This window comes from Malus sylvestris, chromosome 9 (assembly GCF_916048215.2).
Source record: "Malus sylvestris chromosome 9, drMalSylv7.2, whole genome shotgun sequence".
NCBI classification, from domain to species: Eukaryota; Viridiplantae; Streptophyta; class Magnoliopsida; order Rosales; family Rosaceae; genus Malus; species Malus sylvestris.
Window position 1 is genome coordinate 1,626,340 of NC_062268.1, and position 120,939 is coordinate 1,747,278.

At 38.7% G+C, this 120,939-nt stretch overlaps 17 protein-coding genes and 1 pseudogene across 28 annotated transcripts; 10 read left to right on the forward strand and 8 right to left on the reverse strand.

Annotated features, from left to right (window-relative positions):
• Positions 1 to 2,219: 2,219 nt before the first annotated feature.
• On the reverse strand, positions 2,220 to 3,186 carry LOC126583495 (cyclin-dependent protein kinase inhibitor SMR6-like). Its single transcript, XM_050247863.1, has one exon. It carries the CDS (start codon positions 2,833 to 2,835, stop codon positions 2,503 to 2,505), a length of 333 nt encoding a protein of 110 aa, XP_050103820.1. The 5' UTR covers positions 2,836 to 3,186; the 3' UTR covers positions 2,220 to 2,502.
• A 5,252-nt stretch (positions 3,187 to 8,438) lies between these two features.
• Positions 8,439 to 20,526, forward strand: LOC126583494 (uncharacterized). 2 transcript variants are annotated; one of them, XM_050247861.1, is made up of 18 exons: positions 8,439 to 8,629; positions 9,431 to 10,693; positions 10,784 to 10,912; positions 11,005 to 11,160; positions 11,243 to 12,676; positions 12,899 to 13,027; positions 13,128 to 13,292; positions 13,381 to 14,370; positions 14,494 to 14,754; positions 14,844 to 15,287; positions 15,369 to 15,497; positions 15,589 to 15,744; positions 15,833 to 16,351; positions 16,455 to 16,748; positions 16,828 to 19,041; positions 19,137 to 19,283; positions 19,374 to 19,607; positions 19,805 to 20,526. In XM_050247861.1, the coding sequence occupies exons 1-18, from the start codon at positions 8,588 to 8,590 to the stop codon at positions 20,237 to 20,239; spliced, it is 9,141 nt and encodes a 3,046-aa protein (XP_050103818.1). In that variant the 5' UTR covers positions 8,439 to 8,587; the 3' UTR covers positions 20,240 to 20,526. The 2 variants fall into 2 exon arrangements, with proteins under 2 accessions (XP_050103818.1, XP_050103819.1); XM_050247862.1 differs by having other exon boundaries at positions 11,065 to 11,160.
• Positions 20,527 to 24,272: 3,746 nt separating this feature from the next.
• Positions 24,273 to 46,299, reverse strand: LOC126583498 (pescadillo homolog). 2 transcript variants are annotated; one of them, XM_050247868.1, is made up of 13 exons: positions 46,213 to 46,299; positions 27,795 to 27,880; positions 27,391 to 27,639; positions 27,170 to 27,292; positions 26,964 to 27,048; positions 26,762 to 26,872; positions 26,551 to 26,644; positions 26,137 to 26,423; positions 25,768 to 25,875; positions 25,475 to 25,596; positions 24,993 to 25,206; positions 24,688 to 24,897; positions 24,273 to 24,575 (listed from the first exon to the last, which is right to left on the reverse strand). In XM_050247868.1, exons 1-13 carry the CDS (start codon positions 46,261 to 46,263, stop codon positions 24,498 to 24,500), a joined length of 1,818 nt encoding a protein of 605 aa, XP_050103825.1. In that variant the 5' UTR covers positions 46,264 to 46,299; the 3' UTR covers positions 24,273 to 24,497. The 2 variants fall into 2 exon arrangements, with proteins under 2 accessions (XP_050103825.1, XP_050103824.1); XM_050247867.1 differs by lacking the exon at positions 46,213 to 46,299 and adding an exon at positions 28,011 to 28,158.
• LOC126634554 (altered inheritance of mitochondria protein 32-like) lies at positions 32,709 to 36,844 on the forward strand. The gene is made up of 6 exons (XM_050305073.1): positions 32,709 to 32,850; positions 33,455 to 33,517; positions 34,988 to 35,143; positions 35,265 to 35,337; positions 35,970 to 36,443; positions 36,823 to 36,844. The coding sequence occupies exons 1-5, from the start codon at positions 32,709 to 32,711 to the stop codon at positions 36,274 to 36,276; spliced, it is 741 nt and encodes a 246-aa protein (XP_050161030.1). The 3' UTR covers positions 36,277 to 36,443; positions 36,823 to 36,844.
• LOC126583497 (disease resistance protein Roq1-like) lies at positions 38,366 to 45,738 on the forward strand. 2 transcript variants are annotated; one of them, XM_050247865.1, is made up of 9 exons: positions 38,366 to 38,988; positions 39,951 to 41,055; positions 41,348 to 41,620; positions 41,729 to 42,295; positions 42,378 to 43,025; positions 43,161 to 43,246; positions 44,617 to 44,922; positions 45,006 to 45,111; positions 45,432 to 45,738. In XM_050247865.1, exons 1-9 carry the CDS (start codon positions 38,465 to 38,467, stop codon positions 45,600 to 45,602), a joined length of 3,786 nt encoding a protein of 1,261 aa, XP_050103822.1. In that variant the 5' UTR covers positions 38,366 to 38,464; the 3' UTR covers positions 45,603 to 45,738. The 2 variants fall into 2 exon arrangements, with proteins under 2 accessions (XP_050103822.1, XP_050103823.1); XM_050247866.1 differs by lacking the exons at positions 45,006 to 45,111; positions 45,432 to 45,738 and having other exon boundaries at positions 38,370 to 38,988; positions 44,592 to 44,687.
• Positions 46,300 to 48,213: 1,914 nt separating the features above from the next.
• LOC126583500 (uncharacterized) lies at positions 48,214 to 52,491 on the forward strand. The gene is made up of 17 exons (XM_050247871.1): positions 48,214 to 48,529; positions 48,623 to 48,726; positions 48,828 to 48,936; positions 49,037 to 49,101; positions 49,474 to 49,512; positions 49,774 to 49,870; positions 49,988 to 50,084; positions 50,172 to 50,235; positions 50,305 to 50,381; positions 50,477 to 50,555; positions 50,818 to 50,897; positions 51,124 to 51,208; positions 51,295 to 51,363; positions 51,439 to 51,506; positions 51,595 to 51,643; positions 51,741 to 52,223; positions 52,318 to 52,491. Exons 1-16 carry the CDS (start codon positions 48,463 to 48,465, stop codon positions 52,128 to 52,130), a joined length of 1,539 nt encoding a protein of 512 aa, XP_050103828.1. The 5' UTR covers positions 48,214 to 48,462; the 3' UTR covers positions 52,131 to 52,223; positions 52,318 to 52,491.
• Positions 52,492 to 53,165: 674 nt separating this feature from the next.
• LOC126583499 (mitogen-activated protein kinase kinase 3) lies at positions 53,166 to 56,104 on the reverse strand. Its single transcript, XM_050247870.1, has 9 exons — positions 55,839 to 56,104; positions 55,484 to 55,732; positions 55,044 to 55,262; positions 54,807 to 54,944; positions 54,531 to 54,698; positions 54,317 to 54,430; positions 54,127 to 54,234; positions 53,781 to 53,872; positions 53,166 to 53,681 (listed from the first exon to the last, which is right to left on the reverse strand). Exons 1-9 carry the CDS (start codon positions 55,947 to 55,949, stop codon positions 53,321 to 53,323), a joined length of 1,560 nt encoding a protein of 519 aa, XP_050103827.1. The 5' UTR covers positions 55,950 to 56,104; the 3' UTR covers positions 53,166 to 53,320.
• Positions 56,105 to 57,552: 1,448 nt separating this feature from the next.
• Positions 57,553 to 58,401, forward strand: LOC126583502 (oleosin Ara h 10.0102-like). The gene has a single exon (XM_050247873.1). It carries the CDS (start codon positions 57,633 to 57,635, stop codon positions 58,164 to 58,166), a length of 534 nt encoding a protein of 177 aa, XP_050103830.1. The 5' UTR covers positions 57,553 to 57,632; the 3' UTR covers positions 58,167 to 58,401.
• A 666-nt stretch (positions 58,402 to 59,067) lies between these two features.
• On the reverse strand, positions 59,068 to 62,737 carry LOC126583501 (protein ANTHESIS POMOTING FACTOR 1). The gene is made up of 10 exons (XM_050247872.1): positions 62,579 to 62,737; positions 62,214 to 62,314; positions 61,334 to 61,443; positions 61,180 to 61,246; positions 60,842 to 60,941; positions 60,621 to 60,737; positions 60,399 to 60,536; positions 60,227 to 60,308; positions 60,097 to 60,146; positions 59,068 to 59,400 (listed from the first exon to the last, which is right to left on the reverse strand). The coding sequence occupies exons 1-10, from the start codon at positions 62,651 to 62,653 to the stop codon at positions 59,224 to 59,226; spliced, it is 1,017 nt and encodes a 338-aa protein (XP_050103829.1). The 5' UTR covers positions 62,654 to 62,737; the 3' UTR covers positions 59,068 to 59,223.
• A 142-nt stretch (positions 62,738 to 62,879) lies between these two features.
• Positions 62,880 to 73,099, forward strand: LOC126583496 (protein RST1). Its single transcript, XM_050247864.1, has 25 exons — positions 62,880 to 63,312; positions 63,575 to 63,856; positions 63,985 to 64,068; positions 64,222 to 64,498; positions 64,848 to 65,098; positions 65,311 to 65,488; positions 65,691 to 65,878; positions 66,000 to 66,100; positions 66,185 to 66,260; positions 66,339 to 66,470; positions 66,551 to 66,632; positions 66,849 to 66,921; positions 67,237 to 67,405; positions 67,590 to 67,720; positions 67,820 to 67,911; positions 68,259 to 68,350; positions 68,436 to 68,651; positions 68,751 to 68,828; positions 68,935 to 69,117; positions 69,317 to 70,213; positions 70,310 to 70,606; positions 70,751 to 71,407; positions 71,723 to 71,873; positions 72,011 to 72,129; positions 72,289 to 73,099. The coding sequence occupies exons 1-25, from the start codon at positions 62,920 to 62,922 to the stop codon at positions 72,652 to 72,654; spliced, it is 5,565 nt and encodes a 1,854-aa protein (XP_050103821.1). The 5' UTR covers positions 62,880 to 62,919; the 3' UTR covers positions 72,655 to 73,099.
• Positions 73,100 to 73,890: 791 nt separating this feature from the next.
• LOC126583504 (pentatricopeptide repeat-containing protein At5g40400) lies at positions 73,891 to 76,376 on the forward strand. The gene is made up of 2 exons (XM_050247878.1): positions 73,891 to 75,872; positions 75,988 to 76,376. Exon 1 carries the CDS (start codon positions 73,950 to 73,952, stop codon positions 75,867 to 75,869), a length of 1,920 nt encoding a protein of 639 aa, XP_050103835.1. The 5' UTR covers positions 73,891 to 73,949; the 3' UTR covers positions 75,870 to 75,872; positions 75,988 to 76,376.
• LOC126583503 (zinc finger CCCH domain-containing protein 41) lies at positions 76,264 to 82,099 on the reverse strand. Of its 3 annotated transcripts, none has more exons than XM_050247875.1 (5): positions 81,789 to 82,099; positions 80,313 to 81,190; positions 78,507 to 79,715; positions 77,867 to 78,214; positions 76,264 to 77,109 (listed from the first exon to the last, which is right to left on the reverse strand). In XM_050247875.1, exons 2-5 carry the CDS (start codon positions 81,114 to 81,116, stop codon positions 76,642 to 76,644), a joined length of 2,829 nt encoding a protein of 942 aa, XP_050103832.1. In that variant the 5' UTR covers positions 81,117 to 81,190; positions 81,789 to 82,099; the 3' UTR covers positions 76,264 to 76,641. The 3 variants fall into 3 exon arrangements, with proteins under 3 accessions (XP_050103832.1, XP_050103833.1, XP_050103831.1); XM_050247876.1 differs by having other exon boundaries at positions 80,313 to 81,199; XM_050247874.1 differs by having other exon boundaries at positions 80,313 to 81,166; positions 81,789 to 82,098.
• Positions 82,100 to 82,654: 555 nt separating this feature from the next.
• Positions 82,655 to 85,918, reverse strand: LOC126583505 (uncharacterized). Its single transcript, XM_050247879.1, has 3 exons — positions 85,435 to 85,918; positions 84,523 to 84,792; positions 82,655 to 84,042 (listed from the first exon to the last, which is right to left on the reverse strand). Exons 1-3 carry the CDS (start codon positions 85,795 to 85,797, stop codon positions 82,927 to 82,929), a joined length of 1,749 nt encoding a protein of 582 aa, XP_050103836.1. The 5' UTR covers positions 85,798 to 85,918; the 3' UTR covers positions 82,655 to 82,926.
• A 1,455-nt stretch (positions 85,919 to 87,373) lies between these two features.
• LOC126582502 (uncharacterized) lies at positions 87,374 to 88,369 on the forward strand (annotated as a pseudogene).
• Positions 87,523 to 98,975, reverse strand: LOC126583506 (glycosyltransferase BC10-like). 2 transcript variants are annotated; one of them, XR_007609761.1, is made up of 12 exons: positions 98,338 to 98,975; positions 98,112 to 98,225; positions 97,463 to 97,563; positions 97,260 to 97,331; positions 96,840 to 96,921; positions 96,617 to 96,697; positions 96,449 to 96,487; positions 96,265 to 96,330; positions 96,009 to 96,158; positions 89,218 to 89,346; positions 88,847 to 89,132; positions 87,523 to 87,619 (listed from the first exon to the last, which is right to left on the reverse strand). XR_007609761.1 is itself a non-coding variant. In XM_050247880.1 (11 exons), exons 1-11 carry the CDS (start codon positions 98,575 to 98,577, stop codon positions 95,317 to 95,319), a joined length of 1,107 nt encoding a protein of 368 aa, XP_050103837.1. In that variant the 5' UTR covers positions 98,578 to 98,969; the 3' UTR covers positions 94,978 to 95,316. The 2 variants fall into 2 exon arrangements, 1 of the variants encoding a protein (XP_050103837.1); XM_050247880.1 differs by lacking the exons at positions 87,523 to 87,619; positions 88,847 to 89,132; positions 89,218 to 89,346 and adding exons at positions 94,978 to 95,349; positions 95,435 to 95,563 and having other exon boundaries at positions 98,338 to 98,969.
• A 1,400-nt stretch (positions 98,976 to 100,375) lies between these two features.
• Positions 100,376 to 102,175, forward strand: LOC126583508 (sirohydrochlorin ferrochelatase, chloroplastic-like). Its single transcript, XM_050247882.1, has 6 exons — positions 100,376 to 100,523; positions 100,617 to 100,834; positions 100,954 to 101,015; positions 101,139 to 101,249; positions 101,359 to 101,451; positions 101,705 to 102,175. Exons 1-6 carry the CDS (start codon positions 100,477 to 100,479, stop codon positions 101,804 to 101,806), a joined length of 633 nt encoding a protein of 210 aa, XP_050103839.1. The 5' UTR covers positions 100,376 to 100,476; the 3' UTR covers positions 101,807 to 102,175.
• A 59-nt stretch (positions 102,176 to 102,234) lies between these two features.
• Positions 102,235 to 105,171, reverse strand: LOC126583507 (high affinity nitrate transporter 2.7-like). The gene is made up of 2 exons (XM_050247881.1): positions 103,736 to 105,171; positions 102,235 to 102,574 (listed from the first exon to the last, which is right to left on the reverse strand). Exons 1-2 carry the CDS (start codon positions 104,887 to 104,889, stop codon positions 102,334 to 102,336), a joined length of 1,395 nt encoding a protein of 464 aa, XP_050103838.1. The 5' UTR covers positions 104,890 to 105,171; the 3' UTR covers positions 102,235 to 102,333.
• Positions 105,172 to 108,441: 3,270 nt separating this feature from the next.
• LOC126583509 (DExH-box ATP-dependent RNA helicase DExH17) lies at positions 108,442 to 117,056 on the forward strand. 6 transcript variants are annotated; one of them, XM_050247884.1, is made up of 28 exons: positions 108,442 to 108,719; positions 109,368 to 109,450; positions 109,662 to 109,845; positions 110,283 to 110,444; positions 110,794 to 111,031; positions 111,174 to 111,210; positions 111,306 to 111,352; positions 111,614 to 111,651; positions 111,801 to 111,822; positions 111,952 to 112,164; positions 112,261 to 112,417; positions 112,507 to 112,558; positions 112,671 to 112,742; positions 112,900 to 112,949; positions 113,060 to 113,177; positions 113,266 to 113,329; positions 113,442 to 113,525; positions 113,619 to 113,744; positions 113,834 to 114,030; positions 114,140 to 114,328; positions 114,420 to 114,671; positions 114,750 to 114,799; positions 114,957 to 114,974; positions 115,134 to 115,216; positions 115,337 to 115,523; positions 115,640 to 115,677; positions 115,774 to 116,124; positions 116,233 to 117,056. In XM_050247884.1, the coding sequence occupies exons 2-28, from the start codon at positions 109,383 to 109,385 to the stop codon at positions 116,730 to 116,732; spliced, it is 3,597 nt and encodes a 1,198-aa protein (XP_050103841.1). In that variant the 5' UTR covers positions 108,442 to 108,719; positions 109,368 to 109,382; the 3' UTR covers positions 116,733 to 117,056. The 6 variants fall into 6 exon arrangements, with proteins under 6 accessions (XP_050103841.1, XP_050103840.1, XP_050103843.1 ...); XM_050247883.1 differs by having other exon boundaries at positions 108,443 to 108,719; positions 116,230 to 117,056; XM_050247886.1 differs by lacking the exon at positions 110,283 to 110,444 and having other exon boundaries at positions 108,443 to 108,719; positions 116,230 to 117,056.
• Positions 117,057 to 120,939: the final 3,883 nt, after the last annotated feature.

Here is a 120,939-nt window from a genome sequence, read left to right on the forward strand (position 1 = left end):
TTATATTTAAAATATATATAATTTCATAAACTATAAAGTAGAATGATATATATATACACACACACACATAAGCATATAATGTGTGTTCATTTAAGTATACAACAAGTTCCTAGTAATTTATTGTAAAAAATAAAATGTAAAATGAAAGTTATTTATTTTATGTCTAAGTGAGTCGCAACTTATGAGGGTTTGAGCATGCTAGATGGGCGCCTCAACAGATCTAGACACCATTTCTTAATTTTCAAACGTTTAGGCATTAATCGGAACAATGACCAGCCGCCTAGCGCCTAGGCGGAGACTTTTAGAACAGTGAATCAAAGTATTGCATCTTTGTAATATCCAATAAACAATACAAACCAAAAAAGAAAAAAGAAAAGCAGAAAGTCAAAATTAACCATCTGACTTCTCATTAGAAAAAAACCCTAATAAACAATCAATTTCATGTGACATCCAAGTCTAACCACACCACTAAGATGTCTATCCAATCCGAAAAATGTCGCCAATCAAAACAAAAATTGGACCTTAATTTTGAATAGAGATCCTCCCCGGATTTCTACTGCCGAAGTCCAAGACTAGAAGATTCAGACCACTTATTTTAAATATTGCGGCACTCATTAGTCTATTTCACTGGTCTACCTCACACAAAATAAGGATTTGAATCTATCTCTTTCTTCAACAGCTTTGATTTCCTAATCCTTAAACTCCAGACACAGATATTCCAAAGGATCTCAATTCCTTATTTTTAACTAAAACTTGTTGTACACTTTCTTTAAAGGCCAACAAAAAACCTAAAGCATTCTAATCCCTAGAACCCTTTGTTTAATCTTGCTTAATCGCCTTTTTAAACAAATCCCTTGATCATGCAAAGCATATCCTCCCTACTCCATAAAAAATGGGTTGTTTGGGTGCAAGATAAACATGCCCTAACCTTATCCAAAAAGAGTACACCAAATCGACAACTTGTCTTTGTCATCAAGTGCCGAAAACGTTTAACTTGAAGCTCTACCAAACATGGCCTTCCAGCCCCACATAGGATTCTAATCTATCACCTTATATTGTATTGTGCTTTGTCTTTTAACAGTGAAAGAAGCCTTACATGGAGCTAGGGTTTCCAGGTGAGGTGGGGACATCTGATTGGCAGATTAAAAGCAGAGCATGGAATTAAAAAGGCACTTGAAGTTGAAAATCAAAGCATCCGTGCAGCAGCTGCAGCATCTCAGCCATGAAAAAGATTTACTTTTACATGCTTTGGGTCATTAGGGTTTTCAGCCAATTTTTCTTTCGACAAGAAGTTCATTGTTTATTATTGTCCTACCGTATATATCAACAATGTTTAGCATACAATATGTTAATAGCAAAACGTATCGATGTATTATTGATAATCAGTCATTTTTATAAAGAACAGACATCGTACACTGATATAGCTACTCAATCAGCTAGACATACAAGTGTATGGTAGGAATTATGACCCTCAACGCATACAGTACATGTGTGTTTGTGCACTAAAAAGAGGAAGGTATTGGAGGCACAGGCTTAGCTAGCTTCCCAGCCATCTCTCAGTTTAGCTCAAAATATCTCTGCTCAAATGCCAATCATTCATTTGTTTCTGGGGGTAGAGAGAGAGAGGCACTCTGGCAGCCGTTTATTTCAGCTTCACTAATTCAGCATCCATGTAAACCAGTAAGAGAGCTCACTTCTGGTTGTTGCAGGCTGCCAGGTCCCATGTTTAGCAATCTCAAAAACTACGGTAGCATTTCTGTTTGTGATCCATTTTTTAAATTTTCGCATTTTAGGTTTTTCAAATAAGAAATTATATTCACACATTCCAAATTACTTCTCTCACACTTTTTTAATCTTTTAACACTTGATAGAAAAATATTAAAAAATTAAAAGAGTGTGGAGGAAGTAATTTGAGTGTGTGAATATAATCTCACTTTTCAAATAAGAAACTGTTATTATTAGCACTTTAAAAATCTCATTCTACATTCCTTACAAGTATATATTTTTTCTAATTATAGAAAATTTGAAGTGCGAAATAAGATTTTTTAAATGCTAATAATACGTCCCTTTAAATATTCAACATTAATGAGTTTTATGATAATCCATAGTAATCAGAGTACGCGTTATTACCAATACTGCAGTTTTCAACCGAAATTAATCAGTATAGTTTGACGTACCAAATGAATTAACGAATCATAATAATATATGAAGTTATGAACTAGAACAAAAAAATTATAAATTAAAACTTGTCAAAATATCTGAAGTTATGCACTCAGCTTCTCTCTGGGAATAAAAACTTGACCTAAAAACTAAACTGGAAAATAACCATTACATAAAAAATTTCATCTTTGTACAACACAAGCGCTTTTGCTCTGCTGAGCGACGTCAGGATTTAGAGAAACAGACCAACGACCTACTATTCACTAAGACAAATAAATAAAAGTAAAACCACAACAAAAACTCCTAATCTCTGCTCTAATTCTTTGCTCTTGGCAGCCTAACTCAGTTTGCTTTCTCAACATGGAGCTTGAACACCGTTTCCAAATCCGGCGGAGTAAAAAACTCCTTCACGCCATTGAAGTTGCATCTGGAAGGAGGCCGGCTCTTCCTCGGCGCCGGCGGGCACGAAAAAATCTCTGGTATTCTTGTTTCTTTCGTTGTTGGGGTTGTCGAATACGCCTCCTCTTCTTCTCCGTCGTCGCTCTCTTTCCCCCTCGCCGGTTTCGTGTTCACTGGCTTCAAGCAAGTCCGGACTGAGATTCCGGCGATTACCCACTTCTTCCCTTCGGATTCCATGCCTCCTTCCGCGACCTGGGACTTCTTCGAAAAACCCATGTCTCAGTTTCTGAAGCTGTTTTCCTCGCGGAAATCCAGCCAAAACAGAGCAAGAACAGAGCAAAAAAGGTGGGATTTTGATGCGAGAATCAGAACAAATCAAGGAAAAAAAAGATGGGTTTTGATCTGGGAATCGGAACAAACCAACAGAACCAGCTGAGAGAATCGGAGGGAGAAAGATTGGAAGAAAGAGTGAGAGAAAAGGGTCTTTGCTTCTTCTTCTTTGAGGAAGCTAAAGATTTTTAAGGCGGCTGGAGAGAGAGAAAAAGGAGGGAAATTGGACGGTTTGATTGAAATCAAAAGTTTCTAGAGAGAGAAAATTAATTAGAAAGAAAGAGCCTTTGTGCTGAGGAATAAAGATGTATATATATATATAGATACATGTATCTGTATTGGCAAAAGTTAAATCAAGGCTAATCAGTGTGGGTATTGAAAGAGAGAGCTGCCCGGGATTTCGCGGGCAGCCCCAAACCGAGTGAAATGGATTTTGGCGCCCAAAGTTTTGAGGTTGGGTTAGCAACGGCTCTTTTTCCCGCTTTGGGTTGAACTGTGAGATTACGGTTTTGCCCTTGTTAAGAATTATTACTTTCTGGGGACTGGTGCTGGCCTGTCAGTGCACAATCACCGGCATATGGAACGTCGCCGTTTTAAGGTTAAATCAAAGGTGTACTATTGTCTGGTTCTGACCAACCTTAACCTGGGCCTGGGCCAAAATTAGCAGGCTTCAGACTTTAGTTCAGCCTTTTGGTTGAATTGCCTGGTAAGGTCCAAAAAGGGAAAACCTTCATGTTGGCCGGGTGCGCCAATAGTATCTCAAGTTAATTCTGTACAATTATTTATATAATTGATTTGAGATAATGTCAACTAGTACAACTGCATGGAGTCTTTTTCTCATAACGGACCACTTTACAAATTTTAAAGAAAAATTAAATAGTCAAAACTCAAAAGGCTGAGTAAGTAGTGTTTTCAATGGCGAATGATTGTCGAGTGTGATTCATCTGTTTTTTTGCTTCAAATGGGAGTTATGAATCAAGAAAAGAAAAAGAATGCATGTGTACGGATCAGCTTGGCCTCTTTATTGACATAATTCTTGATTTTACAAGTATTTGATTACGTATTTTAAGACGCACTTTTTCGATTCTACACATATTAGTAAATGTTTATGAATTAGAATAATTCAAATGCCTATAATTTAGTAAATACATGGAAACGAGAATTTGAATAAGTTCAATTTCCTCTTTATCTACAACATGTCATAATAGCTTTTTCAACATTGTGTCGGTGTGGAGTTTGATTCACTTCACGACTACACTATAAATTTAATCTGGTTGAAATTCTTTACTTCCATTATGAAATTAGCAAATAACTTGATTTTTTTTTAAATAAATAAATAAAACAACTGATAATGAGCCACGATTATCCATCTCTTATTACTATCAATATTTTTAGAAAATTAGCAAACAATTATGCATGCTGATTGCAGTTGGATGGATACGCCAAACTACATTCACATGATTTACTCGCATAGGGGAGAAATCAGGGGCGAGATTTTTTTCGATGTCAGATGTGGGGCCCTCCATGGGCGGCTAGCCACCTCAGCCACCCAAGGGCAGTTTAAAATCAAGCTGGCATGGTACAACGTAAGCACAGCCTCAGTCTTCAACTACGAGTCCTTTGGATCCTATGGTGGTCAAATCACGTGCGTCTTGCGTAGTGGGCCCACATAACCTCTGGCCAATCGGATATCGTACAAGGCAGTGTCGGTTGGCCCATCGCTGCGCTTGATCTCATCTTTTAGCGGTACAGCATTTTGTTTTTCTTTGGACGGTGCTGATCCACATCACTGATCGTCAGCTCAAAGCCGTAGAGAGAATGGTAGCCGTCGGATATGGGCCAGCATTATCTTGGTGACATGTGACGTGACATTAATTCTTCTTGAGTTTAGTTGGACTGGACGGTATATCCTAAATATGGCGACATTGACCGTGGTTTGACCTCCTTATTTGAACAATGTCTAGGTCCAAGGGTTTTCATTTTTATGGCGATTTTGGTAACATTCAATGCGAGAATATAACATTTCTCTCGTTACATAACACATAATGTGTAATTCGATTTGAATTATTGTTATAAATGCATGAACTATTGCTCGTAGCATGTAATATAGAACAATGTATAATACGCAACCATAACCTTCAGAAGTAACAAGCTCATTGTTTTCACTTTGAGTAGAGAAATAAAAACTACAGTTGGATGTGAAATGCATACAATATACTGTACGTAAAATCTCTTACTTCCAACTATTTCAGCCAACATGTAATGTTTTTGTTTTGTAATATGAATTTTTTTATTTCATTTAAACATTTTCAAAGCATTTTAAAGCAGGACGTATAAGCATGCTGCCTACCATAAGCAAGGCCGGAAGTTTCTTCCGAAAGAAGTGGTCAAATTGTAAAATAATAACATTATTTTTTCTTGACATATAAATATATACATATATATATATATATTTATATTCATTTTGTGGAATATATGCCTAGCAATTTCTTATACGTCCCATTAAACCGACATGAAATAATATGAAAATAACAAGTTTTGGGTTAACTATGTTAACGAGTTGGGTCGTTACCCAACAATATATCGTTTGTCAAATCTAGATATTAAATATGACATTTTTTTGCATGATTCATTAACCCAACATGAAACGACACATCACGATAATGAATTGATTCAATCACTTGTTAGAACCTATTAAAATAAGTTTAAAATGATATGTCCATTAAAATAATAAGTATGATACAAAAACGACATGACACGACAAACACAACCTGTTTATCAAGTCTAATCAAACAAGTACAGCCAAGTTGCTATTTCCTTTTGCTTATCCACATAGGGGCGGCGAACGAAAGCAATCAAGCTTTTATTTGGTCGGTTTTGATGGAGATCGTTGTCTTGTAATTTTATGATAATTTTCTCATATCGAAACACAAAGTTAGGTATACTATCTGACTTCTTGAGCAATTTTAATTTGACACAATTATTCTACCTATTTGGACACAATAATTCTACCTATTTGGATTTTGGACGGTGTACATGGTCATCAGTACAGATCATCTAGCTGGATGATGCGCCAACTTGGCATGCCAAGAATAAAAAAATCCACATCAGCCTGGTACTCTTTCGGTTTAGAACAAGGATCCTCTCCGGATACTCTTTGTAGAGATCCAGAGGATCAATCAATCTTGTCCGTTCATCATACATCGTGTGGTCAGTTTTCGTTAGGTACTATTTATATTCATTTTTTAAATTTAAAATTTAAAATGATTTATAACCACACGATGTACGATGAATTGACAAGATTGATTGTTCCAACGGATCTCCACAAAGAGGATCCCTGTTCTTCAGTTTATGATCCAAAAGGGCAAAACTTGTATTAGAACAATCAGACCACGTCATTTACGAGTCATCTATCGTAAAAGTATGATGCTTTTTATATTTTGATATTACTTGATTTTACCATTAAAACTAAGAATTGGTACAGTCAGACAGCTTTATTGAAGTTTTACTCTTATACTTATTATGGTAATTCTGAAAAATTCCTAGAGATAAGATGCATGATGCAAGTATTGCTAACGATTTGCTTTCATTTGTTGGTAGAGAATAAACGGAAAAGACATGAGGACAACCGAGGAGCGTTGGATGAAGAAGGATGGGAGAAATGTAAAATAAGAAATATACGTGGCGAATGACATACAAAGTGAAAACTAAACTCAAATTGAAATAGGTTTCTTTGTTTCTTTTTGAAGTTTTTGTTTTCGTTACATTTGCTTAATTTTTAATCAACCATCCATTTCAATTTCAATCTGTAAACTTTCTCCTGATTCACTAATAACTTTAGTAAGTGATAAGTAAAAGATTTAACAAAAGGAAAAAATAATTGAGGGAACAAATGATATAACTGAATAATTTTGTCCTAATAACACCAACCTCCCTCAATATAATTAACAACAAAACTAGTATTCCAATCGGATGTTGAGATTCAATGAGAAGGTTTCTTGGAATTCAGATCATCTCCGCATCTCACAGTTCAGAGCCAACAAACTGAGAAATTTGGACCGTTCAAGAGAGGGGGAGAGAGTTCCAAATTCGTAAGGTTGGTCTGTAAAATTAACTAATGAGGATCGTAGAATTTAAAATGAATTGTTCAAATCTCCAAGTCTATGAGCCATAGAGGGCCTCCAGGCTTGCCAACGTGGACCTTCATATGATATTTCTTTCATAAATTTTCAGATAAGTGTTTAAGTTTAAATATCATAATCACGATCGTTATCTTGGAGAGAATATAGTCCTTGGACTCATTATAAAAGCAGCCAACCATAAGCACTTGCTGGAAAACTGCTTTTTTATATTTTCTTTCACTAAAATAACTCAGTTTAAGACGATTTGGTAACTTCATACGTAATCTTCCATGTTGATGTGTGCAAGTTCCACTGCAAAAACTTTCGAAGGCTGTCAGCAGCTAAACCATCACAGTGATCAGGTTAGACGTTCAATCTCTACTCTGTTAGAAAAAAGTCGTCCGTTCAAAATTCAAATATCATGAACGAGACACAATTAGACATGAATGTAATTTAAAACTGGCAGCTCAAGTAATTTTGAAATCAATGATCAACAATAGTAATAATACTAAGTGACTGAGAACGTCAAGAGTTGTCTCGCATCAAATAAGGATGAGGAGTTAGGGTACTTCTTATTTTGAATCGAAATCTCAACTTCCTTTGTGATGTAAAGCTCTACACATGTTTCAAGTCACCTAATATGCATTTTCACATATTTAGCTTGAGTGTCTCCACAAATAAAAGGCATGTAGAAATATCGAACTTCAACTTCCTTCAGCAACAGGAACTATAAATATTCACCTTAAAAAAGATTTTCTGCAAAATCAAATTGTATTACGCAGATTGGGGAGCTGTAAAGTGGTAAACCCGTGGTCAGACAAAAAGGAAACTGTCAAGAAGTCTGGCTGCTTCCATCTGTTGGTGGATTAAAATATCCTAATCAATCTTATTATAAAAAATAAAAAAAACGAATCTCAAGCCAACAAGACTCTTTATAGTCGGACTTAAAAGCGGTTGTTTTTGAACTCGCGACTTTTCAGTATTAAAGAAACAACTTTTTCGTTGCCCTAAAACTCACCATTGTAATCAATCTTATTAGCCTTAGAATTTATTGATCCTAATAAATTTCCACAGCTTCTATAAAATCTGCATTAGTGTTACAAGGCCATGCGGGAGATCGATCAATCAGTAGCAATAGGACCATTGCTTTAGTGGCCAACTCACACCAATAAAACACATTCATAATATAACGGGTACTTTAACGGAAAGCTCATAATACTGTTTACTTTACCGAAAAATCATATTTTTACACTAAAAAATCAATCATGGTACTATTCACTTTTCCCTTTATTTTGTCCTTATTATTACAACTCAAAGTTTTCAATCCATTTTCATTAATTTTCCTTAATATATATATATGTATATGTATATAAAGTTGTAATTCTGTCACTTCTTTGGCTGCTTTTTTCCTATATACCAACCAATCAATTGAATAGTACAGATATCTAATTATCAAACTTTCAACTTTAAATCCCACACGACGGATTCAACTTAAAGCTGCAAACCTTTAAGCTGGCTTTTGAAGTTCTGATCAGAACAAAGTTTCTTCATGCGACTCAGAATCCAGAAGAATACCGATGGCAGCGGAAGCTGATGTTCCGGAATCCATATCCGTCACTGTACAGTTTCTTCATCACTCTCAGTCAATTAACATACTGTGTTTTTTTCTTCCTGTAATATTATGATCGATCTTTGTATGTGGGATAATTATATCTTATACGATGGTTTTTCGTAGTTTAATCAGGTAATCAAAAGATTGATCCGTGTTATCTTACGGTGGTGCGTAAATATTATGTAGTCAAGATCCTGTGTTACTTGTTTCAGCAGTTTGTTTTTTGAGCAAGAAATCCAGATAGAAACGTAGATAAAAAACAAAGACCACCCCAAGCCAACAAGACTCCCCGCTTTGCGATGGTCAGAGAGAAACGTTTAAATCCAGATAGAAAGTAGATAAGTGAAAAATTTCAACGTAAACTAGTATGGTTATGCTTAAACTTGTTTATTTCTTAATTAAGATTAGTGTTATATAGTCATTATATGTTTGCTCTGGTTTTTGTTTATTGCTTAAACTTGTAAACTTGTACGGTTACAATTTAGAATATGTTATTATATGTTTGCTCTGGTTTTTGTTGTTTTTGATGTTTGAAGCAGTTTTTCTTTATCCATGGGCAATGAGTTCCGAACTTGGGAGTATCCGTATTTATAGAAGCTTTAATTTTCGTGTTTAACGTGACATTCTGCGCAAATAGTTTCGAATTCCATGCTTAGATTGATATTCTTCGTTGTACGACTGTTAAATTTTCTCCTTTCGCTAAGCAGCGAATGATCTCTTGCAACATCTTCTTCGTAAAATAAACACAAAAAGTATAGGAGTTAATGAAAAATTAACAATAAAAATTAACAATTCCTTCGTAATGCAGACAGAAGCGGGAGACGGATATGTGTCAACGGGGAAGTTTGACATAACTGTCGACCAATGTTCCCCATTACAGTTGAAAAAATCCGAAGGCCAGGAGGATCAACATCCTGAACCGGCGAAATGCTTTGTAGAGGGTGAAACTGCACACGTTGAAAGCAAGAACGGTGTCTCAGAGTGCGGAAATCCTTTAGAACCACTCTTAGATCCAAAGGTTGACAAACAAGAGATCTGCGTAGCGGAGAGGCCTCAAGGTGATGAATCAAATCAAGTAGAAACAGGGATTCCAGATAGGGAAAATGGAGAAAAAGGAAGTGAAGAGAAGGAAGCCGTGGAGGCAACGGAGAAAAAGTCTGAACATGTTGAGAGTAATGGCATTGTAAATGCTGAAGCAGCGGAAGCATCGAGAAGTAAGACAAACCTTGATGAACACGTTCAAGTAATCTCGGATCAACAGGATTCCGGCACGGGGAAGTCCTTTGCCATGGTGTATGAAGAAAAGGGTCCTGAAGTAACCTCGGAAACTAAAGAAAGCGCTGAGGACAAGCTCGAAAGTGCATCCGTGTTAGATGACCACGAAGAAAAAGCCGGACTTGGAAAGGAAATCCAAGAGAAGAACATCCCAGATACTCCATTACCCACAAAAACAGAAGATATCATTGAGGAGAGTCCAAAAGAAGTTAAGAACCAATACGAAACCTTTGAGGAAACTCCCGAAGCTAGTGGCACTGCAAGTGAAGCAGTTAAGGAGGATGAAAATGCAGAATGCCAGGTTGAAAGTCCATGCATGAAACGCGAGGAAGGTACACTGAAAAAAGGTGAGACACTGGATACAGGAGAGGCTTCAGTGGTGGAGGAGGAAGTTCTTAATGTTTCAACTGTGAAATGTGACGAAGGTGTTCAGGGAGATGGTACCAACCCAACTAAGGATGACAAAGATGTAGACACATTTACCGCCAAAGTGGTTGAAGATGATGACTATACTAGTGCAGTCACCATTACAGTAATGAGCGCAAAAGTAACACCAAATGATGAAGAAAGTTCACCACAGACCTTGCAGAAATGTGATTCAGGAGAGGAGCTTCAACATTTGCGGGATGTGATGCCTGAGGAAACTAAGACAGAAACATCCCGGGAAAATGCAGAAGAAATTACCTGCACGAAAGAGGAAACAACAACTCAGAACACGCAAGAATACTTGGACGAAGAAAAGAAAGAAGCAACTGAAAACACAAACAATTTAGAAGATGACAATGCAAGGGACGAGGTAAGATTGGAGTTAACGGTTTTTATGAGTTTTAATTTCTGGTTTATGATCTATCATCCCAGTTTATGATGGGTTTCATCGCTAATGCAGGTGCTTGATACTGCCGGTGCAGAACAAGAAACTGGAGAACACGTGGTTAGGGAAATTCATACGCTCACAGAACCACCTCAAGATTTCGTTGATAAAGAAACAAATGAAGAAACCTCCACGGAATATCAGGTTTACTTGAACACAAATATAAACCCTACCGAAAGTGCTATCTTATTTCTTCATCTCCAAGTATATGACCTTTCGTTTTTTCAAAATTTTAGGCATGTACCGAGGCAGCTGATTTGAGTATAAATACAGCGGAAAAGAACTTACAGGAACAGGCCATTCCGGAACTCTCTTCTCCGTTGGTAGTAGAAGAAACAGCCAAGGGAATCCCAAAGGATGAAGAAACCGATGTTTTGATTCTAAAAGAAGAGGTTAGCATGATATCAGAATTTTCGATTGTTACATTGTAGTATTCTATTACAAATTCCAATCAACAATTGGTATCCTCTGCAGAAAAAGGAAGAAGATGCAGAATGTAACGAGCCCGCGGAGGTAAAGAGTATGACACGTGAAGCACTACCTGAAACCACAGAGGACATAACAGAGCCAAACAAGGACCTCAATGCTCCAATTTCAGAAGAAAGCAACAAAACATTTGTTGAAAATATTTCCTCTCTCGCTGAGGTATCTGAGACGGAGACTGAGAAAAATATTCAGGAGAAAGATGGCCTCGCGGTTAGCAATTTTGACTCCGTGTCAGGTGAAGTGAGTCATGTAACAGGTTTGAAGGAAGGTGATACAGAAAATGAGGAACAGAAAGAAAACATTGATACTGCTCCGGAAGAGAAGGCTCAAGCAACCATCTTAAAAGATGAAACGGCCTCGAAAGTTGAAGATATTGGTGTACAAGCAGAGGAAAATTGTGAATCAAAAGAGAAGTTGGAGGAGCATATTCCAACAGCAGCAGATGAGGGTGAAACATTCTTGAAGGAAACCGAGGCAGAAAAGGAGCAGATAAAATATAGTGATATTGCTGCTGAAGAGAAGGAAGCAAACATCTTGACAGATGAGACACCCTTGGAAGAAACCGACGTGCAAGCAGAGAAAAATGTCAAACCAATAGAGAACTTGGAGGAGCAGATCCCAATACAAGCAGATGAAGGCGAAACAATCCTGAAGGAAGCCGAAGCAGAAAGCAAGGATGAGAAAAAAAATACTGATGGTTCTCATGAAGATGTTGATGGACAAGGGGAGAAAGTTGTCAATTCTGAGGAGAACCTGGACAAGCAGATTCCAACAGGCGACTGTGAAACAAGCTTGAACGAAGCCGAAGCTGAAAAGGAGGAGCAGGGCAAAAGTACGGATATTGTTCCGGAAGAGAAGGGTCCGGAAACCATCTTAACAGATGCAACATCCTTGGACGTCGAAGATGTTGAGGTAAAAGCAAAGGACTATGCTGAATCAAAAGAGAACGTGGAGGAGCAGATTCCAATAGCAGCAGATGAAGAAAAACTTATTTATATTTCTCTTGAAGATATTGATGTACAAGCAGAGGAAAATTTCATTACACAAATGAATTTGGAGTACCCGATTCTAACAACCTCAGATGAACAAGAAACAGGCTCGGAAGAAACCAAAGCAGAAATTACGGCGCAGGTGAAAAGTATTGATATTGTTCCTGAAGAGAAGGCTCTAGAAACCATCTCAACAGCTGAGACACCCTTGGTCGTCGAAGATTTAGGTGTAAAATCAGAGGAAAGTTTCAAATCAAAAGAGAATGTGGAGGAGCAGATTCCAACAGCAGCAGATGAAGGTGAAAAATTCTTGAAGGAAGCCGAAGCAGAAAACAAGGAGCAGATCGACGAGGAAAATTTAAATTCACAACAATCCTCAGACAAAGAAAAAGAAGAAGTGACTGAAATTACACACACAAAAGAAGATGACACTGTAAGGGAGAAGCTAAGATCGGAATAAACTTTTTTATGAGTTTTTCATTCTGGCTTATCATCTGACAAGTTCTCCCTACACGGTTTTGTTATTGGTCGAGATGCAGGATTCATAACGTATCACTGATAGATATGAACATGCGAAAAAATGATGTTTTATTTTAAATGGCTCAAACGGTCTAATTTCTCCTTATATATCATGACGGTTTCATCTTTACTGTAGGTGCTTGAGACTACCAGTACGGAGCAAGAAACTGGAGAACATGTGGTGTACGAAATTCATACTGTCGCAAAACCCCCTCAAGATTCCATTGATAAAGAAACAAATGAAGAGAACTCCGCGGAACATCAGGTTTACCTGGACACAAACATAAAGCCTACAAAAGTGGTGTCCTTTTTTCTTCATCTCCAAGTACATAACCTTTGTGTTTTTCTTTTCCTTCCAATGTTAGGCATGTACTGAGGCGGCTGATTTGAGTACAACTGCAGAGGAAAAGAACTTAGAGGAACATGCCATTCAGGAACTCTCTTCTCCGCTGGTAGTAGAAGAAGCAACTAACGAAATCCCGAAGGAAGAAGAAACCTACACCACGCTTACCACGCTTCTAGAAGAAGAGGTAATCTAGCATACGATATCAAAATTTTAGATTAGTGCATCGTAGTATTATCTTGAAAATTCAAATTTACAATTCATATTGACAACAGGAAAAGGAAGGGCATGCAACATGTAATGAGGCCACTGAGGAATATGCGGCTGGGATTGAGAAAAACATTCAGGAGAAAGATGGCACCACACCTAGCAATTCTGAATCTGTGTCTGGAGAACTGATTCATGTAACAATTTTGAAGGAATCTGAAACAAAGATCGAAATGCAGGACAAAGACATGGATACTGTTCCTGAAGAGAGGGGTCAAGCAACTATCTTAGCAAATGAAACGGCCTTGGAAGTTGAAGATATTGATGTACAATTAAAGAAAAATTTTGAGTCAAAAGAGAACTTGGAGGAACAATTTCCTATAGCTGCAGATGAAGGTGAAATATTCTTGAAAGAAGCCGAAGCAGAAAACAAGGAGCAGATAAAAAATGCTGATATTGCTCATGAAGATGTTGATGTACAAGCGGAGAAAACTGTCAATTCAGAAGAGGACATAGATAAGCAGATTCCACCAATAGCAGATGAAGGCAAAACAAGCTTGAAAGAAGCTGAAGCAGAAATTAAGGAGCAGGTCGCATATGCTGATATTGTTCCTGAAGATAAGGGTCTAGCAGCCATCTTAACAGATGAGACACCCTTGGAAGCAGAAGATACTGGTGTGCAAGCGGAGGAAAGTTTCGAATCAAAAGAGAAGTTCAAGGAGAAAAATCCAATCCCAACTGATGAAGATGAAACATTCTTGAAGGAAGCCGAAGCAGAAAACAAGGAGCAGATAAAATATAGTGATATTGCTCCTGAAGACAAGGGTCTAGCAACCATCTTAACAGGAGAGGCAAATTCCGACACAAAAGGGTTCTCAGACGAGCAGATTCCAACAGCAGCGGATGAAGGTGAAAGGAAGATAGCACATGGAAATGTAGTTTTGAATGACACACCTGGAGTGCAAATTCTTGAAGAAGCAGAACCGGAAGTGGGAGTCAAAGAGGAGAGCTTCAAGTCAGAAGATCAACCTGAAAAGACTAACACGATAGTTGAAGAGGTACACAATAGAAAATGTGAATGAATGTATCCATCTGATACGAACACACAGAATTATAAACAAACACTAAATAACATATTTCTATATCTCTCCTTAATCTTTACGAAAATTCAATGTCTACAGGCCTTTGATGAGCCAAAGATCACAGGCCGAGATTTCAACAAAGAAGAAATCGTAGAAGGTAATGTCGCATGTTTTGCACAAGAATCAATTGAAGAGGATACAGTTAACAAATATCAAGAAAACGAAAATGAGAAGAAAAAATTAAAGGAAGAGGGAAGCTGTATAGAGAGCTTAAAAGAAGGCAATGGTGAGTACATTCGAGAAGATGAAAGTGAAACGTTCAAAGATGACGAAAAGGATGCAGTGAAGTCCGGAGGAGAGGTCAGCTTATAAGGCACACTTTGTCTCTACAGGAATTTTCTTTTTGTATGTGTATGTCTATATATAAAATATAAGTTGTATTTGTGCAGATTCTTAAACAGACACAAACTGATGGAGTAGATGAGAACATCACATGTGAGACAACTACGATTGCTGAAAGGTCTGAAGAAATTGTTAGTACTTCACCGGTGAAATATGAAGAAGGTGAGCAGGGAGAAAGTAGCAGTCCGGCTTCAAAGGAGGAGAGTAGCAAGGCGGACACATTTTCTATCAAAGTGGCTGAAGAGGGCAATGGCGATAATGGTGCAGTCACAATCACAGAAACAAGTGCAAACGTAAATGGTGAAGAAGGTTTACCACAGGCCGTGCAGGAATATGAACCAGTAGAGGGGCATGAAAAATTGCTGGATGAGATGCCTGAAGAAAGTAAGACAGAATCATCAAGCAAAAAGGCCGAAGTAGTTACTTGCACAAAAGAGGAAGAGACAACACCCATGAATGATACAAAAGAAATTGAAACTGAAGTAGAGGAGGTAAGATTAGCATAAACAAGTTACGACCTTTTATTTTTGGAACTTATGTCATAGTTTATAATCCTTTCATCTCTGATATAGGTGTTTGAGATTGCAAGTATGGAACAAGAAACAGGAGAACACGCAACGCGGGAAATTCATACAGTTGAGGACAACTCTCAAGAGTTCCATGATAAAGAAACAACTGTAGAAAATTTGAACGAACATCAGGTTCACTTGAACACGAAAAAGAAAAGTGTACTGAAATACATGATCACTATTTTAGTATTCTCCAATTGTGATACTCTTTTTTTCCATTTAGGTGTCATCTGAAGCAGCAGATTCGAGCACAGATTTTGTTGGAAATAACTCAGATGAACAGGCCAGTAGAGAACTCTCTTCTTCGCTGGTAGGAGACGATACAAGTAACGAAAGCTCAAAGCAAGAAGAAAACTATATTTCGAGTCTGAAAGAAGAGGTCAGTTTGCATACAATATAGAAATCAGTTTATTAGATTGTTCGATTATATCATAACTTTATGATTGTCGATTTACACATTATACTAGGAAAATGAAGTGAATGTGGAATGTAAAAAGCCGGTTGAGGGAGCAAATACGACACACGAAACAAAATTTGAAACATTAGAGGACAGTATAGAGCCAAAGGAGGACCTGTATGCTCATATTTCAGAGGAAGAAACCCACACAGAAGAAAGCAGTAAAGTAGTTAATTCGCTGCAGTCTGAGGTTTCTGAGAAAGATGTCTGTACAGATTTGGAGGGAGCTGAAGCAGAAACCAAAGAGCAGGTCAAGGATATTGAAATTGATCATGAAGAGAAGGGTCTAACAACCATCTTAACAGATGGAGCCGCCTTGGAAAATGTTAACTCAAAAGTGTTTCCAGAGAACCAGATTCCAAGAGTAGCAGATGAAGGCGAATGCAACACTGAGCTGGCGGGAGATAAGGCCACGGAGGAAAGCCTTCAAGTGCGACGCCTTGAGGAAGCAGAACCAAAATTGAGAGTTGAAGATGAGAGTCGCGACTCAGAAGACCATCCCGAGAATAAGAACATGATAGTCGAAGAGGTATGTAATATACAATATGATGACCAAAAGAATGTGACGACCATGCACACTTATATAGAAACGCTAAATTTGTATTCTCTAACTTTTCCTTTTCTTTGTGAAGCCTCAACTGCTAGAGCAGGTCCTGGATGAGCCAAATAGCGCTGACGGAGATTTCAGTGAAGGACAAACCACAGAAGGCAATGCCGCAATTTGTGCACCAGAAATAATTCAAGAAGAAACTGCTAAGAACTCACAAGACAGTGACAAAGAGACAGAAAATTTACAGAAAGAGGGCAGTGGTATCGAGAGCGTAAAAGCATACAATACTACTGACTTGTCACGAGAGTTTACTCCGGAAGATGGAAGCAAAAAGTTCGATGATAACAAACAGGATACAGTGAAGTTCGAAGGAGAGGTCAGCTTATATAGCTTAATTTGTCTCTAGGGAGATTATTGTTTGTCTATTTTGAATATAAACTTATGTTTTTGTACAGATACTTAAAGAGCCAGAGATTGATGGAGTAGGTGAGAGCACCACATATGAAACAAATCAGATCGTTGAAACATCTGAAGAAATTTTGGATGCTTCACCAGTGAAGTATGAAGAAGGTCAGCCAGGAGAAGGTAGCAGTCAAGATTCAGCAAAAGCTTCAAAGGAGGAGGATGTTAGTGAAGTCGATGACAGTAATGGTGCAGTCACAGTTACTGAGTCAAGTGCAGTAATAACATCAAAAGAAGAAGAAGATTCAGCAGAGGCGTCAGAGAAATATGAACCGGAAGAAGAGAAGGTACCGGTCAAAATTAGTGATGTAGCAGATGCGAAAGAGGTTTGCGACTTGGAAGATAAAGCTTCTTTTTCCGAAAAGACAACAGAAGAGACAAGCTTGCAGAAGGAAGGGCATTCAGGGGTTTCTGAATTGGCTCCGGAAAAGCTAGATGTTGATGCTACTGAAGAAGAATTCAAAGAAAGTTCTGAAATAGTTCCTGAATCTGATTCTCGAAGCATTGATGTAGCTTCGAAGGATGAGATCGTTACTAGTCAGACACTCGACAAAGGGATATTACAAGAGCAAGTTGAAATACCATCTTGTACATTGCTTACCGAGGAAAAGGAGATCGAAGCTTCTCAACATGAGCATGAAACTCCAACCAAAGACAAGAATATAGAAGAAGAGGCCGAAAAGGAAGTGCCAGCTGATGGAAACGTGGGAGATTTATTTGCTGGGAGGTCAGAAGACAAGACACCTTTGCAAAAGGAAGAGTCTGAAGAGCTCAAAGCTTCTGAGTTGGCTCTGGAAAAGCTGGTTGCAGATGATACAGAAAAAGAAATCAAAGAAACTTTTAAGACAATCTCTATATCTGATTCTCAAAGCACTGATGCAGTTTCGAAAGATGAAATTGTTGCTGATCAAACACACCTTGAGGCATCTTATGCTTTGCTTCCCAAGGAAGAGGAGCTCAGAACTTATCAAGACGATCGTGAAACTACAACCCAAGACAAAAGTATAGAGGAGGAGTATGCCAAGGAAACAGAAGTGCCAGCTGATGAAAATGGCAGAGATTTAGTTGCTGCAACGTTGGCAGAAGAGACACTGTTGCAAAAGGAAGAGCCCAGGGAGCTCAAAGTTACTGAATTGGCCCCAAAAAATCTGAATGCTGGTGAAACGGAAGAAATCAAAGAACCTTTTGAAAAGGTGTCCAAATCTGATTCTCAAAGCGCTGAAGTTGTTTCGGGAGATGAGACGACTGCTTATCAGACACTCAATGAAGGTATATCAAACGAGGAGCTTCAATTACCATCTTCTACGTTGCTGGCCGAGGAAAAGGAGATGAAAATTTCTCAATGTGTGCATGAAACTACAACCCAAGACAAGAATAAAGAAGATGAGAGCACAGAGACAAATGAAGTTCCAGATGGAAACACTAGAGGTATATTTGTTGCTGCAACTTCTGAAGAAGAGACACGTTTGCAAATGGAAGAGCCTAGAGAGTTTAAAGCTTGTGAGTTGGCTCCGGAAAAGCTAGATGCTGGTGAAACTGAAGAAGAAATCAAAGAAACTTTGGAAACAATCTCTAAATCTGATTCTCAAAGCATTGATAAAGTTTCCAAAGATAATATTGTTGCTGATCAAACTCTTGTTGAGGCATCTTACACTTCACTTCCCGAGGAAAAGGAGTACAAGGCAGGTGAAAGTGAAGTGCCAGCTGCTGAAAATGGGGGAGATTTAATTTCTGCAAGATCAATCGAAGAGACAATCTTGAAAAAGGAAGAGCCCGGGGAGCTCAAAGTTTCTGAATTGGCTCCGGAAGAGCTGAATGCTGGCGAAACTGAAGAAGAAATCAAGAAAACTCTTGAAGCAGTATCTGAACCTGATTCTTCAAGCACTGACATGGTTTCGAGGGATGAGGCCATTTCTGATCAGACACTCCATGAAGGAATATCAACAGAGAAACTTCAAATACCATCTTCTATATTGCTTCCCGAAGAAAAGGAGATCAAAGCTTCTGAAGAGCATAGAACTACATTCTGTGACAAGAATATAGAAGAAAACGCGAGCAATTTGCAAATGCAAGTTGATGAGAAAGTAAAAGCTACAAGCATGGAGGAAGAGACAAGCTTGTTAAAGGAAGAGCCGAGGCAACTCAAAGCTTCTGATTTTGAGCTTCAACTTAAAGCAGAAGTACCAGGGAAAAGTTCAAATGAAGAGGTAATATATACATATGGACTCATTCATCGTGCATTTATTTTCCTGCAGTTATCTATATGTTAAAGCAAAAGTATTAACTAGGGGTAAATTAACAGATCAAGGAGGATGAGAAACTTCCAGAAGAGTCGGAGCCATATTCTGTCAGAGAAGAGAGCCATGATGAAAACCAAGCAAAAGCTGAAAAACAAGGAGAGCAGATTGATGAAACATCTATGATCAAAACAAATGAACATCAGAACGAGGTCAGTGAATAGAAAACAAACGTTCCTAATCATCGTTCTAACATAAATTCTCATTACTTATAATTTTGAATTTTTAATCCTATAATCCAGTTGTCTGAGGTAGATGAAAAGGGAATTGCTAGTTACAAGTATGAAAGACAGCTTACATTTGAAGGCCTTAGTATCAAGGAGAATGACCCACGCTTTATCGAGGATAAGACAACACATGACGGCTTTCCAGAAGAAGAGAAGAGAGTTGAGGAGGCAGATTTTGAATTTGGTCTTAAAAATCAGGGAGATGAAATAAACTCTAAGAGCAGCATAACATCAACCCAAATGGAAAAGGTCAGATTGCATGAGACCCTCACTTCTTTCTTGCCACTCAAGCTATTTATTGCACACAAAAATTCTGCTTAGTTATCTACAAGAAATAAACATTCCTTTATCTTTCTAACAGAAATTTCAATCTTCTTCCTTTAAGAATTTTATATTGTTGACGGAAAAAATAGATTTAGAAGCTTAACCATTCATCTCACAAGCAGGATTCAAGCACTGAGGTCAGCTGTAAGGCTCCTATTGTTGAAACTTCACAAGGGATTGAATCAAATGAATGTGGAAAAGTAATATCGACTGAATCAGGGACAGTTTCGTTACCTAACCTTGTGCCCGAATCAACAAAAGAAACAGCAACAGCTTGCAAAGAACTGAAAACAGAGGAAGACGAAGAAGAAGAGCACGAAAATTCTGGACAAGTGAAAACGGATGAAGATAAAGGAGAAAACGATCACAAAAACCGAGAGGCGGGATATGAGTCCCCCATCATGGTAGAAGCCTCAAGAGATGCTGATGTCAATGTGAAGGTCGTTTCACATAAGAAATCTAATAACATTCTTTCGGGTATCAAGCATTCGATGTCCAAGGTGAAGAAAGCCATCATTGGTAAGTCTTCTCATCCAAAGACGCATTCAGAAAAATGAATGAAAAAAAAAATGCAAGAATCCAGATGGGTTCCAGCAGTTGAAGAATTGGGTACTTTAATGAATTTTGTGGGTGTGCTTCCAAGTTCCGATTGTTTTCGACAATATTGAAGAGATTTGAGTGTGATGTGTGTGATTGTGCAGCTTGAGTTAATATTCGTTGATGTGTGAAGAGTGAGCTAAATGATTGCAGGACTGTAAATTTGTAATTTGTGTACAGTAAAGGTCAATTGTATATGTTTCTCACTTCGATTTTTTGATTGAAAAGTGAGATTTTTGAATATTTAGTCACAATTTTCATGTACCAAGCTAGCTCTATTTCGAGTGGCAATAATATTTGCTGGTGGAGTCGCAAGTATTAGGGTTTGGAAACGTGATCCTCTCTTGCATTGAGGACACAGAGTCCCAGTAACGTTATCCGTCCAGTAGATGCGATCAACCAAATTTTTTTTTCAAGTTGCCAACCAATTTTAGTATTACACTTGGTGTACCGGGTAGTGTTCCGGCACAATGAGTGTACCGGGTAGTGTTCCGGCACAATGAAAAATCTATCCTTCAGCATGCCATATTCATGGCTACCAGTAGACAATAAGATGGCATGAGCAAAGACGAACTCAACGAACTCTTTAACAATGATCCAGAAATAATGCATTAAGATCTTGAGAATATTAATGTAGTATTCAATATAATCTAGTGAATGAAATAAACGAGTGAAAATATTCAAGTATTTAAACCACAAAAATTCATGAAGATCCAAAAGCTTGTGAAATGATGATAATGGATTAGGCTAGTCTAGCAACGCACAAGGCTTGGTCGTCGAACTACAATAGTAGAAACCTTACCCTCTTTACCCACACAAAGCGGAAAGCATGAACCAGGACTCATGATTAGCCATCAACTACAAGTCGGCTACTTCTTTCCGGCTCCTACTTAATCAAGTTGCTGAAAATTTGGTGTGAACCATACAGTTTTAGAGTGGAATAGACCAGCACGAGGTTCCTCACCGGGAACAGTACGCTTGATGCTGTTGTTCGCCAAGGAAAAGATCCCAAAATCGCGCCCAGTAGATGGTGATGCTAGACAGGGATTATCAAAAGCAAAATAGATGCAGTTTTCTTCAAATTCTGTCTTGTAATGGGGACTGGTAAGGCTACTAGCAGAGATTACTTTGTTGCTTGCCTCGCTCATAAACAATATCCGATCACCAAGGTCGTCAACCTTTTTCCACCGAGAACCACTGTTGTTACACTCGAGCTTGAACACCCGAAATCCTAGAGTTTGAGGTGGAATGACGTAATTACAACCTAGGCAAGACGAAGGAATTATTGGTTCTTTTTCAAAAGCAAAACTAACATTATGGAAAATCATAAACAAATCCTTTGACGTCGTATCTTTTGCTAAGTAAACCTTTTCACATTCGTGATAGTGCACGACTCCAGCCATGGTATTTGTAGAGTTCAAGGAAGGAAATGGAGTGGGATGAAGCATAACCAACATTTTAGGCGGTCTCCTGTAAATACTACCGCAAGGACCGGCATTGGCATGATCGTCAACATGTAATGTTTCGAGGTCATAAACGATTAACTCCGATGAATTCCGAGTTGAAGCAAACAATCTCCCATCAATTATTTCTATATCCTGAATCCTTAAACCTCTAGCGTCCGGCATCGGATCAATGCGTGTCCAGAATTTATCAGTAGGTCTACAAAAGGCCAAATAACGACCTGCTGCGGAAAGGCCAGCGACAAAACACGATGGGTTTAGCTGACGATGATGACCTGGGGACGATGTCGTTATTGGCACTGATGAGGCCACTACTTTTTTGAAGAAGAAAGGTCTGCTGCTGTAACTATATCGAACCGTAGATTGTGATGGGAGCATGACTCGGGCACCCGACACTGGATTCAAGAAGAAGTTGACAGTCGCGTATGGATACTTGAGGTTGTAATCTAGCAAGTGCAAGCCAAATGACCAAGGATACAAAAAACCCTCGGGACGCCAAAACTCGCTGTCGATCATGATCAACCACCCATCAACTGAACCAACACAATCCCTCCTGCTTATATAGTCATTAGGGTTGATAGATGAAGACCTGTAAGTTTTTTGGTCTCCAAGACTCAGAAAGCGGTGTTCTTTCAGGGAAAAAGGGTGAGAACGGAGCATGAGCCACGGAAGTTGAGGGCAACCCTTAGGTTTCGTGGCACTAACGGCCGCTCGCCAAGAACGGCATACCGCACCGCACCGTAGATGGTCCGATACGCATAACCTCCGTAGAATCAGCTGCATGATTTCTACGGGCAGTTCACTGGACCACCTACTGGTACGAATATTTATCAGTGGGAACGCTGTTTTTACTCTGACCTTTGCACTTGCTAGCCTGTGGAAAACAAAATGGAGAGGGAGGGAAAACAGCTTTATTGATAGGCGGTAGTAAGTGAATGTGACCTGAAAAATTGCAAAAACAACTTGAGTCAGCTTCTGCCTTGTCTCCGGAGAAACTTTTCTGATCGGCATCCTTGCGGCGGTCGACGGAGGATTTCGTACGAATGTCGACTTGGATTTTCAGTTGAATTTGAATTGAGAATATTTGTACAAATTAATGATCGATGGAACCTCTTCCCATATATATATAGGTAACTGAGGAAGAAATTCTCCAAATTTGTATTCGGTATCCTAAACCTAATAGAACTACAGTTTTGTATCCGGTAACCGTAACCTAAACCTAATGAAACTAGAAACACACGTAAGATGGAGAGAATTAATTAATTACAGATAATGCTAGGGACAACAAATTTTAAACTAAATTTTGTAAACAAAATGATGTTGTTATTGATAATTGGATTATTAACGTATTTATTTCTTATTGTTAACATATTATTAGATTTAAAAATTAAAAAGAAAAACTAATAAAAAAATTTCCAAACTTTAAAATATAACTAAAAATAATCTATAATGATAAGGAATAAAAGTACAAAAGATTTTTTGTGATTTGAAAAATACAATGAAGAGTTTTGGCAATGGATGTTTTGAATGAGGTTACTGTAATTTCGTGTTTGTTAGTTACAAGGATTAGTTTTAGTAGGATTAGGAGGGACTTGCCTCGACTAAATTCCTTGCTAGAGGTTCCTAGCGAGACCCTCCGAAAAGCAGCGGACTGCTAAGCAGGACATTGCTCGCATCCTCGTCTCGACTGCGTCCTCGTCCTTGCGCTATCATATCATCGTAATCTTAAACATAACATGGTATATCTGCTATTCTAATAAAATATGTCATATTCACTCCGAAACACATCTTCCACTTGCATTGCTTTGTTTTTGTTCTTAATAAACTTCCTTGTAAATATTTGATAACATACTGACATCAGAGAGCAACCCAACCGTTGACAAAGCAAAATGTTCACTCCTATACAGCTATCTTGGATGTGCAGTCATGCAGCAGATCAAGAATGCCAAAGCAACAGCAATGACGACAGTCCACGCTGCGAATGCAGTAAGCACCTGCAAGTTCGGGGGGGCGGCGGCGGCGGCGGCCAAGATCGTTACTACTAGCGTTTCTTGGGTTGGGGGCGTTGACGCAATCTTCCGCACGTGGGGTCCAGTTGTCTGGCCATGAGAAGAGGAGGATGAGAGTTCTTGTTTGGGCGTACATGTTTCTTGGTGAAAGAATTATCGAGAGATACTTTGACAGCGATCGCGAAGAAATGAAGTTAATTTCATTTGGGGGTGCGGTTTATATAGTTAACGGCAGTATTTGCCCCTAAAGAAGTACGGCCCTTACGCCGTCATCGTCATCCCAGGGGATGAGGACCACCGTTAGGATGTTGCCACGTTGCCTAACTAACATTTCCCAATAAAAAAAAAAAGTGAAAAATGGTTCTTCACTCCCCTACCAACTCTACTCAAATACTGAGATAATTCGACTCAAGAGAGCAATATTTGGCTTGTTAAATTATATCTTAACGGTACCAATCCTTGGTAAGAAAATTCACTAAAAAAAAAGACGGCATAAATAAATTTGTGAAAACTTGCGTAAATTAGCAATAATTATAAATTGTTTGTATTGATAATATGCTCGGACAACAGCTTAAAAGTTCGAAGTTCAAACATAACTAAAGATTACAGAAGTCACTCGGTCAATAACAAAAGCAAACACAAAAATTTCCACGGCGGCATCAACACTCTCCAGACTTTTGAGCTCCGAAAACAGCATGCCAATAACAACACCGTATGACGCAGTTTTCTTGACTGCCTTAGCCCGCTTATTTGTTAGATTCTTTAAGTTTTCTCTTCCGTTCCCTGATGACATCAACGTGGTCCTTCTTTCGCTTTTTGCCTTTCTGTATGAACAAAACATCCAAGAATCCTTGTGTTGGAAATAAGGCACAACAAGCAATTTCTGAAGTTTTCGGAAAATACATCAAAATAGCAGGACATTATCAAGAAACTTACCTCCATAGCTTCAAGAACACCCCTCTTCTTACGGGACATTAACATTTTAGACATATTGTCACGATCAGTATCAGGATCAAACTCTTCCATATCCTCGGTGGTTTTCTTGGCAGAGTTCTGATTATCTACATTCGAGGTAGATGATGAATGTTGGATGCCCTGAAGCTCCATATTCAATTCGTCGTGATACTGCTTTTCAAGAGCCATCATCTGTATCGCATCAGAATTCAGTTAGCATCAATCAAAACCAATCAATAAAGTCTCTATGCACGTCACAAAATCAATTAGAAGAAAAATCATGATACCTTCTTCTTTCTCTCTGCAGCTTCTTTTGCTTTTGCTCGGTCAATAACACCTTCAGACAGTAAATTCTGAGGATCTTCCAAATCTTCTTGTCCCACACCTGGCAGGGGGAGGACTTCACCAGCAGACTTCCATTTTTTTATGGTCTCAGCATAATCCGGAACATAACCTTCTGCCTCGTTGTCAACAAATGGTGACAAGTGTGGTGGAGGATCCCTGTTAAAGAGCACCCAAATTAACAATCTTACAATCAGAAACTTTTACTATCAAATTATAAAAAGAAAGGGTAAGTAAAGGTCCACCCATCCAAATAACCTAGGTGTGCACATACAAACATATTAGCGGATGCAGTAGAACATACTAAATGAAATTATCACTATTCATTTCACCAAGGTCCAAGGCAGAGAGTTAACAACTAAACAAAACAGTAAAAAACACGGACTGATACACAAGGAAAACAAAGAAATATGTCTCCTAATATTACCTGCCCGCCAAATAACCCCCAGTTGGCAAAATGATCCGAGCATTCATACAGTCATAAACCCATTGTGGTTGAACATATTCCCTCGCAAGGGTCTGACGACCATGCATTGGCCTATCAACAATCTAAAAAATAAACAAAGTGTTGTCAGCCTTATGATCAGTTCTTTTCGGTTTTTATTTTATTTTAATTAATTAATTAACTAATTAATTAATTTTTTCTGTGAGGGGAGAGAGAAAGAAACCAGATCAGCCAATTCAGCCATAAAAAAATTAAATAAAACAGTAATAGCTTACCTGATGGGTAATGCTGTCATCAGCTTCCTCAAATGGAGCCCCATCACCTTCCCAGGAAACAGTGCCACCAAAAGCAGGAATGACAAAAAGCAACGACTCTCTGTAAACCTGAATTTAGAAAAAATATTAACATATCAAACCCAAACACAATTCTATTGCTATCAACTAGAGGAAACAAAGTTGACGAATATTCCAATATTAATCATGAAGTGAGTTTGCCCATTGGTTTTTTTAAAGATAATTGCCTTTTAATATTCTCTTCTATCAAAGCACCCTTAAAAGGCCTCACCCATCAGACCTATTTGTTGGTAGGAAAATAACTTTTTGCAAAAATATCTGCTACGTTGCAATTCAAATTTTAAGACTCACCTCACGGTTCAAGAAAAATTTCATACCCTTGAAGAGTTGCTTACACTCCTTTGTATCATTATCCTCTTCATCCTCGCCAGAAACATCTTTAACAAGGTGCATCAATGCACCTGGTTCATTCGAAGGCAGTTGATGCTGAAGTTGAGCAAGTCTTAGTTCAGACTCTTCAAGTGAAGTCTCAATCTTCTTGTTCTCACCATTCCCAGATCCAGACAAACTAGAAGCTTGAGAATCCAACACTGCGGACCGAGAATTTGCATCAAGGTATCGTGCTAGTGCATAAAGTTCTGAAAAGTTGAGGAAATCCATTAACAGACACGCACAAATGTACAATCACAACTCAACAGCATTAAAACTCTAAATGACAAGGTAGGACCTTGTACAATATCATAAGTAACTAGTAAAAATTTTTACCTGCTGCTAAAGCTTCCAATCGAGAATCAAGAATCGGTGGGTACTTCACATCTATGGAACGATATAAATGACAATTCACAAATGCAAGAAGAGCCTGCACCATACAAAGCGTAAGAGTTTATTTAAGTACTTGGTTCGTTGGAATTAACCACAATTTTACAGCACAGAGGTTGATAACGGAAAAATAGAAATACAAAGTACAAAATATAACCTCGTAAAATTCCAAAAAGTTTAGCATGATATTGAAGTCAATATCATCAGTCAAAACTTGCTGCAAAGGGTGAGGGGTCAACCATGTGACTTTTTGCCCCTTAACCTCGGCCTGCATGGACAAACAACGGAAGAATTCATACCCAAATAACACAAAATGCACAGTGGAGATTTGATAAGCAGTGTACAGTACATAACCAAACCTGATAATATATGCCTTTAACAGATACAAAGACTTTACGCAATTTATGAGTCCGAGATATGTAAGCTTGCCATTCATGACTCAACCTGGAACGAAAGCAACACCAATATTAAGGGAAGATTCCACAAAACGATTAACTCCTAGAAGTAACTAAGCATCATTTCATACTTCATAACTCCTTTTATTTAGAAAAATTCAAATATCTACCTTCGACAGTTATGAATGCGTTTGACATCAATTCTATCCTCAATAGCAGGTAATGCCGCAAAGAGGTGAACCATTGTGAGGCAGTCGTCTATATCTCTGAGTGCGTCAACGAATTTTGGATACCTGCAGTTCCAAACATACCAAACAACAACTGTCAGAGGCTCTACATACAATAACAGACACACAACGAACTTTTTAACAGTAAGAAAAACCCAACAAACCTCTGCAAAATAATTCTATCTAATTTGTAAGTGGGTCTTCTCTCTTTCAGGAGAGCAGCCCGTTCCTTGTTCTTCTTCGCATCGGCTTTCTTTACTTTTCTTTCGTATGCTCTTATCTCTCTCAACCGCTCAAGTAGCGGTTCATGCTGAATGAAAGAAACATCCTTCAAATGATAATAGGTATGGTGATTTCCTTTCACCTTTTTCTTCGGCTCCCGAGGGAACACGCCCTTTAGAATACACAATTTCCTATAATTTCCAACAGCATGAACATGTATTAAGCAATCATACAATAATTCAACCGATAAATCCGAATAATGCATAAACCCTAAACCCTAGATTAACAGAAATTACATAAATTATGTGAAAATACAGAAATTACAACTTGAATACCAGAGACAGACCTGAAGAGGGGAAGACTGACTTGAAGCTGTTTGACGGCTTGTGACCTGGTGACGTACCTCGCGGCATTTCCTTCCTTCTTCTTTCCCTGCAAATTCGAGGGAAAATCAGCTGGAAGTGTGAGAAAATGGTGAAATTAAATATTGGAAATTGTTCTTTTAATACTGATATGTACATAGGTGAGCTTATCGGAGACGGAGAGGTGAATTAGAACTTACCGCAGGCCTGTAATGCTTATGCTTCACCGGGGCGGCGGGGTGCTTCACCATGGCGGCGGGGGTGGAGAGAGAGATAGAGCACGCGCGGAGGCTGAACAGACTGTAAACGTAGAGGTTTAGGTTAGGGCTTAAGCGAAACAGATTTCGAGTTTGTTCATACGGGTCGGTTTTAAATGCGGGTTTGGGCTAGCTCGGGTCATGTAAGAAATGCTTAATCTATAGTTTTGGGCTTATTTCTAAATAGGTGCACATTTAATGGGTCCATACGAAAAGAGTTTTGCTCTTCGGACATTTTCTTTTCAAAATCGATAACAAATATGACACGTAAATAATATACTTTAATTTTTTTTCTTTGCAAATTATACTTTGAAAATTTGAATATTCTTCTAACATCGTCAATTTAAATAAATTTTATATGAACAAATGAATGATTTTTGCTTATTGTTATTTTGCAAATTTAAAGTCCATTTACTAAAGAGGAAAAATAATCGAAAGCAAAATAGCCTTAAAAAGAAAGAGAAAATTTTAGCAATGATCCCTAAATTTTAGGTCAATTAGAGTTTTGGTCCTTGAATTAGAAGTTTGTATGTATAGATTCTTAACTTGTTATAATGTGAAGGGTCCTTTTGACTAACTTACAAAATTTTAATTTAAGGATCAAATATCTAATTAAGGACTATATTTTAGGAGCAAATATTCACGAATTTTTAGTATAAGGATCAAAACTTCAATTGTGTCACATCCCGGCCCGGCCCCGGCCCTCATCACATCCCGGGCTCGACTCCACCGTAGCACGATTTTTAGTATAAAATTTGAAACCGTTTGATAATTATTTCATTTTTTGTTTGCATTTTTTTGAAATTAAAAATTTGTTTGGTAATTGAAAATTGTAGGCTAAACATTTTTTATTTTTTAGTACATTGATATTTTTACACTAAGGTGAGAGAAAGTTTGGTTTAGTCACATAATGGGTAACTTAATTTGGTATTGAATTCGTCATTCAAGATATTTGAATCTAAGATCTTTCACATCTAAGTGACGAGGAATACTCTCAGATCGTAGAACTAAAAGGCTTTAAAACCTTAAGAAAGTCAAAAACTAAGAATAGTTACAAATTAAGCACGGTTGGTTGTATGGATCTTAAAATGCTAGTACGGTTTTTCCTGGAATCTCTTTTCTCTATTCCTTTTACTCAGCCTTTCATAATATCATCTTTTCATTGGCGTATCTGTAATTCAAATGTCCCAAAAACATGCTAACCAAACCAAGGGATTCTACCCCGGCACCAGGGCGATGGGACCTGGCGAGGTGGTGGTGGGTGGTGTGTTACTGGAGTGTGGTGGGTGGTTGACGGCAGTGGTAGGGTGTTGGGTTGGTGGCATAGGGGAAGACCAAAATATGTTGTTCGATATAAGTTACAAATAACAGGGATAACTGTGAATATTATGGACAATTGACTACAAGTTAAATGATACATAGCAAGTCTGCTCACGAGAGCTTTTGGCCGTAAATCGAATTTATCTTCGACATCACATCACACACTGATAACTTGTTCCGACAGTAAAACCGGATCATCCACTTTTTACTGCTTAATGTAAAGTTCTTGTTCAGCTATGGAGTAGCAACCAATTATGTTGCTCGGCTCCATGATGAACTGCTCCTGAATAGGGATGGGTAAATACCCATTGGTTATGAGTAACCGCGGTTACCCGTCCATTTAAATTAAACGGTTACGGTTATGGGTAACCGTTTAGATAAATAAACGGTTATGGTTATAACCGTTTACCCGCGAAATTTAAATGGGCGGTTATAGGTATAACCGTTTACCCGCGAAATTTAAATAGACGGTTATGAGTATTAATCACGGTTATAAACGGGTAACCGTTTACCCATTTATTTTATATATGTAAAACTAACACAAACCATGTTTTCGATCCAATAATACTTAGCACCCAATAAATTAGCAAGGAATTCATCCGTCCTTCTCTCAATAACACTACTACAGGAAGGATGATTTTCATCATCAAGGAATTGGCCAAATTAATTTAAATTCCTTGAGGGTAACCGTGAAATTGACATAAATGCTTTGACAGAAATGTCTTCTAAACAATTTTTGTAATTCAATAATACTTAGCAAATATTATATTTACCTTCATTGGTAACAGTTAAACATATCGTCCGTAAACTATTATTTCAATTATTGGAATGGAATAAGGACTTAAAAAATTAAAATATGGAAATGTATGATGAATGTACCTATAACGGTGTTTAATTGTCAAAAAAAAATTATGACAATTTTTTTTAAATTTTCAAGTTGTTAAAAAACATGTAGACGGGTAAAAAAGGGTAATGTTAAAAAAAAAAGATAAAGGGTTAAAAATGATAAATGGGTAAATGGGTATTAAATGGTTACGGTTAAATGGGTATGCGGTTATGGGTATGGTTAACCGTTTATAAACAGTTATGGGTATGAGTATAACCGTTTAAGCAATTACCCAACGGATAAACGGTTATGTGGGTATGAGCATAAACGATTATGAGTAAATTAACCGCGGTTACCCGCCCACGTAACCATTGCTCATCCCTACTCCTGAAACGTACCCATTCGCTTACTTGAAATATCAATGGGAAGATCTTTGATGCTTGGCAAGCCCTCTACTTGTACACCATCTCCACAGATAAGGAACTGATTCCCAACAATGAATCATCCCGACACCCTAATGGCTACTCCATCCTGACCGTGAGCGCGACACTGAAGCTTTTCTACAACGTGCACAAGTCTTTCTGGAGGCCAGTCACCAGCTAGTGTACTCCGGATACTTGATAGAGTTGCAAAGATATCATTTGGGCCGACATGTTGCTTTCCTGAGAAACTAAAAAAGATAATAGAACTCAACGACTCATAGTGAATCCAAAGAGTTCAACATCCATATCAATTAGATGCTGGAAATTCTCGTAGAACTGTTCACTACCTGAATACTGAATCTTCGTTGTATAACGTCCTTGTATGTTGCCATTGCTCATCAGGTCCATCAAAGAGTAGGTAGAAATGTATCGTAAGCACCTGGTAAAAAAACATAATAAGATGAATAGCAGTAGATCACAAGCATGATTAGTGGTAGGTTCCAAGCCATTACAAATTCTAAACTGACTTTGCATATAAATTAAATACCGCGAGGACCAAAAAAAAAAAGAAATGAATAACGTGAACTGTCACATATTTGACTCAAAAATTAGAGATTAGATTTTGACTTAGCATTTTTAAGCGGTTTTTATATACTTCTGTTGGTCTAACTGTCACATCCCGGTCCGGGATCCATCATGTTCCAGGCTCACTCCACCATCGTAGCACGATATTGTCCTCTTTAGGCCCCTACTACGCCCTCACGGTTTTGTTTCTAGGAACTCACACGAGAACTTCCCAGTAGGTCACCCATCATGAGGGTACTCTCGTGCGCTACTCGCTTAACTTCGAAAAATTGATGTTACCCGAAGCCAGTGAGCTCCCAAAAGATCTTGTGCTAGGTAGGAAGGTAGGGATCACTGTCTTAGTCGATGTGGGATGTTTCACTAACGATAATGCAAGTGTCAAGTACTCACATCTGCCAAGTCCTTCATCCTTTCTGTTGGATCAAATACGCTTCGGACAAATGCTGCTAAGTCAACTTGGGAATCCTCGTACTTTGTGATGAAGGGGTGTGAAAGTAGCTGCAGGAGGAGAATACTAGTTAAACAATGTTGATGTCAAGTTACCATCTCCCAGATTGAAATATGTAGTTAATATGATCACCTGCTCTGCTGTTGGCCAAGCATCTGGATCCTTTTGCAAGCAGGCTTCAATAAACGAGCAGAACTCTGGTGAAAATTTGTGTTTTGAAGGTGTAGGTGATGGATCATCCAAGATCTGCCATAGATCTCAGAACTTTAGTTGCAAAACAACGGTGAATGTAGGCAATGGAAGGCAAAATACTTACTACTAATCAACAACATAAACCCAATTTCTACTGTAAAAAACAAAACATAAACAGAATTTATCCGAAACGCTGCTGGCGCCGCTGCCGATTGCCCCAAACACCCTCATCTCCCGCGAGGAGCACCGGTAGGTCTTCTCGGCGCTGTCGTCCACCGCCAAGGTAGCTTCACCACAAAACCCAGAATCAAATTTCCACAATTTCCAGAAACCCAAAATTCAAAATTCAAACTTCGATTATTCGGATTGCAGAAAAAGTGTAACACCCACCTCCGTTTATAAAGATATATTTGTATAATTATCTCCTAAACAATTTGAATCTAGCAATTTGGTCCTTTTTGATTCCCAATCAGAAATTAAAGCATTGGATTCCTTTTCTTTTTCAAGCTGCCACGTGGCACCACCCCCTTCACTACTCTCACTTCTCTCTGTCTCCCCCCCCCCCGGTGTGAACCCCTTCCTTCTTCTTCTTTTTTTCTGTCTGTCCCGTCTCTCTCCCTCTCGGATCTCTCTCATTTCTCTCCCTCTCTTCAGATAAATCACGCACGCACGCAGAGACATGCATGCTCGGAGAAGCCATCACCATCATCAATCTCGTCATGCTCTCTCTCTCCCTCTTTCCCGTGCTGCGAACCCATAAAACCCGGAAAGGAACTCCATCGAATTTTTCTATTTTCCCGATGAGGTAAGCCTCAAATCCCTCTCTTTTGTCCTAGAATCTTGTGAGAATGGGTTCTAATTGTGTTTTATTTCGTGATTTAGAGGTTGTTAGGACGAAATCGAACTCGGGTGTAGGCACACCCATTTCCGGCGAACCGTGGGTGTCGGGGAGATTCCGGCCATCTCCGGCCGTTCCAAGGCGAAAGGAAGGTATAGAAATACTCCCCTCGTCTTGCTCTTCGTTTTGGTACCTAGATCGAGGTCTAGGGTTGTGTTTGGTAGTCGGCCGGAGCTGTTGAAGCTTCTGTGTTCGTTCCCGGCGAGGCCAGGCCGTGCAGGCCGGTTCCAAGTCAAGCGGGCCTTAGACCCGTGTGGTGAGGCTAGCCCAAAACCCTAACCCATTTCCTTTTTAAGTTTAGTTTTAATTGTTTTATGACCAAAGGCCTTGGGCCATTTTCTATTTAGGGCATTAGGCCCGTGTGTGTGTAGAACCAGACAGATTAGGCCTTAGGGCCAATCTGAGTTGGGCTTTCAGCCCTTTCCCAAAACCCATTAACCTTAGTTTAAGCCCAAAACCCTTAAGGCCTTTCAACCCAACCCAATCCAAGCCCAAGTCTGACTTTGACCTTTGACCAGTTGACTTTGACTATTGACTCGGTCAACTATCAAAGTTGACTTTGACTAGTCAACGGTCAACGTTGACTTTTTGAGTTGACTTTTCGGGGTTTCGTCGAAGACCTGTTTTTGAAGTCCGTTTTCCCAAATTCAATCGTTTGAATATAGTTTGAGTAAAGGTACTCCTTTATGTGAATAGGTGCAATTATTAACAGTGATTCTGCTATACCTTTTTGGTACAGCTTTGCAGCATCGGTGTATGGTGAGTGGACCCCTTCAAAAGCATGTTTTAATAATAGAAATGCATACATGAAAAACATGATTTAATACTTATGTATTATGAAGTACTTTATGAGATAATACACTTACTGATGCTAGATTGAATTATTACTATTTTTCCTATAACCCATGTTCTTATAGAATATCTGATGGATGACGATATGATATTTAGAACATGTTTAGAACACCTCTTTATAGTATAGATGATGGATGACTTTATATTATGAAGTTGTTTTTCAATATATATATATATGTTCAATGGTTTTGTACTTACCTAGTGGTCATTTCCGCTACGGGGCGTAGTGATAGATTATGGTCCGTCCCGGGCGACGGTTTGGTGTTGGCATAGGGTCTGGAGTGTGTTTCCTCTGGCTATTCAGCACAGGGACAGGGAGCCAGCATGGGGCCTGAAGTGTATTTTCCTCTGATTGTCTGCTCAGAGACTGGGAGCCAGCATGGGTCCTGGGGTTATCGGACAAATCACTAGTGTTTATTACTTATACAAGTTATGAATTTGAGATACTGCACATCATGCTAGGTTTCGGAAAACCTATGTTTTTCATTATATATGTGTTTTCATAAATCTGGGGGTTAGTATGTTGATAACTGTTTTATTATATTTATATCAATTGGTACACTCACCCTTGTTTTGCACCCCTTTCAGAACCTACGAACGAGGTTTACGATTTAAGCTACGAGGCTTTCCCCTACCAGTGATCCAGTGTTATATTTCCTCTGCTTCGACATCTATTGTAATATAGCATTTCTCTATCTTAAATTCTGTTTGTACTCTGTAATAGACGTATGCTCTGAACTTATGTGTATGACCATGATTCTATTAATTAGCAGTCGAACTTCAGTATTTTATTGCTAGTTCCTTCTGCCTGTTTTAGCTTATTTATGAGCTTTTACTTAAAATTAAATGGCTTTCGTCACCCTTCGGGTGTCGGCCAACATGTGACCATCCCGATGTCCCGAGGACATCGAGATCGGGGCGTGTCAAAAAGGCCAAAAGTGCTTACAATGTAGGAATCGCAAGGGTCAAGCTCCAAGGAAGGGCTCTGGGGGAGAAGCCCTTTTCGGCATCGAACAAAGGAGTGAGCTTTTTTCTAAGTTCTTCTAATTCAGCCATTTGGGGATGATGGGTTGATCAAATTTTGGTACGATTTGATTTGTACTTTGGTGATTTGAATTTATGTACGTTGATGTTCGGGTCGTTCATATTCGTCCTTTGAATTGAAAGGGAAACCTCTACTTGGATTCCAACGCCGAAAGGAAACCTTTACTTGGATTCTAACGCCATTAGGTTCCTTTTAAAACATTGTTTTGTTTTGTTAAAAGAAAACTAATAAAAAAGTTTTGAAAACTTTGAGTTTTAACGATAATAACAAAATAAATGGTACTAGAATTGACTTTTTAGTGTAAAAATATGGTTTTTCGTTAAAATGAACAGTATCGGAAGCTTTTCTCTACTACAAGACCCCCGAGGCCTCGCCATCACGCGTCAAAGGCTCTGAGTCCGATCCACTCCCTAAGTTCTTCGCTTCCGCTCTCAAAGCTCACAAGAATGACATCGCCGTTAAGGTCCATTTTGTAGCTCAATTCGTCGGTGTTTTTTATCGCTTTTTCTTACTGTTTCTTATTCCCTCAAGCTACTGAGTTCTGGTGTTGAGCTGAGTTGACTCTGTTACTCACTTTGTTTCTTGGTTTTTGATATGTGTTCCTGACAGTAATTGAAGGACGAGAAGGAACTGAGTTTTCCGACAGCGATGTGTTGATTTTCCCACAAATGATCAAATACAGGTAAATCCATGTTGATTTCTTGAGGTTTTTGTTCCATAGTTGCTTAATTTTAACTGAAATTTATAGGATTTAGATAATTAACCAGTGAGTGGTGTTTTGATTCTTCATATTTGCTTTATTTGACTTGGAGATTTCGATGATTGCTAACTAGAGATAGAGTTTATGATTTTCCCATTTCAATTTACGAAGTCTTGAATTGAGCTAATTTAGTGTGTTATGGACTAGTTTTGGTGTTGATACCTTGGAATTTTCCTTGTTTACTCTGAGATTGTGTGCCAATAACACGGTCTTGTTTCCAACCATTTATATTATTACACTTGGTATACCTGGTCATGGCATATAGAAAAATTTCTTGTGATTTTCATGGAAATTGATTGGATGCAAGTTACGACCGTATATAGTGTTTTATTTCTGTTTTGACTTCTCTTTTGATTACGAGATTGTGCTGAATTTACTGAACTAAATAGATAATTCGATATGTGTTAGCTTCTGAAATTAGTTTTAGAAATTGAATTTAATGGCTCAGTTTATGACTAATTCCTTGCCTTACAAGGAATTAAAGAGTATTAGATTATTGTTTCCTGTAAATTCCTTTTTGTGATTCTGAGGTGGTTGTTGCTTGTTGATCAAAGGGGCCTGAAAAAGTCGGATGTGGACAGCTTTGTTGATGATGTCCTTGTGAACGACAAACCATGGGCTTCCGGAGTGCAAGAGACGTTGACTGGCTCCCATGTATTTGTATGTGCACATGGTAGTCGAGATAAAAGATGTGGATTTTGTGGACCTGTTCTCATCGATAAGTTCAAAGAGGAGGCTGAGCTGCGAGGATTGACAAATAAGGTATTTGTTATTGCTTGCTTTCACGTTGGAGGCCACAAGTATACTGGAAACTTGATTGTCTACAGCCCAGGTTCAGATGGAAGCATAACAGGCCATTAGTAATATCCGCATCATAACAATTTAAAATTTATCGAATTGGGATAGATGAAGGAATTTGAATATTATGGTATTAATAATTGCTGGTATGGCTACGTCACTCCTGAGGATGTGCCGGAATTGCTTGATCATCATATAAGGAAGGGATGGATCATAGAAAGACTTTGGAGGTTTGTATGTTTTCGGTTTTGCCTACTGTCTTTTGATGAACTGTCTGTTGTCATATTTTCCTATTGTTGATTACTTATAGTGTCGTATGATAGATTATTGATATGGAGTTACATTAACATTGAGGAACCAAATCAAACAACTCGTGTGAACCAAATCAAACAACTCGTGTGAACCAAATCAAACAACATTTTTACTTTATTTTATAGATAAACCAAACCAGAGGTGGTTTTGGGGAAGGGGGGACGGGGTCAAGTAGGCACTGTTGTCAAATTGTTTATTAAGCTTGATCATACCTGTTCTTACTCGATTGCTATTGATGAAACATAGAGTTAAATCTTTAAATGGCTGAACACGAAATTCAATTTCATTCCTTTACAGGGGCCAAATGAGAGCATCTTCGGATGAAGCTGAAAAAATTAATGACCAAAAGCTTCCAAATGGAGAAAGTAAGAAAATTGAGGAGAGGCCCCAAGAAAATGGTAATCAGATTCAGAATAATGAGAACTTTTCAGGCTATTGCCAGGGTGCTAATAGTAATAGATTTACATGCTGCAAAGAAGTAAGTTTATAGTAGAACGATGGAAGCAAGGAAAAGAAGGTGAAAGAAACCAGAGAGTCGTGTGCCAGGAAGGATGCCTTAGGGAAGTTGTCAAGCTTGATCAGGAGCTGGGAGCAAAGCGATGTTCTCGCAGCTACTACCGTGGTTGGAGTAGTGGCAACAGTGGATGTGGCCTATTTTCTTCTCTCTTTTTTTCTTTGTAGAAAGGGGTTATAACGTCAATCAAATAAGCTCCTATATGAAAGGAGAATATGATAACTACACTATACGTTATTTTTCGGAGGGTTCCCGAAGCTAATCCATATATAGTTACAAAGTATTCACTGTTCTTTTATGTTGTTGATTGCTTACACAACTGAAATTTGTTGTTCCAATACAATGTTGAATGGTTTTATCTTGATAGTGGGATTTGTTGTGAGACTGCTTGCCAAATGTTGGTGTGGTATTTTCTAAGCTTTTGTGATTATTTTCGATTTGCCTATTGGACTTTTAATTCAAGTGTCGATTTTGTTAACATTTATGTGAAATAAGTCTAAATTTTGAAAGAGACTAAACGGCATTGTTGTCCTTCTCGTTTGTTCAATAAACGAGATAAACGGCTGTTCCAACATCTTAATCTGCTTGGCAAAGCTTAGAGTTTGGTCGAGATCATCGTCCACCGCTGATCTTTGTAAGCTTCTCCTCCACCAGTCTCAATTTCGTTGTACTCACACCGTCAACTTTTTCTCCTTCTTCCTGCATAATTGGAACAGTCTCAATGCCACTGCACCCACCCCATCAACTTATTCCTTGACTGCTTGTTTCTCGAACCATAATTGGAACAGTCTCTAAAAAACAGCTGCTATCGTAAGCTCGATCATCTCCTTGCTTTCGTAGCTAAATTGATCCTTATTTTGGGCAAGTAAATTGCTTATTTTACAACATTGATCCTTTTGACGTAAGTTACGAATGTTTCATTCTAACTAAATTTAGTTAACTACTGTTCACAAAATAAAGATAGTTAGCCAGTTGGAGTTTAATTTTCTGCGTCTTTTGTTAAGATGGGTTGTTGGAGATGAGGTCTCTTCCCATTTATACTCTCTAGACTGACCCCAACAGTTGGAACCTGCTTTGCACCGAAGATTCTTACAACGCTGTCGTGACGTCTACCAGCAGCCGCAGTTGAACCTACCTGCGCACCAACCTTATAAAATACAATAAGGTCGTCACCTGGTCAAAGTTGGGCTGCAGATTTCTCAAAAACTACCCGCGCACCAACCTTAAAATACAGTTTTTATTAAAATTTGATGGTAACATTTATACATATCAAACTGTGGGAGGAATAGCACTCACGCGTTATCGACACGGCAGTGACATCATTGACCCATGCAAAAAAATTTAAAGGGCCGCCTACACTGGGGAATCTTGGGAAAGAGTTGACTTTGGTTATTTGAAAGCCAGGCTGCACTTCTACAGGCTGCAATGGATACCAGCAGCTCCGCCCATGGAGCCTGCGTTGCCGCCTCTTCGTCTTCCTCGCAGAGCTCAAACCGCTGGAAGTACGAGGTGTTCCTGAGCTTTAGAGGCGACGACACCCGTAACACCTTCACAGACCACCTCTTCATTGCGTTACGCAATGCCGGAATTAACACGTTTATAGACAACCAGCTCAGAAGGGGAGAAAACATACAGAGTGAACTTGACCAAGAAATCGAAGGGTCGAGAATCGCCATCATCGTCTTCTCCAAGAGGTACGCGGAGTCTCGATGGTGCCTGAGGGAGCTGTCGAAGATCATGAGGTGCCGAGAAGATCAAGAGGGGAAAATAGTCTATCCAGTATTCTACGACGTTGACCCTTCTGAAGTCAGGAAACAGAACGATAGTTTTCGGGAAGCATTTCAGAAGCATGAAACGGATGAAGATCCAAATGAGGTCAAGGAGTGGAGAGAGGATCTTAAGGCTTCTGCAGATTTGGGGGGCCGGAATCTCAAAACCACGGCCGACGGGTACACTTTTTTGTTTACTTCAAATTTCATATCACCATATTTCACTAATCAACCAAAATTAAGATATTATAATTAAGGCATTGAATCTGATTTTATATGTGATGAGAAAAATTGGATCGTTGATCTCTGAACTATGATAGAACTGTAATTTTGGTCCCTACATAAAAATTTAATACAATTGGTATATGAATTTTATAAAAGGTAGAGCATTTGCATAAGAATTTATGTCAAAATTAAGAAAGTGAAACGCAGGGTACGTGCGTTGTGTTTATGGGTGTTTGACGGACAAATGCTCCACACTTTATCAAATTGAAAAACCAATTGTAACGGATTCTTAATTATATTACGGCTTTTTAGTCAAAAATAGTTCTAAAATTTGCATAACACATAACTTTGGTCTCTGAGATTTAAAATCAATAGAAGTGGTCCCTGAGATTGTCTATCATCCATTATTTTAGTTATTCTGTTAAAAAACTTTGTTGTGAGGGTATAACACATAACTTTGGTCCCTGAGATTTGCATAACACATAATTTTGGTCCCTAAGATTTGCATAACACATAACTTTGGTCCTTGAGATTGTCCACCATCCATCATTTTGGTACTTCCATTAAAAAGCTCAGTAACCACTTAACGAAGTTTTTTAATGGAATGACCAAAATAATGGATTGCGGACAATCTCAATGACCACTTCTATTGATTTTAAATCTCAGAGACCAAAGTTATGTGTAAAATCTCGGAGACCATTTTGGCTAAAAAGCCTTATATTACTGAAAGCTACAATTGCATAATAGTCCAATCACCAATGATTTAACGTATTCACATTATAATCAAAGATTAGATACATGGTTGAATTGTGCTCAATTAATCTAGTTTATTCAAATATGTTTCAATATGTAAATATTTAGTCATTATGAATAAGGCATTTAGTATGGCTCTCGTAATTTGGAATTTCTACTTGTAGGCGTGAAGGAGTGTTTATCGAGAAAATTGTTGGGGACATCAAGGGATTAATGAAAACCACAAACTTAAAAGAAGCTAAGCACTCAGTTGGAATGTCTTTTCGCGTGCAAGAATTTAGTACTAAATACTTAGACGTTGGAGGTTCACCTGATGTTCAAATAATTGGAATTTGGGGTATGGGCGGTATAGGTAAAACAACGCTTGCCAGAGCCGTTTGTAGCAATTATCACCAAAGTTTTAGTCGTCAATGTTATCTTGAAGAGGTGAGGAGTAAGAAGAAAAAGATGGTTAGTTTACAAGAACAACTTCTTCGAGATATTTTAAAACAACCTGACATTAAGGTAAGCAGTGTTGCCGAAGGGACCAAGGAGATAGAGAAAAGACTTGGAAGCATGAAGGTACTCATCGTAGTTGATGACATAGATGATGCGGACCAGTTAGATGAATTGGCAATAGAACACAAATCGTTTGGTTCAGGGAGTAGGATTATTATAACAACAAGAGATGAACAAGTGTTGAATATAAAGAAGGTGGATAAAAGATATAAGGCACAAGAAATGACTACCGAAGAAGCTTTTGAGCTCTTTAGTTGGCATGCCTTTGAAAATCCTAGTCCCAACGAAGAATATATTGAATTGGCAAGAGATATTGTTGATTATTGTGGAGGATTGCCCTTAGCTTTGAAAGTTGTTGGTCGTTTGTTGGTTGAGAAAAAGAGTAAAACCATATGGGAAAGTACATTGGATAAATTGAGAAATATTCCAGATGGAAAAATTTATGAAACGTTGAAATTAAGTTACGATGGGCTACGTGATGATCATGTGAAGGGTCTGTTCCTTGACATATCTAATTTCTTTATTGGAATGAATAAAAGTACTGTCACGACAATATTGGATGGTTGTAGTCATTTTTCTGTAGAAGCAGAAATTACCACGCTCTGTGATCGATGTCTCTTATATATTGATGAAGATGAAGGATTGTGGATGCATGATTTGATTCGAGATATGGGAAGAGAAATTGTGCGGGCAGAATCTCCTGTGGAATTGGGAAAACGTAGTCGATTGTGGCATAGTGAAGATGCAAAAAGCGTGCTCAGGAACGAATTGGTAAGTATTTTTGCAATAAAAAATATTATGTTAAATACATGTAAAGAAAGAGAAGTATATACGCATATCCGCATATATATAATGTATGTCGTACATAGTATATTTGAAGAAAAAGAAGAAAGAAAAGGCTTTCATCCACTGTAAAGTGAAAGAGAAAATACATAATTATGTTGTATGCCCTACCTCTCTAGTAGTTCATTCATCCAACTCACGGCTCTGCTTTGTGTGAATATTATCCTTTTCTTGTTTTTTTATTTTTTTTTTTATTTTTATTTTTTTTTATCTCTAACAGGGAACAAAAGCAGTTGAAGGACTAAGCTTATTTTCTGATGACGCGCAAAGCTTCAGTACAGAAGCGTTTAAGAAGATGTGGCGTTTGAAATTTCTCGGGTTGGAAAATGTTACGCTGACTGGAAGCTACAAACATCTTTCCAAGGAGTTAAGATTTTTGGTTTGGTATGGATTTCCTCTTGAAGCCATACCAGCAGATTTTGATCAACGAAACCTAGTTTATTTAGCCCTGTTGTACAGCAAGATCATACGAGTTTGGGAGGATTCGGACCTGGTACGATATAATTATCAATGTCCTTGTAAATATCAGCATCAGTCATTGTCATGCATTCTCTCTTTTATTTATTTGGATTTTTATTATTGTTCTCTTTTTGACTAACAGTTGCCTAAGAAGTTGAAGTATCTCTTTCTTATGCACTGCCATAACCTGACTGAATTACCAGACTTTTCAAAACTCCCACATCTCGAGACGTTGGTCCTCAATGGCTGTAAGGGTTTGTGCGGGGGTTATCATTTTTTAGCACAACTGAAGATGATTAAGGAAATTAATCTCTTGGACTGCAATATAACAGATGGTGCCGTTCTCGAAATAATTGGGAGTCTATCTTCTTTAACATATTTAAATCTAGGTGGGAATGGTTTTGATAGGCTACCCATTCTCAGTGGCCTTTCTCAGCTTCGGCAATTATATCTAAATCATTGCACAAGCCTTCAGGCAATCCCAGATTTGCCGAACAGTTTGGTTATACTGGAAGCGAATTACTGCACAAACCTTCGGGAAATAATGTCCGACTTTTCAGAGATGTCGAAAATGAGGGTATTGGAACTGAAAGACTGCCGCAAACTCAAAGATATTCCAAACTTGGAGAACTCATTGGACCACATGTATTCAATTCATATGGAAGGGTGTGCCAGTCTCACTGATACTTTTAAGGAGAACCTCCGAACGGTATGGCTCTCTCTCTCTCTCTCTCTCTCTCTCTTTGCTTTTTGTATTGTTGCTTATACTGACTTTGCACCCCATGTTGTAGAAAAATGCATTTGGTGGAATTTTTCTCTCCGGAAATGATATTCCTAACTGGTTAGCCTATGTCGAGGGAGAGGATAAAACTGTCATATTTGAAGTGCCGCCAAGTATTGATTATATAGGAGGGTTGGCTTTGGGCATCGTTTATTCTTCAGACAACTCTGACTCTACTGGGTCTCTATGCGTTGATGTTGTTAATTGTACCCAGCGAACTAATTTTCGCATCTGGCCGATGAAGGCCACCGTAACTGCTTCCCATGAATATTATCTTTGGTTGGGAAATCTTTCAAACAAGAAGCTCAATCTGAAAGGCGGCGACACGGTTCATGTAACAGCAAAATTTTATGGACCAGATAATATAATTAAGGTGAACAAAACAGGAGTGGATATTGTGAAATGGGATTTGTATGATGATGGTACTGATTGGGAAACCTATGAGACTATGGCATATGAGTCTGACGAAGACACTACTATGTCATCTGAGTCTGATGAAGACGTTGCTGACCATATATCATTAGGCTATCGCCACGTTTTCCTCTGCTACAAGACCCCTGGGGCCTGGCCGTGGCGCATCAAAGGTTTTGAGTATGATCCACTCCCTAAGTTCTTCGCCTCTGCTCTCAAAGCTCGCAAGAACCACATCACCGTTAAGGTTCGTTTTCCAGCTCAATTTGTCGGCATTTCTGATTGCTTTTTTCTTACCGTTTCTTAATTTCCTGGAGCTATTGAGTTTTGGTGTTGAGCTAAGTTGACTCCGTTACTCACTTTGTTTCTTGGTTTTTGATAGACGTTGCTGACAGTAATTGAAGGACGCAAAGAAAATGAGTTTTCCGACGGCGATGTGTTGATTCTCCCACAAATGATCAAATACAAGTAAATTCACGTTGATTTCTTGAGGTTTTTGTTCTATAGGTGCTTTAATTTTAATCCAAATTTATAGGATTTAGATAATTAACCAGTGAGTGGTTAATTTTGATCTGAATCATAACGATGAATTGAAACCACAGTTGAGTATTTCTTTACAATACAACAGTAATAAGAATAAGGTTATTAAGCAAGCTTGAGAGGTAAGTAAGCTTGAGAGGTAAGCAAGAGAACAACAATGTCACACTGGAATAATCTGAAGCAATAACTTATACCTATTCAAGATGGCACATAAAAGCTTAACTTGGTGGATGAAAAAAAGTTCAAATGGTGGTTTGATTATGGAATACTGAGAGTGTTGTCTTACCTATAGCTACATTGAAGAATGCCATGTAAAATTGCTTACGACGGAGAGACTAAAACATGAGCCGACCCATGTTCCCACCCAGACGTTAACAATTCTCTGTTCACTCGAAACATACTGATGTAAGAATACTCCAATTGAGACAAAATCTAGAGCTGTTATTGGCATTTAGAAAACTAAGTATGTAAAATAGTTTACGATCACTGACCTCTTGGAATCAAACGATATTCGGATGCAGTGATCTGTGGTTCATGATTTCCCTTTGAACATGTTCATCTATCTGCATCACCAAAAAAATATATATATATTTTTTTTTAAATACAAAGTTTAAAGGATGAGAAATGCCCTTCCCATCAACCCACCCCCACCCCCCTCTCTCTAGTTCCTACCCTTCCCATCAACCCTCTGTCAACCCCCAACCCTTCCCATCTCACTGTGCAAACCGTAAACTCGATGTCACACTCTGCCTCTCTACACAATCTCCTTGACGAGATCGAAAGCAACCTAACGCCCCCCTTCCGCCCACCGAATTGCAGAACACAAATGCCCCAAATGGTGGCCGTTGGATTAGTACTAAAGGGGGCAAAAGAGTCATTTGATCTTTCGGTGAAACCCACTCCAAAACGAGCGAGAACTGCACCCTGGGCATAAATGCAGCAGCCCAACCCAGCTGTTAAGCACGGCCCACATTAGTGCACACAATGGCAAACCATAATAAATTCATAGTCGAGGGCCCATTCCATAACCAACATGAGCAGTGCAATTTATTTTGCTGGTTTAAACTGAAGTGATTTATGTTTCCACTTCTTTTTTTATTACGAGATTGTGTTGAATGTACTGAACTAAATAGATAATTAGATATGTGTTATCTTCTTAAATTAGTTCTAGAAATTGAATTTAATGACTCAGTTTACGACTAATTCATTGCCTTACAAGGAATTAAAGAGTGTTAAGTTATTGTTTCCTGTAAATTCCTTTTTGTGATTCTAGGGTTGTTTTTGTTTCTTGATCAAAGGGGCTTGAAAAAGTCGAATGTGGGCAGCTTTGTTGATGATGTCCTTGTGAATGACAAACCATGGGCTTCCGGAGTGCAAGAGGTGTTGACTAGCCCCCATGTATATGTATGCGCACATATGAGTCGAGAGGAATGGAATTGTGATATTGCACGTGTTCTCATTAATAAGTTTAAAGAGGAAGTTGACCTGCGAGGATTGATGAATCAGGTATTTGTTACTGCTGGCTTTCACATTAGAGGCTACAAGTATGCTGGAACACTCACGATCTACAGCCCAAGTTCAAATGGAAGCATGACATGCCATTGGTAATATCAGTATCATAACAATTTAAAATTTATCATATTTGGATCGATGAAGGAGTTTGAATATTATGTATTATTAATTACAGGTATCACTCCGTCTTTCCTGATAGTGTGCCGAAATTGCTTGATTGGCATATTGGGAGGAGAGAGATTATAGAACGATATTGGAGAGATTATAGAACGACATCGAAGGTTTGTACGTTTTTGGTTTTGCCTACTATCTTTGGATTGGACGAGGCTTGTGTTGTCATAGTTTTCAATTGCTGATTTTGTCTAGTCTTGTATGATAGATTAATTGATATAGAGTTACATTAACATGGAGGAACTTTCGTGGAGAAAGCGCAAAAGAATTGGATATAACTGCATTACCCTGTATATGTTTATGATTTGTAATGTTATTGTGATTTGTTTATTAAGCTTGATCATACCTGTTGTTACTCAATTGCTATTGATGAAACTTAGAGTTGAATCTTTATGTAGTTGAACTCGAAATTCAATTTCATTCCTTACAGGGGTCAAATCAGAGATTCAGAGCATATTTTGACGAAGGTGAAGAAATTTATGACTGGGAGCTTCCAAATGGAGAAGAAAATAAGAAAATGGCAATCAAATTGAGAATAAAGAGAACTTTTCAGGCTGTTGCCTATTGCTTTAATAGAAGGTCATGCAGAAAAGTACCCTAATCCATGTGTCGAAGCCCTATTTTCTTTTTCATTTTTTTCTTTGTAGAAAGATGTTATGACGTCAATTAAATAATCCGCCGAACCATGCTCTTATGCGAAGGGAAGACGCCATTATATTGAAAGATGTTATGACGTGAATCCCTTAAACAAACCTCTGCAAAATAATTCTATCTAATTTGTACTTCTCTCTTTCAGGAGAGCAGCCCGTCCCTTGTTCTTCTTCGCATCGGCTTCCTTAACACAATTTCCTATAATTTCCAACAGCATGAACATGTGTAAAGCAATCATACAATAATAAATCCGAATAATGCATAAACCCTAAACCCTAGATTAACATAAATTACATAAATCACGTGAAAATACAGAAATTGCAACTTGAATACCAGAGACAGACCTGAAGAGGGGAAGACTGACTTGAAGCTGTTTGACGGCTTGTGACCTGGTGACGTACCTCGCGGCATTTCCTTCCTTCTTCTTTCCCTGCAAATTCGAGGGACGATCAGCTGGAAGTGTGAGAAAATGGTGAAATTAAATATTGGAAATTGTTCTTTTAATACTGTTATATACATAGGTGAGCTTATCGGAGACGGAGAGGTGAATTAGAACTTACCGCAGGCCTGTAATGCTTATGCTTCACCGGGGCGGCGGGGTGCTTCACCATGGCGGCGGCGGTGGAGAGAGAGAGCGCGCGCGGAGGGTGAAGAGACTGTAAACGTAGAGGTTTAGGTTAGGGCTTAAGCGAAACAGATTTCGAGTTTGTTCATACGGGTCGGTTTTAAATGCGGGTTTGGGCTAGCTCGGGTCATGTAAGAAATCCTTAATCTATAGTTTTGGGCTTATTTCTAAATAGGTGCACATTTAATGGGTCCATACGAAAAGAGTTTTGCTCTTCGGAAATTTTCTTTTCAAAATTGATAACAAATATGACACGTAAATAATATACTTTGATTTTTTTTCTTCGCAAATTATACTTTTCAAAATTGAATATTCTTCTAACATCGTCAATTTAAATAAATTTTATATGAACAAATGAATGATTTTTGCTTATTGTTATTTTGTGAATTTAAAGTCCATTTACTAAAGAGGAAAAATAATAGAAAGCAAAATAGTCTTAAAAAGAGAGAGAAAATTTTAGCAATTATCCTTAAATTTTAGGTAAATTAGAGTTTTGGTCCTTGAATTAGAAGTTTGTACTTATAGGGGGGTTTGTTACACCTCCTTAGGAGGGTCTGGCTTGGACTAGCTTAAATAAGACTATAATCCTATGTTTGGTAAGGTTCTGGACTAAAATAAGTGAGACTCGCCTCGACTACGAGGCACTCCGCTCTTCGCTAAACCTCATTAGCGAGTCCCCTGCTTTCGCTTGGTATTAAGCGGGACTACGGAAACGAGGCAGATATCCAGTTCCAGTTCACGGGCTCTGGTTCTTTTTCTGCATCTCTGTCGTGGCCAAGGCGTCGGTGGTGCTTGGAATCGAGAAGTTGGGCTTTTGAAAATTGGAGGAGTTCTCAGGAGGGTTGGGTCTTTGGAATTGAGAGGGCTGAGATTTTTTTTATTTGATTTGGGGATTTTGAAAATCGAAGGGTTGAGACCTCCAAACCACAAACTCACCCCATCTTCCAGATATGCTCACGGATTTCAAGTGCAAAGGAGAGGGATGGAAGATTTGGATGTTGATTGTGAAAAGCTTCTAGTATGCAAACCAGATCTTGATTGTATAAAGGCTCTGCATTTTGACAGCGAGGTAATTTGGATTCCAATACCCCAATACAAATTCTCTTAATCGATGAAGAAAATTAAGAGATTGATGCAGGATTTGACAAAGAGAAAATGATGGGGAAGAGATAAACGATGAAGGATATAGGAAGGAAAGGAAAGAAAATGTTCTTGGTTCCATTCATCTCCAGACTTCACCCCTTTTATTATTAATTTTTGTTTAATTTTCAAGTGAATTAAAAATGGCCAAAAACTTATAGCATGTGATTTAGTCCGACACTGCACTAAACGCTTCACTAAGTTAGTCCAGCTTAGTCTAGTCTAAGCCAGTCCAGCTTAGTCTCTGAAACTAGTCAAGTCCGAAATCCTTAACTTGTTATAATGTGAAGGGTCCTTTTGACTAACTCACAAAATTTTAATTTAAGGATCAAAGCTCTAGTTAAGGACTATATTTTAGGAGCGAATATTCACGAATTTTTAGTATAAGGACCAAAACTTCAATTGTGTCACATTCTGGTCTGGACCCCTACCACATCCTGGGTTTAACTACACTGTAGCACGATATTGTCCGTTTTGGACCCCGACCACGCCCTTACGGTTTTGTTTTTGAGAACTCACACTAAAACTTCCTAGTGGATCACCCATCATGGGATTGCTCTTGTGCGAACTCGCTTAACTTCGAAGTTCGGATGGAACCTGAAGCCAGTGAGCTCCTAAAATGTCTCATGCTAGGTAAAGATGAGAGTATATATATAAAGCTTACATAATTCACTCTCTTTGACGATGTGGAATATAACAAATTGAGTTAAAATTTAAAAGATGTTGCTCCAATTATCTAAAAAATGAAAAATAAAAGGTAAAACAAGGGTGGGGGAATTGGAAAGGAAGAGAAAATAGAAGGGGAAAACCGGCAAACGTCAGCCCCGCTTCGGCGCCAGCTGATATTCGCCAAACTTTCAGCAATTAAACATCAAATTCATTTCCCGCCAAACTTCACTCGCGCCAACTCCCTAAAAATACATGAACAAAAAGAAGATGAAGAAGAAGAAAACCCTTTATTCTCCGCCAAACATCCCTCCTCCGCAGCTCCGCCGTCTGCTGCTTTTCACGATTCTTCAATCCAATTTACGGTCTTAGGGTTTCGATGGAGATCTCAAAGCCCCAATCGTTCTTCCAAGACATCAGAGCTCGAGAGCTTCAAGGATTCAGAGGTTCTCTCTCTCTCTCTCTTCCTAAATCTACACTTATTAGCAATCAATTTGATAGCGCATCTCATGGTAACTAAACGCTGCGTTTTTTCCCAGCTCGGAAGCGGCCGTGCATCAATGCCCTGGCATCAGATTACTACGAAGTCGGCGCCATCGCTGCAGAGCACAACGGCCCTCCGATGGCGATCTCGTTTGGCAAGGTAAACAAATATGTTCCTCTTCGCCTTTTTGAATCGTGAATTAAATTTTTGGAACTAATCAAAATCGTGTTTTTCATTATATCATTTTAATTTCGGTGCAGACTTGGAAAAGCTCGCACATAGTCGCCATGTCCGACGAGGATGGGTACTTGAGTCTGTTCGATACACGTCGCAAGTTCTCCGCATCTGCATCTCACCAAGAAAACGCAGGTTGATTACTTGGAGATGGAATCGATAGATATAAATTGTTGATTGCTATGGTTTGTGTTGTATGGTGAGTAAATTGATTGTTTGGGTTTATTGTTTTCAGATAAAACGAGGGTTTGCGATTGGGTTGCGCATCAAAACACTGTGTTCGATATCTGTTGGATTAAGGTATAATCCGTAAATTTTCTCTCTAATTTTGAATTATTATCTCAATAATCTTCAATTGTAATAGATATTTGTGTATGCTACACACAATAGTTATCGAATGGCGGAATGGGGAAGCCTGAAATTCTTGAGGAGTAGAATTTTACATGTCAACTATTAGAAATTGGGAAGTGATATTACTGTTAATTTGTTGCCGGAAAAAAATGACGTTGCTGTTAATCTGTAACTAGCTATCAAAAGGGCAAATCCTTTTTTTAATTATTTTCGGTGTTAATTTAGTAGATGGGTTAAAAAATCGGAGAACAAAATTTAAGATTGCAAAGTTTTCATCTTTTTAGTGCTAATGTGTTTTTTGCAATATAAATGTTTATGCAGGATGACACTCAAATTATGACAGCTTCTGGCGATCAGACTGTAAGTGATTAAGTTCTAGTCCAGCTTGCTTACTTGACGATTTTACAATCATAGCAAACTTTCATTTCGGAAAGGGAATTGGATTGAACTTTTTAGGATTAAACTCTTACTGCAATGTGCTACATAACTCAGATAAATAAAGTTATGAAAGTTGATATAACTTGTAAGGAAAGTTGCATTTAAGTAGTTCTCGTTTCATATCACAGCTACTTTAGTTTCTTAAAGATTGTGTTTTCCTTGGCCCTTTCTATTTTCTCCCAGATCAAGGTATGGGATATTCAGGAAAAGAAATGTACTGCATTACTGATGGGGCACACAGGAAGTGTGAAATCTCTATGTCCTCATCCAACTAATCCCGGTAGGTTTATATTTTTATCTGAATTTGGGTTTTGGTACGTTTATTTGCTTGTGATATATTTGTGTTATGACTAATGGGAAATACAACTAATTTGAACTATTGCTTCTCATCGGACAGAGATTATTGTCTCTGGTTCGAGAGATGGCTCCTTTGCTCTTTGGGATATGAGATGTAATTCAAACTCTACAAATATGCAGGGGGAGCTTTCTATACGGTAAACAACTTCTTGTAAAGTATATTTTCATTGTCGAGATAAGTTTGATTTTATTTTCTAATTCTAACCTTTAATAATTTCTTGCAGCTCAGCTGCCGTGGTTACAGGGGCTCATATTTTTCCACGGGCAAAACGTGTAAGGCGCAGAAAGGTACGTTTCTGATAATGGTTCTTCTTATAAATTATTATGTACTCTTCATTCAGACTTCAGCTTTTACAGGCTGTTTCCATGAGCATCACATCAGTTCTTTATCTTAAGGATGAGGTCTCCATTGCTACTGCCGGAGCTGTGGACAGGTATATAGGGACATTGAAATGATACAGCATAATGGAACGCCAAATTTCCTTGTCAAATGCATATCATACTAATGTAATCCTATGGTTCGTTTCAGCATTGTCAAGTTTTGGGATACCAGAAGTTTGAAAAATGCTGTCACACATACATGCCCTCAACCGGAGTCAACTGAGAAGGTATGTCTGGCACTCTCTGACGGTACTAATTTTCTACTGGTTAAGTGTCTTATGTAAATTAATCTGTGAAGAATGCATATATTTTTTCTGTCCACCTTGATGATATCAGGATCATTTCTGGTTTATGGTTTCTTATTATAATGATTGAAAACCCGAAACAAAATTAAAACAGCCAAAGGCTCATGACAGTTTAGCAGAAAGCATGCAACAAGTGGTTGGATTATTTGATGGTCTTGATAGCTAGCAATTCTCTTATTTTCAGGAAAGACGATTACATGGTATAACTAGCTTATCCCAAGATCTAAATGGAGTGTTTCTTTCAGCTTCATGCATGGATAACAGGTACCTTTTTCTCTATTAGCACATCTTTATCTATGGTAAACTGAACTGGCTACTCGAAAGAATATTATCTGAAATTTGATGCCTTGAAATTCAGCACATATCCCTGTACCATACAACCATCACCTTAGTTGTTCCTAAACTAATATTTCTTTCAAGTCTTGTAAAAACTATCAATTTTTCAACCTTTTTCAACCTATAACACTCTTCTTTTCCTATGTTTTGTCAGCATTTATTTGTATAATGTACTTCAGCTACAAAAGGGTGCTATGCAAACGTTCACTGGATGCCAGATTGAAACTTTTTTTGTTAAGGTAAACATTGCTGTTGATAAGTGCACTAGTCCAGTTTGTGCGATTTCCCACCTACTTACACTTTTGTTTCAAACATGTAATCGCAGTCAGTTATTAGTCCTGATGCTGCTCACATACTCAGTGGCTCTAGCGATGGAAATGCCTATATTTGGCAGGTAAGGTATCGTTTTTAAAGCGCTACTTGATACTGCTCTTGGATCGAGAATGACTTTATCAGTAATGTCAACCAGGTAAACAAGCCTCAGGAAGACCCCATTATATTGAAAAGCCACGACAGGGAAGTTACTGCAGTGGATTGGTATGTATCCTATTCTATTCCTACCCTAATGCTGCTGGTTTTCAATATTTCTTGACAAATGATTGAACCATTTTTCAACTTCGAATAGGTCCCAGTTTGAGGTCGGGAAGATTGCAACTTCGTCAGATGATTTTACGGTATGCTAGATTGTACATTCATCAATTTTCACAAGTACATGTTATTTTCTAAAACATATTAAATTCGACCCTTCACTCGTATTTTTCATCTTGACAGGTTCGCATTTGGAACTCTCAGAATAGTTGCTCCCCAAGCACAAGCTCACCATCTACCATTCGAAGGAGAGTCATGGCAATCCCAAGTGCAGAGTGTAGAAAGCTTCTGATGAGTGAATCAACAAAGCATACCTCAAAGGATTCCGGAAATCTGTGTCCGTCAGATCAAGGATTAGATAAAACTAACTCACTCAACCCGATTAGTATGCCTAAAATGAGTACTCCCCCGTCTCAGAAGAAACAATCTACGTCGGATCCTGACTTTAGCAAAACCTTGGAGAAGACCCCCGAAGCTGCATTGGACAGCCCGTCTTCTGTTCTGCACGCTCCCTCCTCTCTAAAAAGGAAAACAATTCGTGATTACTTTGGAGTACCTCCCTTGAACTTGTAGGTCTTGGGTTTATTGTACAAAGTGCTGACATTGCCTCTGAGTCTACTGCTTCAGAACTGGATCGATCAACCCCATTTTCGGATCATTTCAATCGTAAGTACAAAAATTTCGATGACGCTTTGTTTCCTCGAAATCTCATTCTTTGTTTCAAAGTTTAATTTTTTTTTTCTGGATTGATTTTGTGCAGGTTTCAATGTTGTATGTAAAGCGTATACAGAAGGATCTTTTTGATGAAAATCGCTCTGGTCGCATTGTATTTTTGTGCCACAAGCAACTGGGCGTGATTCAAAATACAGTTTTAGACGCTTACTGAGCAAATCTGATGAGTTCTTTTTCATTACAATCTAATCCTGATTAAGGAGAGGCGATTTGAATTTAGTTAAAGTAAATTAACGGGAAATATAAACGCACGATTTTTTCCCGGGAGGAATCCCTTCGTTTCGATGTTTTTGGATGGGTAGCGCCCCTTAAGCAAATTACAAAATAAAATTTGGAAATTGTTTGATAATTATTTCATTTTTTGTTTGCATTTTTCCGAAATTAAAAATTTGTTTGGAAACTGAAAATTGAAGGCCAATTATTATTATTATTATTATTTTGTATATCGATATTTTTACGATAAGGTGAGAGAAAGTTCGGCTTAGTATGAGTAACTTAATTTGGTATTGAATTTGTCATTCAGGAGATTTGAATCTAAGATCTCTTACTTTGAGTGAAGAAGGTTTTTCTTGGAATCTCTTTTCTCTATTCCTTTTACTCAGCCTTCATAATATCATCTTTTCATCGGCGTATCAGCCTTCATAATATCATCTTTTCATCGGCGTATCTGTAGGTCATTAATTCAAATGTCCCAAAAACATGCTAACCAAACCAAGGGATTCTACCCCGGCACCAGGGCGATGGGACCTGGCGAGGTGGTGGTGGGTGGTGTGTTACTGGAGTGGTGGGTGGTTGACGGCAGTGGTAGGGTGATGGATTGGTGGCATAGGGGATGACCAAAATATGTTGTTGGATATAAGTTACAAATAACAGGGATAACTATGAATATTATGGACAATTGACTACAAGTATGTTAAATGTTACATAGCAAGTCTGCTCACGAGAGCTTTTGGCCGTAAATCGAATTTATCTTCGACATCATATCACACACTGATAACTTATTCCGACACTAAAACCGGATCATCCACTTTTTACTGCTTAATGTAAAGTTCTTGTTCAGCTATGGAGTAGCAACCAATTAAGTTGCTCGGCTCCATGATGAACTGCTCCTGAAACGTACCCATTCGCTTACTCGAAATATCAATGGGAAGATCTTTGATGCTTGGCAAGCCCTCCACTTGTACGCCATCTCCACAGATAAGGAACTGATTCCCAACGATGAATGATCCCGACACCCTAATCGCTACTCCATCCTGACCGTGAGCGCGACACTGAAGCTTTTCTACAACGTGCACAAGTCTTTCTGGAGGCCAGTCACCAGCTAGTGTACTCCGGATACTTGATAGAGTCGCAAAGATATCATTTGGGCCGACATGTTGCTTTCCTGAGAAACTAAAAAAGATAATAGAACTCAACGACTCATAGTGAATCCAAAGAGTTCAACATCCATATCAATTAGATGCTGGAAATTCTCGTAGCACTGTTCACTACCTGAATACTGAATCTTCGTTATATAACGTCCTTGTATGTTGCCATTGCTCATCAGGTCCATCAAAGAGTAGGTAGAAATGTATCGTAAGCATCTGGTAAAAAAAAAAGATGAATAGCAGTAGATCACAAGCATGATTAGTGGTAGGTTCCAAGCCATTACAAATTCTAAACTGACTTTGCATATAAATTAAATATCTCGAGGACCAAAAAAAAAAAAAAGAATTGAATAACGTGAACTGTCACATATTTGACTCAAAAATTAGAGATTAGATTTAGACTTAGCATTTTTAAGCGGTTTTTATGTACTTCTGTTGGTCTAACGATAATGCAAGTGTCAAGTACTCACATCTGCCAAGTCCTTCATCCTTTGTGTTGGATCAAATACGCTTCGGACAAATGCTGCTAAGTCAACTTGGGAATCCTCGTACTTTGTGATGAAGGGGTGTGAAAGTAGCTGCAGAAGAAGAATACTAGTTAAACAATGTTGATGTCAAGCTACCATCTCCCAGATTGAAATCTGTAGTTAATATGATCACCTGCTCTGCTGTTGGCCTAGCATCTGGATCCTTTTGCAAGCAGGCTTCAATAAACGAGCAGAACTCTGGTGAAAAATTGTGTTTTGAAGGTGTAGGTGATGGATCATCCAAGATCTGCCATAGATCTCATAACTTTAGTTGCAAAACAACGGTGAATGTAGGCAATGGAAGGCATATGAATGCAGCATAAGATTGGCAAATATAATCATGTTACCTGCAGCATAAGATTGACAGGTCCTTCAGTAGCTGTATACGGGAATTCTCCAGTACCACACTCGAAGAGAGCAAGACCAAGGCTCCAAATATCAGCTGGATAAGAATAATTCTCATTTCGAATTCGCTCAGGCGACATGTATGTGACCGTCCCAACAAATGTCGCACACTGGTCATTACATTGTTAGATTTGTTAACACCGAAATACCACTTTTAACATCTATGCGTCAAATGCAACTTTAAACCAAAGTACAAAGATGCAACAAGTATCACGAACCATTGCCATGGAATTCTCTAAGCCAGCACTTATACCAAAATCTGTTATTTTTGGCTCACCCTTGAGATTCACAAGCAAATTGGCAGGCTTTATGTCTCTGTGGACTAGATGCCTAACTCCGTGCAAGTAGCTCAGTCCCTTCCACATTGAAAACATAATAATCAGAAGCTTAAACACCATGCAAATGTACAAATATTCTGATCAAATCTAGCTGAAACCGAGTGCGCATATGCTTACATGTAGAAGCTTTTGAAACATAGAAGAAAGTAGGGGTTCAGGTATTCTTTTCTGCAATCTTAGGACATCCGCCAACGATCCTCCATCCATATACTCCAAAGCTATGCTTATTTGTCCAGAATCCGGCGTATAAAATGCGCCGTGAAATTCTACAAGACCTTGGTAACAAGGTGCTTCGCATAGTGTTCGTATCTCAGTAAGCAGCTGTTGCCTTTTCTCCTATCATGCAACAAACAACACTCTAATTCAATTTCCACACTCAAAATTTGCTGGGGTTTTCGCACCATTTGTATTTGGATCACTAATCACTAGCATAAAGCTCCTAAATTTGGAATTTACACAGGGAAAATCAAAATACTTACAACTAATCAATAACATAATCCCAATTTCTACTGTACAAAACATAAACAGAATTTATCCGAAAAGGCGGAAAATGATACCTTCTCGAAAATGTTGATCTTCTTGAGAGCTAGAATCCGATGAGTGGGAATGTGGATAGCTCTCTGCACAACACTGCTGGCGCCGCTGCCGATTGCCCCAAACACCCTCATCTCCCGCGAGGCGCACCGGTAGGTCTTCTCGGCGCTGTCGTCCACCGCCAAGGTCGTGCATTTCTGCAATCCGAGTTCGTTGATGTTGTACACGCCGTACGATCTGCTCAGCAAGTTCACCGTTCCACTGTCCGATAGCTTCACCACAAAACCCAGAATCAAATTTCCACAATTTCCAGAAACCCAAAATTCAAAATTCAAACTTTGATTATTCGGATTGCAGAAAAAAGCCAAAAGTGCTTACAGTGTAGGAATCGCAAGGGTCGAGCTCCAGGGAAGGGCCGCCGGCGGAGAAGCCCTTTTCGGCGTCGAACAAAGGAGTGAGCTTTTTTCTAAGCTCTTCTAATCCAGCCATTTGGGGATGATGGGTTGATCAAATTTTGGTACGATTTGCTTTGTATTTGGTTGTTTGAATTTATGTACGTTGATGTTCGGGTCGTTCATCTTCGTCCTTCGAATCGAAAGGGAAACCTCCACTTGGATTCTAACGCCGTTAGGTTCCTGCGGATATCCCAGATGGACATGGATCCCCTCGGATCCAATTGTCCTAATCATAGGATCAATGAATCCGGACCATTAAAATTTAATCAAACGATTAAAATTATTATAACTTTAGAGTAGCCCCTGTTTGTAGCCGTTCGATCAAATTTCAATGGTCCAGATTTATTAATCCCTAAGATTAGGACAATTGGATCCGAAGAGGATCCATGTCCATCCCAGATTCCAATTAACAAAACAAAACAATGTTTTAAAAGGATTTTCTTTTTAAATTCTCGAATATTATTCCTAATATTATTACAAGTATTTTTATTATATGTGACTTAGGTTGGATCTTTTTTTTTTTCTTAAAAAATGGTAAGTTATGGCTTGACCATGACAATATATTTTTTTGGAAACGAGAATAAGTCACAAAGATATTTCTATTTTTACCATCATGTAATCTGTCAACTCTAAAAATTAAATTATAACGTGCTGTGTAAAATATCAAAATGAAAAAATATTGTCTTTCGTATTTACTCAGCAATTGTTTTTTTGTTAAAGTAGTTACATGGCAAAGTACATAGGATCCACGATTGCGTAATTGAATGCCACATGAGTTAAATTAAAATTGAATTGAAAGATGTGTGTGTGTGTGTTTTTTTTTCTGCTTTTAACATATAAGCTTTTGATAATATGACAATCAAAGAATTATCAACCATTGAAAGATGTGTTTAATCTAACCATTACTCTCCTGGCTCTCATTTCTGAACGAACAGGAAGACAAAATTAATTAGAGAATAACTGATATATTGACGAGTTAATTTATATGTATTTTATGCTCTACTTAAAGCAGTTCCATGTGATTTTTTTGTATTTATTTTTTTTTTGCATGTCAACATTAGATTTAGATTCGCATTTCTTTTCTTATGAGTTGAATTATTTTTTGTTGGAAATTTATCAGTGGAAAACATGAAATTGATTTTGCATTTCTCCATTCAAAAAATAAGGTAAAAATAAAAAACAATTCGGTGCACATAGCAAGCACGGACAAACTCCAGAGAGTAACGTCCGTTCATAAAACAGCAGGCAAGGCAACAAAACAAAGTGGCAGAACCGAACGTGATTGAGAAATTTTTCAATGTGCTGAAAACACGATTTGATATGCTAAGTGTAACAACTTAATATTTGAAATTTTTTTATTTCAATATATTATAATTTTTAAAGTACCAAATTGTATTCTCCAAACACTAAAAATTCATCTACCTACAATGTGGTATCAAAGATTCCTCCACAGAAAGTCACCTCAGCGTTTCGAATTAATTTTTTTTTCTTTCAGTAAATATATATTTTTGGTTTTTCTAATTTCCCAAAACTTGCACTGAAACTTGTTCCACATGCAAAGCCCCAACTCACCCTCACACCTTACGTGTCACCGCCTCCTCCTCCTATAAAACCACCACCTCGCCACCTCCTCTTCCTCCATCTCTATCCTCCACAACAATTCTCCGAGCTCGATCTCTCACTCTAAAACTCTCTCTCTCTCAAACTATCTTCATCAATGGCAGACCGTCCTCAGCCACACCATATCCAAGTTCGCCCCGCCCAGCCGCGCTACGGCGAGCACGAGTACGGTGAACATGGTGGCCGCTTTGGCGGCATAAAGGGGCAACAACAAAGCGATGGCCCGTCGACCGGGCAAGTTCTTGCAGTGATAACCGGCCTTCCAGTCGGTGGAACCCTACTGGGGCTTGCTGGTCTCACTTTCATGGGGACCATCATTGGTGCTCTCCTTGCCACCCCGCTCTTCATCATCTTCAGCCCGGTTCTTGTCCCTGCTCTCTTCGTCATCGGGCTTGCTGTCACCGGATTTCTGACCTCCGGGGCTTTCGGGCTGACCGGGCTGTCGTCGCTGTCGTGGATCGCCAACTACCTCAGGAGGTCATCGGTGGTGCCTGAGGCCCTGGACGAGGCGAAGAGGCGCGCTGCGGAAATGGGGGAGTACGTGGGGCAGAAGACCAAGGAGGTTGGCCAGGACATCCAGAGTAAGTCCCATGAAACAAAGAGGCAATCCGGACATACTGAAAGTCGTTGAAGGGAAGGGAATGCAAGATTTGAAGAGGTTTTCGACTCTTACGAACGACGTTGTTTGTGTACGAAAATGGAAGGGGAAATAATGTTGTAAAACCTCTTATGTGTGGTTTTTTCTGTAGTTTGATGTACGTAGCTGGGTAACTGTAGACTGGCAGTTCTTGCTTTTGTGTGCGAGTTTACATTGCTGTTGTTTATCGTATGGTCTTCAATCTATTGCAATTATCCATTTGTGTAAAGTCTCTCTCTCTCTCTCCCTAATTTCTGGTATCACGACGATGGATCAACCCGATTTCCGAGCTAAAAGGATTTCACACCATATAAATAAAGAGAATTAATAACTCTTGAGAAATTTTTAGTTGTGACGGGAACACAGATGATACATTTTATGCAACATTTTATACAAGAACACGTGGTATACCGTCTCGTGTGACGATCACATTGAAAAATCTCTCCAATAATTCATCTGAAATCACAATTAAATGGCAACTTCAACCCAACAAGTTTCCGTTTTGTGGCGGTCGGGAGAACATTATTATACAGACTCGAACTTGAAAGATTACAAAGGAGTAGCCGCTTTCATAGAGGTTTTAGGATTCGAAAGCGTAACTTTTCACACAAAAAAGGTTGCGACTGTCGGGGAAACATCCATAATACGTCGTTTGTGACGGTGGAAAACACCAATAGTACGCACCCTCTTTGCAAAAAGGTGACTTTTCTTGACTTTTCGGTTACAAGGGCTCCATTCAATCACAAGAGAGATTTTTCCGTACACCATGTGTCCCTATATAAATGGTGGGTTATATGTGTTAAAAGGTTAATATTTTCCACCACTTGCATAAAACACGTGATGTATCATCCGTGTTCCCGTCACAACTAAAAATTTTCCCAATCACAAGAGCAAGAAACCACAATTAAGAAGTTTTATTGGTAATGTACTAATGTCACATTAAAATTTAAACCCATTACAACATGCTAGACTATACCCTTATCCTACAAAACAATACAAAATTTCATAAGTTATCGGATCGGTTCCGGTGATATGGCAAACCAAGGGGTTCTCACTGAGAAGGATGCTCGGGATCGGCAGCACCAGCTTCGGTCTCCATGTGAGTAGGCTCGTTTGCTTCATTAGGTATCCAAAACGTGAGAACGCTCGATGCAGCGGCAAACATGGCTCTGCGAGGAGCCCACTTCAAGCATGACGGAACTCCGATGTGACTGTCCCAGCATGCCACCTGGAGAAATACCAATTGATAAGAGTCAATATTCGATAACTTCTTATCTCACAATTGTTCGATTTAAACCGACTCCTCTCATATGGTTTCATCACGTATGGTGTTTTTTAGAAATTCAGGCAGCTAAAATACTGGTGGGTTTCGGGAATAAATCGCGAAATGCTATGCAATTTGAAGGTTCGTTTGAAAGTGTTTATAAAATAACTAAAACGCTTTTAAAGAAAATGTTTTTGGGTTCCACAAGCATTTAAAGTGCTTCCTGCAAGAAGTAGGAGTTATGTGATTTTTGTAGAAAACACTTCAAGTGTTTTTCCATCACTTGCATTTTTATTAAAGATTGGTTCTAAAAAAATTTACACAAAAAAAACGCTTTAAGCCATTTTAAAAGCTAAGTTCCAAATGAGTTCTGATACTTGCGAAACACTATGCAAGTCGATAACAACTAAAAGGGCTGAAAGGGTAGTAGTAGTACTGTAGTACTGATGATATTAGGACACAATCAGATAAGCAATTGAAATGCTGAATGCTTTTAGTCTAACACCCTATAGTTCTTTAGAGAAGAGGTGTGCGAGAGAGGCAGGGGGGAGCAATAGGGACGGTCTGACGGTCATATTCTATAAAACAGATAAGTTAACAGTTCTCGTGAACTAGCATCTAAAACCTTCATCGTGAGCAAATTTATAAACAAATTGATACCTCATTTCGGTTGTTGATGCTCCAGGCGTGCAAATTTCCATCTCCAGAGCCTATGACATGGAGTGAAAAGTTAACAACCGGGACATGGATAAGATGCCACATTGTAACCATCAGCGGAAAAATACTATACCTGACACCACATACTGGCCATCTGGGGTAAAAGTTGCCTCGATAATTACATTCGGAGAGGGTTCCACGCTGTACCCACAACGCTGCACAGGGTAAAGTTTTGAACTGTTATGCATATCATTATCGTAACACGCCTATGGGAAGTATAAGACAATCTAAACACAAAAGTGCACCTTCTCCCCTCCATATGCATCAAGAACATAGATATTGTTGTTTGTGGTTGTCAATAGCATTGATTTGCCATCGTTGCTAAATTTGATATCACAAACTTCAGCAGTATCTCCACCAACTAAAAAGGTGTCAAATGGACCCTAATTAGGAAAATTTTAGTTAAATTCATGATATGAAAAGTCATAATGGTGGCAATAGAAATTCAGTATTTCATAGGTTATAACCTTGTCATAGGAGCGTGAGTCAAACAATTTGATCGCACCCCCTTCCATTGCCACGGCAAAAACAAGACCTTGCTGGTCATAGGCAACTGTAGGCCTACCACGCATATGTAAAATTCCCTATAAGCATGAATTGCAAAGTTGTCTTAGAACTGCGTCTCAAGTTATCTAAAGTACTTTTCCAAATTTAGCCTACATGTAATGTATTGAAACCAAAAACCTACTTGGCAGGCGTTAACACGGAGATCCCATATTCTGACGGTGTGGTCCAACGAACCAGACATGAAGCTATCATTCACTGGAGACATACAGAGGGAGACAATCCTACAGAAGCAAGTAATATCATATGTAATGTAATGTAATGTATTTCCAAATTTACTTTTTGATGTCTCCTTTTGAATCGGTCATCTTCTGACGTGATATTCAGTAAAACGTACAGATCCTAGTGCCTTAAATAGACAATTAAAGATAACAAGCATTTCTATATGATAAACAGATGACAAGTATTCCAAATTAACCTTATGCTTATTGTTAAAGTACTAAAAGTTCAAAGGATCCAAACCTCTCTTTATGTCCTTTGAAGTAGCGAAGGCATCGATTATCATACATTGACAGATACCGCAGTGATTCTGGTAGAGAAACAGACAGAATCATTAAGAAAGTAATTCCCCAGAAATTAGGAGTTAAATAATGAATGAAAAGTTATAAAAAGTGACCTCCAGTGGTATCCAGATTGTATTTTGAAGAGCATATAACAGAACTTGGGTGATGGGTAAAGCATATACGATCTGCACCATGTTTCTTATGAAATGTAGTCTTTATCAACCTGAAGTTCATGATAAAAACTTAAATTTCAGATACAGGAATCAATTCGAAACTAGACAAGCACTTAATTACTGGTTAATTGTCCCCTACGAAGGAGGACACCCAAGCCCGAATAAGCAAAAAACATGCTCAAATGTTTAAGATCCCAATGAAGTCTCGCAACAACAAAACATGGCATAGAACAAGCTTAGATACCACATATCGTTGATAACAGCAGTATAGCACAGCAAAGCAATTAACCAGTCATGCAGTCCAACATTCAACTCCAAGCAAACGAATACATAAATCGTCAATGAACAACAATAGGATCCAATTTAACAACATAAAACTGTCTTGAGCAAATATTCCAACGTACAACAAAAGCATCAATAGCTCAAATAAAGGAACATGGTATACTATGCAAACTTCATCCAATGCTAAGGAGACTCTCAAAAGTCGGACTCTGCATGGACCCTCTACCACCTCACAGTTTAATGTCAATTCCCATGCCAACATTATAGAACACTGTGCCAAAACTATGAGGCGGCAGGGAGTCCATGGAGTCTCCTTAGCGCGCGCGCGCACACACACACATACATACATACATACATATACATATATATTATATACATACATACATACATATACATATACATATACATATACATATTTATTATATATGTACATACATACATATATATACATATACATATATATTATATATGTACATATTTGTACATCTATAATCGATTTCTTGCAACATAAACATCTATCTGGTAAGAGTTAACTCACTTAGCAGTTGCAATGTCATAGAGTCGAACTGAATCATCCTCGCTAGCAGTAACTAGTAAATCGTCCTTTCGATGAAAATCAAGCGAATTTATCTTCCCACCCTGAAAATCGATACACACTCTCTGTCAAAACCTATACTTTTAGACTTTACTTAAAAAAAAAAAAATTGAATTAAAATACAAAAAATAAAAAACCTGAATTCTTCAACGTTTTCCTTTAATTAAAGATTAATCACAACATTACACCCTAATCTAAACCAAATCAGCACCCCCAAGTAATTTTTCCGGTTATGCAGAAAATTCAAGATTATGATAACTGATCGAAGAACGAATTAGGCATGTAAAAAGGGGGGAAGGGGAGCTTACGAAGTCCGAGAAAACGGCGCCAATGGCCATGCTGCGCACCGTTTCGTCGTCGAGCTCTGTCATCGACGTCTTCATCCTTGCGACTGCAGGCTATGGAGTCTCACGAGCCACTAAATTTACCAAGGGAAAGAGAGTTCGTCTGTCCGTTGTCGGGTTTATAAACGGGTCAGGATATTTCAAACCCGAATGTTTATGTGGACCTGGACGTTATAAATGGGCCCGGATAATTTGGGTTAAGCGAGGGTGCTTTGGGCCCAATTGCATGCGACGTCGTTTAACTTAAGGCATTCCCCTCCCTGAAACGGTCACTTCCCCGCGCTCTCTCTCCTCTCTCTCTCTCAATGGACTGGTACACTCCACTGCTGGAGAAGACGCGGGTTCCCCAACCGTCGCTCCAGAAATACGCCGTGATCTCAATCTTCTCGAAGCTCCGATCCGCCCCGAAGTATGTAGACTCCGACTCCGAACCCGGAAGAGAAGCCATTTCGCAGTGCCTCCACTCCACCTCCCCCGCCGTCGTCGACCAATCGGTTCGCGAGCTATGCAGCCTCGTGACAGACTCCAAAATTGATATTTCCCGCGGGTTTCTTGAGCTCCAGTCCGCGCTCGAAGGGTCCGCCCCGAAATTCGTCGACCTTTTCGTCAAAGGTTTGGGCTTTTTGGTTCGGTTAGGGTTTCAGAGGAGCAATGGCAAGCAGTCGTTTAGTACAACGGAGACTCATCCGTTTATTAAGGTAGAAGGAAATTAATGGTTTTTTTACCGTGTTTGGTTGAAAAGAATTAACTTTTAGCTTCATACTTTGCGGCATGAATTTTGGAATTTAACGGTTTAGTGTAATTTGAATTCAGCTCTGGTTTAATGGGAAAGTTGAGGCAACCAAACACAGTCTTATTGTTTGAATGTTTTGGTTGTGTTGATTTTTTTTGAATTTTATAGAAATGCTGGTAAGTGAGTGATGGAGTTGGAATCTTGATGATGGTTTTAATGGTTGACAGGTTCTGTCCTGCCGATCAGATGCCGAGTCGGAACTTGTGCAGCAGGTTTTGCTGTTTGTGGCAAAGAATAAGCAGTTGGGAATGGTGGAAATATGTGACTTCTTAAGACCCTTTTTGAATTATTCAATCTTAAGGATACCTTTTTCAGAGACTTCGTCGTCGTTTGCAAGGCATCTAATATCGTCAATGGCCTCTCTTTGTTGCTCAATTCCTCTTGAGGCACTGCCTGTCTTGAAAATGCTGGCAGACCGTCTCGTACTTGTTCCACACAATAATTCAGAAGTAAGTATACTTGCTACGTGTATTATGGTATATATTGGTTTCTTCTGCTTTTATTGGAGATCGGTGGAGGCGGTTGACTGTTTCCCCTTGGCTTGATGCTAATTGGGTTAATTCTTGAAAATTTTCAGGATTTTAGGAATTTCATATATTTTGTGGAATGTATGGTCGATGCATATACAGTGGTTCTGAGGAATTTGGCTGGAACTGGATCGGTATATTCTTAGCTTTCTAATTGTGTGGTTTGATCATTCTTTTGTTTTTCTTTTTGTGTGTGTGTGTGTGTGTGTGTCTCTTGGTTGATCATTTCCTTTCTCTTTTCCTATATAGTTAAAGATTAAGACCTTTTTTCCTGTTCTTGTTGGCAGCTGATCGCTGAGGCTCATTACTGTGGTTTGGAACTGCTTGAGAAAATTCTTTTAATTTCTTCAGCTGGCCACATGTACTATGGTTTGATTGAGCCCGTAGTTGAAATGTCCAAGAACTTATTGATTGCCCAGAAAGATATTGGGTTGCCTTATGTGCCTAAATTATCATCAGCTATGCTTACGCTGTTTATTGTCCTCGTTCAGTCAGAGCTTGAGCATGAACAACTTTCTACATTGAAACTTCTCCACTTTCTGTTGAAGTGGATGTATGGGGACGGTAAGCTTTAATTTTTTTTCTTGAAACTTTGATAGTCTCTACGTTTTTGCAGTTTTTTATAGGTCTTGGTGTCTCTAATAATCTATTAGGAATTGTTACCCAGCTTATCTTACTGTCTCTGTCATTTGGTACTGATTGAGCAAGATCTGTATACTTATATTTATGCTTTGCTTCTTGAATGACTTCACATTGACTAGGATCTCACTTTTATTTATATATTTATTTGTTTTGTAATAAAAAAGAAATGAAATCAATGTTCATTTTGGTTTGTTGTATTCTTAATTGGATTCCATTCCCATATTCAATGTTTTCTACTTTTTGCTTATATGAATTTTACTCCCTCTTGTAGAATACGTCGTTCACAAAACTTCATGTGCTGTGAGCGAGGAGCTTTTATTTATATTCCCTGTCATTAGCCTACTGTCCTCTCCTTCTAAGTATGTCAAAGGAGCAGCAACAGATGTGCTTGTCGTGTTACAAAAGCTCTTAGTAACAGTTATGATAGCACCAAAGGATAAACCAGCAGAAGAAGCAGGATATCCATCTCTAAGCACACCTGGATCTATTGTTTTTAGAACCTTACAGCGTCTATGGTTTCAGGTGTATTTTCATTTTCTCTCTCATTATTGGACTTCTTTTCTTTGTTGAAGTAAGGGGTTGTAATTTTCTTCCAAATCAAAGTATCCTTTAATATTTATCTTATAGTCTTCGTAACCCCTTCTTAAAATAAGAAAGAAAATACTTTTTGTCCACATCGTATGTAGATTGAAATTATTATTAAAGTTCTAACAGAAAACTGCAACTCTTTTCAGGATCCTTCACTGTCGAGTTTCTTCTTAAATTTTGCTTCTAGTGGTAGAACTGATGGCAAAGAGATTTATGATGTATCAAGATCTTGGACATCTCAATTACAAGAGTACACTTTATGGATTGTTGACAGACGAAAGTCCTCCCTACCTCTCTCCCAGTCTCAAGAGAGATTCGTTACTGGTAAATACTTAGGAGGCACCTTCATTTCCTGAATTTTATTTTATTTTTAAATTATAAATGGGGAAGAGAAAGAAAAAGAGGGGGGGTGGGAGGGGGGGGGGGGGTTGGAACTTGGGACCTCTTCCAACTTTGGTGCATTTGTCTTAATAATTACTTTCCATTTGCATCATATTCATGTTTTCCCCACTATTCGTTCTTGTAGGAATGCCCTTGTTACTCTGTGCGGTCGCTGGTGTTTTAGTGATGCATCAGTTACTTGGGAGTACTGCTCTAGATTCGTTGACTGCCATTGCTACTATCGATCCTAAAGTGGGACCTCAACTTTTGCTGGCTATCCTATTTTACAATAACATATTCACTAGAAAAGATATAAGTTGCTATGGTATGTTGGTGAGTTTTCATTTCATATCCTGGATTCCTTATGTCTTATTAGAATAGGCACACATGCTTTTCTATGTGGCTCTCTTTTTCTCAATTTTTCCGTAACTACTTTATTGAACTGTTGCTGCAGCCCAAACTTTTGACAATGCTTCCAGCACTTGCTTCACATTCTATGATGATTCCACTTGTTGTTCAGACTATCTTGCCAATGCTTCAGAAGGATGCTAAACCGTATGTACTATGTACCGTTCTGGAGAATTTTTCTTATTTATTAATCATTTTAATTTTGTTTGAAATCCTTCATTTGATGTTCAGAACTTTGTATGCGACAGCCATCCGTTTACTTTGCCAGACTTGGGAGACCAATGACCGTGCCTTTGGGAGTTTGCAGGTGAGATTTTACTTTTTTATTTCCCATTTTCTATTGCTGAGTTGTTCTCATGTTTTGCATTTTTCTTCACAACATTAGGGAGTGTTGCTTCCAAAGGAGTTCGCTGAATTAAAGTCTGAGAGAGATACATGCATCAGTATGGCCGCATCAATACGGGATGTTTGCAGAAAAAATCCTGATAGGGGTGTGGACCTCATCCTGTCTGTTTCGGTATGTTTCTCTAAATGCTTTTTTTTCTCTCTCTATGCATTCAGTTCTAAGGTGTTTCCTGGTTGTCCTGGAATCTACAGGCTTGCATTGAGAACAAAGATCCTATAATTCAAGCTCTTGGTTTTCAAAGTCTTGCCCACCTTTGTGAAGCTGACGTAATCGGTAATTCTGTTGTCTGTTAACTTGTTTATTTCTGTTCTTGAACTAATAAATTTGACTGATCCCTGCAAATATATTTTCCTGGGCAAGACCAATTTAAAAGTTCTTGTGGCAATAAGATTCACATTTTAAATTTCAGGGACTAGCAAGAGATATTGGCTAAAGTCCTGGGGCATTAGTGAAATTTACCCCATTTTAAACTATTTTTCTCTTGTTCAGATTTTTATACAGCCTGGGACGTCATCGCAAAGCATGTTCTGGATTACCATGCACACTCAGTTCTTGCTCATAGGTAAGCATACGTATAGAGAGTGCTACTTTAGATTGTGCGTCTGCTTGACAATAGCATAAAGTACTTCCTTGTTGCTAGAACTACCTTTTTTTCCCCAGAAAGTTAAGGCTGGATGTTGAGTTCAACTCCTAGAGGGAGTCCCTCTTGTTTTTCAATCTAGATGAAAATGACTTGTACATACCTGAGTGTTGCTCATAGGTTATTGTTCTTTCAGTTCTGCTTTTTTATTTTTGCGGATACAAGGTTAAATAGTCTTTCTATTATCTCTTGAAATGTAAATATACTTATAGCCCTTTAATTTCTGCTTGATGGCAGCGTTTGCCTTCTTCTGAGGTGGGGTTCATTGGATGCTGAAGCACATCCTGAAGTCTCAAAGAATGTCTTGCAAATCCTGTGGAGTGTTAGCTTGTATGCTCACCCTGGTCTGGAGTCACAATGGGAAAAGGCAAGGGCTTCTTCCTTAGAGGCGTTAGCACAATATGAGGTAAGTTTTCTGAATGGATGCAACCTATATATTGACCTTGTCCCAGTTCTGATGACCAGGTTATCATAAATCTTGTAATTTTTTTACTTTGTTGGCAACTTATATAATACCAGCATTTTTTTATTTATTTTATTTTTGGCATAGCCCTTACAGTTTTTTCTTTATGTTATGCAATTCATCCTAGATATCACATATTGAACAAAACATTCAAGATTTCAAGAACAGGAGCATGGAGTTGCTTTTCTCTGAAGCAAATATTACTGTACTCAGGGCCTTAGAAGAACTTCAAGTCAAGATCATAACTTACGAGCACCTGTAAGCAATACATTTTCTCTAGTCCTACCGTTTTCCAAGTTCTTTGTTTAATCTGTCACTTCCATTTAAGTGCTGAGAATCTTTTCTTATATTCTTTAGTACAAGGCGAAGATTAGTTAAGGAGAAAAGAGTTTTAGGAAGTAAGATCGAGAAGCTACTGGATGTGTTTCCACAGGTGATCTTTTCTTCAGGTATCAAGAGATCGGTTTCTTAATATGTGTTTTTGTAAAGAGAAGCTGGTGGACATATACAGACAATTTGCACGCACGAGTCCTGGTTACTTTTTCTTTTATTGTTCAGTAATGAGAAGGTCAAACTTACTTTAATCCATAGTTTTTTTTGGATAAGTTTTGGATGGAAGGTTGTGTTATAAGAAAATGCAACATGATTACTTGTGTTCATTAAATCCATGTCATTAACTTATTGTTGATGGTGATTTATCAAACTTAATTATTTTGATGTGCTCTTGTTATTTTTTACTAGCATAGCATATTTCAATCCTTCTCTTGAGTCTGAGCATATGACATTACATTTGCAGGAAAAAAAAGTGACGCTAGAGAGCTACCTGGTGCAGCCCTGCTATGTCTTTCCTTTACTCCTAAAGATGTAAACACCGTAGGGACGTCAAGGGTAAGATAATATCGCCCATAGACAATTATCACCCATATTCTTCTCTTAACTTTACTTCAAATCTCCATTATTATTGTGTGTATAGGGATTCCGAGATACACATGCTGGATATGAGAAGGCATTGGTGGAACTAGCTTCATCCATTCAGCTTTCAAGAAATATTTTTGTTGCCCTTATTTCACTGCAATCTTGGAAGTCCTTTGTGCGGCGTTGGCTGAGGGCAGACATCTCATCCTTTGATACTAAAGTCTCCTCTGTTGTCTTGGATAAAACTGCTAAAGCTGCTAGTGACATTCTGAAGGTTCACTGGCTTGTTTTGCTTTATGTTCACAGCATTTACCCTCTAGTTATTTGAGCCTGTGTTGAATTTTCTTTCTTTTTTGCGTTATCTTATGTCCAGAGTATGATAAAAGCAGCAGAAGAGGCTATTCCTAGATCTGCTGAAAACATTGCACTGGCTGTTGGGGCACTTTGTGCGGTAAGAGCAGGTCTCTCTTGGTTGAATTTTATAGTTATTATGCCTCTTTACTATGTCTCAATGCTTTGCTTGGCCTCAAGTTTTGCCTATGTTTGCTGTTTGTTAGGTCTTGCCTCCATCTGCTCATACTGTTAAATCAGCTGCCTCAAAATTTCTGTTGAAGTGGTTGGTCCAGCCTGAACATGAACACCGCAGATGGTCTGCTGCAATATCTCTTGGATTGATCTCAAGTTGCCTACATGTAACTGATCATAAGCAAAAGTTTGAGAATATCACTGGACTTGTTGAGGTTTGTAAGTTCTGTTTGATGCTATTCTCGTTTCTTTCCTTTTGCTTTTTTGTTTTTTGTTTAATTTGGTGTTGATCTCCTGCCTATGAATTACCTGAGATCAGAAAAATAATCTTGATAGTTACCTTGATAAATAGGCATTGGAATAGTTTTGTGAGAATATCTGCATGTTTTTTTTACCGTTAGTGCATGATTTCAGGTTATGTGTAGAAGCAATAGCACCCTCGTCAGAGGAGCATGTGGGGTTGCCTTGGGTTTTTCTTGCCAAGATCTTCTTACCAGGGTTGATGCTGCTGATAAATCTGACGTGGACAAAGAAACAGGCAAGGTGTCGGAAACAGACTTGCTTGGTATGATAGTTAAGGCGTTATCATTGATGATAGGTCAGCTCACTCAGTTGCAATCTGATGTTTTGGAAAGTCTGTCTGAATATTTCCCACCTAGCACATTTGGCATAGATGTGAATGTAACTTCTGAACTGTCACATGAGAATTCTGATGACTTTCTCGAAGATATCTGGGGTGTTGCTGGGCTTGTTCTTGGTTTGGCGAGTTCTGTTGGTGCAGTGTACAGGGCTGGGGCACATGATGCTGTTCTCAAGATAAAGGGCTTAATCGTTTCATGGATTCCACATATGACTACTCTGGTTCAAGGGTCTGGGTCTTGCTCTCAGGGTTCTGAGATAGTCTTATCAGTAGGGTCCTGTCTTGCACTTCCGATTGTGGTGGAGTTATGCCAAAGAGTAGAACTGATGGATGATAATGAAGTGCATCATTTAGTGAATGGCTATAAGGAGTTAATTTCTGAATTAGTGTCTGTCAAAAAATCTGGGACCTTCTATCAAAGCTTAGTGATGTCATCTTGCGTAGGAGCTGGAAACCTCCTAGCCTGCGCACTAAACGGAGGGTTGCACTTTATTGAAGTTGAACATGTAAAAGATCTACTGGAATTGTTCAAAAAATGCTATTCAAATCCTTATCCTCCTTTAGTCCATTTGGGTGGGATGCTTGGACTTGTTAATGCTATGGGAGCAGGTGCTGGGGTCCTGTTTGACATGCAGCCTCCAACCTCAGTGCAGACAGCTTACGACCACAAGGTATTTATATTTGTCTATTCTAAGAAAATGTATTCCTATTTGTTGTTTGGTTTTTCTGATTCACGTGTAAAAAATATTTTTGGTTGTGCTGAACAGGAATCTTGCTATCTCATGGGTCCTCTACTTTCAAGTCCTACTTGTGAGCAGTATTTGACATCGTTGATGCAGGATATATTTCTTGTTGCACAGAGTTCTGATGACCATCAATTGCAACAATATGCTGCATGGGCAGTTTCGTTTCTTCGAAAACATTTGTTCTCCAAGAAAGTTGTCAATGTTGACAATAGTCTCAATACCGATGCAGGTGGTTCAAAATCTGTTTCCGAAAGTTTTGCAGATGACAGTTCAGTTTTGAAGCTTTCTTCATGGCTGATGCTTCTCACTTCTAGTGGGGTACATCTCTTGCTACTTGTTTTGCACAAGTGTACTTTTTTCTTTCTTTTTCGGCCGATGAATACTTGAGACAAACTGACATCAGGTATTTCATTGTTGATGCTACTATGGGTCTTTTCTGATATATTGAATTATTGCGTTCAGACAGGTAATGCTCCTCATGTTTGCACAGTAGCAACTGTGATAAGGTGCCTTTCACAAGCCCCTAGGCTGCCAACCTTGGATTGGGGTGCTATCATCAGACGCTGCATGAGATACGAGGCTCAGGTTGCTGAGTTGTTTCCAACAGACTTATCTCTTGAAAAGGGATCCCTCAGGGAGGAATGTGTAAAGTTCTCATTGGTTCATGCAAATAAGTTCGATCCACTTCTAAGTTTCCTTGATGAGCTGTCTGACTTGTCCAGATTCAGAACACTTGAGTTAAAGCTGCAATCTTGTCTTCTCGATCATCTTGTAGATCTCATCAAAGTATTCTCAGGTTCCAGGCTTGAGAAAGTGTTTGATGATGTCTGTAGCTACTTCTCTTCGGTTAATTCATATCAATCATATGACACCAATGAGACAAGCTTATTACGGATTTCATGCTGGAAGGGTATCTATCGGTGTTTAAATGAGGCTTCTCTTGATTCTCTAGAGTACATATCCCACATAGAGAAGTGCATGGAGGTGCTCTTTTCCTTGATGCCTATGACGCAGTTGGCTGACACAGTAGGAGTAGGTCAGTGGCATTCTGTAGAGTGGTCGGAAGCAGTCAGATGCTTTGGCAAGGCTCGGAAAAGTTGGTTGTTGAAGTTCCTGCTGGTATGCTTATAACCATATACTTCCTGAATCCTAATACATGTTTATATTGATATGCAGTTAGGGAAGCAACTGTTATTCTAGCTTGCTGCTTGTAGAATATGCTGATAATCAAAATGAGTTGCATCTTGCAACCTTCAGAAAATCCAATGATATTTTTTCTGTTGCTATTCAAGCTCAGTAGTTTAATCTAGAAAGTTATTGTGCTCTCTCGCTATGTTGGCTTCATTATATCGAAAGCCATTAAGATACGAAAGTTTTAATTGAACCTGCTTCCGCACACATGTTCAAAGTCATTTAATTGCATTGACCTTACAGGTTACCCAGGAGGACTTGCAGCAAAGAGATGAACGGATTATTGAAGTTCTGAAAAAGATTCAAACCAAAGCTAAGCTCGTTAGAGTTGGCTCCATCCCACTGACTGAGCTGGGAAGGCTAAAGCCTTGGATATTGAACACTCCATCAAATGGTTCGGATTTTTTTAATTCTCCTTTCATTTTTGAAAACTGTAATATGATTAGTTTCTCTACGTAAGGGTTAATCAACATAAGAAAATGGATATAGTCCGAAAGGTTTACTCAAGCAATTTTGATAACCTATATGCAGGTATGTGGGATGTGCTCGTTGAAGTTGTAGCAGCTTTGCAACATGCAGATGGAAGTGTCAAAAGACAGTGGCTTGTTGATGCAGTTGAAATCAGCTGTGTATCGAGTTATCCATCCACGGTAAGTCATGAGCTTTAATTCTCTTTGTTGATATTGAGAATTGCATTCACTCCCCTCCATTGAAGTTCATCTGGCTCTGATAATTAATAGCTATACGTACATGTTTGCCGTATCTAAATTTGTGGTCTCAATAAAAAATTGACCTTAATTCTTCGATAGGCGCTACAATTTCTTGGGTTGCTATCTGGTAGCTGGAGCAAATATATGCCGCTTCTGATTCTGGACCAACAGGCTGTGCTGAGTGATTTACCAGTCACACTTTCCTCCCTTCTCTCAGACTCTAGTTGGGCAGGAGTTGTAGAACTCGCCGTCCCTTCTCTTTTTGCATCGACAGAACGCATTTACAATTGGGCTACACATATCATGCGCGGTGAGGATATCCCGCCTGACATGCAAACTATCGACAAAAGTGAGAGTTCCATGGCTGTTTTCCTATCAAGAGTGATGCATGGTACCTGTGTATCTTTGAAGGATTGCCTGCCTCTCGAGAAGCAACTTAAGCTTGCAAATATGGCGGTTGCTTGACAGAAGTCCGACCAACGCTGAGTCTGTTAACCGTTGTGTGCAAGTCAATGAGAATTATCGGCATCTCATGTTTCTCTTTCTGAATCTCCGTCGGCATGCCTGTCATTTCCTTTATAGCAGAAGGGGGTGGAAAACTCCCTGATATCGACTATGGTGGTCTGTGGCGACTGAACGACTAATGTAATGGAATTGGAGTGTAATGTTGGAGAAATTTTTCAGCCTGCTGGAGACATGGTCTGATACACAAAGTGTCGTGATATAATTGCTTGGAAATTTTCTTTTTTAAGTTTTCTACCAATTGTATTGTTACACTTGTACCATAGAAACACTGAAAAATCTCTCGTAATGTTGGTGGTTGCTTTCAAATGCCATGTTGAAGCTCAGGCTTCGCGTGATATGTTGTTTTGATCAGATATTTCTACATTTATACAAGTAATATTTTTTTCTTCAAAATTATAGACCGTAAAGTGTGTGGGATAGTTGACGTGGGTCAGGCCAATTAGTCAAGTTCACCTTTTTACGGGAGCTCAAATCACCTTCTCCAAATTGAAAAAAAAAAAGTCACTTTACAAGAATTTTGAACTTAAATAGAAAAGTGTCTGTACTAATAAAATTGTAAAAATACGATGTCTTGCTTAAAAAATAGCAGCTGCAAGCTAACAAGGTAGGATCGAGAGGATGTTTATCGTACAGTCTTTCACGACTAAAATTCGTGACCATTTAGTCACGAATAAGTAAATTTTTTGCTACAACAAAGCTCGTCCTAAAAAAAGGACAAGGATTGTCTGCCATCCTTATTCCCGTGCCCTTCCATACCCTCCTGTTTGTGTGGTCATGGTTAAGCCACGTTAACATTTTATATTACTATTTATTTTTATCTTATTATTTCTATAAAAAAAACAATATAAAATATTGACGTGGCTTAACCGTGATCACACAAAACAGGAGGGCACGGAAATAAGAAGGGCAGACAATCCTTGTCCCTAAAAAAAACCTCGTTCTAAAAAAACAGTATCGCTCAATTTTATAATAATCACACGTGGAAAGTCAGTCAAATGGTTTTGAAAAGTCATAAATATCCTTACTTATTCCAGTCTATAGCAGGGTAGGAACGACTTTATCTATTTTACCTTTTTGTCGAATTGACCCCAAGATCATTTATCTTTATTCGAAAATATTTTCCGAATGGTCCCAATATTTTGTTTATTTACACTTCCAGATGTCCAATTACAGAGTCACAGTCACAGATTCCCTTCTCTCTCGCGCGCTCCTGTCCATCTCTCTCGAGCTAGCAAATGAGTCGCGCTTCAACTCGTTCCGTGACTCGGAGCTGGGTTTTACCGACGAACTCCCGCCGTCACAGAAAACCATTTTCCCCCATTAATTTCTCACCAAAAATCTCAGCTTTCTCTTCTTCTTCTTCTTCGTCAGCACTGCAGACAATCCCAGACTCTCCCTCCAAATCAATCTCCAACCCACTTTACCATTTTCTCCCCCAAACCCAAAACCCCAACAACACAGTCAATCTCATCTGCTCCTCCTTCAAGCAAGGAAAGCCCCATCTTGCCCTCCTCCAAAACGACATCAAAGGGCTTCTTCCCCACCTGGGTGCGCGGGAAATTTCGAGGGTTTTACTCAGGTTTCAATCCGATCACTCCTCGGCTACTGCTTTTTTCAAGTGGGTAAAAAATGATTTGGGTCTCAGACCCACCACCCAGAATTACTGCATTGTTGTTCATATTCTTGCGTGCTGTAAAAAGTTCCCGAAAGCCATGAATTTGTTGAGGGAGTTGATAGTGTTGTTGGGCAGAGATGTTTCACCAAAAGATGACATTTTTCGGAGTTTGGTTTCGTGCACCGAAGATTGCAACTGGGATCCGGTTGTTTTCGATATGCTCATCAAGGCTTATGTGAAAGCAGGTATGATCAGAGATGGTTTAAGCACTTTTAGAAAGATTGTAGAGGTTGGTTTTGTTCCGAGTGTGGTTTCTTGTAATTGTCTTTTGAATGGGCTGGTGAAGTTTAATCGAATTGATCAGTGTTGGGATGTGTATGAGGAGATGGGAAGGATTGGGATACACCCAAATGTGTATACTTTTAATATTTTGATCAATGTTTTGTGTAAAGATGGAGATGTCGAGAAAGTGAATGCGTTTATGGAGAAGATGGAAGAAGAAGGATTTGATCCGGATATCGTGACGTATAACACGCTGATTAGTAGCTATTGTCGAAAAGGAAGGATGGAAGATGCATTTTATTTGTATAAGATCATGTATAGGAGAGGGGTGGTGCCGGATATGGTTTCGTACACTGCCTTGATGAATGGTCTTTGTAAGCAAGGGAAGGTAAGGGAGGCTCATCAGATTTTTCATCGGATGGTCGATAGAGGGTTGGATCAAGACGCAGTGACGTATAACACTCTTATTAGTGGTTATTGCCGCGAGGGGAAGATGCAAGAGTGCAGATTACTGTTGCACGAGATGATCAGAAAGGGAATTTGTCCAGATGATTTCACTTGTCGGGTAGTCGTAGAAGGATATGGCAAAGAAGGTAAACTGCTCTCTGCTCTGAATTTGGTCGTGGAGCTTCACAAATTTCAGATATCGATTTCTCGTGGTATTTACGATTATCTAATGGTTGCATTGTGTCGAGAAAATCATCCATTTGCAGCTAAAAGTCTACTAGAAAGAAGTTCCCAGGATGGTTATCTTCCTGGTTTGGATATCTATAACAAACTAATCGAGTCTCTCTGCGAAAGCCACTACGTGAAAGAGGCATTGCTTTTGAAAGCCGAGATGGTATGTAAGAACATTAAACCCGATCTTACAACATACAGAACTCTAATTTGCTCTCTCTGCCAAACAAACAGAACAGCAGAAGGTGAATCGCTAATGAAGGAGATGGCTGAATCCGGTTTGGCTCCTGATCTCGAAATATGCCGGGCGTTGATAAAGGGGTACTGCAACGAAAGAGATGTCGATAAAGCGGAAGCTTTGTTAGGGTTCTTTGCCAAAGAATTCCAAGTTTTTGACAGTGAAAGTTACAATGCACTTGTCCAAGTTTTGTGTGAGGACGGTGATATGGCTAAGTTGTTGGAGTTGCAGGAGAGGATGATGAAACTAGGGTTTGCGCCGAACAGCCTTACGTTTAAGCATGTGATCCATGGATTGTGGAAAACCGCAACGCCGGATAAAAAAAAACTTCGTGTGTTGTAACTTGTAAGTCACGATTTTTATCGGTTTCTGGCAATTTCTTAAGAAACCATTTAAAATCCTGTTTTATGTTATTTTTGGTGCACCCTCAGCTTCTTAAAGTTTATGTTCGCCATTTCAGAGGTTTTCCGAACAGTCGGATATGCTCATACCATGCCAGGCCTTGCAAAATGTTCGTCAGAATGCGTGTCATGGCATGCCAAGCCTCGCTCGATGACATGTCGGCTACCTAAAAGTTCAGAAGGATAATTGGCTAAAATTAAAGTCGAGAGGAGAAATTGACAACTCCTTACAAGTTCCAGGGAAAATCGGCGAATATCTCTATACATGTATAGACTTTTCACAGGACAGATATATACAGAAACAGAAACGCAATGGCATCGGAATCCAGTGAGAATTTAGTAAAAGAAGTGGAGCTATCAACTTACATAAAACAGAAAGGGAAAAGAAACCCGAAGTAATTTTTCTATGTAACAATTTAAATGTTTCAACAGAAACTTTCAACTTTAATGCTTCTTCTTGTTCCTACACTTATCTTAAGAAGGAAGACGACCGACGCCGACGGACATGATACACCACTCAACTATCCTCAGGTGGATGTCAAAAATTAAGGCAGTTCCCTTTTTTACAGATCCCATGCGTACAATAATAAACACTGGAAAAATAAAAATTTAAACAATTGCTAATTTAAACAAGGTTTTCCTGGAAGAATTAGAATTTCTCCGATTTAACGTTTACCTGACTGTACAAATCCGAAAATTAGCCCGCGTTTAGATTACAATGCATCGCCCTGGGATGACTCTTTGTCGCCTGATGTTGACATTGGACTAGGTTCGGCATGTTCATCCGATTCCATGTCCTCAACGCCACTTATTCGTTCAGAATGTTCCGGTTCTCCATTTCCTGATGCAGCAGCTTCCTGGGAATCAATGCATGCTTCTTTATCTGCAGGCTGAGTATCAACCGGTAATGGCCCCTTAGGGGTGGTAGATGGAGAGTTTTCTCTACCACTGCGGTCATTGCCGGTGCTAGATGTCAGCCATATAAATTTCAGATCGTGCCCTTCCCAGCATTTACCATTGAGAAATGCCCTCTCTGCTGAGCGGCGTGTTGTGAAAGTTATACGAGCTGAGCAATCTTTTGATTTCTCCAACTCACTATCACCTTCACGGGATTCCAGATCTTCTAATTCCGCATTAGAAAGATCACCGTAGGGTGAGAAGTGTTCCTTCATAATAGCAACCTACAATGAACAAAACATCAGTTTACCTTTCGTTGGTAAATACATAAAATATCTCAAGACAGACTGATTCCAGACCAATTCATTATGATAAAACTGAAAATACGAAGGATATATGGAAAGAAAAAACTTAAAGGAGAAACAATAAGAAGCCTATTTGCATGGCGTCGGCTACTTGAATGAAAGCAAAGAGTGAAAGGCATTTAAATTCCTAATTGTAAGAAAAACTGCAGGCTCTCACTGTTACATGTTCCCATTTAGTTGATGAGGGTCTTTTTCACCTTTTGCTTACAAAAATCTTTACTACGATAATCTGTTTTCATGAAAATACTCTTTCTTCTTTTAATAGACAAGTTAAACTAAACAATGACCAAAACCAAATGCGTAAGGTAAGGTCTTTCATGAATCATGACTAGAATTTATGTAGTAGACTAGCATGTTTGCATTCGATAGAAATGACTTTGTGCATCTGCTAGAACTTTAACCTGATTTATTTAGTAATGGGATCTAAAGTATTGCATGAATTCCTAATCAATGGTCCTAATGCCTCCTCATGTCACTATCTTTCAATCTTACCATACTAACTAGAAAACAGACGCATTGCTTTATTGCTCATGATTATAATCTACACAATCTCGGACATAAGAGCAGAGTGTTTTCCTATTAGAAAAGTGCAACCATAAAATACAATTTCCGAGAGAGAGAGGGAAAGAGAGAGAGAGAGAGAGAGAGAGAGAGAGAGAGAGAGAGAGAGACTTACATTTGCAAATCCAGCTGGTAAAGGAGGAAGAATTTTAAATCCAGTAGGACGGTTGTCTAATTTATATCTATTCAAAGGAGAAGGTGAACCCAGTGGTCCCAATGGACGGATAGTCTGCAGCTTCAAGCTAGGAGATTGCTGCAGCACCACAGGTGTACTGGGTTTTGGACTACAGGACACAATGCTCTCCCCTGATTTGTTCTTATCAGTCATTTCAGCATGCATTGCATCCGCAGGAGAAGGATTTGAGGAGTTTGGAGTCACAGCTTTACCAGCTTCGGTTGTTGTTCCCACTTTGGGTCTCTTAGCAGCTTGCTCTGTGTCTGTCTCACCCTTGGGTCCAGTAGCCTGCAAAAGGTCAAACCTTGAGAATCACTGGTAATGAAAGAACATAGTTCTATAACTACCTCACTAATAAATTTGCCTCAACAACTTTATACACATCAATTTCAAACCCTTTTCAGGGTCCTCTTTGAAACCATTACAACAGATTGTCTTGGCAAAGAAGAATAGTAATGCACATTAAAATAGCACTATAAGTTATAACATAAGAAAATTAGCAACCCAAGATGTTATATGCCTCATACTAAACAACATTAGCAAGAAAATGAAACATTCAAGGCAAGGGCACTTGGTTTACTTGTTTCTCAAGCTTGTCCAACTGGCGACGAAAGTCATTCCTTTTCTGGGCCAGCATTTCCTGCTTCTTGCGAAGTTCCTCCTTCAACTGCTCTAAACTATCTAGCTTTTTCTGCAGAGGTGGGGCCTTCGGATCATTTGAGGTGATAGGCTTGGAGTTATCAATGGCAGGTAGAGAAGCATCAGATGCATGGACAATACTACCCTTTGGAGCAGCAGATTGAAGATTATCCTTGCTAATACTAGCACCAGATGAATGGGGTGGCAGTGGCACTGAACCAGTTGTTACACCATGGGGAGTTCCAGAAAAATTACTGGGAGTGCCTGTCCCCTCATCAGGAATTCTATCACGATTAGCCCACCACAACCTGATAAATCGGTTACCCATTACAGCATCAGGTGCTGTTAAAGCAGCTTCAGCCTCTTCCCTCCTTGAAAACTGGATAAAAGCTCGTTCACTATTTGATGGAATATAGATGTCAATAACCTCTCCAAATTTTTGAAAATGAGAAAGAAGAGCCTCCCTTTTGTTGTTTTTCTGAGGGATGCCATTGACAAATAGAGTACGCAGTGCTTTTTGAGATGGTCTCCGGATGTTACGAGTGGAATCAAAAGGCGTCTTGGGTAATGAATCCATGGTGTTTGGGCCATCCTCTGCAATTATACGCTTTCCTTGACGTGGTGGAGTTTGAATGTTGACTAATGCCTCCTTACCTTCCTTCGTATCACTCTCAATATAATCTGAAGAATTTATTACAGGTTCAATTTTCTCCTTCACATCTAATCTACTTTTTGAACTACCAATTCTACCCCACACGGACATGCTTGTACTCTGTGAACTGGAAGCTGTCCCAACACTTCTAATTGGGAATTCATTATCAGCATCGTTCAACAAGGTTTCAGTTTCATCATTCCTGGGTGATTGCAGGCCTAGTAGGGCATTTGAGGTTTCGGGACAGTTATTATTCCACAGGGGTTGATCAGGGTCATACAAATCAGCACCATCTGCATAACCAGGACCAGAATACGAACCATTCACGCCCAAGCCATCATCAGTGACACCAGTCTTGCTCGTTTTTCCATGTAAGCTTTTGCTATTCAGCAATGCAGTTGAGGATGCACTCACTGATGGTAGAGATCCAGGGCCTGTGGGTTTTCCCAGTAAGTGTGCATTCGGAATCGACACAGGGAGGTTGAACTGAGAAAGACTCTGTAATTGAAAGAAAATAGGACATAAATAAAAAACAGGCCAACAAAGAAATAAAGTTTAAAAATTATGAAACTCACATCCAAATAAATCCCAGCATAACTAAATGCATGAATGAGTTCAAGTCAAGCGATTCATTTGTGTTGTGAAAATAATACGACACCAAAAAAACAAAAGTTCATCTAGTCACAACCTATAGATTTAAGGCCAAAATATGGCATGCACATGCGAATGCTTCTTCACTATATAATTAAACAGTCAGGCATAATGACTGGAAAGACGGTTGACGGTGCATACTGAAATATAATGCAGAACTGCATCATCTCTCCCTCTAAGTACTTGCATGAAACATTCAAGTTGCCGCCAAGTTGTTAAATAAAACATTATAATTTGCCAAGAAAAAAGTGCTACATTAACGTGAATTTTCACATAAAACACCTGAACCCAGGGAATGTGAAGTGATCCTCAGTCAAGAGGCTTTGCCACAAATAACAAAAAACAAAAAAACAAAAAAACAAAAAATCCCTACATTTTAAGACATTGTGCAGTGTCAAATATGCTACTGATGTTCAACAGGAAAGATGTACCGGATAAATGTACCTGGACATCTTCAATAACGATCCGATTCACACCATGCTCCATTGGGCACATATCTCCTCTAAGACAAAATCCACGCTCCTCAAAGTCTCTACATCTTGGGAGAGGAATCCCCATGTTTAATGAAGAATGGATTGGTGGTCGGAGTGTTCCTTGCAAGCCAATGGAATGTAGTGTATCCATGGAACCATTTGGTATTCCTGGAATCAATCCAAATGCATTCCAGGATCCACTTTGTGCACTGGAAACATTTGGCAATCCACGCCCAGGAAAAAGACTCGGACGAATGGAGCCCTGCTGAACCATTTGAGAAGCAAAATCTGAGTTGAACCTAGGGCCGCGTTGGCTCCATGATCCATAGTCCCTTCCTCTTCCCCTACCAGGACCAAGGTCTCCAGGAAATGCTTGGTTTGCCCGGATTCTATGATTCAAATCAAAAGGTGCTCGAGGCAGTGATGTTGACCCTGGGCGTCTTTTATCAAACTTTACAGAAAAGTCAGTAGAATTTTGATTTCTCCATGGTGTACTCGCTTGAGAGTCATTATCCCTAAAAGAGTTCCCATTTACAAAAGGTTTGTTTCTGTTTCTGAATGGCCTTGTTATAACTTGATCAAGAGTATCTGTCTCCAAAGACTGAGAACGAGTGTCTCGTCTACGATGCTTGTGGTTTCGATCGTCATCATCATCATCACTTAATTCCTTCTCCTCAGGATCACTAATGCAATCAGAAGGAGAAAGGCCCCCTGGTTTTGGAGATGAAACTTTTAACTCCATTGATCCCTCAAAATCAATAGAAAGTTGGCTCATGCCACCAATAGTTCCAGTTTCCAAGTGCAGAAACCAAATCACTCGTTTGCCTACAAATATTCCAGTGAAAGAACCTATAATTACTTTCCAAGAACGACAAAAAGAAAAATGAAAACAATCAGAATGGACAATCATCTCCATTTAAGAGAAAATACGATTGAGACACCAAAAAAACATTTGAGGTGCCCACACACCGAAATCCTTTCACCATAACCATATCAACTTAATACACATTGTGCAATCAACATACGCATGCCAACGCAAATTTATAAGCTACTTAACCACCACCCTGAAATAATTGAACTTTTCTATACGAGAATTGCATTCAATTTCAGTTCTTCATCTTCACTAATTATCTAAAAAAGAACGATGATCGTCGAACCACTTAAATCAACATTCTAATGAAATGCTTGATGCCCAAAGCAATGATTAATATACCGAAAACCCAAATAACAATCACCAACCAATACCTAAATACAATTTTATAGATATTGGTAGGTGCTACCAAATTAAACTTCCTAAAACCCATAGGCTTTCACAATTACATAAAAAACGATAAGTAATCCAATACAATCAACAGAATTAAACCTTACGAATTTGATTAGGCGATCATAATTTTAGGTTTAGAACGAACAGCAAAATAAAATCAAAAAATTAAGCATAAAATCTTACAGATTGTTCCACAAGAATCGACCAACAAATGCCTCCTGAAGCTTCACGCATAGGGATTGATTCAGCTACGATACGCAGCGCGGAGCAATCCGCCGAGGGCATGGATGCAAATTTACGGAATATACATAGCTGCAGAGGGCAGAGGGAAGAGGGTGAGGGGCAAGGATCGTAAAAAAGTGGTAATCGAGGGGGGTTTATCCAAGTGGGAGAGAGAGAGAGAGGTTTTGCGACTGTGACATGTTTGGGGGTTTGGAGAGCTTGTGCGGAGCAAAACAGGACTTCTGAGAGAGACGACGCTGTACCAAAATTTGGAATACAAGAAATAATGTGGGGACGAAAAATAGAGTAGCAAAATTGCAATTTTCTACTATAGCTTTATAAAATTATGAAAGTGTCCTACATGTTTTATTTTTTTACAAACAAGCCAGAATGTGCCACACCTAAGTATCAAAGTATCAAACTTGCTAACTACCGGTATCTCAGTGCGTTAAGAGCTTTCACTTTGCATCCAATATCTCGAATTCAAATCCACACCCCAAAGAAGTAGTATCAAACTTACTACAAATGTACTTTGTTATTGCATCCCTAAAGATGAACATAATACCTTCGTCAACTAGGTCAATACCAGATAGTGCTAAACCAACTGTTGATGCAAAAGACTCTTGTTTTCATTTTTCATTTTTTTTATACAAGTTCGGAAGGGATTCTTTCTTTATTAATGGCACCTTAATACATCCATTTCCACATCGAAGTTAGGTCAATTGACTAGAACACTACGCTTGCTTCCTTCCACCTTCCAATCAGGATTAGACCAGTTGACCAGGACATTGAGCCTTCGTTCCAATCGAGTTCGACCCCTTCTAATATATTAGAATAGTTACGCATACCCATTGTCAAGTAAGATAAAAAATACAAAAATGAAATTGTACAATGAGTAAAGAAGTGGTATAACACAACATACCACTTCCACTTATTACGAGTAAATACACAAATGATAGGTAGAGAGATTGAGCAAGAGAAATGAAATACAAGAGAAAAAGCAAAGCACATAAAGGGGTGTAATCTCCTAAGTTCCAAGCGATAGATGATCTAGAAACAAGTGATACGTCATGTACATCAGTCCGAAACCCACACCATACTATCGCCCATACCAACCTCGGGGCTGCTGAACATCCCCGTCATTCATCAACTTATCTAGCACCACATTGAGGTCAACTGCCTGGCCGCTGTCTGTCAGCTTCTGAACTGCGGCCCTGACTTGGTCTCTGGAGAACCCCATAGTTGCCACTTGGTCAATCACATCATCAATGGGTACTCTGCTTCCACTACCGGATGAAGGTGAACTGCCACCCGGCCCAGATGGAGTAGGATTGGCATGTGGTAGCACCCGAGCAGTTGGGAGCTGTGGGTAACCACTGCCTCCACTTTGAGCTGTAGCAGAAGAAGAGTGATGTTGTGGTTTCATTGAGGAGCTACCGCCGTATTGAGAAGGTGGTCCACCGTATTGGTACGATTCACCAAGCCCAGATGGAGGGTTATACCCGGAAGGATACCCTGAACTGGGTCTGCTAGGTGGTGGCTCATATGCATTTGCAGCTGGACTGTAATACTGTTGGGATGGGGGAAGACTGCCGGGCGTATGAGAAGGTGGCTGCCGAAGAGTAGGTGGGTAGTTCTGGGAAGGAATATAGGGCGACTCTTCAGCATGGTGGCCTAGTGTAGGCTGGATCTGAGAGGGATTAACAGGGGCAAGCGAAGGGTGCTGTTGAGGCAGCTGAGGCGGTGGCTGGGAATACCGTGGTTGAGTGGCTGGTTGAAATTGTTGATGTGGTGGCACTGGAGGAGGGGGAACTGGCTGCTGGCCTGGAGGTAATTGGTATTGCTGATTTGGAGCTTCTTGAGTTTGACCAGGCGCTGGGAAATAAGGGTCTCGCTGAGGAACGGTAGGGATCTGGTTCTGAGAGAACTGATTTGGATGCTGAACTGTATGTGGTACACTTTGGGGCATAGGTTGGGAAGGAGCATTTGGATGAGAGACAGCAGGAATTGAGGGAGGAAGGTTCACGGGGGGATGAATTTGTTGGTGAGAATGTTGAGGAGCAGAAGCAGGTGTCTGCCCAGAATCCACATGTCCAGCATTCTGAGGTTCTGGTTGAGGGTCTATCTTGGGATTGGACATTTGTATCCTTGCAAGATTCAGTTGAGCCTCTACTATTTCTTGCTTATCCTTCATATCCTTAACACCTGTTTGCACCTGTGTGTGATGTTGACAAAAACCAAAGAGAGAAGAATGTTCAATGAACGCATTGGCCAACAAAAAGAAACAGATAAACACATAGGGATGGTAAATAAAAATACTTCCGTCCGGTTTTCATGCTAAATCAACCAAAAGCAGTAAACCTTACTAACAAGACCTTTCTGTAATCATACTTGGAGTAGTCTTGCTGGGGTAAACATGTTTCCCAAAACTACCAATTTAAATGCCTAGAAGATAGATTTAAACGAATTTCAGATTTGGTTAAAGCATGGGGGATCGGAAACTTTGCTTCCACTCTCTGTTTAGTTCTGACATCATTAGTAGACATGAATTGGCTGTATAGCACACAGACAAAAACTTAAGCAGGAATGCTGGTCCTGCAGATGAATAGATGAAATACTCCAAGATGAACAGAAGAACAAATGCAACCAAGATGTTAAGTTCACACCAAAAAAGAACGGTAAAGAGGCAACATACATCTCTAAGAATACCCTCCAACTGTCGCATCGTTCCATCAGTATTCCCATGATTGTTTCCAACAGATATCTTCAAATCATCCACAGAATTCTCAAGATTGCGGGTTCTGCTCTCTAGTTGTGTTAGTCGTGCACTAACGCCTTCCAACATATGTAGCAAATTATCGGCATGCTTCTTCATGGTCTGGTCAATCTCTGACACAATTGCAGCATTGCGGTCCTTCTCTAAAATAAGTTTTCCAGGTTCAAGGGAATCCATTGAACCATAATTCTGTAGAAAACAAGGAAAGAGTAGCACCGTGTAAATGTAAATAAACCACGATAAAACCCACATACAGTTATCGCTCACATATCCCTTTCCAATTGTATACAACTAGGATAAAAGCCCATCATGGTAGACAACACATTAATGCTTCTAATAACATCATCTACAACCGATCTACTCCTAAATAACACATAACATAAATCGAAACAAGATCAATCAAAAAGACGCCATGCTAGGACAGGCTCCGCCCACGGGAAAATTCGGTATAATCCTCCCTTAACAACAAACCCCAAAATTTCAATATGCTAACAACAAACAAAACTATACAAAATCTCACTACAGAAAGAATCAAACATATATATTGATGCATGTATTGAATGCCTACTTGTTCTTATCAACTGACTGATCACTCAATCCCCCAAGCAAACTAATGTAGCTTTACAGAAACTTGAGATTCAATTAGATCAACAATTCTTGATATCATCATATAATCTATTGGACATCCAACTTTAAAAGATAAATTCAATTCCAAGTGAAAATCGAAGAAGCAGAAAAGGCTCCGCGATTCCGATTCACTTCCGATCACTATGACGAGTTTACACGCAAATGCAAACATGAAATCAAGTAGTTAATGGAAGAAATTATTACTCGGATTGGAGATGCAGTGTTCGACTTGGACTCGCCAGAGTTCCAAGCCCTAGTCGCTCCTCCTCCGAGATTGGGCGCAGCATCGAAACTCCGCGACGGGGAAGAAGCACCGACGACGGGGCGAATCGGCTGGAAATCGTAGCTGGGAAGCATCTCTTGAAACTCCTTCTTGGAAATCCCATTTCCATTGCCGGTACCGCCGACCTGATGCTCTTCTTCTCCTCCGCCGTCTTTGCGGCGGCTGTTGTTGGTGTTGGTGTTCATCTTCATCAGGTCGATGAAGTCGTCGTTCTGGTGCTGCTGCTGCTTCGATCCCTGCGACAGATCCATTATCTGCTTGTCCAGAAACGACGTCGTGTTCATCGAGGAAATCCAACCGCGGACCGAGATTTTGGATGCTCCTTTTCGGGTTTTGGGAAATTGATATTATATTGAAGTTCGACGAAGTTAATGATTTAAACTTGCTGCGTTGCGACGTAAAAGCCGAATTAGATAGGACTTTGGATTTCTTTATTGTATTTATTTATTATTTTTCTTTTAATTTATTTATTATTCTGTTTCTTGGACTATCTTGATGGAAGGCCTTTGGGTTTCATATTGGGCCAGAAAATCCTTTTGGTGTTCGGACCAAATTAGCGTGCATTTTTTGGGCCAAGAACTAAGGTATCTAAAACTGATCTAACCAAAGGGCTATAAGGCCAAAAATAGCTCAGAATGACACGAAAATCGTTTCCGACCGAAGGCTAGGCGAAAGGGTTTGTGGGCCCCACCGAGCCAAAACCCCCCAAATCAGGCTAGCAAGTTGGCCATTTCCAGCCAACCCTCGAGCGCCAGAATGTCAAGCTTGACATTTTGCCAGCCCTCCAGTTCAACCCATTTGAATGCCAACAGCTACCTGGCGTCAGCATGACGTCATGTGGCCGTTGGAATTTGATTTTTTTTGTTTGGACGAATTAACAAAAAAAAAATTCTAATTTTTTTTCCTATAAATATCTAAGTTATTCCTACACCATTTCTCACATACTTTTCACTTTAGCGCTACTCACTTTAGCAACACGTGTTACTCAAAATCCTATCCGAAAAATTATTGAAATTACATAAAGATAAGAAATCTTGAGAGACTCACATTAGCGACACGTGTCACTCGAAATCCTATACAAAAAATTATTGAGATTATACAAAGATAAGAAATCTAGATGCTTATTCATTTAGCGAAAAGTGGCACTCAAAATATGTCTGAAAACCTTATTTTAATATGGTAGTTTAATTTAATTAACCATATTAATTCAATTAAAATAATAAATTATGTTTGGCATATGGTCCTCTCGGTTGGAGATGATTTTTTGTCAAAGGGCTATGTTTGGCCTATAACTCTTTGGCCCCCTTGGTTGGAGATGGTATAAAATATAGCATGACATTGTTCATTAAAATATAATTTCTTGGAGGGCTATAGGAATAAAGGGAGCACTCTAGCCCTCCTTCGGTTGAAGATAGCCTAAAAGAAAGACAATCTTATTATTCCGTAAGATGGTTGGGACTGAACTGAACTATTTCAATCAATACGAGAGTCATGGTGGTCGGGACTTTCAGCTGTCACCTTCTTAACTTATCCATCCCAAGCAACCTTATAATTAAAAAAAGGGAATCATCTATTTTTTGAGTGGGTGTCAATCATTAATAGTAAAAAATGGGGAAGCAATGCCCAGCTTATCTTTTGCGATGTCTCAAATCTAGCACGAGTGGTCGTCTATTTTAATTATTTCACATCACACCATTTGAATTATTAATTCAAGACATCGCCACTTTGATGTCCTTGTCTCATGCACAACAGTACAAATCATTCTCGATATACAGGCTCTTAGGAAGAAAAACTAGTGAGGTATATCAAACAATTTGCCCTTTGAAAAAAAATACAAGTTATTCGAGTTAATTGACTACAATGACCCCATTGTGTCTCCGCAACTGCCAGGCTGCAGAGGCAGAACCTCGTGGTGGGGTTGTATTGGAGTAGATCCAAGAAAATTGAAGCAAAGACCAAAACCCTAAATATAACCATTACATCCGAAATATTGGAGACTTGAAAGCTCCTACTTAACAAAAGAATGCAATGGTTTCTTTTTATTTTTTGATATGGGCGCAATATGCCACCCTAACCCGAGAGCGCTCGAGGCGTGCATGATATGACCTAAGCATAGGGGTGGGCAAACGGGCCCTGGGCCCGCGGGTAGGGGCGGGTATTAGCGGTTCGGGGCGGGTACGGGGCGGGTCCTAATTTTAAAAAAGAGAAACGGGGCGGGGCGGGGCGGGCCTTTGAAATTTTAGGTTCGGGCCGGTTCCAAAAGTGTAGAAAAATGGGTACCCGGACCGGCCCGTTTGCAAAAAAACCCCTTTGTTGGGTACTGTTATTGTCTCCCAGCCTCCCAAGCCCACTTCTTTTGTTCCTCCCCATGGGCCGTGACATTTCTCAATCTCCAACACACACACACACACCCCATTTCTCAGTCTTCGTAACAAAATCGCTCGAACCTTCCTCATTCTTCTGCTTTGTTTTTTCTCCCCCCATCTCTGCAACTCTTCTTCCCGGAGCACAAACACACCACCCCCACACCCCACCGAGAAATGATATGCTGTCGCCACCCTCCTCCCCCACCAACTCCTCCGTCTCCTCCTCCGATCTCAACACCGAGGTAACGCATTTCCCTAATTTCTTCCAATTTCGTCAATTTCTTAATTTTGATTTACAAAATTTGTGAAAAGTTGTGAAATTTTCAATCGCATGTCTGGCTTTTGGCACTCCTTGTCCAGGATGAAGATGGTCTTGGTTGGTGGGTACGAGTGCTCGAAGGATAGCTTGGGGTTCGACCGGATCTCCACGTTTGAGTCGTCCAGCTGCAGTGGGGAGTGGTGGAGAGAACTGAGAAGGCGCACAACGTGATCAACTCAAGCTTTCTCTCTCTGGCGAGGAAGTTGGATCTGTGCAACCTATGCTCCGGCGGCGCTTTCTCCGTTTTTCTTTTGTTGCCAGATGCTCAAATGGGAGAGAACTGAGAACACCTCGTTTCTGTAGTGGATTACAATATGACCCATGCTTTGATTTTGTCTGTTTCTTTATCATATTTGCAATGTTATTCTGAATGATACATCTTCTCAGATGTTATTGTTTGTTTGTTATTTTTTGATGTAAGAGGAGCAAGAGAAGCTGGAGAAGAAACTGAAAATTAGAAGGAAAAAAAAAAAAAACAGGGTACCCGTTGGACCCGTAGGAACCGGCCCGTTTTATACGGGCCGGGTTAGGTCCGGTTCTCAGTTTGAAAATAGTAGAATCCGCCCCGACCCGGCCCGTTGTATTTTCAAGCGGGTCCGGTCCGGTCCCTTCAATTTTGGGCCCGGCCCGGCCCGTGCCCACCCCTACCTAAGCATGAGGTGATAATGAATTTTTTACCCTCTCGACTTAAATCCCCATACAACCAATCACTTCAATACCGATTCTTATTTTTCTTTTGCTCTAAAATGAATACATACCACAGTAAACACCTTTACCCCCATAAAATATACACAACCTCCTCTTTTGTTTATTCCTCTCATTGCAAATCTAATTACTATTTCCTAATATGGATCAAACACTAGCTGGTTTACCGGAAAATAAACTTCACCGCGGTAAGACTTTAATCGTTGCTCCGGTTGAGTTCCAGTACAGTCTGCCAAATAGAGAACACAATCATGTTGATGAGTAAAAGTCGAGGAAAACGAACATGAGCACTATGACTTGATTCTGAAATGTACCGTGTTAAGAAGCCTGAGAGCAGCAGGCCGGGTAAATTTTCGAGCAAAAAGAAAGCACCGAGATGGTTTTCCCTTGCTGCTACACCATTCTCTCCGGTATTCAGTCTCGTAGTAGACATTATCTATCTCCTGAACATAAATTCATCAAATTACATTAGGATTCTGATAGTCTCTGTAAGTTAACATTCCAAATCAGCTGCAAATTTACGATTAAATTCAGACATTCCAGAAAAATCTCTACGGATATCAAAGATGTGCATACAGTTAGACCATGGCTGCATGGCATCAGGTTGAAAACTTAGTGAATGCACAGGTTGAAAACTTTGTTGGACAACCATGTCGTTTCCGTCAACTTGACTGTAATATTTTCCTGCCATTAAGCCAGTAGTAGAATATGGTTTAACCTAATAGTTAGGAACGAGATCCGTTATCGTGTCATTTATCCAACCTTTACTGATTGCGAATGGACGTTGCTGCCACATCAAACATATACACACTTGTGGCCGGACAAGAAAAATATATATGTACCTTTATAGATTCAATAAGCATGGGAGTAGCATCTGAATATTTGTAAGTCAAAGGGTGCCATCCACGGCGTTCACGGTCTCTAGAGGATGATAAATCCCATGACGTGCGTGTCAGTGATCTACGTGTGAGTTCTCCTTCAGGCCTTCTTGCTGAAAATTGAAATATAGCTAAACTATTATGGCGATGAAAGAGATACCATCACCGCTGTTTTAGCTTTCCAAAAGAAAGAAAATTTATCTTACAGCCAGTATGTCTGTTTTAGGAAAGATGAATAATATGGTAATTGTTATTATAAGATCTGATTTGAATAATATGGTAATTGTTATTATAAGATCTGATTAGGAGGTGAAGGTAAGATTGTGAGTCACCCTTAACTAACACTTTCCTGTGAAAGAAACGGTACATATCCGCCATATAAGTGTGTTGTAGCATATGGTCAAAGGTTAGAAGAGATTGGTTACACACAAAAAAAACAATCTAGGAGTTCTTGTACAAAAAAAATGTGGATGTCCATTCTTGTTGAAAGCTGTGAATATTGCCGATGATGACGATTGGAAGGTGTGAACATTTTATCCACCTTTTGTATATTTATCACATGTTCATCTCTTGTTGTTATAATAATCCTAATGCCCTGACCAAACGGTTCATGTTCTATCGCCAATTCATCTAATTGGTCTGCATCATCTATGTCATCAACTAGGACAAGTACCTTCATGCTTCCAAGTCTTTTCTCTATCTCCTTGGTCCCTTCAACAACACTGCTTACCTTGATGTCAAGTTGTTTCAAAATATCTCGAAGAAGTTGTTCTTGCACAACATCCATATTTTTCTTTTTACTCCTCATATCTTCAAGGTAACATTGACCATTGAAACTATGCGGATATTTGTTACAAATGACTCTCGCAAACGTTGTTTTACCTATACCATCCATAACCGAAATTCCAATTATTTGAACATTAAGTGAACCTCCAACATCTAACTCCAACATCTAAGTGTTGAGTATTGAAGTCTTGCACTTGAAAAGCTATTCCAATTGAGTGTTTGGCTTCTTTTAAGTTTGTCATCTTCAGTAGTCCCCTGATGTCTTCAATAATTTTCTCAATAAACAATCCTCCACGTCTGACAATTAAAATTTGAAATTATATAAAAGTAAGTTTCAACATGCAACTGCAAGATTTATATGAACTAAATGCCTCAGTCATCATGATTAGATATTTTGACATCGAAAATGTTTGGAATAAATTAGATTTGATCGAGGTGAATAGTTAAGCTCAATTCAACCATGCTTCTGAAATGCATTATAACCGTATAATTAGATTGCTCCTGGTGACAAAATGTAAAGGATTCGCCCTTCGTGCATTACCATCAAATCAAGCATGTGACATGTGTTTCCCATGCTTCATTTTGTTGAAAATTCTCATACAATTAGGCATAAATGATTCATATTTCACGTTTTGTTAAATTCAGATACCAATACTCAACCTTTTTTTTTCTTCCTAAAGACGTATAAAGTCAAAGTCTGATTATAATCTCCTTATTTTTGGTGGATTAGTGAGTCTTAGAAGCTAATACAAGATCTTGGGTATTAAATTGAGAGGAAGAATTAAAAAAAATAGAAAAAAAAAACAAATTTGTATAAATGTTACTATCATTGGTCAATGATGTCACTGATTACGCGTTATTGCTATTTCTCCCATAGTTTAATTTGTATAAATGTTACTATCAAATTTATAAAAAAAAAACAAATTTGTATAAATGCTTTACGAATTATGATGCAATTTCCTTTTTTGTATTTTTTGAGAAAACTGTAGCCCAACTTTGATCAGTTTCACAACGTTATTGTATTTTAACGGTGGTTTATATGACAACTTGAAAAAAAAGTATGTAAGTTCATATGACATTTAAAAACAAATTCATATTCTCAATTGTAGAAAATATCTCTAACCACTTATTGCTAAAAGACGTTAACCCTGATGATGATACGCTTGTTAGTTCTATCTCTGCTTGTGCTCAGTTTTTATTTTGGACTTGGAACTTGTGGGCACGGTGTTTCTGTTAGGAACGGGTTCAACTCTGACGTACTTTTAACTAATGCATTGGTGACGGGTTCTGTCAAAACCGATGCTAGCTTGTTCCGGTTGACACACTTACATGTAAATTTCTCTGATGTCACTGATCAAATTGGAAATCATTAATTTATATTTGATAAGATGATAAGTTACTTATGTTTAATTAAGGACCCGTGACATTGCTTCTCTAGAAAGTACTTAAGCTAGAAGTGCTTCTATTATAACCACATTGAAATTTTTATTAGAAACTCAAGCACATTCTAAAAAACCACTCATGGATGCTTTTTGAAAAGAAAAAAAAAAGGCGTATGCTTCTGCATGAACCGCTTCTTTGAGCCATATGAACAATCTTAAAAAGACCCCTAACTAGCGAGCATGGCCCCAACCTCCAATATTACTCTTAGAAACAATGAAATTGCGACGTAAAAACATGTTTTCATGGTCTTTACAGAGCAAAAAGATAGAGAAAAATGACCTGATTGGGTGAGATTTATAAACAAGTTGCTTCGTGCTTCATAAGTGCATTGGCAGTTTGTAGTAAATGTCTATGTACCTTCCTTACAATTCTCTTTACTGCGCTTTCCTTCAATTCATTGTTGTTTCTTCATCGTCAAAGCTATTGAGATCAAACCTTAATATTTTGCAGACCTCATCAGATGAGTGATCGCTTAACTTTGTACCGTCGTCAGTGTCGCCATCAAACTTATATGGTATAGTCTAATAGTCCTCCTCATCAGTATCATCATCAGACTCACATGGTACACGCTCATATTCCACATTTTTTTTTAATTTCTGGAGGTCAACATGTTCCCATCCTACAAAATTCACTCTTGTTTTCTTCACCTTAATTTGATGATCATCCTATGTTCCAAAAAATTCTGCATGCACACGAAACATATCACCACTTTTCAGATTGAGCTTCCTGTTTGAAAGACTTCCCAGCCAAAGATAATCTTCATGGGAATCAGTTATGGTGGCATCCGTTGGCCAGATGGAAAATTAAGTCAGCTGGGTATGATTAACCACATCAATGCATAGAGACGCACTACACTAGGATGGTTCGAAGAATAAACGATGCACACAGCCAACCTTCCTATATAATCAAAACTTGGCGGCACTTCAAATTTGACATTCTCTTCCTCTCTCACGACATAGGTTAACCATTAAGGAATAACATTTCAAGAGTGACAAATTCCACCAAAATCCATCCCCCACCTTCCATTTCTACAACACGGCATGCAAAGTTTGTATAAGCAACAATACGACAAGGGGAGGGAGGGAGAGAGAGAGAGAGAGTGAGAGAGAGTGAGAGAGATCAAGGCTATCATGCAACAAAATATAAAAACTCATGTAGGACAATTAGGACAATTATGACAATTATGACAATTATGACTCATTGTAATCCTAAATGGGTAAGGTTTTTGTCTATCCTATTAGTATAAATAAAAGTACAATGGGATGATACGAAACATACCTCATAATTAAATCACTCTCTCATCTCTCTAATTGCCGTCGGCACCCTCTCTCTTTTTAATCATTTAGATAGTTCAATCAAATAGGCCTACAACAATTTATTATTTTTCTTTTAATTTATTTATTATTATGTTTCTTGGACTATCTTGATGAAAGGCCTTTGGGTTTTATATTGGGCCAAAAAATCCTTTCGGTGTTCATACCAAATTTAGCGTGCATTTTCTGGGCCAAGAACTAAGGTCATCTCCAACCGACCTGGTGAAAGAGTCATAGGGTTAAAAATAATTTGAAATGATACAAAAATTGTCTCCAACTGAGGGCTAAGCAAAATGGCTTGTGGGTCCCACCGGGCCAAAACCCCCAAATCAGGCCAACAGGCTAGCCATTTCCAGCTAGCCTTCCAGCACCAGAATATCAAGCTTGACATTTTGCCAGCCCTCCAACTCAGCCTACTTGAATACCAACGGCTGCTGTCAGATTACCGTTGGAATTTGAATTTTTTTTGGACGAATTTAAAAAAAAAATTCTATTTTTTTTTCCTATAAATACCTAAGTCATTCCTACACAATTTCTCACATACTTTTAAGTTTTCACTTTATCGACACGTGTCACTCGAAATCTTATTTGAAAAATGATTAAGATTACATAAAGATAAGAAACCTGGAGAGTTAATCACGTTAGCGACACGTGTCACTCAAAATCCTATAAAAAATTATTGAGATTATATAAAGATAAGAAATTCGAAGGCTTATTCATTTGGCGACAAGTGACACTCAAAATATATCCAAAAACCTTATTTTAATATAATAGTTTAATTTAATTAACCATGTTAATTTAATTAAAATAATAAATTATGTTTGGCCTATGACCCTTTGACCCTCTCGGTTGGAGATGATTTTTTGTCAAAGTGCTATATTTGGCCTATAGCCCTTTGGTCCTTCGGTTGGAAATGATATAAAATATGGCATAACACTGTTCATTAAAATATAATTTTTTAGAGGGCTATAGGAATAAAGGGAGCCCTATGGCCCTCCTTCGATTGGAGATGACCTAAAAGAAAGACGGTCTTATTATTCCGTAAGGTGTTCGGCCTGAATTGAACTATTTCAATCAATGCGAGAGTCATGGCGGTTGGGACTTTCAACTCACTGTCTTAACTTATCCATCCCAAGCAAGCTTATAATTAAAAAATTTCATCAATTTTTTGCGTGGGTGTCAGTCGTTACTAGTAAAAAATGGGGAAGCAATGCCCCAACTTATCTTTTGCGGTGTCTCAAATCTAGCAGGAGTGGTCATCTATTTTAATTTTGTCACATCACGCCTTTTGAATTATTAATTCGAGACACCGCCACTTTGATGTCCTTGTCTCATGAACAATAGTACAAGTCATTCTCGATAAATAGGCTCTTAGGATGAAAAAGTAGTGAGTCATTCTTGATAAACAGGCTCTTAGGAAGAAAAACTAGTGAGGTATATCAAACAATTTGCCCTTTGAAAAAAAATACAAGTTATTCGAGTTAACTGACTACAATGGCCCCACTGTGTCTCCGCAACTGCAGGCTGCAAAGGCGGAACACCGTTGTGGGGTTGTATTGGAGTAGATCCAAGAAAATTGAAGCAAAGACCAAAACCCTATATACAACCATTACATTTGAAATATTGAAGACTTGAAAGTTCCTAATCAACAAAAGAATGCAATGGTTTCTTTTTATTTTTTGATCTGGGCGCAATATGCCAGCCTAACTCGAGAGGGCTCGAGGCGTACTTAATGTGACCTCAGCATGAGGTGATAATGAATCTGTCACCCTCTCGACTTAAATCCCCATACAACCAATCACTTCAATACCGATTCTTATTTTTCTTTTGTTCTAAAAAGAATACATACCACAATAAACACCTTCACCCCCACAAAATATACACAACCCCCCTCTTTCGTTTATTCCTCTCATTGCAAATCTAATTACTATTTCCTAATATGTATCAAACATTAGCCGGTTTACCGGAAAATAAACTTCACCGCGGTAAGACTTTAATCGTTGCTCCGGTTGAGTTCCAGTGCAGTCTGCCAAATAGAGAACACAATCATGTTGATGAGTAAAAGTCGGGGAAAACAAACATTAGCACTATGACTTGATTCTGAAATGTACCGTGTTAAGAAGCCTGAGAGCAGCAGGCCGTGTAAATTTTCGAGCAAAAAGAAAGCACCGAGATGGTTTTCCCTTGCTGCTACACCATTCTCTCCGGTATTCAGTCTCGTAGTAGACATTATCTATCTCCTGAACATAAATTCATCAAATTACATTAGGATTCTGATGGTTTCTGTAAGTTAACTTTCCAAATCAGCTGCAAATTTACAATTAAATTCAAATGACATTCCAGAAAAATCTCTACGGATATCAAAGATGTGCATACAGTTAGACCATGGCATCAGGTTGAAAACTTAGTAAATGCACAGGTTGAAAACTTTGTTGGACAACCATGTCGTTTCCGTCAACTTGACTGTAATATTTTCCTGCCATTAAGCCAGTAGTAGAATAACTTTGTGCCTGATAACTACCCCTATAAGGTTTCCTAATGACTTGGATGGTTGAACCTAACAGTTAGGAACAAGATCCGTCATCGTGTCATTTATCCAACCTTTACTGTATAATTGCGAATGGACGTTGCGGCTGCATCAAACATATACATAATTGTGGCCGGACAAGAAAAATATATACGTACCTTTATAGATTCAATAAGCATGGGAGTAGCATCTGAATATTTGTAAGTCAAAGGGTGCCATCCACGGCGTTCACGGTCTCTAGAGGATGATAAATCCCATGACGTGTGTGTCAGTGATCTACGTGTGAGTTCTCCTTCAAGGCCTTCTTGCTGAAAATTGAAATATAGCTTTCTTAGAAAGCTAAACTATTATAGCGATGCAAAAGATACCATCACCGCTGTTTTAGCTTTCCAAAAGAAAGAAAATTTATCTTACAGCCAGTAATGTCTGAACATAATGCTCGTCCGGAATACAATTGTGCTCCTTGGATGTATCAGCGGGCTGCAAGGATTGCATAAATTATCAGTAGTAGTATTGGTGCCATACTGCTTTGACCAGGAAGCTGATTTCGTAGTTGAATACAAGTTTAATTGTCTCAAAGACGAATAAGGGCACTTACAATGGGACGATCCCGCCAAAACTCAGGTAGCGATTTTCTCTGCATGATGCCACACATAGAACATGTCAAATACGAGGAAAATAAAAAAACAAAAGCAGCAATATGTCAACTGGGGAAAAAAAACGCTGTAACTGCAATTGATCATACAGCAATTAAAAGCCGAATTACCTTGCAGTGCAATTGAAACATAGGAAAGACTGTATCGTCTTTCACTACAACCTTGGCATGCTTCCTGGTCAAAACAGCCCACTGCAGCAGGAAAAAGAAAATGACATGAATAAGATGAACCGTAGGGAACTTGCATAACAGAAATAAGAAGCACTTATTAGGTTTTCTATTTAGTGGTGCAATGAAATTCAAGAGGCAATCAATTCACCATGCCAACCCGTACCTGTGATCCTTTTCTCCAGTTATGAACAGGAATTGCAGGATGCATTTTTGGATTATAGCGGCCCTCTTTCGTATCAGCAAAGCTGCTCCCAAAAGTTAATAGTTAAACATGCTTTCAAAACTGTCCGTCATAAGTACAATACAAAGATATAGATTGTACGAATCATTAGGAGATAACATAAAATGATTCATTATGAAATAGATTCACATCGAGATGCAGCTCGCTAATAATATGTGTATACTCTGAAGATGAAACCGAAGTGGCCCCTCTATTGATTAAAATCATAATGACGGAAATAAATTAGTCTTCAATTATATAGAATGCAGATACCGACTGATGACTGCAGACCACAGACAAGCGATTCTTTCAAACATACACAATGACAGTAATAATAATACATATTTGAAGTGATTTATTCACCTGTCTACGAAACTGGTTCTCGCTGACATGATGTAGTCATATATATAGCTGAAATTGTAAAGGGGAATGCAGCTGAAAGGAGATCGAGTAACTGAAATATTGTTAGATGATAAAAAATCACAAAATTTTATGAGAAAGAAACTAGCAGGCCCCAATTTATGCAACTGCAACCTAAGGGGAAAAAACGTCGAGACAATCTTCACCTATCAGAAACAAAGGCAAAGCGTTGATTAAGAGGATCCTCGAGTGCGTGTCTGAGTAATATACGCTCTGCTTCAATCATGCTTGCTTCTCCCCAATCTACCTGGTATAGAACACATGAAATAACTATAACATGCGATTAAAGACACACGCAAAAATCAGTTAAGGTAAAACAGGAGAAAGGACATGAGAAATGACATGATTAAGAACGAGGATATCTGAGGTAAAGTAGGAGCGGCAGCAATTAAAGATAAGGTCGAGAGAAAATCAGTTAACCTAGGTGCTCCGGTTAGAAAATGCGATTATGAGACAAAGGCTCTGGGCAAAAAAGGTAGTAGAAGACTTAAGAATACTTGGAAAATGATTTTAAGAAAAGACATGGATTACTTGAAGCTAACAGAAGACTCAACGCAATCATTGGCGTTCAAGAGAGGTGGCACTTCCAAGTGCTCTTTTAAGAAGCACTTCCACTTGGAGTTTCAATTAAAATTTCAAGTGTTCATAATAAAGTGCTTCTAGGAAAAGCGCTTCTGATACACATGACACAAGTATCTAATAAAATCACTTCAAGAAAACGCGCTTATGATACACATATGACATAGCATTTCCGAATTAAGAATTCAAGTTAAGAAATAGAATAGTAACTCCCACCTGTATACTATCATTGACTTGACGATTCAAGAAAAAAACCGATCTTGTGGTGGCCTTGTTGAACAGAAACCCCGGCCTCGAGTGAACATAAATCGAAAACCTACTCTCCCCTCCCTGCAACCAAAAACAAAAGCAACAAAAACTCCATCTTTAATACAAAATGCCAAGTTAATTACACTCCTAATCAGGCAATTAGATTAAAAAAAGTAATTAATCACTTAATTACCTGAAAGAAAACATCCCAAAGAACTTCTAACGGAATGCGATTGCGAGCGATGAACAAGAAGGCGATCTTAGGCAGTTGATTTTGCTGAGAATTTTGCAACGAAGCGAGCGTCATAATCCTACTGTAGCGAGTGTGCATCAGCAGCACCAACGCTCCGAAGCAGAGCCCCACCAGAATCAAAGTGAAAAGCTTCCTCTTCCATTTGTGCTGCGCTTTCTGCGGACCCGCCTTCCGCTTCATTACTCAATTAATAAGCTGCTTTTGCATTAAGTACTTTCTCATCTCCCCAAACGGAAAGCTTCAGAAGTAGCTCACGCTCTCATCTCTCTCTGTTTCACGTGAAACCCAGAAGCCAGATCCACTTCCTTCAATCTTTGGATTCTGGGAGTTCTGCGGCGGTGGAGGAGCTTAATTAAGCTAAATTAAGCTGCTTAAAGCTTAAAGCTCGAAACTTTGCAGGGATTTTCAGAGACCCAGAAGAAGTAGAAGTAGAGATTAAGCACAATTAAGAGAGTGGGAGGTGGGGTTCCAATTTTGTAATATTTTTAACTTAAAGTTCGTTGTCGTGAAGTTGGGACTTGGGAAGTGTTCATAAGTTAGTTGAGAGAGTAGCGTGCGATGTGGGGATAGAATAAGAACCCTTTTGTGCGCCTTTTTCTTTTGCAACAGTTTTTCGACTTTTTGGACAGAAATGTGCTGATTTGGGCAAAAGATTATGTGTATTTACTCTTTTCTCTGTGCCTAAATTGTGGACTGTTTTTCCTGCAATGGAGTTTTGGAGCCGACAAATCAGGAAATCTAGACCGTTAAAGAGAGACAAAAAGAGATCTTGCAGTTTCGAGGCTTGACTTGGTTCGTACTAATTCAATACTGAATTGTAGTTTTTTATTTAAAAAAGATACCAACTGATGGTTTCGTTACGTCAGTTTCCTCTTTCGAGGGTTGAAAATACTCACAAAGGTATTTCAGCTCCCTATGACCACCGTCGGGCGATCCTCCACCGCTAAGAATCGAATCCAGGACATACTGTGTGGAATATAAGTTTAGAATTCGTCTTCAACTACTAAACCAACCCCGTTATGATGAATAGTGAATTGAAGTTTATTACAACTTGTAATGATTGCAAATGACAACACTATGTAGTGAAGGTTTTAGTTAATACCTCTTTTAAATTTAAGGAAAACTAATGAAAATCTAAAAAAACTTCTCTTTTAACGAAATTTTTTTTTTAAGTATAGTGAATAGTGTTAGTTAAAGGTAAAAATGAATAGTACCGAAAATGTTTTGTTAAAACTCCTTTTAATTTATACATACTATCATTGACTCGACGACTCAAGAAAAGGAAAAAACCGATCTTGTGGGTGGCCTTGATGAACAGAAAAACCGGCCCCGAGTGAACATAAAAAATTATAATTTAAGATAATAAACAAAGTGGGAAATGCAGTATGATTATTAGGGTTTGTGTGAATGAATATTTGGCTGGTGACGGTGAAAGAAACATATCAACTAACAACCAAAAGTTGTCAGTACCAATTATGAATTATTTGGTGAGGGTTCATCATATGCATTAATAACATCAGGCACATGCTGCATTTGTTAAATGTAAGCAATTGACTTGCAAACAAGTTACTCTGGAAAAAAAAATTGTAGCTCAATTAGTTAAGAGCATTTAGTTTTACATCTGAAATTTCGAGTTCGAATCTCTTAAAAAGAATGGTTTTTTTCCTTTGATAAGATGAAAAATCAAAAGTATACTATAATGATAAATTCTTCTCTAAAAAAAGGGATCAACTGGTGGCTTCGTCAAGGCAGTCCATCTTTCGGAGCCTGAAAAACTCACAGAGACATTTCTATCTTCCTTTGGCCACTATTTTGCGATTCAGAAGCGTAATGAATTAAACTCAAAACATGTTGATAATATGAGTATGAAATTCGTTCCCAAATCAGCGAGTCACTCCATTTTGTCTTTCTTTGACACCCACTTATTGTCACGAGCCCAATAATAATCGGGCTTGGGCTCTATGGGCCGAGAGGTATCTCCAGGTCCAGGAATGTCCTTCTCAGTTGAAGGAATAACAACGACGTCGTCCCGCTCACCGATAACGGAACCTTTGAGGCTCGGCTGTTCGCCGCCAAAATATGTCGATTAGGTCGGTATCCACCCGCCCCCAATTTACCGCCAAAAGGTACAAATCTCAAATCCCTCCATTTTTCCTTCCGAATCCGCATCGTCTTTTGTGTTTTTACAATTTCGTTTTTCTTTGTTTGTCAAATCGAAGCTCGCCGGCGAGCGAAATCGTAGCAAGCCCTAGCTGCGCAGTCCTCAACTTCTCGAATTTGCAGAGAGGCCCCTCAAGAAGTGGAAATTCGAGCATAAGGTTGTGTATGGGTAGTGCCGATGGAGGATTCGGGCGGAACCCTCATGGGGTCGGTGACGGAGACGGGGTCATCATCGTCGACCATGGTTCGCGGCGCAAGGAATCAAATCTCATGCTAAGTAAGCGAATCAAATATTTGAGATTACGGATTGAAATCATAATTTTTCTTGTGATTAGTGTAAAAAGTTTGGATTTTTAAGATTGTTAATAGGAAATTGAACTGTATGAATTTTTTCAGATGAGTTCGTGAGCATGTTTAGAGAGAGAACTGGGTACCCAATTGTGGAGGCAGCTCATATGGTACAATAATTAATTAATTTTTATAATTAACTTTTATATTTTTAGGTGAATGTTGACAATGCGTTTTTTGATGCTCTTATGTTGGTGAAATTCTCATTTTGTGGATAATTTTTCGATGATTAGGAGTTGGCGGAACCATCAATTCGGGATGCATTCAGTTCATGTGTTGAACAAGGGGCGAATCGTGTTGTTGTGAGCCCGTTTTTCCTCTCACCTGGTAGACATTGGAATCAGGTAGCTCAACTAACAATTCATATCGACGGGGTATTGTTTTTAATAGCTCACTCTACGAATGGTTTAGAAAACACGGTGATTGAATGGATTAGAGCGTCTTATTTTACAGGATATTCCGTCCCTGACAGCTGAAGCTGCAAAGGAGCATCCTGGTGTATCTTATATAGTAACTGCGCCTCTTGGCCTCCATCATCTACTCGTGGTATGACTATGGGATTTCCTCAGTTGTCAGTTTTTTCTTTTCCTACGCGTCACAGAATTTCTCGAGCTGTGGTGAATTTATGTTGATGCTTAAATTGATGGTTGAATGTAGTTTTATAAGCAGATAGATTTAGGTAGGAAGATTGTGCTTGTTATGAATCGCTCAACTATGTTTTTACTATACGCGATATGCATTTCAACTGTATTACAGTACTGTGCTTTCATTCAAAGTCATACGAGGTCTCTGGTTGCAGGATGTTTTGAATGATAGGATCAATCACTGCATAAGCCATGTTGCTGGAGATGCAGAGGAGTGCGCCGTTTGTGCTGGAACAAACAAATGCCAGCTCCATTGATTTATGCAAAGCTCACAGCAAAATATTATGGCGCTCGTAATCACGGGACCATTTCAGCTTTAAAACCGGGAGATTGATCCTCTAACTTGGCTAACCACCATGTAAATTGACTACGAAGCGATTGTTGTGGTTAGGATTTTAAGGGCCGTGTGGCTTTGCTTTGGAGGACCAGGATTCACACGACGAACCCCCAATTCCTAAATATTTGGAACAGGGCTTTTCTACTTATTGATTGCTCGATGGATGGCAAGTCAATATTTTCATTGCGTCGGAGGTACGCTCTGTAATGTAAAAGGAAATGTAGGGATGTTGCAGATGTTATCTTAGGACCTCAAGTACGTATCCTGTCTGATACATTTTGTAGATCAATCTGCATGCGTTGAAGGCTATATCTTTATATATATATATATATATGGAGGCCCGTCATATTCTGCAGAAAGGCTAATTCATGTTTTAAGGCTTGTTCTTTGCAGTCAAATTTATTGCTTTCTTCATGGAACTCGAGGCTCGAATCAATTTCGAGAATGCTATTGGAGCAAGTGATACTGGTTTGTTTCGCCATAGCCATAGGAAGGGCGGCAGAACATTCCGCCCCACTTAGGGAAGTAGATGAGGGAGACTGGGAGAGTGCACACAAGCATCATCACACCCATCAGAGAAATGCTCGTCTGCCTGGAGAATTCCGTGCCTGAAAACAACAGCAGCTGGGTTACCACCGCCCCCATCGTCCCTCCGCCACCTGTGATCCCTGATACGACTCCCAGTGACCTGCATGATTAAACAGAGATGTTTACATGGCGATGGTGCTAACTATGCACAAACTGAAGGAATTATAGTTGATTCAAACCTACGTCAGAGCACTATAATTAGTCAGTATATCTAGCTAGTCACTCCAACAGAGTTGTGCCAGGATCAGTCGTAATTCTTGTGTGCTTTTGGCCTGTTAGTGTGAGATGATTGTTGGTGCTGACGGTGCATGTCACCGGCAATCCCCATCAGCATCGATAATCATCGGTAACTTAAGTACGTTACCAACTGATTTTTGAGTTATTGATTTCTAACAGTTGGTGAGATGACTGTTGGTGCTCACACGTCACCAACACCCATCAACACCAAAAATAATAATCATCGGAAAGAAATTTTCTTTGGATCTCTTTCTCCAAAATCCAAGGATCAAGTGATCTGAACCTTTAAAAATTTGATTCAACAGCTAAAAATTATTATAATTTTTAAAAGTTTTTACAAACTTCTCTTTTTTATCCATTAGATCAAATTTAAAATGCTCAAATCACTTGATTCTTGGGCTTTGTAGGGAGAGATCCGAATAGGATATCTTTTCGCGGGTAAAAATTTGATTCAACAGCTAAAAATTATTAGAGTTTTTAAAAGTTTTTACGAGGCTCAAATCACTTGATCCTGGGCTTTGAAGGGAGAGATCCGGAGAGGATATATTTCCACGGCTAAAAATTATTATAGTTTTTAAAAGTTTTTACAACTTCTCTTTTTTAACCGTTGTATCATATTTTAAAGGCTTGGATCACTTGATCCTTGGACTTTGAAGGGAGAGATCCGAAGAGATATCTTTTCGTGAAAGAAAGAGATTATCTCCGGATCTCTTCCATCAAAGCCACCGGATCAAGTGATCTGGGCCTTCCAAATTTCATCCAACGACAAAAAATTATCACACCTTTTAAGAAATCAAAACAGGTAGACCGTTGAATGAAATTTGAAAGGTCTGAATTACTTAATCCGGTGGCCTTTGGAAAAAGAGATTAGGAGAGGATCTCTTTCCATAATCACCCAAACACATTGACAAGTCATAATAGTTAAGGAGAATGACTAATCATCGCGTCATCAAGAATAAGTGGTAGAAGTGGTACCAACACAGAGAGGAATATGCCTCGTGGAGTGTCATTTCATCGTACGTACCTTTTGGACACAAAGGGCACCACACCAAACGTTAGCCCGGCAGCAGCTTGTACAAAGACAGAAAACGCACACATGACAAGTATGGATCCCCAGAGCGAGTTGACTCGCCCGAGTAATAAGCACAACAACCCCGCCACCGTCTGCGCCACCCACAACCCCCACAACCTCCCCCTCATCCCGAACCTCCTCGCCAGCCTATCGGAAACCAACCCGCCGCTCGGCCTCGAAAAGAAATTCGCCATACCGAAGCTGGCCGCTATGATCCCCGCCACCTCAAGATTCACACCAAATCTGTCGTAGAAATACTCAGCTATGATATTATCAGTAGTCAACTCCACCCCAAAACTGAAGGCATAAGTCAACGCCAAAATCCATGCTCTATAATTCTTGGCCCCATTAGAAATAACACTTAACAAGCTCTCTTCGGACCCGTTGTTGATCTTCTGAGAGCGTTTGTAGCTCCCAGAAGGTAGGTCTTGGCCAAACGCCAGGACCAATAGGGCAGTCACAGTTTGAAAAATTGCTGGCACGAAAAACGCTAGCCTCCAAGCAGTGGAGGAAGGCACGTCGAATGACATGATGAAAGAATAAATGAGTGGCATGACCATCTGGGTGACGCCGGAGCCCATGTTGGCCCAACCGGCAGAGAAGCCGTTGGCGAGGCCGACAACGCATCCCGAGAACATGCTGCTCATCCAGAACTGGTTGGCGACGAAGTTGGCGAGGGAGAAGCCAGCGAGAAAGCGGATGGCGATGAAGGAGTTGGGGGAGGAGATGAGAGAGGTGGAGAGGATGATTGGGGCCGTGAGAAGGGAGAGGGTGGCGATGGCGATGCGGGGGCCGATGAGGTCGCATATAGGTCCCATGGCAATGCGGGAGACGATGGAGCCGACGAAGGCGGCAGTGCCGGCATAGCCGGTGTCGGTGTCGGTGAGATTGAGGTCGTTGCGGATGACGGCGAGGAGGGGAGGGATGGAGAAGGTGGAGAAGAAGTTGGAGAAGAGGGAGAGCCATGCAAGGTGGAAGGCCAGCATGTGGGGTGGCGCTATTGAACATAACCTCAACTCTGTGGCCTTTTGATCAGCATCTACTGGTAGTTCAAACATATTACGATGATCTTTTAGCACTTGTTCTTCGTCAGCATCAGCTTCCATTGTGGTGGCCGCGGTGGTGGTCGCGGCGGTGGTTGTTAACTATTAATTGGTTTGGTGAATTTTGTGATTTTCAAAAAAAATTTCCTTTCTTTGGAAAAGCTTAAGGTAAAGAAGGAAAAGGAGGCAGAAGCATTGCACGCAAAATATGTTACTTCCTGTCTGATTTTATGCTGTGTCAAACAAGTTTATAGTTACTGCACAGAATATGTCGATAAGAATCTTATTAGTGGGAGATATATTTCAGTGTGCCAAATACGGCCTGACACACTATGTGTTATTATATAATTTGTTTAAATTCTTTTTAAGTAATAAACTATTTGAATTATGACATTTGATGTACTAAGCAGTTTTTCGGTACATTAAAAAAAATTCTATTAGTGGCACGCCTTTTACCCACTTTATTATGTGCAAGTATTTTGGTGAGTATTAATCTTTTTGCTTGTACTCATCAACAAATATATATATAGTAGTCATTAGTCGATGTAAAAGACTTCTTTTGATGACATTCTAATTTAATAACACAGTAATATATGAAGAGAAATTTATACATACAATTATATTATTATACTGAACCTATAATAACGGTAAACTCGCTCTATGTAACTCATTTCTCTTTCAATTAGTCATATATATCAATTTGCGGATCAATTTGCCTTCACTAGTTCCATCCTTTGCTTTCAATTGTTCAATTGAACACTAGTTGGACTTACGTGGACAATGACAAAAGATGAAGGGGTACGTGTCTAAGGAGAAAATTTTAGGTCGACAGTTTAGACAAATATTTCTTTTCTCTTCTTTCAAATATCACGATAAGGATAAAATTTTATGTCGACAGTTTAGAAAAAATTTCTTTTATATTTAGGCATCACTTGATTGTAATTAAGTACAAAGTCCAATGCAAAGGAATAGTTAAGCACGAGTAGGGCTATCTACATATTTATTTTTATTTCTCACGCATCTTTTTAAATTTCAACTATCATATCAGATGAATTGAAGATGATCAAACAAATAAGTGTGGAAGATAAAGATCGATACGTGAATAACACATTCCTTAAGTACAAAGCCCAACAAAAACGTTTCATTCTTTTGTGAGTGGGGTCAGACATTTCATATAATCCGACTGACGGTACAAATTGATTAGTGTGAGACAACCATGTATCGAATGGTGCGTTTTATCGTCTCAAATGATGATGGATATTTTTGCCTTTGTTTGGTCAGCCTCGGTCTAGATTTATACTCGGGACGGCTCTATATACACATATAGCAATTTTCTTAAGTGCATGCATATGGTCTTGTTTTTTTTTCCGGGAAGGTTGCAACAGCTCTTATTTTCTTACTTAATTTCAGATATACATCTTTTTCGTAAAAAAGAAACAAGACATAACAACCTTGTAATCTTCACAAGGAGATTCTAGTAGCTCAAGTGATTAGAAAAATACTTATCTGGGTGCTCGAGATCTTTAAGTTTGATTTCCCCACTCCAACACCGAGCTTGCGAAAGATGAAAATATGTAAATTGAGTCATAGGATTTCAAGTGAAAGTTAAGATAAGTTGATCAAAGTAAAAGGTGGATTGAAATGACATTGATGGGTGGTTATGACTGACAAAAAAAAGAGTGGAGAAGCATGGACGGAGCTAGAAACATGTTTAGTGAGGACAACTTCGAATAATGAAATTAAACTAAAATTTTGATATAATGCTATTAACTTATTGTTCAACAACATGATTTTGGCTAATTGGTGTTTAGAATGGTGAAATATAAATCATTAGGCAGAGTTGGCCCTGAGGGTGTGCAACAGGTGTCATCGCACAGGGCCCCAGATTCGGAAGGGCCTCTAAATTTTTATTACATGTATACAAATGCATATAAAATAGATTCGATGCAAAAGACAATCTTATATGTGGTTCTAGAGCAAGCAGTTTAGCTCTTCTTTCTTATAGCACATGTGCTGGGTTTGAATCCCAGTGATATTGTTTTGTTATATTTTAAGCTTTTGCAAATTTGTAAACAGGAGATAACAAAAATGCATCCAACGTGTATCGAACTCAGGACAGTTGAAGGTAAGGAAAAACACCTGGCTGATCAAACAACTTATTTTTGTTGCAGTAACTTGTAATATTTTACTTTTATAGATGAAAAAATTGAAAAAAAAATAATAAAGAAATATAACATTAAAAAAAATTAAAGACCTCCATCTAAGTTTTGCACAGGGTCGCTCAACACTCAGGGCCGGCTAATGATAATAGAAAAAATTACATGGCTCAAAAAATGCGAAAGAGTAGAACAAATGTAGAACGTCATAGAGTATTTTAAAACAAGTGTTTGAAACTGATGCTTCATTTCTGAGTGTATAAATAATTTGGCATACATGCTGCCTCCGTCCATGTGGAGAAGAATCAAATAATGGGGGAAAAGATTACTATTTGGCATTTCCTTTTTTGTCGCATTCACTGTGCGTCCAAATCATGATCTGGAAATTTTCAGTAAATGGAAATTTCCTCGCATCACATAACCACGACAAAAGTAACTTGGAAGACCAAAACACCCTTAATATCATATAGCCTTCATAGGGATGGACAAACTTTGTCATGTTGAAAGTAGAACTTAGCGAAGTTGGCTAGAGCATACGGACGTGAATAATGCATACGAGTTTGAGTTGTTATTTTGTATAACTCAGATTAGTTAAAATTTGGAATTAAATTCAGATTAATCGCTCTGAAATTGGATTGGATATGAATGTATTGCTTGAATCGATTATGTGTTTGGAGTTGGATTGAAATGAGGTTTTAGTATATCGTTCATAGTGGTAGAGTCAAATTCTTTGTGAGAGAGGACCTTTCATATATGTATAGATAAAAAATTTCGAAATCTAACATTAACAATTGAAGTAGTCTTCACAAAATTGAAAGACCCATTAAATGTAATAGAGAGAATCAAAAGAAGTGCATAATACAACTAAATGGGAGGTAGAGAGCAGCGTGACTAGTTATTTTGAAATTATAAGAATAAAATATAAAGAAATATGATTTGAATTGTTTGACAAAAAAGGATGACAAAGAGGATATATAGCTGCAAAATAATAATTAATTAGGTTGCTTTAGAAATAACATTAAAGTCGATTTTAAAACCTCATCCCCTGAGTTTCACTAAATCACAAAGACAAAACAAACAAAACTGTTAGAAAAATTTAAGACACGCGACATGGTTCGATTCAAATTCTTCGCGAGGACAATTTATGTTCTTCCTTATGTCTCGCAGCTCTACAAGAGCATGCTTGAGGCTGTTAGAAATTTCTTACACAGTGATCAAGATGACCCGAAACCACTTTGGTCCAATGGCTTGCATTTATAGATCATCTTTTACAAAAATAAATAGGCATATTCAGAATAATTTAAGTGATTTTCCAAGATTTACTTGTATTTTTACTATAGATTGGTTTAAAAAATATATTCCTCAAAAAAACTTTTAATCATTTTAAAATACTTTCAAACAAACAAGCTCATAATCGGTAATGCTTCCGCATTTTGTCATCGCTTGAACGTTCAGGCATTTTGCATCAGTGCGGTTCCGGACCCTTCTCCCGCCAAAAGGCCCAACTCGGACCATATAAAAACCTTTCAACTTCATTTTACAGTCCCCGTTTTCCTTCACCTGCACACTGCAAAGTGCAAACCTCTCTCCATCGCGCGAGAGTCGAAGCTTCGTCCTAATCTCTCTCTCTCTCTCTCTCTCTCTCTCTCTCTCTCTCTGTGCATGCATTTGGATTGAACTGACCGAGTTTCTGGACCGACGACCAGCTCGGGAGCTGCATTTTCAATCGACGAACCGGTCAGTATTTTTCGAATTGTACTCCAATATAATTCCTAAATATCGAACTCGTGCTGGTTTCAATTTCGCGACCATTTTTTAACTTCGGATTGTAATCTATCAGCTTCATGGAATTTAAAAAAATGGAGCTCGATCGAAATAAGAACTTAATTATTTGAATTAATTCTTATATATTTGCTGCGATTTGCTACTGCTGTGGATGCATTTTTGATTTAAGACTTTGAGAACTGATTCTGTTGGCGATTTACTTTGATTTCAAAGATCCGAAGAGGAATTTGAAGAGATTTAACATGTTTATATGCTGCTTGTTAATTGACCGCTGTAACTTTGTTGGATGTATGATTTGTCAAGCGACTTCCAGTAAATTTCTCTTAATTTTGTTTGAAATTCAAATTTGAGACTTCTAATTTGGTTAATCATTGTCGTTTGATTTTTGGGGAAGTTTTTGGATTCTGTTATGCATCATTTGAGCCTTGATATACGAATTTTGATTTGAATGGATCTGCACATGCGAGGAATTGAAAATTTCTGCTCTTCGATGTCTTTCTTTTGATACTTTGATATGCAAAAAGATATCTAAGAGTGAAAAATGCAACTAATTATGTGGATCATAATTTGATGATTCATTTCATCCACTCGGTGTGTCAGGAGACGAGTTTAACCATGGATTCGTATACACTGAAGTCCATGTCAGATTTGCCTGCTCCCTTTCGATCATCGTTTAATTTTAGGTAATCTTCTTTCCACTGAAGTTCTTAAAGCTCAGTTACTGGTATCAGTTTGTTTTAGATGTTTCCGATTGCTGCATATTTCTAACATTGAAGGTGCATAATAGCTTTTGTTTTGAACATTTTGATATCTGCATGGTTTGATTATGTGTATACTATCCACACGGTGTGCAGTGAGTTGTTCTTAAGATGTATTCCATTCCTATGCATGTAGGTACTTCAATTCTCTGCAGAGCGAATGTTTTCCTGTTTGTTTCCACTCAGATACAAACATGGTTGTGTCAGCACCAACTGGAAGCGGTAAAACAGTCATCTTCGAGCTTTGCATTCTGAGGCTCCTTTCACGATTTCTCTCTGAGGATGGGAGGCTTGGTCGTACAAATGGAACTCTCAAAACAGTAAGTTTTTTTTATGTCTCGAACTCTCAAAACAGTAAGTTCTTTTATGTCTCGAAACAAAAGTAGGCTAACAAACATTAGGTAGTACTACAATACATGCGTGGGAGCCTTAGTTTTCTTGATTTGGGCTTTAAATGGAACCACAGACACTCTCACTGATATTCTTTTATATGCCCCTATTATTAATTTCGTCTTAGTTCTCATTCATATGATATGTTCTCATTCTGATTTAGGCTTTGGTGTGCCAGCCAAGTTTTCTTTTATCCTTTTTCTTATTGGACAATCCATGCTCTTCCATTGTTGAACATGCTCCACTCCTTTGGACTGGAAGTTAATGTAGTCTTTTTCTGGTTTCTTTTAATGAAAGCTTATGCATAGTCTCACTGTGCCGCAATTAGTTATTCGTTCTGTATCACTTATTTCCTTGTGGCAACAAGATCTATATAGCCCCATCAAAGGCTTTAGTCCAGGAGAAGGTTCGTGACTGGAACCAGAAGTTCGGGTCTTGGGGGATAACTTGCTTGGAGCTTACTGGAGATAATGAATCTTACAACATCAGGAATATACAGGAAGCAGACATTATATTAACCACTCCTGAGGTGCGTATGAAGATGTATCCTATTGCTACACAAATATATAAAGTTCAAACTTAATGGTACCAATGGAAATACCCAATCCCTTCAGGTTCCTGCCTTTTCTAACCTGTGTCAACCTGCATTCTCTTCTGGTCTCTCCTTTCTAATCGCCTCAACTTGATTCCAATCCATCCTTAAGGATCCTGGCTTCCATTTGGTTCATACTTACAAACATATGCTTCTATGTAGTTCCACGTATACAAGTCCTTAATGAAACGGTTTCATTCCCAGTTATCCCATTTTTTTTAAAAATGGGCTTTTATTAATGTACATAGGAGCATGACTAAATGGATTTTTTTTCTTCTTTAAATAGAAATTTGATGCAGTAACCAGGTATCGTGCAAAGGATGGTGGAATGAGCTTTTTCAGTGATATAGCACTTCTACTTATTGATGAAGTTCATCTGTTGAATGATCCTCGTGGAGCGGTTTTGGAGGCAATAGTTAGTAGAATAAAAATGCTTGCTCAGAACCCTGAATTAAAATCAAGCTCTCTGGCTCACGTACGTTTTCTGGCTGTGTCTGCCACCATTCCAAATATTGAGGACCTTGGTGAGATTTGCATTCATTGGTGGTTCTGATTGTTAAAAGAAACAGCATGATTACAGTTTATTGTATTTACCATGTTTAAAAGACTACAAAAGATAAATGATTAAACAATTACACACTGTATGTATCTGTATGCAAACCACAGCGGAATGGCTCAAGGTTCCTGTCCAGGGAATTAAAAGGTTTCTCAACCTTTAATTTTATTTCATTACGATTTACTTTACCTTAATTAATACGAGCATCCAGTTATTCATTAATCTATCTGATGTAACTTTAGGTTTGGAGAAGAAATGAGGCCTGTAAAGTTGACAACAAAAGTTTTTGGTATGCATATATGACTTGAATTACCCGTTCACAAAATATGTTCTCATCAACTGCTCTGCTTTCCTATTATTTTCTATGAAAACTCACTGTAAACACTCTGCTTTTCGTCAAGTATGTTTGTAAGAGGAAAAGCTTCCTGATAAATCCTTTATTGGAGGAAGACGAATGTTTGTTAGTTTTCACTCCGTGTAGAAGCATAGTGTTTTTTATCATTTTTGGTTCCCATTTATTAATTCATATTCAAAACTACCTCTTGTGCAGGTTACACCCCCGCAAAAAATGATTTTCTATTTGAAAAGGTAATTGTTTAGACTACAGTGTACAGTAATGGTAATATTAAACCATATGCTTCTATTTTTCGAGAAATTCCATGTACTAGGAAAGTAGATACTTGACAAATAAAACCAATATTCACTTTCTGATGGGTTGTACTTGTTCCCTTTTCCAGCGCCTTCAAAACTACATTTTCGGTAAAGACAATGCTTCAATATTGCCTGCCTTTAAATCTATATTTGTGTTAAATCTATATGTGATTTAATACATCAATGCTTATTGCTTAAAGACCATCAATAACTTATATGCTTAAAAGTGACTTACAGATATCCTCATGCAATATTCAAGAGGGAAATCCGCTTTGGTTTTCTGTTCAACTAGAAAAGGTGCACAAGAAGCAGCACAGAGGCTCACGCAGACAGTCATGGCCTTTGGCCACTCAAATCCATTCATTAAAAGCAGAGAACAGCAAGAGAGGCTAAGGGAAGCTTCATTTTCATGTGGTGACAAACAAATGCAATCTTATATTCCTTACGGTGGTAAGGGCTACTTGTTTTTCTGTTTAGTTTGCAGTAAACTTTGAGGTACTGCAAGGCCCACATTGATTTGTTATAATTTAAATTGCTTGTTTGCAGTTGGTTATCACAACGGTGGCCTTTCCATGAAGGATCGTAACCTCATTGAAAGTCTTTTTCTTAAGGGTGATATTCAAGTTTTGTGCACAACAAATACCCTTGCTCATGGAATCAACCTACCAGCACATACAGTAGTTATAAAATCAACACAGCACTTGTACGTTGAAGTTCCATTTCTTTCAACCAATGTATTGAAACTTGAGAGGATCTCTTCTCTTTATTCATGAACATGTGCTTTCTGTCCAGCAACAAAGAAAAAGGTCTCTACATGGAATATGACCGGTCTACAATACTACAGGTTTGTCAAGGTTCGATTTGAAAGAAATGACGACAAAATGTTTTAAAATAAAATAAGATTTTGTTCTATCAATTCCAATTTGAGAATATATGTTAGTTGTGCCACCCTGCAGATGTGTGGGAGGGCTGGCCGACCACCATTTGATGATACAGGAATGGTTGTAATCATGACAAGAAAAGACACGGTAGTTTGATGCCTTGCCTCCTCCTTCTCTCTTGTGCATTGGTGGTGTTATTGAACTATTTTACATTTTTACTTTATTTTTTAGCAATTAAACTAATTCTGTATGATCTCAGAAGTCCTTCTATTGGGGAATATGTTAATTACGTTCTTGATCTCAGGTTCACTTGTACGAAAATCTATTGAATGGATGCGAGATGGTGGAATCACAGTGTGTACATAGTTTTTAATTCCAGAACGAATTTATTGAGCTAGGCTTTTGAGGGTATATTGTCAAATATTGCATGACTTCTGATGAGGTTGTATTGTCTCGTTCATTAGATTGCTTTCATGTTTGACGGAGCATTTAACCGCTGAGATAGTTCAATTGACTGTCTCTAATATTCCAAGGGCAATTGAATGGATGAAGTGCTCTTTCTTGTACGTGAGAATGAAGAAGGCATGTAATCACATCACCTATTTAAAAGATATCTTCATATATTTCTTTCTGATATAAACTAATTTCAGAAATGTTTAATGCATATCAGAACCCTGTGCACTATTCAGTTAGAAAAGTGATTTCTAAAGACCGTATAGAAAAGCATATGCAAGGTACTGAAACTGTTTACTTGTAGAATTATCGTTGGATCCCCTTCGCCCTCATACGAATCCTTCTCTCTCTTTCTCTCTCACTCATTTGATTATCACTGTTATTTTCTATCAGAGGTCTGTCTGCAGAAAGTTAATGAGTTGTCACAGCATCAGATGATATGGACGGATAAGGATGGTTTTCTTTTGAAACCACTAGGTATCAATACCATTAACCCATGAAGTTGTACCTTTCAGAATTCGCTGATGACTTGCTAATTTCTAACATCATTTTTCTGCTTTATTCCGTCAGAACCTGGGAGGCTGATGACAAAATACTACTTGAAATTTGACACAATGAAACACATTATGCAGACACCTGTAAACTGCAGTTTGGAAGATGCTCTTCATGTTATATGTCGAGCTGAGGAAATTTCATGTAATGTATTGTGTATACTTGTTACGTTTTCACTGGTTTTTGAAAGTGAAATGAAGGAATTATGTGTATCTATCTGCTGGTGTATGAAGGGATACAACTCAGACGCAGTGAGAAGAAGCTTTTAAATGACATAAATGCTGATAAAGATGGCCGACTTCGCTTTCATGCCCTTGGTGACAAAGGGAGGCGACAAAAGCGTATTCAGACCAGAGAAGAAAAAACATTTGTTCTGGCTAATGACTGCTTGACCGGTGATCCTTCGGTTCATGATCTATCCCTTACTCAGGTTTCATTCTTCATATTCTTTAATGTGTTCCCTCATAATCTTGATCCCCCTTGCATTTGATTATGTTCAGAGCTACGTTGCTGAAACCAAATTGGTTTCTTTGCCACAGGATATGAACTCTATATGCTCAAATGGCTGTAGAATTGCAAGGTGTATGAAAGAATTTTTTATTTACCAAAAGAACTATAAGGGAGCCTTGAACTCGATGCTTCTGGCAAAGTCGTTATATCAAAAACTCTGGGATGACAGCCCATACCTGCTGAAACAATTACCCGGGATTGGAATGGTGACTGCAAAGGTGTTCAACTTCATCTGTTTCGGGAAAAAGACATGTTTCTGTATTCTTGAGTCACTCAAATACTGACTCTTTGCAACTTTTCTTCCTTCAGGCACTACATTCAATGGGAGTCAGATCGTTCGACACACTGGCTGAGGCTGATCCTAGGAGAATAGAGATAGTCACTGGTCGAAAATACCCATTTGGAAACCATTTAAAAGAGTCTCTACATTCACTACCTCCAAAAGTTGAGATGAAGTTCGAAGAAAATGAGTGTCAGAGGCAAGGGAAACTGAAGCTCGTGGTAACATTGACTAGGCTATCACCGACACTCCAACCAACCAAACGACATTATGCTGATATGGTATGAAGAATGATTTCTCAATTGCTGTTTCGGTTTTAACATTATACAAATCTAATTCTAACGTTATATTTGCCACAGATTATTGGTTCAGAAGAGGATAACCTGATTGTCTTTCATGAGAAGATAAGGTGATCCTAAGTTCCTAACTTTGTTGCTTCCTTTTAATCATCGGAATTGTTCTTTCTGCCAAGTAGATGTTTCATATATCTAACATTCAGCTTTTCTTTTTTCGGTCGTGGTGGTTTGGTATATATCCTGTTTCCACTCTATTACTTCTGGCTGCAGAGTGGAGGAATTCTCCAGGTATGCAGGCTTAAACCTTAAATTTCTTCCCTCCTTGAAAACACGGACGGTAGCATGTTAACTAAGCATACCTGTTTAGAAACTTCCTTAAGCATATCAGGAGTTTCGGATTCATGATTATTACCTTGTTTAGGCTGAGTTAGGTTGCTTTCGTTGCAGCCCCTATAGCGCAACAATTCTTCTGTCGAATCCCCAACAAGGAAAGCTCACTGTAAAGGCTGATCTTGTTTTTGAAGAATACAGTAAAGCCCTTCCTTGCCCTCTCATGATATTTCTAGTTTCTTCCACTTCACAATAGCCTTGTATAAAATTTCCCGGGTTATTAACTTAACGATATCTGATTTGTTGTTTTGTTCATGCAGTCGGCATTGATCTCTCCCAGAAACTTGTATTAATGAAGGAAGGCAATAACAAGCGGGGAAAAAAGCCGCCTTCTTGTCCTCCACCTAAGGAAGTATGTGTCATAGAGGATGATGCTGAAACTATACGTCAGGCTCCAACGAAAGAGCATCCCAAATCGACCAAATCCAAAAGGGTAGATGGTTCCATGTGAGTCTTTCTTCACCGGTACTTGTATTTCGTTTCTGATTATTAAAACTGCTTTTCGGGGTCTGAAATCTGGCGTGGTTTAACATTTTACTTGAATTATTTGGATTATATACCAGGCCGAGTTTCAACCTCCTGGATGATGAGTTCGAAGAAGGTAGAGTGTAATTGATAATTGACAATACTAAACATCTGAGAGTTTTTAAATCCTTCCCTCCTAATCACCAACAAATTTCACCTCGAATTTCTGAAGACGAGGTTGCTGCCAAAGATGAAGAGGAGGATTGCAAAATCATCACACACCAAACGGTATTTGATCACATACGTGAAAAGGCAAAGAACTTCCCCGTCTTGGTGGCATCAAATGGTGCGCATTCTGCATCCACAGAGCCCTTGGTTTTGACAAGAAAGCGTGCTCGTGAGAAGCAGATTGAACCCCATAGAGAATTCGAGGTTCTGGAAGAGTTAGAATGGAATAAAATTCCAAGGCGGACTGCGGTGAATCCATCTTCAAAACCCAAAGAGGCAGAACAAAATCAACATAACACGAACAATCTCCCTACTCCCAGAAGCTCGGCTACCTTGAACCCGATGGATGACAGAGGTAGGATCGTTACCCAAACACACGCAGAAACACATGCTAATCACTCTTTAGTTCTTATATATGTAATGTGGAGCTGTTAATCATTACATTCTACTTTGTATGTAGAAGCTGGTCTTCCTCTTGAACCCGAAGATGGAACTTTCAAAACTGCAAGAGATGAAACAATATTTGAGCACATTCGAACAAAAGCTAAGAATTTTCCGGTGATCAATAAACCGAAAGTGGTGGATTCTGGTTATCCAACCATGAAAGAACATCCTTCCAAGAGTCGCCTTGAATTTAGTATCGATACGACTGGCACGCTGAAAGGAACAGCAAAGTCAAACAAAGTTCCGAGAGACACTGCATTCGACTCAGATTCGGGAACCAGAAAAGCATCAAATGTGTCTCCTAGAGGTTTAGGCGACGGTGCTGCAAAAATGCTGTCTTTTGATATCTCCATGTTGAAGAATACGAAGAAATCACCGGAACCAGGCAGTGCTGGCAAGAGGAAACATGAGCTTTCTCCGCTTGTACCACAAAGGCAGTGGTGCTCGTTGACATCTGCTGGCAAAACCAGGGAAGCAGACACATTTCTTGGATTTGAGAGTATCTTTTCGTTCCTCTGATGTTTCTTCCGATGCACGAAACTGCGAGTATCGAGTCACAGCCTTGATTTCTGATAGCTTTTAGAGCCTGATGATTGCAAATTTCAATTTAAGAGATGTAGCAGTTTTGGCCTTGCTAGAAATAGTTAGTGCCGCGTACCAAACAAGACGTGAATGCACAAAATAAGCATGATGTGTGCTGGCCAAGTTAGTTTACGCCCAAGTCCGTGTATTTTTTTTATCTTTTTCTTTTTTAAGAAGGGGTTACTATGTTAAAAGTGACGATTTTAGTGTGAATTCTATCAAGATTGATTGCGGCTTATAATGCCCACCAGTCAAACAACACTTCATTTGGCCACCTATGGTTGACCCTAGATTAAAACTAAACCCTACCCCCTATGGTCACGGTCTATAAATGACCCCTGGCACCAATACTTCGTGTGGGCAACAATGGTTGACCCGTCCACCAAGCCCGCTTCGTTTTGGATGCGCATGGGCTCACCTTGTTTAGCGCGCTCTGCTCCCGCCACATTTTTCGTGTGCCGAGCTTGCCTCATTTTGCATGTGCCAGTCCGCCCACGTTTTTTGTGGGCTAGCCCGCCTCATTTGCGTGGTGCATTTACCATATGTTGAGCCCACCTCAGTTTTGCACGATTCGTGCCTTATTATTCGTGCGCCCAAGTGCTCTTCATTTTATGTGAGCAAAACCTACCTCGTTTTACATGCACAGAGCCGGTCTCGGTTTGCGCGACGGATCTCGCCTCATTTTCAGTGCGCTAAACATGTATCGTTTTGCATGCCAGAAGCCTGCTCCTTTTTCTGTGAGGGGAGCCCACCTCGTTTTTCGTGCACAAGACTCACCTTGTTTTCCTTGAGCTCGGATTTGTCTCGTTTTATGTTCGTTAAGTCTGCTTAACACCCACATTTTTTGGTAAAATATTTTCGTGAAATATTTTGTGTGAGCATTAAGCAAAAACTTTAAAAGGCATTTGAAAGCATTTTTACGAATCATTAAGCAATAAATGTGTATTTAGTAGAATATTTAAGCCAAAAATTAATAAAATAAGTGAAAAATATAGTAGTAAGGTCCAAACATTGTTAAAATAGGGTTTCATCTCAAGAATATCAACGAAAGTCTTATTTTAATTTTCAAAATTTCATGCCATGGTGAGGTGAAAGTGAATAAATAGATTGAATGATAATTTATGTACGAATTTGCAGAACTGACTAAAAATCGTGAGTGTTAACCTATGTTTTTTGTCAAAAATGCAATTTTTTTTTATTTTCTTGTAATATTTTCCATGAGCATTAATGAAAACATTATAAGGCGTTTGGAAGTGATTTTACGGTTTATTGAGCAATAAATGTATATTTAGTAGAATATTTGAGCTAAAAGTTAAAAAAAATAAGTGAAAAATATAGTACAATGTCAAAATGAGGTTCCACACTCAAGATATCAACGAAAAGTTTTACATTAATTTTCAAAATTTCACAATGAGGAAGAGATGAAAATAACAGATGGAACGATGATTTAAGTACAAATTGTTAAAAAGGAAAATGCATTTTTTGTACATACCGGTTCACGTGACAACTCAAAAAAGTGCAAAGGCCTTGCTTACCACCATTAAACTCTACATTTTTTATTTGCACATGATCTTACTGGTAAGAACATGTACAATATCTTAGCTAAATATTTGCACAGCTTCTTACTGGTAAGAACATGTTCAATATCTAAGAATATTTACACCTTCTTACCGGTAAGAACATGTGCATTATCTGATCTAAATATTTTCAAAAACTTTACGGTGAGGCTACGGTGAAAAAAAATAGATTGAACGATGATTTATATACGAATTTACAAAATCGATTAAAAACCATGAGTGTTAATCTTGATTAATTAGCTAATGTATTAATCTTTGATTTTGGAATGTCATTGTCTTTCTTAAACTTTCAAAGTTATTGTTAATTTGCCATTAATTCAATATTATTGTTATATACATCCGATTTATTTCTCTCTAACAACTTAATTATCGATTAATAGTATCGCTTTACGCAATTAATTCAAGAGATGGGGAGAGCTGACGACCAAGCTCAAGTAATCAAGAGTACTGGGGTGTTTTGAGTTCTATTCTTTATAAAATGACGATGTGTTGACTTGCTATGTCATGAATCGGAGAATGATTTATATGAAATGGGTTCATCATCACGTAGTGTTTTTTTGTCTAATCATGCTTGTCATGTATAAGTTTCTCTTCAAGACAATGCATGATTAGAATGGAATGTTGTGTAGCAGTGAATCTGTTTCATGTAAGTTACTTTCTACGAACTTATATAGAACGTGTTTATTGTTTCATGGTGTTTATTGTCCAATTATGTATTGCCATATATAAGTTCTCCACAAGATAATGTATAGTTGAGTAGAAACGTCATAGACGGAAAGGTCTCCAGCTGCTGCCCAAATACTAGGTTCTTCTTTGGTTGATGAAACGGATTCCTCAAGATCCAGATCGAGTTAAAGTAGCTTTAAGGGATAGTTTAATGTTACCGCGAACATCCTGACCTATGCATATCAAGGAAAAGCTCTTCTCCAACAGATACCACATCTGAAACTCTAGATACCTGGTAAGGAGATGCTAGAACTGTCAGAAAGATATCAATCACAGAAGAGAGGAAATATCTCCACTAATAGGTATCAAGTTGTTCCATAAACATTTTTATATAGAGAGGGCGCAGGGAGGAATCGGTGTTCTAAAGGAAAATGCATTTGTTGTACATACCGGTTCGTGCGACAACTCAGAAATGTGCACAAGGCCTTGCTGACCACCATTAAACTCCACATCTTTTCTTTGCATGTGTTCATACCGGTAAGAACACGTTCAATATCTAAGGTGAATATTTACACACCTTCTTACCGGTTAGAACACGCTCAATATATTAGTTGACTATTTATATAGCTTCTACCGGTAATAACACATGCATTATCTGATTTGAATTTACAAAGATTATTACCAGTATGAACGCTTCATATATTTCCTAGATCTTTTTATTTAGGAAAAATTAGTATCCGGTCCCTAGTTCTTACTGTTCATTGACTAAGACCTTATTAGTTCTCAAATTTTGATTCAAGTCTCTATCATTAATGTGATAATGAATTTACATGTTTATTATATAATTTTTAATATAAAAATTAGTAATTAATTTAGGGTTTAATACTCACACCTCTATTAAACTTCTAATTAATTTTCAATTCAAACATTTCCAAAATAATAAAAAATTAAATTAAATTAAGTTTGTACCTATTAGTTTTTTTATATATATATAAAAAGATTCTCAATTTTTTTTAATCTTAAATGTACCCATTCATATAATTTTTCAATTTTTTTAATCTTAAATGTACCCATTCTCAAATATATCAATTTGTTATATGTAAAATGTACCCTTTTTTTAATATAAAATCCATTCAAATTTTTTAATCCATGTTTAAACTTATATGGGTACATTCTTTTTCGTTGATTTGAGAATGTATCCATGTTTTGGTACAATAACTTTTTTTGTTAATTTTGGTTAATGTACCCATACATATATGTATATATACACACACACACACAATATAATAGAGAGTATAATATATATTTTATTATTTTAATCCCATAAATTATGGGTTTTATTTAAAATCTTATTAATATAAACAATTATAAATTTCAATTTTTAATTTTTAATTTAAAAATATAGTAACTTACATTATTACATTAATGTTAGGGACCTCAATCAAAAACTAAAAACTAACAAGGTTTCAATCAAAGAATATTGATAGCTAGGGACCGCATCCAAAGTGTCATTTTTATTTATTTATAATTATTCCTAAATAGTAGGCAAAGTGTTGGAAAAATGCATGGCGTGTAATGACTCGTCTTGACACGCTAACCTTCGCATCGTAGAATGCCATAACAAGCGTCGCAGCCAACAACGATGTTCTGGCGTGTCGCGATGTGAGGGTTACTATGTCAAGACAAGCCATGACATGCATTTTTCTAATACTTTGACACGCAAACCCTCGTATCGTGGCACGCCAAAACATCGTTGTTGGCAAGTGTTACCCAGAAAGGAAAAAACAAAATTGCACGACGAGTTATAAATTTTTACCATAATTTTTTTTTTATAAAAGAGACTATGTTAATAGTGACGACTTTAGTGAGGATTCTATCAGGGTTGATAACGGCTTATAAAT

Bases quoted from the DNA above. Each gene is read 5' to 3' on its own strand.
- LOC126583495 (XM_050247863.1), bottom strand. From the start codon at position 2,835: ATGGGTTTTTCGAAGAAGTCCCAGGTCGCGGAAGGAGGCATGGAATCC.
- LOC126583494 (XM_050247861.1), top strand. From the start codon at position 8,588: ATGGCAGCGGAAGCTGATGTTCCGGAATCCATATCCGTCACT. The intron at 10,913-11,004 runs GTTTACTTGAAC...TCAAAATTTTAG, and splicing joins AAACCTCCACGGAATATCAG to GCATGTACCGAGGCAGCTGA. The intron at 19,608-19,804 runs GTCAGATTGCAT...TCTCACAAGCAG, and splicing joins CATCAACCCAAATGGAAAAG to GATTCAAGCACTGAGGTCAG.
- LOC126634554 (XM_050305073.1), top strand. From the start codon at position 32,709: ATGGGTTCTAATTGTGTTTTATTTCGTGATTTAGAGGTTGTTAGGACG. The intron at 33,518-34,987 runs GTGAGTGGACCC...TAAAATGAACAG, and splicing joins CTTTGCAGCATCGGTGTATG to TATCGGAAGCTTTTCTCTAC. The intron at 35,338-35,969 runs GTAAATCCATGT...TGTTGATCAAAG, and splicing joins CCACAAATGATCAAATACAG to GGGCCTGAAAAAGTCGGATG.
- LOC126583497 (XM_050247865.1), top strand. From the start codon at position 38,465: ATGGATACCAGCAGCTCCGCCCATGGAGCCTGCGTTGCCGCCTCTTCG. The intron at 44,923-45,005 runs GTAATATCAGTA...TATTAATTACAG, and splicing joins GGAAGCATGACATGCCATTG to GTATCACTCCGTCTTTCCTG. The intron at 45,112-45,431 runs GTTTGTACGTTT...CATTCCTTACAG, and splicing joins ATTATAGAACGACATCGAAG to GGGTCAAATCAGAGATTCAG.
- LOC126583498 (XM_050247868.1), bottom strand. From the start codon at position 46,263: ATGGTGAAGCACCCCGCCGCCCCGGTGAAGCATAAGCATTACAGGCCT. The intron at 27,293-27,390 runs GTTTGTTGGGTT...TTGGAACTGCAG, and splicing joins GATAGAATTATTTTGCAGAG to GTATCCAAAATTCGTTGACG. The intron at 26,424-26,550 runs GTAAAAATTTTT...TCAACTTTTCAG, and splicing joins ATTGGAAGCTTTAGCAGCAG to AACTTTATGCACTAGCACGA.
- LOC126583500 (XM_050247871.1), top strand. From the start codon at position 48,463: ATGGAGATCTCAAAGCCCCAATCGTTCTTCCAAGACATCAGAGCTCGA. The intron at 48,530-48,622 runs GTTCTCTCTCTC...GTTTTTTCCCAG, and splicing joins AGAGCTTCAAGGATTCAGAG to CTCGGAAGCGGCCGTGCATC. The intron at 50,236-50,304 runs GTACGTTTCTGA...CAGCTTTTACAG, and splicing joins AACGTGTAAGGCGCAGAAAG to GCTGTTTCCATGAGCATCAC.
- LOC126583499 (XM_050247870.1), bottom strand. From the start codon at position 55,949: ATGGCTGGATTAGAAGAGCTTAGAAAAAAGCTCACTCCTTTGTTCGAC. The intron at 54,699-54,806 runs GTTCGTGATACT...TGTAATGACCAG, and splicing joins TAGAGAATTCCATGGCAATG to TGTGCGACATTTGTTGGGAC. The intron at 53,873-54,126 runs GTGAGTACTTGA...TTTTTTTACCAG, and splicing joins GGATGAAGGACTTGGCAGAT to ATGCTTACGATACATTTCTA.
- LOC126583502 (XM_050247873.1), top strand. From the start codon at position 57,633: ATGGCAGACCGTCCTCAGCCACACCATATCCAAGTTCGCCCCGCCCAG.
- LOC126583501 (XM_050247872.1), bottom strand. From the start codon at position 62,653: ATGAAGACGTCGATGACAGAGCTCGACGACGAAACGGTGCGCAGCATG. The intron at 62,315-62,578 runs GTAAGCTCCCCT...ATCGATTTTCAG, and splicing joins GCGCCGTTTTCTCGGACTTC to GGTGGGAAGATAAATTCGCT. The intron at 61,444-62,213 runs GTGAGTTAACTC...CATGAACTTCAG, and splicing joins TATGACATTGCAACTGCTAA to GTTGATAAAGACTACATTTC.
- LOC126583496 (XM_050247864.1), top strand. From the start codon at position 62,920: ATGGACTGGTACACTCCACTGCTGGAGAAGACGCGGGTTCCCCAACCG. The intron at 65,099-65,310 runs GTGTATTTTCAT...AACTCTTTTCAG, and splicing joins TACAGCGTCTATGGTTTCAG to GATCCTTCACTGTCGAGTTT. The intron at 66,261-66,338 runs GTGAGATTTTAC...TCACAACATTAG, and splicing joins GTGCCTTTGGGAGTTTGCAG to GGAGTGTTGCTTCCAAAGGA.
- LOC126583504 (XM_050247878.1), top strand. From the start codon at position 73,950: ATGAGTCGCGCTTCAACTCGTTCCGTGACTCGGAGCTGGGTTTTACCG.
- LOC126583503 (XM_050247875.1), bottom strand. From the start codon at position 81,116: ATGAGCCAACTTTCTATTGATTTTGAGGGATCAATGGAGTTAAAAGTT. The intron at 79,716-80,312 runs GTACATTTATCC...TTTCAATTACAG, and splicing joins TCGTTATTGAAGATGTCCAG to AGTCTTTCTCAGTTCAACCT. The intron at 78,215-78,506 runs GTAAACCAAGTG...GACCTTTTGCAG, and splicing joins TGGACAAGCTTGAGAAACAA to GCTACTGGACCCAAGGGTGA.
- LOC126583505 (XM_050247879.1), bottom strand. From the start codon at position 85,797: ATGAACACGACGTCGTTTCTGGACAAGCAGATAATGGATCTGTCGCAG. The intron at 84,793-85,434 runs GTAATAATTTCT...TGTTTTCTACAG, and splicing joins ACACTGCATCTCCAATCCGA to AATTATGGTTCAATGGATTC. The intron at 84,043-84,522 runs GTATGTTGCCTC...CATCACACACAG, and splicing joins TGGAGGGTATTCTTAGAGAT to GTGCAAACAGGTGTTAAGGA.
- LOC126583506 (XM_050247880.1), bottom strand. From the start codon at position 98,577: ATGAAGCGGAAGGCGGGTCCGCAGAAAGCGCAGCACAAATGGAAGAGG. The intron at 98,226-98,337 runs GTAATTAAGTGA...TTTTGGTTGCAG, and splicing joins TTTGGGATGTTTTCTTTCAG to GGAGGGGAGAGTAGGTTTTC. The intron at 97,332-97,462 runs GTGAAGATTGTC...ATCTCCTTTCAG, and splicing joins TTTGCCTTTGTTTCTGATAG to CTGCATTCCCCTTTACAATT.
- LOC126583508 (XM_050247882.1), top strand. From the start codon at position 100,477: ATGTCGATTAGGTCGGTATCCACCCGCCCCCAATTTACCGCCAAAAG. The intron at 100,835-100,953 runs GTAAGCGAATCA...GAATTTTTTCAG, and splicing joins GGAATCAAATCTCATGCTAA to ATGAGTTCGTGAGCATGTTT. The intron at 101,452-101,704 runs GTATGACTATGG...CTCTGGTTGCAG, and splicing joins GCCTCCATCATCTACTCGTG to GATGTTTTGAATGATAGGAT.
- LOC126583507 (XM_050247881.1), bottom strand. From the start codon at position 104,889: ATGGAAGCTGATGCTGACGAAGAACAAGTGCTAAAAGATCATCGTAAT. The intron at 102,575-103,735 runs GTACGTACGATG...TTAATCATGCAG, and splicing joins GTGCCCTTTGTGTCCAAAAG to GTCACTGGGAGTCGTATCAG.
- LOC126583509 (XM_050247883.1), top strand. From the start codon at position 109,383: ATGGATTCGTATACACTGAAGTCCATGTCAGATTTGCCTGCTCCCTTT. The intron at 111,353-111,613 runs GTATGCATATAT...CCTCTTGTGCAG, and splicing joins GTTGACAACAAAAGTTTTTG to GTTACACCCCCGCAAAAAAT. The intron at 113,330-113,441 runs GTACTGAAACTG...ATTTTCTATCAG, and splicing joins TATAGAAAAGCATATGCAAG to AGGTCTGTCTGCAGAAAGTT.